This window comes from Python bivittatus, unplaced genomic scaffold (assembly GCF_059951505.1).
Source record: "Python bivittatus isolate LINGU-HERP-01145 unplaced genomic scaffold, Pbiv_v1 ctg000680_np1212, whole genome shotgun sequence".
NCBI classification, from domain to species: domain Eukaryota; kingdom Metazoa; phylum Chordata; class Lepidosauria; order Squamata; family Pythonidae; genus Python; species Python bivittatus.
The window spans coordinates 2,536,103-2,675,940 of record NW_028277095.1 but is presented as its reverse complement, the minus strand read 5'-3'; the positions used below and the strand labels follow the sequence as shown (position 1 = coordinate 2,675,940).

At 41.8% G+C, this 139,838-nt stretch overlaps 4 protein-coding genes across 11 annotated transcripts in view; 2 read left to right on the top strand and 2 right to left on the bottom strand.

The window, feature by feature from the left end:
- Positions 1 to 9,892: 9,892 nt before the first annotated feature.
- LOC103057740 (D(1) dopamine receptor-like) lies at positions 9,893 to 11,269 on the top strand. The gene has a single exon (XM_007426014.2). It carries the CDS (start codon positions 9,893 to 9,895, stop codon positions 11,267 to 11,269), a length of 1,377 nt encoding a protein of 458 aa, XP_007426076.2.
- Positions 11,270 to 30,554: 19,285 nt separating this feature from the next.
- On the top strand, positions 30,555 to 44,156 carry R3HCC1 (R3H domain and coiled-coil containing 1). The gene is made up of 8 exons (XM_088151957.1): positions 30,555 to 30,689; positions 31,668 to 31,797; positions 33,778 to 33,915; positions 34,556 to 35,918; positions 37,695 to 37,867; positions 40,491 to 40,561; positions 41,490 to 41,585; positions 43,577 to 44,156. The coding sequence occupies exons 1-8, from the start codon at positions 30,569 to 30,571 to the stop codon at positions 43,723 to 43,725; spliced, it is 2,241 nt and encodes a 746-aa protein (XP_088008083.1). The 5' UTR covers positions 30,555 to 30,568; the 3' UTR covers positions 43,726 to 44,156.
- Positions 44,157 to 47,093: 2,937 nt separating this feature from the next.
- Positions 47,094 to 121,533, bottom strand: LOXL2 (lysyl oxidase like 2). 3 transcript variants are annotated; one of them, XM_088151887.1, is made up of 15 exons: positions 121,423 to 121,489; positions 120,922 to 121,292; positions 111,939 to 112,326; positions 109,500 to 109,675; positions 85,642 to 85,853; positions 79,271 to 79,490; positions 71,528 to 71,711; positions 67,720 to 67,871; positions 64,924 to 65,091; positions 58,291 to 58,453; positions 56,138 to 56,381; positions 52,345 to 52,460; positions 51,366 to 51,502; positions 49,734 to 49,845; positions 47,094 to 48,591 (listed from the first exon to the last, which is right to left on the bottom strand). In XM_088151887.1, the coding sequence occupies exons 3-15, from the start codon at positions 112,252 to 112,254 to the stop codon at positions 48,524 to 48,526; spliced, it is 2,268 nt and encodes a 755-aa protein (XP_088008013.1). In that variant the 5' UTR covers positions 112,255 to 112,326; positions 120,922 to 121,292; positions 121,423 to 121,489; the 3' UTR covers positions 47,094 to 48,523. The 3 variants fall into 3 exon arrangements, with proteins under 3 accessions (XP_088008013.1, XP_007426071.1, XP_088008014.1); XM_007426009.4 differs by lacking the exon at positions 120,922 to 121,292 and having other exon boundaries at positions 121,423 to 121,533; XM_088151888.1 differs by lacking the exons at positions 120,922 to 121,292; positions 121,423 to 121,489 and adding an exon at positions 114,990 to 115,126.
- Positions 121,534 to 136,029: 14,496 nt separating this feature from the next.
- The window catches only part of ENTPD4 (ectonucleoside triphosphate diphosphohydrolase 4), a 21,449-nt gene continuing 17,640 nt past the window's right edge, over positions 136,030 to 139,838 (bottom strand). For 5 of the 6 annotated variants that reach the window (XM_007426010.4, XM_007426012.4, XM_088151929.1 and 2 more), the window contains exons 13-14: positions 139,439 to 139,600; positions 136,030 to 137,792 (exon numbers count right to left, since the gene is read on the bottom strand). In XM_007426010.4, the coding sequence (XP_007426072.2) occupies positions 137,564 to 137,792; positions 139,439 to 139,600 (391 nt within the window). In that variant the 3' untranslated portion in view covers positions 136,030 to 137,563. Of the gene's footprint in view, positions 137,793 to 139,438; positions 139,601 to 139,838 lie in introns of those variants that run through there. The other variant, XM_088151931.1, reaches the window with a different exon arrangement.

Below are 139,838 nucleotides of genomic sequence, written 5' to 3'. Positions count from 1 at the left end.
CTAAGAAGCTCAGTTAGGTTGAGGGAGACTGAATGGCTCAAGACATTATTTTTGAGCAGAAATTTGGACCCCTCTCTTTTACCGTGTCTTCACTTTACCTCTAGACGCAAATTCAGTAATAACCCTATCCATCCAGGTTAAGCCATCGTGTCCAAAGCAATTACAAGGATTGCTTTAGTCATTAATTTTAATTTGGCTATTAATTTAGTCATTTTAACCTCACGCTGATCCTGACAAATGGTTCCTGAGGAGAGTCAATAATTAGGGTTTGAATGAATTACAATCTAGGAAGTGGTTGTGGTCTTTTCTTGTTTGCTTTAAAAAGTGTATATTTTTGTCTTAGGTGACAAAACAAAGCTACAGCTGGAGAAAAATTATAGCTTTCCCTTTTCTTGGCAGCAATTTGACAGAGGCATTGTTGCCAAATCCCTGTTGGCTTTGCTAAAGATACTTTCTGTGGTTTTCTAGTATTTAAAAAGAACTGTTTGATTAGAGGTGATCAAGGGGAAAGTGTGTATCTACTATAAGAAATTATGCTTTTATAGTATGCCAACTTCAGTTATTAGCTGGCGATAAGCTATGATGTGCCACTGCTTATAGATTAAAGAGCAGCAACAGCAAAGATAATTTTGCTGGGTTCCACAACAAGTGTAAGAGCAAATTAAACTTCTGAAAGCTTTTTTTATCTTTTGTTAAACCTTTAGTATGCTATATGAGATCATATAAGGACCTTCATACATTCTTCTGTGGTGAGTAAAGTCTCCTGCATTCCAGAAACATATTGTCTCATTCTTGTTTTGAGATATTTAATTGCTTTTCTGAATAAGTTAGAAAGAAGTTACCTGCTGGGAGGGAGGAGAAGGCGGGGGGGGGGGGCATGTGTGTTGAAATGTGGTTGAAATGAAGACTCACTTTACAAACACAAATTAGAGGCCTTGAAGCTTTGCTGCAAAGGCCCGTAATAATAGAGCAAGGATAGACTGTACAGGCCTGAATCTGGTTTCTAGGGTAAGTTTTCGTTTGAAGGCCTTCACTACTATTTTCTTAAGTGAAGTTGGCAAAAGAAAGGATCTTGCCAACAAGCATCAGTGCAAGGGTTCTTCTGAAGGGGACCATGAGCAAATGAGTAGTGCCCTTCAGTGTGTTGAAGTAGTCTGCTTTTTGATTTTGAAATTTAGCTCTCTGTCTTCCCTTTCAGTGCATGTTTCTGAATAATGCAGGAGTATCTTCTCTTGCTCCTGGCACACATAACCATTAAGGTCTATCAAGAACTTCAGGACTCTTTAAATTGGGATACACAACTCTCATTGGCTTGAAGACCGTAATGGGTTTTGTACAGTGTGGAAGGTTATACTTCCAAAGGGGGCAGGGACCGTTAAAGAAAACATGGTTCTGGTTTGTTTTGGAACCAATGGAAGAAGGAAGTTGGGTCTTTCTCCTGCTCCAAAAGGTGAGGGTCAGGGAGATGCAGCTTTTCTTCTATTAGTAGAGGAGGCTATAAAACAGTTTCAGGGTTACTGTTTCCTCTACTAAAGTTTGCTGTAACCTTTCAGCAGGCTGTGGGGGGGGGCAGCACAGGGGAGGTGGAGAAGAATGGACAGGCTGGCATGAAGAATGGCAGTGCTTGGGATGGCTGAAATGCCAAGTAGAAAAGCTGACTGAGATGCAGACAGGCAAAGGAGGTGGAATAGTGGCCAGAGAACAGTGAGAAAGAGAGAATACATAGGGAAGTAGGGAGAGAAAGGCAGCATTTTGGGTGGTAGAAAGCAGGTGGATGGCCCTGGATTGGGAAGAAGGCTGGGTGGTAGGGGTCTGAAGAATATTCCAACCTCCTGAACATGAATCTCATTACCCCCTTTGGCCCAGGTTGGGGCTCATTCAACTTGGAGGCTGTGCTTTTTGCACTCTTACTGTTAAGTTCTTAAAAGTTGTTTGATAGTAGAACATCGGCCTTTAATCAAAATGATTTAGAATGCTCCACTGGAAAGTTTTTAGGGAAGGCCTCATGCTTGCCGCCTGCTGATGTTCTTCTGATGGTTCCGAACAGGGGGGATCTGAGATTCTCCTATATTCTTAGCCGATTACATCAAAGCTAAGAGCCATGATTACATCAAACTTACAGATGGTCTAGGTGGACAATACAATAAAGTGGTGGAATGATCTGCATCATTTCGGCTGCAATTAAGAGATGTCATTTCTTAATATCCTCCATGTAAAAGCTCTCTGCAGTCAGAAAGATCAACAGTAATAAATGTTTCACCACAATCCTCTTTGTATTTTGCTATTTTTAACTGGCAGGGCGTTTTGGGAGAACATGCACACATAAGAGTTGTTATTCTTGGTATGTAACCTTGGTGTGGTAATTATATTGATTGCATAGCTAGAGCCAGCCAGACCTTACAAATTTTGAAAACTCTTGAAATAAAACAAAAAAGATGAGTGCAATTTTTCTGAGACTTTTTTCTCAGAACAAAATTGGGGTACGGCTAGAAAGGGGGAAGAACAGCAAGAATTACCTGCTAAGAGTAGATAAGCAGGGTTGAAACCACAGATGGAGGCTTGAAAGATCCTTTCAGGCAATTTTTATTGCTGTCATTAAGCAGGATACCTACCAGATAGATTTTTTTCCTGTTTACAACAATCTTCACGGATAAGTTCATGTACATTTCTTCTCAACAACATGGAAGTGGTTTGCCACTAACATTTTCCACGTTCAATTTCCCCCCCAGCAGCTCAGTTATTTACAGTACTGTGCAAAAGTTTTAGGCAGGTGTGAAAAAATGCTGTAAAGTAAGAAGGCTTTCAAAAATATATATTGCAATTGTTTATGTTTATCAATTTACAAAATGCAAAATGAGTGATCAGAAGAGAAATCTAAATCAAATCAATATTTGGTGTGACTACCATTTGGTTTCAAACCAGCATCAATTCTTACACTTGCACACTTTGTACACTTGCACAAAGTCAGGGATCTTGTAGGATTAGAGTCAGGGGTATGATTAACCAATTATACCAAGCAGGTGCTAATGATCATCAATTTCATATGTAGGTTGAAACACAGTCATTAACTGAAACAGAAACAGCTGTGCAGGAGGCTTACAACTGGGTGAGGAACAGCCAAACTCTGCTACTAAGGTGAGACTGTGGAAGACAGTTTCATGTCACAGGTGGCATGACATCATGGCAAGACTGAGCACAGCAACAAGATACAAGATAGTTATACTGCATCAGCAAGGTCTCTCCCAGGCAAAAATTTCAAAGCAGACTGGGGTTTCAAGATGTGCTGTTCAAGCTCATTTGAAGAAGCACAAAGAAACGGGCAACACTGAGGACCGTAGACGCAGTCGTCAGGAAACTTAATGCAGCAGATGGAAGACACATCATGCTTACTTCCCTTTGACGTCGGAAGATGTCCAGCAGTGCCATCAGCACAGAACTGACGGAAATCAGTGGGGCCCAGGTACACCCATCTATTGTCCGGAGAAGTCTGGCCAGAAGTGGTCTTCGTGGAAGAAAAAGCCATACCTCCGATGTGGAAACAAGGCTAAGCGACTCAACTATGCACAAAAACACAGGAACTGGGGTGCAGAAAAATGGCAGCAGGTGCTCTGGACTGATGAGTCGAAATTTGAAATATTTGGCTGTAGCAGGAGGCAGTTTGTTTGCCAAAGGGCTGGAGAGCGGTACAATAATGAGTGTCTGCAGGCAATAGTGAAGCATGTTGGAGGTTCCTTGCAAGTTTGGGGCTGCATTTCTGCCAATGGAGTTGGAGATTTGGTCAGGATCAATGGTGTCCTCCATGCTGAGAAATACAGAAAGATACTTATCCATCATGCCATACTATCAGGAAGGTGTGTGATTGGCCCCAAATTTATTCTGCGGCAGGACGACCCCAAACATACAGCCAATGTCATTAAGAACTATCATCAGCGTAAAGAAGAACAAGGAGTCCTGGAAGTGATGGTTTGGCCCCCACAGAGCCCTGATCTGAACAGCATTGAGTCTGTCTGGGATTACGTGAAGAGACAGAAGGACTTGAGGCAGCCTACATCCACAGGAGATCTGTGGTTAGTTCTCCAAGATGTTTGGAACAACCTGCCTGCTGAGTTCCTTCAAAAACTGTGTGAAAGTATACCTAGAAGAATTGATGCTGTTTTGAAGGCAAAGAGTGGTCACACCAAATATTGATTTGATTTGGATTTCTCTTCTGTTTGCTCACTTTGCATTTTGTAAATTGATAAACATAAACAATTACAATATATATTTTTGAAAGCATTCTTACTTTACAGCATTTTTTTCACACCTGCCTAAAACTTTTGCACAGTACTGTATATTTGAGTGTGCACTTATTTGTATGCATGTATATTTCACCCTTCAAATGATCATTTCCAGAGCAGTTCCTAACAGAAAATGCAGTAAAACCAAACCAAAATGCAGCGATGTGATTAAACCCAATTGTAAGCAGATAAAAGCCTGAAAAGTTTAAAAGCCTAGACATGGAAAATGTTCTTTGCTTGATGTTGGAAAGGTGAAATGTAAGGAATCGGGTGAGCTTCTTAAGCCAGGAATTTCATTAAGTACGCCGTGGTTAACTATGTAGCTGACTATGGAATGAGGGAAGGAAAACCATGTGCCATGCATATTTAAATTGCAAATTGGGTGGAAAATCTTTATGATCCACTACATTTATTTATAATATTGTATGCATTCTTTTTTTTTTTTTTTGCAAAACAACAGGGTAACTTAATAATATGCTTCGTACATGTTAACTGGCAGAACAAATAATAAAGCTATCCCTGAAGCATGCAGTTACTCTGAAGCTCCAAAATGTAATAAAATAAAACAAATGGGTTAAAGTCTGAAAGGGAACTGCTAAGCCACCATTGGGCCAAATTTTATTTCTTTGTGTGAAAATGTATAGGCCACCCACCTGGTATTTCTAAATTACTCAGGGATAACAATGAATAGTCAGAATTTCAAAAATACAATAAAACTGAATATAATAAATCTTCCTTCAGAACCAAAGCACCATAGCATAGTAAAAATAAGAGACGGGTGTGCAAAATGAAACAAAAGAATAAGACAAAGAGTGTTCTCCTCTGTAAAACTCGTGCACACAGAAAGTTGTTGCCATCTATCAAAACATCATTAAGAGGTATTATATAAATGTGATGAATAAATAAATACATTAAATGTGATCAAGACTACCAAGGCAAATGCTTGCATAATGTGGATGTCATCACAAAGAAAATCCTTTTTCTCACCCCCACGAGAAAATGATGTTTGACAAACATCGGGTACCAAGCTGGTCATTATGGTATCCTTGGTCTAAACCACATAGAGCTTTGAATGATATCCCAAAGCAAATTGATAACTTTATGGAGGAAACTCTCTAATGCTAGACTAGGCTAAAATGCAGTTGGATAGTTTGTGTTTTAGTGTGTTGTAGGAAGCAAGCCATTGTCTCAGGCTGTTGGTTGAAGCAGGCCATTATGTTAAACCCTAAAAGTTAGTTTGGGCTGAACATACTATATGAGCAGAGAAATTGTGTTTTGTTAAAAGCTGGGTTTTAAGAGCATTTTATAAACCAAGCCTTGCTCACCAGGAAGATCTTGCTTTGAGCCCCATTAAACCTGGACTTCAACAACAATCAGGAACCTGGAGGTTAGAAGGCTTATATAGAGGAGAAGCATTGACCAGTACCATAGGTTTGGGGTCATGCATATACATTATAGCTAACAACAGCATTGAGTTATAGGTAGCCATTTTAGTGGATAAATGAAGAATGAGTGGAAAGTTTTGAGGACTGCAATGAGGTCGAGGCAAAACTGGGAATATTGCAAGACCCATACAACTAAATGTGAGTAACAAACAAGGCTGGGTCACTAAGTGAAACCAAGATAGATTCTGGAGCTGGGCGAAATATATCAATAAAGATGGAACAGTAATTGAATGAAATAGATAAGATCTTATTTCAGGCTACTGTGAGAACTGGACAAAGTATGGACTGTTAAGATGATTTGTGGGAACAATCTATTTTTATAACAAAGGCTAGTGTTGGATGACCGATACTGTAGAGATAGGTTTTCACTGCAAGAGACCAATATTTACATAACAATAGAGCTGTCCAGAATATAACCACAGGACATTTTCTCAGGCATAAGAATATAAAAGAGCCAGCTAGAAGAATAAACACTTGGAAATGACTGATGCAACCACCAGTCAGCTTGTACACACTCATCTTTTTCACCCTTCCTAACATTCACCTTGGGCTAAGTACCCAAAGAGGGGTGATGTAACTATGAAGAAATGAATAGGAATTAGGATGAGGTTTATAAGAAAGTTTTCCCATTCTTGATTCATTTATGCTTGGGTTTCAAGTCTTTTGAAACAAAAAATACACAAGAAGTGAACTGTCATAGACCAACAGTCTTACGTTTGATTGCTCAGTTCCCTTTTCCATCAATCCTGTAATACGGACTTCAGCCCTGTCTTGCTCAGGAGGAAAACAGATTAAGTTAAAATGTTTTGCAACCTTGACATTTATGCTGCCTCAGGCTACAAAGAGCATGGAGAGTAACCAATGTCTTAAATGTGCGATTCATCACACAGGGAAATTTGGGAGAATGCAGATCAGCCAAGCAACAGAGGGAAATGGGTATCATAGTGGAAAAAATGTTTTCCGAAGCTCACTTTTTAATCTCTGGTTTCATGCAATTAAAACCCCAGCTGGGGGAGGGCAACGGTTTAGCCTTGCAGGACCGCTACTGAAATTAGTAGTAAACATGGGCCATTAATCTGAAAAGGTACATGCACTTGAATTGAGGTCATTATGAGCTCCAAGTCTTGTTTTAGTCATGCTGGCTGGATAGAATGGCACAGTCCAAAAGCAGCATTTTCAGGGCTACTTCCAGGCCCTGAAGTTCCCTGTCACCGCTACCACTGAAAATCAAAAGTGCAATGCCTATCAGGCAGGAAATGCAAGAAAGCTATGGCATGACTGCCTAAATAGGGTTATTTTTTAAACAGTAAGATTCCCCTTCCCCAACTTATCACTGCCTATGGATCTGAAATCCCACCCATTTTGAATTGTTACTCCAGCCCCAAAGGTTCGTCCTTCCAGGAGGAATAGACTGAGAATGATTTTAGCAAAAATTCCAGCTTTGCCATAAACTGGGGGGGCATACTAGTGTCAAACCTCATGTATGCTTCTTTCCCCATAGCAAAAATGACATTAAAAACTGTTTCTTTCCTTTCTGGCCACTGGACTGCAAAGACCTGAAGGGACTCGTTAACCCCTTTGCTCCTATTTTTGTTGCACAAAACAGCTTCCTATATCTTTCCCCCACTGATTGTCTTTCTTCCCCTATGCTTCGTTTAAAAACAAGCTGTTGGGTGACCACAGAACAGCTCCATGTATGGCTGATGTTTAATGTGCAGGTGTCAGCAGGCTGTAAGTCTTTAAGACTTTGAAGACTTAAAACGTCCTCCGCTTCTAAAATGAAACAGCAACTGCCACAAGATTTTAGAACTAGTTCTCACGTATGTTGATCATTTGATTTCTTTACTTAGTCGATGGGGCAGCCAGTTGGGTGAATGTCTTCCAGTGAAAAGCACTGTGCTTTTGGTAGAATTTGAGATGCTATTTCATGCTCGATTATCACATCAAGCCATAAGTGGGTTCAGTGGTTTGGCAAAGCACATGATGTCCATACTGGAACGGTAGCTTGTTTTCCTGCATCCAGGGTTTCATGTGTGGTGGGAACCTGGCCATGGGGTCATTTGGGGATGGTTGTTTCAGACCCCCTTTTCTTTATTCTGAAGTTTAGGCACGATTGTCAGTGCTTACATGGTCAACAGGGCAAACCCCCATGCCCAGGGTGTGGAGTCAACTGCCTCAACAGAACAAGGAGGCTTTTAGAAGTTCAAAAACTGGGGGTGAAGAAGATGTGAAACTCCACCAAAGCAAAATGAGAACAGGAGCGCTGGCTGGCTGTTAGGAACGGGACAGGAATGGAATGTTTTGGAGGCAGGGGCATGACTAATCCACTGGACACCCCATACCACTGTGTTAAGAGGTCCCACTTGTATGTGGTAAACCCTCTTCAGGCAATTGGGTGAGAAAAATAACGTCTGAAGGGGGTAGAGAAGGAGGTACGTGCATTGGCCTAACTCTTTCTCTGATCTCTTTATAGCAACATGGAAGACAATATAAGGGGAATGTGGGGAATGTGCTACTATGGTAGGTGTGAGGAACTGTTCTGGGCCAGGGGCACATCTGGAACTTTGAGAGTGGGGGCTGGGCACACTCACAAAATGGCTGTAATAGGTTTGCTTACTCACAGAATGGCTTCCATGGTCATGACCAGACACCAAACAGCTATTAATAAAAAAGTAACTGGTTCCACTGAATGAATCCCAGTGGGATGTGTGTGGAGCCTGAAGGAATTGCTGTAACTAAATATGATGCTACAAACAGATGTTTTCTTTTACAGCATACTGCATGCCAGTTTCCCATACAGGTTCAAAAGTTGGGACTCTAATAGTCGATAAACCAATTTGGTTCTGTGGCTATAGAGCATAAGACCCGAACCACTGGGTCTGCCTTAAAAGAAAAAGGTGCCTTAATTAGATGTTAAAATAAAGCTACTCGAGAGTGAAACAGGCTGGATTGAAAGGCGAAGAAGATTTTTAAGATTTTTAGTCACCTATTAGAAGCGTTGTAACAACTGATTTCCTCCATTGGCAGGCTGTTGGACTCGGTACTTTTTATAGTTCCTAGTAACAGTAACAAAAATATACATTCCCCATTACTGTAAAAACAAAGAATTCCTCATTCAACTAAAATGAATATTTCTAGTGGAAGTAATTGAGAGGAGCCTTTCAGAATAATTTAGTGCTCAGATTGCAGGGAAGGGGGGGGGGGAGGAGAGAGATGATTGAATTCTGCATATTTCCCCCCATAGCATAACAAAGACAATCGTTTAGGTAAAAGCCCTTCCTTACCCCTGCAGTTTCTGACTCCCACATTCTGCAGATTTTCTCCCGCTTCAAAGAGAGGGTCATTACTGAATTAGAGTTTCCATCCTGCTGTCTTAATATCGAATCAAAGACTCTGAACCCTTGTGGTTCCTCTAATGGCTTGGTCTTCCATTGCTTGCTCGGTTTTTTGTTTTTTTTTTGGAGAGTCCTTGGGTTCTGCTGAAGACACCTCATCTCAGGTCCCTGATAATCTTGAACAAAGAAATGCAAAGCGGTAAGAAAGGACCCTCACCTGAGCAGAGATCTTGGCACGTTGGCACCAGCAGGAATACAGCAACAGCAGTTGAACTCAAATGCAGAAAGAGCTTCTAGCAGCAGCGGCAGCAAAACAGGAGAAAACCCAGGTTTCTCTCTTTCTCTCCCTGTCTTACTCTACCCTATCCCATCCTAACCAGCAGAAGATGGACTGAGATCTTGCTAAACTCTTGCCAGCCAGAGACAAAACTGATGAGCTTTGTGGGGAAGGGGGAAAACAGAGAGTGAAGGAGAGCTTGCCCTAAGAATCCTCTCAGCAAAAAGTATAGAAGGTGAGAACTGGCTGGCTGCGAGTGGCAGTCTTGGGAAGCAAAGGGTGGTGGAGGAGGAAATGTCAGGCTGCTTGTTGGAGTCTTGAAAAGGAGTGAAATGTTGAACATTGCTTCTTTCAGCTCAAGCTATTCCTGCAAGCCTGGACACTTTGGGAGTGTGGGGTGATTGTTTTTGAAATGCAAGTGGAGAAGCTGGGCTTCATGGTGGCGATTGGAGTAGCAAAGATGTAGTGGATGGCACAGACTGCATCATGGGCACAGAAGGATCACAGGTAGACATGGACAAACTTGACTTGTCAGGAGGAGGAGATGGCGCATCGGACATGACTAATGAGACATTTGTTAAGAAAAGCCGAGTGGAGAATACAGAAGTTTCCTTGCGTGTGGTTATGGCTGCTTTGTTAGTGCTTCTCATCCTCTTCACCTTACTGGGCAACACACTTGTGTGCATGGCAGTGATCAAATTTAGGCATCTACGGTCCAAGGTCACCAACTTCTTTGTCATCTCCTTGGCTGTATCCGATCTCTTGGTAGCTGTGCTGGTGATGCCATGGAAAGCAGTTGCTGAAGTGGCTGGTTTCTGGCCTTTTGGTGGTTTCTGTGACATTTGGGTGGCTTTTGATATCATGTGTTCCACAGCATCAATCCTCAACTTGTGCATCATTAGCATGGACCGTTACTGGGCCATTTCCAGCCCCTTCCGCTATGAACAGAAGATGACCCAACGGGTAGCTTTTGTCATGATTGGGGTGGCTTGGATGCTCTCCGTTCTGATCTCATTCATACCTGTCCATCTGAGATGGCACAAAGCCAGGAAGCTCCTTCCTGCTGAGGAATCAGGCTCCAACATCACTTGGATCCCAGAAGGAAATTGCGACTCCAGCCTCAACAGAACCTATGCGATCTCCTCATCATTCATCAGTTTCTATATTCCTGTTGCCATCATGATAGTGACCTACACCCGGATTTTCCGCATTGCTCAGAGACAGATACGAAGGATCTCTTCTCTAGAGAGGGCTGTGGAACATGCCCAGAGTTGCCAAAGCAGTGAGTGTTCTCATGAGGTCTCCTTGAGGAACTCCTTTAGAAAGGAAACCAAGGTCCTGAAGACCCTTTCTATCATAATGGGAGTTTTTGTCTTCTGCTGGCTTCCTTTCTTTGTGCTCAACTGCATTGTGCCGTTCTGTGATCCCAACCTGCATAAGCTGGGGAAGTTGCCCTGCGTCAGTGATACAGTTTTCAACATCTTCGTCTGGTTTGGCTGGGCAAACTCGTCTCTCAATCCAATCATCTATGCCTTCAATGCTGACTTCCGGAGGGCTTTTGCAGCCATCTTGGGCTGTGGTCGCTTGTGTCCCAGCAATGCTGTGGAGACAGTAAACTTCAGCAATGAGCTGGTTTCATACCATCATGACACCACCTGCCAGAAAGACCTTGGGACCTTAAGTTACCCACACCTTCTCCCTCATGCTATAACTCTTCAAGGGGAGGGTGATGATCTCGTGTTTGACAAGGTCTCCCAATCATCTCATGATAACAGTGCAACTGTTTTGTCAGCCATTATTCATGTGGAGTATGAGACAGATCTGTCGCTGGAGAAGATCACTCCCTTTGCCTCCAATGTAATGGATGAAGAGAGAACCAAGAATGATCATGCAGAGGGGAACAGTGAACATGAACTTTTTCCATGGGTTAGGTGAAACTTGGTGGATGCATGTGAAGGAAAAGGGGTTGGGCCTTATTAGATCATTTCATATATCTATCTCATTGAAAACAAATACTTGTATATCTCATTAGAAAGTATTTCTGGAGGAATAACTGTGTTCGTCTATTGTAGTAAAGCCAACAGAGTTTCTTGTGGCATCTTAAAAGCTCTTATAACATAAGGTTTCACAGACCACAGGACTACATCAGGCATCTGATGAATTATTATCCACAAACATTTATGACAGAATAAATTGTTAGCTTTTAAAGTGCCCCAAGACTTTACACAGTGTTTTTAGTAATTATGCAGCTGACGATCTTCAATCATTGGATGTAACCAAGGAGAAGAATGCAATATGTGATCTTTCCTCTCTCTAATGGATGGTTGTAAATACAGTGCCACTGTTATCTGCATGACTTAATATGAAATCCAGTCCATATCACATTTTAAAAAAGCAAAAATAGAAATGTTGGCCATTAGAAAATAACATTCAAAATCCAGTATTTTATTAAGCTAATTCAAAGTTTAAAAATTGCTTGCAAGCTTTCTTCATCATATTAAACTCTGAAAAAAGGTTGTATATTGGGTGTTGAGGGGGAGAGGAAAATTGTGTTGCTACTGTATAAACCTCGATGTGCCCTAGCTTACATAATTGAAAGTGGTTTGCAGGCATCTAGTTGTTGTAATCAAGTATTGCCTTAATATGGATGGGGTGTGTGTGTGTTTTTTCTTTTCCTCTTGACTGACCCAACTATCCTGGCTTCTTATGTGGTCTGGAAAAATAACAAATTCAGTTGTTCAATAGTGAAATCCTACACTGAAGAAAGGAGATTGTATATGGAACTCTGTTCTTTGAAGGTATTTGCCTTTTCACCAGCAAATCAATTGATCTGATCTCTCTTTTCCTAGTAAAACATAGTCTCCTTTGACCCAGCAGCGATATGGAAATGGTTTGTCATTTTCCTTTTCCAAGATGCTTTTCCATCTTCCCAGTTTAGCTTACAGCTGTGGTATTTCCTTGAGGCCTTGCATTCAGGTACTAACAGATTGGACCTTCTTAGCTTTTCAAGATCAGCTTGGTGCTATCTTCTAGATAAGCAACTACCTAGAACAGCACTTCGAGTTCTCTCCAGGTTTGCTAATACAATTATTTGTCTTAGTTGATTTCTACCTCCCACTTGCTGAGGGATCTGTGAGACTCACCTGAGGATAGAAACAGTAGATGGACTTTGCTTTTCCAAAAATAGGAGAACAATAATCCTAAGCTGTTTCTTGTTCCAGCGAGTTTTGGAAGACTGCTTGGTGCAAGTTAATATCTGATCTTCTGATTTTCAAAAGCATTCTTGCACTTGTAAATGATAAGATGGTGAAAAGCAGAATATGTGAATGTCTGATGTTGGGAAGACATCACAAGGGAATGTGGTCCTTCTTTATATTGGAAAGTATGTACAGGTGGGTGTGGGATCTCCAGGAAGATCTGGAGGGTGAGTCATGGCAACTGGACTTCTTTTCTATTTCTACAGATGTGTCACTCCTTGCAAAACATCTCTACCAGAAAGAAAATAAGTCCAGTCGCCATGACTCAACCTCCAGACAATTCCACCTGGATGACTGAGAGCCCAGAAACATAGTCCGCAAAGATGTGTCACTGAAAACAGCAGCCGTAGCCCCCTCGATTATGAACAATTTGAAAGTCATTGTCAGGCATTCTGAGAAAAGATAGCAAAACGGTGACCTCCTTGTAGGGCAGTTTTTTGTAGGGACGCGGTGGCACAAGGGCACAAGGACACTGGAGTTTGCCGGTCAGAAATGGTCGGTACTCCAGCGGTTCGAGCCCGGCTCCGCAGGACGGGGTGAGCTCCTGTCCCTTGTCCTAGCTCCTGCCCCCCCAGCAGTTCGAAAGCTATTCCATCTGCGAGTAGATAAATGCGGACTCCCGTTTAGATGGGAGGAACCGGCGGGGCTGCGCGGGGGAGCAAAATAGCGGTGCTGGCCGAACTCCGAAGGCAGCTGGCATGAGCGACGATGGATGCGAGCGGTGAGAAAGATCTACAGAGGAGGAAAAAAAGCCCGGATGACCCCCTAGCGATTCCTCCTGGTGACATAGCGTAATAGCACTAATTGTAAGATTTCTCACTGTTAGGATTCTATATGTACTTTATGAGCCGCCCAGAGTTCCCCATTGGGGGGAGATGGGCAGAGAATAAACTCGAATGTATAAATAAATAAAATTAAACATTTCGTGACAATGGAGTACGATCGCTCTTCCTACGTTGCTGGGGATTATTATTGTGGTTACTTGTTTTGAAAAGGAGAGGGTTGGGAGGTCATTCTGAGTTAACTTTTTGCATGCCCCCAGCATTCTTAGATTGCTGTCTTATTTCTCATTGACACTGTTTAGATTCTTATTTCCAAGAATCAGGGCTAGGGTTAGGGTTCGGGTTCTGAGGAATCTCAGAAAATGGCTGCTGATCAGTGCAGACCCATTTCCCCAACTTGGAATCTTCCAGGGGGCTTGAATAACAGCTCCCATAATCCTCATGCAAGCTAAGACTTATTAGAGCAGGGTTGTCCAAACTTGGCCACTTTAAGATGAGTGGACTTCAACTCCCAGAATTCCCCAGCCAGCATGGCTGGCTGGGGAATTCTAGGAGTTGAAGTCCACTCATCTTAAAGTGGCCAAGTTTGGACAACACTGTATTAGAGTTTTAGTCTAACATATAGGGAAAACACCAGGCTGGGGAAAGCTGGTGTAGATGGTGCCTCGTAGATCAGTGAGCTGGTTTAACTTGCCAGTTTTCAGTTCCAAGCTGAGTCAAGTTTCAGAGTAGCATCCAGCTGTATAAGAGTACTTGCAAATATACTGTCTCCCCACCCCACCCCACCCCACATTTTCTGGCTAACATTTCACACTTTAAACAACAGTTTAATTGAAGTTGACGACTGCGCTTAGATATAAGCACCTACTGAATAAAAATACTACAAATATTAATATTAAATGGCTATTTTAAAAGACTGATTTTTAAAAACTTGGATATTTCTATCAATTGCTTATGGCTGCAACTCTCCCTGGGTCCTTAGACTTTCAACCTTAATAGGGGCTGGAATTACACATCATGCAAAGCCATCATGTAGCTGCTTTGCTTTGGGCTTGTTGTGTCACGCGGACTCATTTGTAGGGAGTTATTTAACAGATGTGGTTGGCTTCCACCTGGACAATGTTCCAGAAGTCTTTAAAAACTTGGCTGTTCTCCCAGGCCTTGGGGTAGGGTGTTTGAGGAGCCCCTGTCACTTGTGTTTTATGGTACCTGGAATGTGGTTTGTCTGGAACCATAAGATTTTCTTTTTAATATTTTCTATTTTTTAAGTATAGACCACCCTGACTCATTCTGGAGTCGGACAGCCTCTTAATCTAATAAATCATCATTGTCAAAAATCATGGTTTAGTAGGTTAGCCCAAGGTCTGAACCCTACCAGATGATCATTTCCACAGGGTCTGTAAGAACTAGAGATATGCTTTCTAACAGAAAGTTACAATTGTCGGCTGTACTTTTTTCCCCCAGCTGTTTTTACTGAAGTTAGCTGCAGTTCTAAAATGGTAGGCTAAAGATCATTTTCATATCCTTTACACACCAACACCAAACCAGGTGGGAGCTTCCATCTATAGAGTATTTTTGAGATGGTTTTTTGAAAGTAGCCTTCCCCAGCTGCTGGCCTCTGGATGATCTGGGAGAGCATCTGATACCTAATAGGACCAAATAATATTGCGATCTTGTCATACCCCTTGATTGCTGCAGGAAAGAAAAAAAAAAGAATGAATCAGTAAACTAATTATTTGGAGGACACTGGGTTGGGGAGGGCTGTTTACATAGTCTTTAGCTAGGAGAAAAGATATACTGTTAGGTGAAGAACACAAGCTCTATTAACCTTAACGGAGTCAGGATGAATGTGTAGGAAAGCCAACATTGTGTAAAGGAGACCTCGTTCCTTGCTTTTCTCTCTTACTAGGGTTGGATAAACTTTCTGTGGCTGGTTGCCTCATTTCTAATTTTTATTTATTCATTTTCAACTATGAGAGCAGGGAGAGTGTGACTGAAAAATACCCAGTCTTTATTAGTGGTTCTTCTGATCAGAGGGGTAGTCATGATACACTCTCGCATACCATAAAACATCCTTTTAAAACATGCAACTGAATTTCAGCGCATAATCAGGGGTTGCTTCAAAAGCTCCAGAAAGGTCAGGATCTGGGCTTTAAGCTATGCATGAATGACATACCTCATCTAAGCTTCCTGATATTTGGAAAGGAAATCAAGATCACCTTGTGTGAGATGGGTGGCTATATAAATATGATTGATAAATAAATAAATACGTATGATACATAAATAAATAAATAAATAAGATCTTCCTTCCCATAGACAGAGTGGGTTTCCATGAATTTCGATTAATCAATTCCAGAACACCTTTGAAGCAAATTAAACATGCAACATGTAGTCCACCAGACTCTTGTCTAAAACAGGAAAGCTCTACTAGTGGAAGCAAAACCATCAATATTAGAAATCCTAATAATTATTTTCTCAAATTCAGGCCGTTTTGAGAGACAGGGAGAGAGATGGTGGCACGGCACCAGCATAAGATGCAGATCAGAGGACCAGTTTTCCATTTTAAACCTGGGACTTTAGAAACATTATTGAATAAATCACAATCAAAGGGGAAGCAAACATGTTTAGTTCATTTCAACAACACCTTAGTTCTGTAAGATTGACTATAAGCTGAATAAAGCGGCAAATGAAAGCTCTTACAAATAAATTCCAAAGAGCTTAATTCTTTAAATAAGAAGAGACTAAAGGGAATAAATGATTTTTTCCCTTCTACCAGGAAATACAGGGAAACTAATGTTGAAATGGGGCTTGGATAATTGATCCTAGGAACCTCTCTGTTTGCTTGGAAGACCAAGATGGAAATACAGAAAGACACAGAGATTAGCTTTACATTCCTAAATTCTGAGTAATTGATTCATCCTTAAGTGTTACAGTTTCTTCAACTTCATAAAAAAAATGCATAGCTGCTATATGCATACCTTACTCTGTAAATTTGAAATATGTATTTTCCCTGGATTCAAATGTATGAAAAAGGTGCAGATCACAAGATTCATAGTGGGTAGAACTGGGATCTGCATGTTGAACTATACTAAGCAGTAAACCATTATGTGGTTATTGTTTGGGTTCTGATACCTGTTACTGAAGAGGTTGCCCAGCGGCTCTGCCTCTTTCAAAGGATCAGTGCCAAGTAAGATCACTGATCCATCATCCAACTGTCTTTTCTATTCTGGCTGAAAGGCCATGCCAGAGTCTCCGACAGACAATTTCCCCCTCCATCTGCTTATTTGTTGGTGTTCTTGTTTTAAATGCCAGGAATGAAGTTGTAGACATGATTTCCATACAAAGTCTGGATTTGAAAGATCAAGCTAATTCATAAAATGATTACTTTAGCTTGGTCTTAGTACTGTATGTGTTTGTTTTGATGTTGGCTTTTATTAGATGATCAACACTTTGAGATTCTTTACAATGGCACGCTGCATAGAACTACTTTGAATAAAGAAACATCCACACCCATTATGGCGTGAAACCCATGGTTCTATGGCACAACTTGTGTTGTAACCTGATGAAATGTGGTTTCTTCAACAAACTTTGGTTGAACAAACCAGAGCACGTGTTGTCTCAGTTCAACCCATGTCTAGTTCAGCCCTGAATTTAATGTTCTTTGATTGAACACTTGATTTGGGTTGGCTGTTAATAACACCTCTGTACCTTATTTCAATAACAATGCCTTTTTGCTTAGCTTTTCCTAACTGCATCTTTTAATTATTTCCTCTTTATGTATTGTCATCCTGGCTGCTAAGTTTAGAGTGGCAGGTGGAAAGAGACAGAAAAGAGGAAAGGAAAGGCTGCCTGTTTTCTATGTTCAACGTGACATCAAAGATAAAGTTCAGCTATGACTTTGAAAGAGAACAAAATACTTTGAAAGAGTATTTTGAGTATTCAAATGCTGAAGGTGAAAATGGCAGATGTCCATTTTCTTGACATTCCACTGCTGTGCAAGATCTTTTGCAAGATCAAAGGATCATTTTTCACTTTCTTCTTTTGGCAAACTTCAACAAAAAGAGCCAAAATAATTGGAATTGGATAATTACTGAGGAATGGGAATGACTAAATGCCCCTCAGTCAGTCGGGTTGTGGCACGGTTGGGGTGTGTGGGTGAAGCACACATACATATACACACATTTACACATATTGTATACACACACATGCATATACACACACCGACACATACACATAATGTATATACACACACATACATATACACACATACATTTACACATATTTTACATACACATACCTATATATACACATATTGTACGTACACACACACAAGGGGCCCACCCCTAAGAGAAGTTGACTTAGCGTTGTCAGGTGACACCTGTTAGGTGCCATTGCATCATTTCACTTTCCGAAGGCTGGTAAGTGCAGAGGGGCTCTCTGTGTTCCAGATCCCCATCGACCCTGCTCAGGTGGGAGAAGCTGCAAGTGGGATCTTGTCAGTGGCTTGGTGAGACAAAACGATTAAATCCCTGATTTAAATGGAAATTAGGAGCTGAAGGAAGAAGGCATGTGTCAGCTACAATGGCAGCCCAAACAACTTCTTTTAGCAAAGAGATTTCATTTGGAATCGGCACAGTGGCTCCAGAATATCCATTAAGGGATGAATTTGATTCCCCCTAGCCCTGAGTTTCTGTCCCAAACCAAAAGAGTTTTGGGGCAACAAGGCTGCAGTGAAGACTGGGGGGCAGGAGAACATATTGGCGCTTTTCATCTAACTCTCTAGGATACCACCCATTTTTACTTCTCACTGGCAATAATAATAATAATAATAATAATAATAATAGTAGTAGTAGTAGTAGTAGTAGTAGTAGTAAGAATAATCTTCCATCTGTGACCAAATTCAAATGCAATCCAAAGTATTAAAACTGGCTTTGTTTGCTGAACCAAAGAGCTTGGCAGTAGACCCCCCCCCCCAAACTCCAGGGTGCTGAATATATAAACTTTCTGATACTCTTAGATCAGCAATATCTTAATAAAAGAGCCAAAAGGGAACAAGAATACCCATGACAGTGCAGCAGTAGTTATATGGAACACATTAGTCTGTCCCTAATGTAAGGTGGTGAGTTCTTGAAGCCAGACAGTGGTATTTGGCAACCATATGTCATCCTGGGGGCGGGGGTTTATCTGCCAGAAGGTCATACATATAAAGAGATAGCATGTCACCAATAGAAGCAAAAATGCGTAGCTCAGGGTTGAACTGTGGAGTCCTTGGGGTTCTCTGAGCTTGGTTCTTTTCTTGCAAACGTTTCATTACCCAGCGAGGTAACATCTTCAGTGCTAAAATGGGATGGGGTTTGCTCTCTGTTTATATACTGTGGCCTGCCTTGCCAGTGCTGGTGGGGTGGGGGTTTTGTTTTATTTTTTCCTCTGGTAGTTCCTTGATTAGGGTATTGTTCACTGCTTGATTGTGTGCCTGGTGGTAATCTCTGCTTATCTGGGTGATGATTGCTGGAGAGGAGATGTTCTGGTCTTTGGTTTTCTTTTCTATTGTCTCTTTTGAATAGTGGGTAGATGTTGTTTATCTCTATGTGTCTGTTAATTGCTGCCTTGTCCTAGACCAAGCTTCCAAAAATTCCCTTGCATTTTTGGATTTAGCTTGGTCTAAGATGCCGACAGTTTCCTGGTTGAAACTATGGTTAAGTCTGTCCATGTGCTGTGAGATGAAGGAGTTTTCATCATGTCTTCTGACTGCTAGTTGGTGTTCATGGATGCCCTCTGCCAGCCTTCTGCCTGTCTGTCCTACATAGTGTTTGTTACAGTCCTTAAACTGTATGTTGTAGATGATTCTGTTTTTTTCTTCTTGAGCTACTGGGTCTTTTGGTTTGCTTAAAATGTTTTGGAGGGCTTTAGTTAGTTTGTGTGCTACAGAGATGTCATGTGGTTGTAATAGTCTGTTGGCAGTTTCTGAGACATTTCTGATGTATGGCAGTGTGATCCTTTTCGTAGCTTGTGCTGGTTGTGTTGTAGTAGGTTGAGTGGTGAGGCACTTTTTGATAAAGTTGCGTGGATATCCATTTTGTTGTATAGATGGTCTGTTTCCTTTTTCTCCTGTTCTGGTTTGCTGCAATGCATTTGTGCTCGCTTGAATAATGTTCTTATGCAGCTCCTCTTGTGGGAGGTTGGGTTCTTACTTTTTAATGGAGTACTTGATTAGTGTGGGTTGTCTTCCGATAGACTTGGGTTTCTAATCTGCTGTTGTTTCCTCTGCTGATGAGGATATCCAGGAAGGGTAGTGTGCTGTTGTTTTCTTCCTCTCTGGTGAATTTTATTCCTTTGAAGATGATGTTGATGGTTTCATGTGTCTTCTCTAGTTGTTCCTGAAACCCACACCCCCACCAACACTGGCAGGGCATGTCACAGTATATAAACAGAGAGCAAACCCCATCCCATTCCAGCACTGAAGATGTTACCTAGCCTCAGAGAACCCCAAGGACTCCACAGATAGCATGTCAGCCTATGAACACTGGGATGGGACCTGATGGCTACTGATGCATGGCTGCAGAAAGGCTGCGATTTATTATACATATACCATCCTGCTCCACCAACACTTTATCCCAATTATTAGGGACTCAATGAGAATGAGCAACATAGGGCAGATAAAGAAAGTTAATCTCTAATACTCTGATTCATGAACCTGAATAGGAGATGTTGTAGTAGGTTCAGGACTAATGAGAGTACCCCATTAGTGTTCTGGCACAACTTCAGGGGTCTGGCGGTGGGGTCAGCAACCTGGATCCTTCTATCACTTTCTCTAAGCTGCTGCCGGTACAAGAACTGGATACAGATACAAGTTCAAGAGTGGAACTACCATCAGCCCCTCCTCTACATGGATGACCTCAAGCTGTATGCTAAGAGTGAATGAGACATCGACTCGCTGATCCACCTGACATGGATCTACAGCGAGGACATTGGGATGTCATTCGGACTGGAGAAGTGTGACAGGATGATAGTAAAGAGAGGGAAGGTAGTTAAGACCGATGGTGTGGAACTACCAGTGGGCCACATAGCAGACATACAGGCTAGCTACAAGTACCTTGGTATCCCACAGTCACATGGGAACCATGAGGAGGAGGCAAGGAAGACAACAACATCCAAGTGCCACCAAAGGATAAGACAGGTCCTGAAGAGCCAGCTCAATGGGAAGAACAAGATCCATGCCATCAACATGTATGTCCTGCCAGTCATCAGATACCCTGCCGGTATAGCGAGCTGGATGAAGGAGGACATGGAGGCTGCCGATGTGAAGACCCAGAAGCTCCTCACAATGTACGGAGGTTTCCACCCCAAGTCCAACACCCAGAGATTGTACACCAGCCGCAAAGAGGTCAGGCGGGGTCTGATGAGTGTCAAAGCCACTGTCCTGGACAAAACCCCGAGCATCCAGGAGTACATCACTAAGATGGCACCCAAAGATGAGCTGCTGAGAGAATGCCTGAGGCAGCAGCAGACATGGCAGGAAGTTCAAATGGAGGAAGTACCATGGCAAGACAAGCCCCTGCATGGAATGTACCATTGACAGATAGCTGAGGTGGCTGACATTGGGAAATCCTACCAGTGGCTGGAAAGGGCTGGACTAAAAGACAGCACTGAGGCAGTGATCATAGCAGCACAAGAACAGGCACTAAGCACCAGATCCATAGAAGCAGAGGTCTACCACACTAGACAGGACCCAACGTGCAGATTGTGCAAAGAGACAGTACAACACATAGTGGCAGGGGGTAAGATGCAGGCAGGAACAGCATACACTGAACAGCATAACTAAGTAGCTGGCATTGTGTACAGGAACATCTGCACAGTGTATGGGCTAGACCCTCCCAAGTCCAGATGGGAGATTCCACAGAATGTTGTGGAGAATAACAGGGCTAAGATCCTGTGGGACTTCCAGATCCAGACAGGCAGGTACTGGCCAATCAATCAGATATCATGGTAGTAGACAAAGACCAGAATACAGCGCTGGTGATAGATGTAGCAGTGCCAAATGACAGCAACATCAGGAAGAAGAAGCATGAGAAGCTGAAGTACCAGGGCTTAAAGTAGGAACTAGAAAGGATGTGGAAAATCAAGGCCAAAGTGGTCCCCTTGGTGGTAGGAGCCCTTGGGGCTGTGACTCCTAAGCTGGGAGAGGGGCTCCAGCAGATCCCAGGAACAACCTCAGAGCTCTCTGTCCAGAAGAGTGCAGTGCTGGGAACAGCTAAGATACTGTGCAGAACCCAGGCCTCTGGTAGAGGATCTGAGATTGAGCAAGATACAGACCACCCATAGGGATGAGAGGGGCTTTTAATTTTTATTGAGAGTTTTAACAACAATGGTAAGAACTAAAACAAACTAAAGTAGAACAAGAAAGAAGAAAGAGAAAGGGAGAAATAAAAGAAAAAGCTAAAAGTGCAAAAAAGAAAAGAGGAAATTAAAGAAGAAAAAAGAAAAAAAAGGAAAGAAAAAAGAAGATATAAAAAAGATATAAAGGACAGGAAGTTGGAAGTAGGAGGAAGAAGGTGTGTTTACATCAGTACTTACTAGTATATAGCTTAGGTATGGTAGTAGTAGGGAATAAATTACAGGAAAAATTGTACAAGAAGTTGGATTTTTTTTTTAGAGACAGAAGAGGAGAAATTGCACTTCAGGAATAAGAGCAAGACAATATTGATTTAAGAAAGTAGGAGATGGTTGATGGTGTGATGAAGCTAGAGGTGCAAAGCTGTGTGCTTTGAGCTTTACTACGCTTTGTTTATATGGGCCAGTGTAGGAAATAATCTGCTACACGAGCCAGAGAGGAAGATTTTAGCTTTTAGGATTTTTGAAGGACCGGTCACCGGGCAGACTAACAGAACCCTTCTCCATCTTCCAGATTTGAGATATGATGGGAGATGAAGAAGCGTCTTCCCTCCTGCCCTGTATCCAGACTAAGCTAGCGCAGTTTGACTATTGAAACAGACATTCACACTTGATATCAACTACTCTTTCCACAAGAAACAATCACTGACATTTTACCAGAATTCCCTTTTATTTAAATCAGGGGTGGGCGACCTTTAGCTCCCATTTGTGGAAGCCTTCAGAGCCTACTCTGACCATCAATGCAGAAAATTGGCAGCATGTTTTACATAAGTAGCTCATGATAACTGTAAAGGTAATCAAAGATGACCTCATTTAGAAGATATTTAAAGAGCTGTGTGTGGTCGGACATCCCCTCACCTCCCAAGCTGTATACCCAGCCTTGTGTTAATATGCTGAGCTTCCTTTTCTAATTTGCAAAATTGCTAACATATTCAGAGTCAATTCAAAAAAGGGTGTGACTGTTAATGATTGCTGATTAGACACCTGTATGAACCTTTACTGAGCTACCTGGCTGGGTGAATGCACGCAAGTGGCTTAGATGACAAAGTTGTGGACTGAGTGAGAAATACAGGTGCTCCTAAGCTCAACAGTGGAGGGAAGGCACTGACACCATTTCTCATCTGGGAAAAGAGTTGCTTGTTGTAGTCGCTTTAAGCATCTACAGATCTCTTTTCAGCTCAGACTCTTGGGTGGGGTTGGGGGTGGAATGCATAATAAATGAACCGAGTTTGACATTTTCAGTTACATCCCCAGTTACCAGGAAACAAAGTGGAGGGTCTAAGGCTGCTGCTATTTAAGACGCTGAACCAGATGCTATTAGAGACACAAAGGTCAGACTATGACTCATTCCTGTTGGTTGGAGATGAATTGTAAAGGTGATTCCAAACGGGCCCCTTCTTATTGCCCCAGGAAGTGGAATGTGGGGCCCAGCATCTGGGGGAAGTGAATGGGAGCTTTGGGACTTTTTTCTTCAGGATAAAACTAAAATGGAAATCTAAATCAAGGATTCTCATAAATGCATCAAGAACCACCATGGTTAGCTGGTGCAAACTTGCCTTCATTTGTTCTCATTTTGTAGTTATAGAATCTGGAGATTGATGCAAAATTTGATTTAGCTGAAGTAATGGAGATGTCCAGTTCAAAGGATGTCTTTGCTATGAATTCTTTAGCCAGCGTTGACATATCTAACTGTCAGCCTTGGTTCCTGTGGTCTTGGTTCTCAAGATCATCATGCTGATCTAGATGTCTACATTCACCTATCATAATAAACTATATTGAGGCTTATATAATTTTGACTTAGAGCAATGGGTGAACCTAGCCATCATGGTTAGCAACCTATGCTTTATGGTGTAGCATTATGTGGGATCCTGATTATGGTAGCTTATTCTACAACCATAGCTTAGTACCATGACTGAACTCAGCCAGTGTTTACGAAGTGGTTTGGGCATTTGAAAGTCACTTTCCCAATTGGATAGCTTATAGGTGTATTGTATAATAGTGCCCATAAGTCCCAACCAGCACAAGCCCGTTCTCCTGAGACTGAGGATTGGAAGGGGGTGGACAATATTGTCTGGCACTGGGAATCAAGTAGCTCTTCAGAAGCCATTGGGCTTCTCTCATTATCTTTCTGTTCTTTTCGAAACTGGAGTCACGAGAGGTTATTCTCATCAGGAAGAAAGAAAGCGAATGCTTCACAGAGGGCCTCTTACTCTAGGAAAGCCAAGCCAAGCCAGGAGTTGCTGAAGGGCTTGACCCTTGAAGGGAAGACTCTTGTGCAATCATAAGATTGGCTTTCTCAATTTGTATGTTAATGTTCGGCAATCAGCATCAGTACAGGGAGAGGAAAAGAGCTGGAGCAGTTAACCCACTGAGGGCAAGGTGTCTCGTGCACTGAACCAGCATGGAGGGGTATGACAGCAGCAGGTTGCATAAAAAGGCCCAGATGTGCCACATGTTCACTTTGGAAGCTCTGAAAGGCCCACAGGGGGACTAGGGAGGATGTGTGATAATGAGTCAGTCAGCCATGATATTTCTGTCCTGCTTTCTCTGCAGGTGCTCTGGTGGCATAGAGAGCATTCCCTTTTCCAATTATCCTCCAACCCAATCCTGCAGGATAGATCGGGCTGAGACAGAATGGCTGACCGAGAGTCACTGAGTGGGCCTCCATGGCTGAAGGTGGACCCCAATTTGGATCTCCCTATTATCAGTCCAAAACCTTAATCATAAGCCACATTGCTCTTAGAAGAAAAGTGAAACAAATATATCTATATCTATATCTATATCTAATCTATATCCATCCATCCATCCATCCATCCATCCATCCATCCATCCATCCATCCATCCATCCTATCTTCCCCCCTGCCCACAAATTGCTCTTAATTCTATACCAGGTTATCTTTTGCATGATTGATGTGAAAGAGAAACAGAGTTTTTCATCTGCAGCAGGCTTGACCTGTTATGCTTAGCACAGTTTTTCCTAACTTGCCCTTGAAGATGACCTGGAAGGCCAGAAGGCCACTGCTGCCTGTGAACTTGTGGAAGTAGGTTTAGGAAAATAACACCTATGTCGCAGGAGCTCCGCTGGTTACCAATTTGAGATAGTGTGGTTATTTATGAAGTCCTTTATGGCTTGAGTCCTCATTACCTCTGGGACGATGTTTTCCAGGTGCAATCTACCTGGTCAATATGAGTTACCTGAGAAGGAGTGCTGTGGATTCTCATCCCCCAAATCTGAATGGCCCCTACGCTATTAACATTTAGGAAAGTGGTCAAAACTGCTTTTGTATTGGGCTTTTAGACATAAAGTTGAGTGCAGTATTGGGGGCAGATGTTATTGACCAAACTATGTTGGCAATTTTTTTTCCTGTTGATTTAACAGTTATGCCTTGTTATAAGCCATCTAGAAACCATGGAATAGGAAGCATATAAATATACAAATAGAAAAAAGAGCCAGGGAACCTCCTAACCCCAATCCTCCGTAATGCTGACTGAAAATGACAGAAGATGTCCAAAACCACTGCAAAGCTGACCTTACAAAAGCAAGTATGTGTGGCTCAGGGTTGAACTGTGGAGTCCTTGGGGTTCTCTGAGCTTGGCTGTTTTCTTGCAAATGTTTCATTACCCGGCTAGGTAACATCTGCAGTGCTAAAAGGGAATGGGGTTTGCTCTCTGTTTATATACAGTGGCATGCCCTGCCAGTATTGGTGGGGTGGCGGGAATCCCTCGAGGGAATTCCTGGAAGCTTGGTATTCAGACAAGACAGCCATCAACAGGCACATAGAGATAAACAACATCTACTACACAAAAGAGACAATAAAAAGGAAAACAAAAGACCAGAACATCTCCTCACCAGCAATCATCACCCAAATAAGCAAAGATTAGCACCAAGATTATCACCAGACATACAATCAGCAGTAAACAATACCTTAATCAAGGAACTTCCAGAGGGAAAAAAATAAAAACAAAACCCCCACCCCCGCCAACACTGGCAGGGCAAGCCACTGTATGTGAACAGAGAGCAAACCCCACCCCATTCTAGCCCTGAAGATGTTACCCAGCTGGGTAATGAAACGTTTGCAAGAAAACAGCCAAGCTCAGAGGACCCCAAGGACTCCACAAGGCTAACCTTCCTAGCAGCTTTGTATTCAATGAGTGGCATAAGGCTGTCAGTGCAGGAACAGAATACCACACCTTCGGCTTTAATAGATTTCCCTCTAGGCCTGGAGTCATCAAAATTTCCCTGTGAAAATCAGTCTTACCATTCAAGTGTGCTAAGTGGTAATTACTCAGCCTTAAGGCAGGAGAAGGTGGTGGCATCATCAAATAGATTTCATGTGATTGTTTTCCCACTTCTCTTCCAGGACTCCCATAATGTGTTGCCAATATTCTCTAATCCAGCTTTCCCTAACCAGTTGCTCTCCCTATATGTCAGGACTCTGATTCCAGGATTTTGAAAGCTTCAACCCTAATGTATCCTCCGATTGGGGAATCTCTGAAAGTTATAAGTTTTTGTTTTCTTTGGTCTCTGATTCTACAGGACAATAAAGAGCACGCCTCTTCTAAGATCTGGTTAGCTTGTGGGCCCTCTAGTGATCATGGTTCCCTGTTGACAAAGGTCTTTGCAAATCCTATCGTTCCACTAAAGTCAGAGACAGCTAAGGACATTGCCTGTGAAGGAGGTTCAGGTGGAACAAGTGCATATTTCACTGTTTGGAAGCAAGGCACAACAAGGACGAGATATCAGTTGGAGTAAGTGGACTGATACTTTCCAATATCCTAGAACTGATTTCTCAATTCATTCCCCCCCCGCCCCTTTGTGTTGGATTACAACTTCCATAATTTTAAAGCAGCATGGCCTTTGGCTATACAGACTGGAAATTATGAGAGTTAATTCCAAACATACAATGTAGAGCAGGGTTCCTCAACCTTGGCGACTTGAAGATGTGTGGACTTCAACTCCCAGAATTCAATTCTGGGAGTTGAAGTCCACACATCTTCAAGTCGCCAAGGTTGAGGAACTCTGATGTAGAGAATGAGACAGTGAAGAAGACAGACCTGGGAGAGATTGACATGATATCTGTAACGCAAAGCCTACCCTACCAGTTCCTTGGTGTTCTGCTGCCCATAACTTTAAATTGCTGTTGTTGTTTAGTCGTTAAGTCGTGTCTGACTCTTCGTGACCCCATGAACCATATTGCGCCAGGCCTTCCTGTCCTTCACTGCCTCTCTGAGTTTGCTCAGTTTCATGCTCATTGCTTCAGTGATGCTATCTAACCATCTCATCCTCTGCCGTCCTCTTCTCCTTTTGCCTTCAATCTTTCCCAGCATCAGGGTCTTCTCCAAAGAGATCTCTCTTCGCATTAGGTGACCAAAGTATCTGAGCTTGAGCTTCATTATCGATCCTTTCAATGAGCAATCAGGGTTGAACTGATTAACTGGTTAACTTTAAATTAAACGACAACAAAAAATATTCCTCGTGTTATCACAGCCTGCTGATAATATATTTAGCTATGGTGTAAAGGCAGGGTTCTCTGTAGTAGTCCCTACTTTGTGGAATAAACTTCTCTTGGAGATTAAGTGGGCTCCCATTTGGTTAGAAATTGAAAGCCTATTTGTCCAAGTTTCTCTTGCTGCCACTGGTATCTTTCCCTATCCTTTCTGTTTTATTCCATATTTTATGGAATTTATTATAGTTCTTCCAAGCCATTTTTTTAAAGAAAGGCAGTAAGCAAATGATATAAATAAAAACATTTAAAAGAGAGTGCCAAATTCTTGCACTAAAATAGGGGTCAGTAGGAGGCAGCATTTGACCAGCGTTGTCTGAGGCTCAGCGAGACCACCAGGATTAGCCTGGGCAGTGGCAAAAAGTTGTACATTTTCGTACTACTCCAAACTGTCCAGCAGAAACTGGGGATCCAAAAGTGACAAACGGAACATCATGACATCACAATACAAGGATGAAAGATGCAGAAAGATGTTGCAAGACCCGGCATCATTTGCTCCCTTTCTCCCATCTCACTCCGGATATCCATGGTACTCTTTCTGGAAAAACTGCCTCATTAATAGGGCTACAGGTTGCTCATCCTCTCTGTGGATCTGGTACTTCATTATACATTCCCTGAGTAGGAAAGAGAGAGTCAGGATGGGACTTTTTGCTTCCTTGGAGCTAGCCTGGAAATGAAGCCATGAATTCATAACGTCAGCATATGCACAGAACCCAGGCCTTGAGCCTTATTACCTGGGGCGGAGCCGTTGTGTTTTAATGCATGGAAATCACACAACAAGCTTCCGGTTTGATCTTTGATTCCTACTTGAAAAAGCTACTGTGTTCCTGCTGTAGGCAATTGGATTGCCTGGCAAATGGATCGATATAGTCTTACTCAATGATTTTGCTCAGCCTCTGTTGATCCACAATGACATCTGCTGTGCTTTTGTCAAGGCGCATCAGTGGGGATGTCATTCATTCATTCATTCATTCATTCATTCATTCATTCATTCATTCGATATATTATTGGTCTGTTAGAGAATCTCGCACCTTCCCAAGATTTTGTAGACTGAGAATATAATGAAGAAGCACAATAAGACTTTCTTGTAGTAGGCAGTTAATTTATGACTCTCCTTCCAGTCAATGGTTGTGTGCATACACACACATAGATTCTGCCTGTATTTTGTGTACTATTTTTTTTTGGGGGGGGGTGTCAGTCTTCTGGCAAATAATGATACATTTTTTACAAGCTGGTTTTGACGTAACAGGTTTTTTTTTTTAACTGCAGTGAAATTTTATTATATAATTCCATTTTTTCAAACTCTACGCTGAGAGCAAGATCTTACCATGGAGTGGAACACAATTTTTTTTTTTTTCTACAAAAGTGTACTTGGATGGAAAACATTAAGTCAATGAACAAGCATTTTTGATGCAATGATTGTGGTCAGACACACCTTAAGGCACAAATTAACCAGCTGAATAGATCTATGAGAATGCTTTTTCCAATGGGAAAGTGGGATAGAATAAACTACGGGTATAGCTAAATTGAACCCAGTTGCTGGGAAGTTGGTTTTGTGAGAATGCAGGAATGGTCCTTTAAGAGAGACAATGGTGCTTCTAGAACCAGGAACAATTCTGAGATCAGTAACTAGAAAGATCTCAACAACTTAAGGGACAACTCTTCACCAACTGAAGATCGAGTAAGTTTTCTCTTAAGGTGGGATGATGCTCAAACCTGAGAAACACCTGTGTGCCATAGACAATACCATCTGTCCTGATTGATGCAAGGCTAGGTGACCTATGGCCCTAAGGCTACATACAAGCCTTGGTCTACTTTCTCAGAGTCTTCAGCCTGTTTTCAGAGCCCCTCTGCAGGAGAACAGGCCCCTGGTGAGCACTCTCCCTCCTTTCCCCACATCCTACAGCTAGAGAAAAGTGAAGTTTCCCTGACTGCTTGCTCATACCTAACCATGGTTTATTCAGTTAAGAGCCAGAGGTGACCCCCTTGGATCCCAGCCCCATAGGTGGCCTAGGGCTGCAACTCCCTTTTCCCTGCAGGCCCCGCATTCCCCCACAAGGAACCTTCCTTGTCTTGTGAAATCAAATGCTCAAGACAGACGGGCGTTCCTGTGCTGTCAGTGCCCATGCAGGCAAGCCGATAAGGCCAGCGCTCTCACGTGCTATGACTCTACATTTATCACCAATTCACAGGAAGAGTCCCCACTTCGGTTTTAAAACAAGTCCCCAAACAGCTTCTCAATCAGACACGAAAGGAGGAGAAACAGATCCACTCTTCTTGTAACTTTCCACACTGCATTGTATTTTGGGAAAGTGGGTGCGGAACCCAAATGAGAGGTTTCCTAATGCGTTCGATTCGAGTTCAACTCCCGTAACCCATGGTCGGTGCGACCCAAAATTAAGGTAGTGTGAAATAAACAAGAAGGCTGCTTGCATGAACAGAATCCCATAAAGGTTTACGAAAGCAAAGCACGTGTGCTTCTGCAATTGTCGGCAGTTTTTCATTCGCTGAATTAGTTACATTGATGAAGAATATATCTGACGGATATGCTGTGTTTCACTGGTTTGCACGAGCGGCTGAATTTTAAAAACTTGCTAGGCTACGATGGAAGTAGGTAGCTTGTAGAACAGGCCTGCTGTATAAACTCTGCCGGTATGATTGGCTAGCTTATTTGTACGGAAAAGATCTCTGGAGCATCTTGTGCAAATCCAGACGACTAAAGGTACTTCAGCAATTTAATTCATTTAATCATGGGTAAACCTGACCCGTGAGTGTAACAATGTAGACATGCCTGAAACACAAGTCCCCCCCCTCTTCTTCTCCTCCTTCATCATCATCGTCGTCGTCTGCCGTCCGGCTCCCAGCCACTCTGGGCGGTTTCCTTTGGAAACTCTAAAGCTTGCGAACAAGAACTAATGTGTTGTCTGAACCTGGCTGGCTTCACGCAGCAGGCTAAACCCGGGCTAATAGAAATCACGGCATGCGCGCCGCGCAAACCCACCCCAAAGGCCGGCTCAACGTGGCGCCTCGGCTCACCCCCCCCCCCCGCCCCCGGCTTAGCCAACGGCTGCGCTCCCCCAGCGCTTTAGACCGCAAACTCCCCATCTCCGGTCCAGCGTGTGGCTTGAACCCAACCCTATCCAGATGACTTGGGCGCGGGATCGCGAGAGCGCTGGAAAAGGGGGCGCCCTGCCCGCCCCCGGCCCTCGGCCCTCCCCGGCCCTCCCCTCTCCCGGCCCGGAGCGGAGGCGGGGCCACAACCCGCGCAGCGCCCAATCCGAGTTGGCAGCGCTCACGTGAATGAAGGATGGGCGCGGGGCGGGGAGGACGGCGCGGACGCGAGGAGGAGCCGAGCCGCCGCTTGGCTCGCCCGCCCGCTCGCTGCCGGGAAGGAGGACGGACTTCTCCGCCGGGCCTCGCGGTACGTGCAGGGTCCCCCGCGGGGTGCCCGGGCCGCTCCGAGCGCGCCGCTCCAACTCCCGGGGGGCCTGGCTTGGCGGGGAGGCCCGCAGGGCGGCGGGATCCGCTGGCTCGCGCTGGGCGTCGCGCGGACCGCCCTTGCCGTCCGGCCAGCGCAGCGCAGCGCAGCGCCCTGCGGAGCCCCGGGCTTCGGAGGGGGCTGCGGATCCCCGGCGCAGGCCGGGCGGGCGGGCGTCTCCAGCGAGGCCGCCCTGCCGCGGGGAGATTCACGCCAGCCTCTGCCCACCGCGCGCGCCCCGCTCTGCCCTGTGCGACGGTTGTCGCGCGACTGGCACGATAGGGGGTCGGCTGGAAGGGGCTGCTTTGCCCGACCGGAGCCTCCTGCAGCCCCGTCGAGAGAACTGGTGCAGGCGGGTGCCGGATGGCCGTGGCTTTGTCCCCCGGCTGTGTCTTTGTCTTAGGGCCGGAGGACTGTCACTTCAGCTCCTGGGTCAATACTGCTGATGTGCCCAGCGGCCTGTCTCTTTTTAAAAGCACATTTAAAAATAATAATAAATCAGCCTTTAACACAACCACAGTAACCTTGCACCTGTCCGTATGCCGCAGGGTTCTAGAGTAGAAAGATGGGCGAAGGAAAAATATTTAGTGGGACACGTTTGGAAACCTTACCCAACTGAGAATGCTGCGATTCGTTTTTCATTTTAAAAACTTCATCTTAGCAGCTCCTTGATCCATTTGCAGCGTTTTTAATTTATATTTAGCAGATACTGTATGCAAACTGTGCCTTCCTTTTCCTAGTTGTTTTAACCTTTAAAATGCATGTCGCAATCGCCTGACATGCATCTATTCTATAGGCATATTCTAAATTTTAAAATGTGTTTTAAGCTGTAGCACTAGTAAGAAGACTGTTCTTGGTGAACGGAGCAAACCTTTCTGGCCTGGTCTAATTATCTGTCCAATTTTGTCCCCCTCTTGACAGGCCACCACCCTCCTGTCACCCTGGCTCTGCGTTGTTTGGATGGCGTGTTCCTTTCTCCCATGGAGAATGACTTTGTTGACAAGATCATGGAGGAACTGGACCATTTCCTCATTCAGAACCAGCTGGAAAAGTAAGAATCTTCTCTCCCATGACCCCAACCCAAACCGAGCTTTTGTCTGCCCGTCAAAGCAGGAAAGCCGGGAGGTCACTTAAAAAGGGCTTGAACTGTAAATCCATGAAACGTAGCTCCGCTCTTTCCTTAGAGACTTCTAAAATGAGGCTATGCATGAAATGTCTCTCTCCCACCGAGGTTGGGTTTTGCTTCTGATTTGTGTTCCTTTTGAGGATCTGGATGATTAGTACAGTGGCAGAAAACAGGACTTGATACAGGAGATCTTACACTTAATCTCCATCAAAAGGATCAGATAGTAGGTGGATGGAAAACGCTTTTTCCTGGAAATCCCAAAAGGGAAAAGAGGAGATTCAGGCCAAATTTCTGCTTTTGAATGGAGGCCTCATGTTCAGTCTCAGGCATGGTCCATTCATGAAAAGACCTTTGGTATTTGGGACCCTGAAGAATAGAATTTTCCAGGTAAATTCTTGGTGGGGTAAGTGGACAGATAATCAGATCTTACCTGTTAAAGCTTGTTGGCCCTAGCCACAGGAGAACTTGGTTCTGGCTGGGCATGATGCATGAACCAACCCTTGTGGTTTGAAGTGTCTGGGTTTTGGCTTAGCATGATGTGCACACCTAGACAAACATTGGGTTATTTAAGAAGCCATACCTTAGCAGGATGCATGTACAGTAATACCTTGGTTCACGAACGCTTCTGTTCACGAACAATTCGGTTCACGAACAGCACCATTCACAAAATTTTGCTTCCATTCGCGAACTCCGCATTGGGTGACGAACACGACCCGCGGCCATTTTCCCTGCTGTGACATGTGGTCATGGCTTCCTGTAGGGAGGGGGACTCTCCCTCCAAACAATAACCGCCTCCCCACCCGCCTTCCTGTCCTCCATGCCTCAAGCAAGGTTAGTGTTCTCTCTCTTCATACTGTACTGTACTTTGTTTCATATTTTTGTGGTTTAAAAAAAAAATACATATGGTTCAGAACGGATTAACCGTATTTACATTGACCCTTATGGGAAAATTTGATTGGTTGGCGACCAAAATCGGTTGGTGACCACATTCGTAGGGGTCAGAACGGATTAACCGTATTTACATTGAACTTTATGGGGAAATTTGATTCGGGTCGTGACCAATTCGGGTCGTGACCAGAGTTGCGGAACGAATTAAGTTCGTGAACCGAGGTACCACTGTATAACCATATTAGGGCACAATGTTAGGTGGGGGTTTTTTTGGTTGTTTTTTTTAAAACAGATTGCCATCTTTTACCACCAGCTTTCTCTAACTTGATGCCCTCTAGATTTGGCTCTATACATAGTTAAAGTAAGCCCTTTAAATACACTAGAACATTTATTTCTTATTCACCAGGATCCACCGGATAGCACCCTTAAATGTGCTTGCCAGCATGCTGGATTGCTGCTGGATTTTGATACTCCTTATAATATAGTCATTTATCTGTTAGATTTAAACCCTGCCTTTCCTTCAGGAACTCAAGACAGCCTACATGACTCTCCCTCCTGGTTTTTCCCTACAATCGCTCTATCCCCTGAGAGAGAGTGACTAGCCCAGATTTACTCAGGGAGCTTCTTTGGCTGATGATGGGCGAGTACCCGCCTCTTCCTGCCCGTTCAGGGACTTTGAGTTGGACTCCCAACAACATTGCAGCGTGAAGCCCCACAGAATTCAGAATTGCTCCATTCTCTCTGGTTTTCTATTGCTGCTAAGCATACTCTCTTCTTAAGAGTTATTTTTAAGCCCATTTGCATGCTCCTCTCCCCTCACCCCCTGCCGCCAGACTAGTATTTTGCTAGTAACAGAATTCCCTTGAGGAATGGCCCTTACAACCTTGGGATATCAGAAATAGAATATCAGGCCTAGGGGAAATTATAAGCTCTTCTATCTCTGTCTTTTCTTGCGGCTGCTGAATTGTCCCTTTCTTAAGAGCAGCTGATTTTATTCTCTGTCTTCTTTTCTTACAGAGTCCTCTTGTTTCCTCCTCTGTCCAGTCGCCTGAGATACTTGATCCACCGAACCGTTGATGACGTTGACCTCCTGAGCAGCTTCTCTGTGGGAGAAGGATGGAGGAGGAGGACAGTGGTTTGCCACTCGGCAGTCAGGTTGGAGGGTCCCATTTTAATGGCTCATTTTCAGTGAGATCTTGAGAACTGAATCAGGGATGGAAGCTTAAGAACCCATAACCAGCAGAATGGGCTTAACTGCATTTTGAAAGCAAGACCATTCAGGAAGAGGGTGTGAGGCATTTGATTCTCTAGAGCAGCGTTTCTCAACCTTGGCAAGAATTCTGGGAGATGAAGTCCACACATCTTAAAGTTGCCAAGGTTAAGAAACACTGCTCTAGAGCTTCACATCTCAGAACAGCTTGCATGTTCTTTGCATTCAAAATGTTAAAGATATGCCAGATTTTTGACAAGTGAAGAATTCTTAACTTCCCACAAAACAGGCAGCATAGAAGCTATTCTGTGTTAGTCTCACAATGTGTTCTCAAAATTCCAAATGTGTTCATGACTCCAACACAGTTGATGACTTCCTTGTTGGCATCTTAGTACCTTTCTTAGCACTTGGAAGGAAGTCCCTGAAATCAGGGACGGTGACAAACACCTACACTGGATTCTTTAATAAGGCAAGCTCTTGACTTTGTCTTTACATGGTGTAGCCAAAATTGGATACATTTGGTCTTGGAGTTCAAAACATTGAATTGCCTGTTTCTTGCGTTTCTGGCTCTTCTCTTGCGTATAGGTTGCCCGATGAGCCAGATCACTCCAGTGGTGCTGTTGAAGCCTCCCACTTCAACCACCCTCCCCATGCAAGAAGCAGAGGGAGCCGATCCAGAGGAGGCCCATGGCAGATAGAAGCCCTGGCCAACAGTTCCCAGGCCCGAAGAGGAAATGGCCGGGGTAGAAGGCAGCCCCAGAAAAAGCCAGACAGAGCTCTCTATGTCCCTAGGGCGATGCGGAAGAAGCCAGAGGGCTTGGGTCAAGGTGGCTCCACAGAAGCATTTGAGACTGAGTTGCATTGTTTGGGCAGCAACAAGGAGGAATGTGAAACATCCAGGGCCACTTATGGCAGTGAGAGGGTTACAGATGGAAACAGGTTATCCAGCAAGACTGAACATGAAAACCCAGAGGCCAACAACCCCCCAAAGGAAAGATATTCAAATACAGAGTCTGGTAATCAAGGTGGTAAAGGTGCTCTGGGGTGCCCGGATTCCCCTCTTTTGAAGGACGCACCCAGTGCATGTGACCTGGAAAAGCAAGAAAATGTGGAGCAGGCCATGTTGGTATCACAAAGCAGTCCAAACCTAGCTGAAATAGGTACCCAGTATAAAGATGACAGAAATGTTTTGGTCCCAGAAAGCTGTGAAAACTCAGGTCTTCCAGAAGGACCGATGGAGACCTTTGTTGATGCTCTTTCAAAACCAAGTGGACATTCACCTTTGCCAGAAGGCCAAAAGTGCAAACCTCCAGAAGTCCAGGAGTTGGACACAAAGCCACCTATTCTAGAAGATGCAAATAAAAGCTGCCAGGATTCCATTCCATTAAATAGTGGTACGCTCCTGTCCCTTCCTGAAAACAGTGGGACAGATGTTTCAAATGCTATTCTGTCGAAATCTAGTAAGGACTTACCCCTCTTGGAAAATAAGGATGGGACATGTGCTTGTGCCAAGGGAGGGGAGGAATGTAAGCTGCTCCTAGAACTGGAAAGGAGAACTCTAGATGCCTCTAAGGACGACCCTGAGTTGCCAGTGGAAACCCAAACGAAGGACTGCGCTGTTGCACTTCCATTGGAATGTGGCCAAATCCAGTCATCCAGAGTCATTCAGGAGGACTTACTGGGGTGGGTACCATCTCCTGCACCGGACAGTTGCAAAACTCCATCTCTGCTAAATCCTGAGGCTCAACCCTACTTGCATACCTCTGTCTCCAATCCCCACAAAGTCAACCTGCGATTTGAAAGCCAGGAGAAGGAGTCTGTAGGCCTGGAGGGGCACCAGTGGCCTGGGGTGGAGCTGTCTGCTGGCGATAGAAGCCTTGGCATTTCTTCATCAGAAGAAAAGAGCAGCATCTTTGAAGATGACTGTGGGGCCGAACTTTTGCAAGAGGTAACTGCATCGTATTGTTCTATGTTTCCGGGAGCCTGGCTTTATTTAATGTACCTCTTTTGAAGCATCTCAAAGTGATCCATAAAAAAAGCACCAGTAAAGTGTGTAATAAACAATACATGAAAACAATATCAAAGATTTATTAAACAGCAATAAAAAATAAAATAGATGCATTAAAAAGGGGAGAGGGGAGTGTTCTTCCAACATTCATCCTGGGACAGCCTGGGTAAAATGATAATGTTTCAGTAGGTGTTTATAAAGTCTTTTAGTGGGAACCTATCGTGGGAGAATGTGATTCCAGAGCACAGGTACCACCACAGAGAAGGGTTGATCCTATCAAGCAGGTCTTGGAGGATGTTGCAGGACCTCACCAGCCCCTCTCAGAGCCTCCTGGTGAAGGTGGTCCAACGGGTATCCAAGCTGTTTGGGGCTGTAGAACCTGCACTTTGGACCAGGTTTGATGGCTATTTCACAGCTAGTGCGTGGGTTTCAACAAAGGCATAGCCAGGCCTATTCTCAGCAACCCAGCCTCAGCTGTCTGGACCAGCCAAGCATGGTTTCCATCAAGCACATGGCAGAGTCACAAGCACGAGATGGGCCGCTGTTTGAATTTAAGAAATACAGAATTGCAGTAATCTAGATGTGACGTTACTAGCACATGAACAACTCTGAAACCCAAGTTTCTTCACTTTGTTTCCTGCCTTTTTTGTCATGTGTCAACCATTCACTAACTGAGTTGATACATCACACTAAACCACCATTTGTTGAATACACCACGATGGTTGGTTTAACACATGTGAAGTGAAATCCATGATATTTCGCGCATGTGTGGCTTTCTGTCCTTCCCAATGGGAATATTCTTCCGCAAAAAGTATCGTTTACAGCTCGGTTATTTCCTGACACCAAACAAATCAGGTTTGGGCTTAGTATGAGTGGCGAAGCTGATCTTTCTCAGCACGACTGCTTGCCATTTGCAGACACTATCTCCACTCTAATTCTTTTCTTGGAAGTGAAAAATAATGCAAAATAATAAGCAAACATGAGTTTATCTTTCTTGATTTGATTCCATGTTATCCACTGCAGTCGAACAGTTCTTGATTGTTAATGAACAATTTCTCCCCTGGGGGTTCAAGCCACATAAAAAAAAAATCAGAAGTGAAACTGTCTGTAGTCTTTAAGGCAGTGTTTCTCAACCTTGCAACTTTAAGATATGTGGACTTCAACTCCCAGAATTCCCCAGCCAGCTGGCTGGGGAATTCTGGGAGTTGAAGTCCACATATCTTAAAGTTGCAAGGTTGAGAAACACTGCTTTAAGGACAGGGAAAGCAGATCTATCTTAAGTAATAATTGTTGCTGTTTTTAAATGTTTTGGATTGGGTTCTATGTATTTTTATTGTTTTGCACTTTTTACATTTTCAACAGTGTCAGAGAGGCTTTCTCAATCTTGGCAGTTCCTCTCATCAGTAGAATCATATGCTTGCAAAGCTATTTCGGGGCTGGGCCACTTGTAATTCTTTCCATGGGATTGGAGAATTGCTTTATGAACGTAAATTAGCAGGAATTTATTTGTCGGTAGGTGGCCCTATGGATTATGATGATCGAAAATGAATTCCATCATGGCACTTTAGTTTTTGCTTAAAATGTTGAAAAGCGCATCCAGAATGACTGTTACCTGGTTCTGTTGATGGTGGTTTGTACTGACTCTTACTATATAAAGGTGAAGATGTAAAGGTAATTTTTTGCTCTTATTCAAACCCTCGATTTTCTCTTTTTCAGATCACAAATTATTTGACCATAAAGGACATAAGCATTGAGAAAATTCAGTTTGATTATTCTGGTTATGGGGAGGCACAGATCAACGAGGGAGATTTTGGCCATGTGCTAGAGATCTATGATTTTTCACCTTCGCTAAAGACAGAGCATCTTCTGGAGGCCTTTGCAGACTTCCAGTAAGTGGTGGGCTAAGAGGCTGGTGTTTCCTGTTCAGGGGAGTCCCAATATTTAAGGACCAAAAGTAGAATATCCTTTTCTGGAGGGGAAATGTCATGTAATTTTACAGAGATGTAAACATAAATTGTAACTTTACAGAGAGGTAAAGTTTTCCATCTCTGAGCAGTTCCCAAAACAGAATTCCTGATGTAGCTGCCTCAGGACCATCCTGTGGTGTGCAGGATGGCTAGGACTGTGCAAATCGATCCCTGGTTGATCGATTCAGCTAATTTCAACATTGGAGGCTATTAAGCATCTGCTTGGGGGACAGAACCCTCAGCTCATTTGTATATTCATAAGACAGCTCTAATTTTCTAGGTCTAAATACTATCAGTCCATCAATGTATCTATTGTTTTGACCACCGATCGTAACAAAGGTCTAAATACTAGTGCTGATTGCTAATCAATATATGAGGCAGAGCTGTGCATGGTTTGAACTTGATTTGGAAGAGGTGCTTTTGATGTTTTGTGAGCTGATTCAGGGTGACTCTGAAAGCAGCCGTCCCTTTTTCTTTCGGCTGAAGTGGAAGGGTGCACGAGGTCCAAAGTCCTTCTGAATCATTTTCAAAGTATGCACAGTCCTTATGTGACTCATTAACAAGATGACTCTGTCCTGTTCCTGGTTCTTATAACATATAAATTTGGTGGTCCTATTTGCATGACGTGCTTTACCGGGTTGGGGGAAAGGGCAGTTAAATATTAAATTTAATTTTTTCAGTGTTGAGGCCGCCCAATTCTGGGCAGCTTACAATGAGAAGAGAATGAAAAAGAAGCAACATATATCGAAGAAAGAGAATACAATGACTGGAAGACTGATCCCTAAGTCAAGAAGACCCAAAAAATATTCCAGACCAAATGTATAAAGTTGGCAAATCAACACCGGTCATAGTCATGTGTTAACCCTAATGCAATCGATTGACCCCCATAGCTGACCCAAAAGAGGTTAACTTTACCCTAAAACAGTCTGGGACTGTTTGGAGCAAAACTAACCTTTTCCTTTCAAGTATGTTGTATGAACAACTTTCCTACGAGTTAATTGCTCCCTTCTCAGTTCTGAGATAGAGATGAAGTTCTAGAGAAGCCCCACATGAATTCTCTAGGAAGTCCTCTGTCTACTTTTTGCTTCCCCCCCTTTCAGTGTTGCATGGTATGTTACAACATTAGTTATGCTACTAACTTTTATTTACCTTTTTCCTTTTCATTAAAAAAAGAGAAAATGCTAGCCTTCTTGGAGATAGATGGAAGGATTAACAAAATGGTTGATACATACCTGATCCAGTCATCTTGAACTCTGCAGTTCAGAGACGTGGATTGTGATCGTCTGAATGGCAGAAGAGGTGACTGGTCAGCTGTAAGCACAACTGGTGGTTTCCAGGATCAATCCCTTACATGTTTTAACAACATACAAATTGCCTTCCTGAGTTAGCACAAATGTGAACCAATGTTTCCCAAGCAGGTTAAGAAGAGAATAATCGTTAAGCTGGGTTTGCTTCCTGTAGCTAGAAACAAAACCCCCTGTTTATGAACTTGGACATTCTGTTTCTGATTATCCCTAACAGTCCTGCATGAACGTGGTCTAAGCATTCAAGCAGCCTTGCTTAATAGTCCTTACTGCATTATGCAACGGCGGATTCACAGAGTTAATTATGCAGCTTATGCAGTCTTTTCTCTGGTGGCTTGAAAAAACAGAGATTAAATAGAATGCATTCTTCAGGACACCTGCTGTTCATCATTTGATTAGGGCTGTGCTTCTTTGAGTTGGCAGAGGATTGGAGGGTTTGGTTATGGGACCGGTTTGGTTATGTTGCAGGCATAATACTTTGCCTTAATGAATACCCATGAAGGGAGGCTGGTGAGATCTTCTTGGGAAATGCAGCACTGAGATAAGACAGGTTTATTTTTCCTAGCATCATCTGAATCAGGTTTACCTGGCCACCCATCCATGCATTGCTAGAATGCATAGGGAAGATGATTTATTATGTTGGTGATCGCATTTCATTCCAGACTTTTTTCTGAGAGCTGAAGGCAGCTTCCATAGAGGTCTTCCCTCCTTTTATTCCCTAGATCGCTGTGGGGTAGATTGGATTGAGAGAGAGTGACTGGTCCAAAGTCACCGAGGAGCTCCATGGTTGAGTGGTGACTTGAGTCTGCCTCTCCCCAGTCCAATAATCTAACCACATGTTTCCCAGTCTTGGCAACATCCAGGGGTGTGAACTTCAACTCCCCAAATTCTCATCAATGGTCAGGCTGGCCGTGAAATTCTGGGATTTGAAGTCTACACACTGGGAAATGGCCAAGGCTGGAAATGCTGGTCTAGCCCCTCCACCAAATGCGTTATGCCTGCTGAAGTTGTACAGAGACAGCCTTGCATGAGGGATAAATGTCCCATTTGAAACCCCCACACCACTGGGCTTGGGGCTACCCTCTGCATATAACCAAACCAGCATGTTCTATTCTGCTTACTGTGCAGGAATACAGAAAGCATTTGGAGGGGCATGAAAGCTTCAGATCTGCTTCTGCATGAAATCTTACTCTGGTGAAACTATGTCATTTAAAGAATTGTAACCGATCTGTCTCTTTCAGAGAAAGTGGATTTAAGCTGCAGTGGGTTGATGACACTCATGCCCTCGGGATCTTTTCCAGTTTGGCAGCAGGTAATTTTGTCTGTGTGTGTGTGTAGGTGCATGCACACACGTGCACCCTTTAATGCATAAAATAAAGTCTGCGCTTGCTTTCTATTTAATGGGTGTTGGTGCCTTATCCTCCCCCTCTCCCTCTGCAAACCGGATTGGAAGATCTTTAAAAGCCATCATGCAGCTCTTCCTTGGTTACATATTATAGACTTGCTAGAAAGGCTTACAGTTAAATGCATGCAGCAAAGAAGCTAGTTCAGCTCCATCTTTTGCCATTCATGCCGTTACCTCCTCCTAGCAGCCTATTTTCTTGTCTTCTCTCCCTCCTGGCTGGTGGCTGGAACCCAGAGGGGGTAAAATTACTTTGTTGGGGGGTCAGAACAACCATGCAGTGCTGGATTTGGAGGGGGAAGGGGCTTAATTTTACTAGCAGTCTTGAGCCACTATGCGAACCGAACCACATAGAATGGAATGGAGTGTTGGTGTTTAAATATTTTAAAATATTTCTACTAAAGATCCTCAGAAAATTCTATCTGTGCTCTTTAGGGATTTGTTAACCAGGTATTGGTGATGCAGTTTTAGGATGTTGAGGGTGCCATAAAAACAGGGCTGCCAGGCTGCACAGGGCAACTGGGGTTGCTCTCCACTGTAAATAGAGGACTAGCTAACCAGGAGAGCAGCAAAAAGAAAAAGTTGGGACAATTTTGGAAGAGACTGACTTTTGGCTGCTCTTCTGTCTGAACTGGCATTCCTGGACTACTGCAGATGAGTGCATGGACCATCTGGCCTCTCTTCAGGTACTTAGGGCAGAAGAAAGCCATGCAGTATGATTGCCCCCAAGACAACTTCTCATATAGACTTCTCCTACATGAGACCAACTCTGGGAGCATTGAGCTGAAAGGTATCTGCTGTGATTCGGTGTCTCAGAGAATTCTCTCTTGTTGTTCAGCATCTCAAGCATTAGAACAGAGCTATACCTCCATCAAGATCCGGCCTCTAATCCATGGCACAAGACAGTCGAAAATCAAGGCACTTCAGCGGCCAAGTAAGACATGTCATCGGTTTGGAATGTCTCCTCCTAAAAGCAGCAGAGAACGTGTTTGACTTCTGTGCAAATGGAGATGGATTTGTGTCACTTTACTTCTAAATTCTAGCATAGCCTTGCAGTTATGTATCTGCCTAGAACCTGTAAGCATCAGGGAATTCCTGTGGGCAAGAGTGGGAGGGCGAAGGAAGGACCAGTCTCTCTCGTCTTCCTTTGTTTGGCTCCTATGCTGGTGTTCAAGGAAGGAAAGTACACTTTTCATCTCTGTCATTTGTAGAAGGTGATAATTTAAAAATGATTCTGCATTTAATAAAGTAGTGGCCTGCATTTGAGATGCTAGTCACAGCTGGCAGGGAAACATAGCTTACTAGTAAGCTTCTGAACAGGCATGCAACTTTTGTGATCTTTCTTTTTTACAAGGTTGTCTCACGTCCAGAATATTTAGAAAGTAGCTAGGTTTAGTTTCAATGGAAAACAAGTAAGTGGGGATTTGACGAGAGTGTTGATGATCCTAATATGGTAAAACTGGTTCAGAAATGCTATTTATTTTTAGCATCCCTGTAAACCAGTGTTTCTCAATCTTGGCAACTTGAAGACGTGTGGACTTCAACTCCCAGAATTCCCCAGCCAGCCATGCTGGCTGGGGAATTCTGGGAGTTGAAATCCACACGTCTTCAAGTTGCCAAGGTTGAGAAATACTGCTGTAAACAGACTTTCCTGAGCTGTGTTAAAGCCTTGAATGTCATAGCTCTTCCTTTTGAAACTAGTGTCTGGAAGAAGGACTGCAGTTTACTATCAAGACTTGGAGAACTGTGACTTCTTTTTTTTTGGTACATATTTATTGATAAATATAATAATCAGAAGATATGATAAACTGTGACTTGCTGAAGTGTGATTAGTGACCAAACAAGGATTAAATTTGAGTCTTGTTCTAATTTGGTTAGTTACAACTGAACTTAAACAAGCCACAGTTCCTTGAGTTGAGTATAATAGTAAACTGTAGTTTGCTGAAAAGTGCATGGTTAATTTTTTTTAGAACTGCCAGGAGATAGAGGAAGTATATGAACCCAAGGTTCACTGTGCTTGTTCGTGTAACAGAAGTAATGATATCAACATTGCACCTGAAATGACTCAGGCTCTTGGAAGGAAGGGAATTGAGTGATAAGGTATTAGCTCTCCAAGGTAGACCAGACTAGGAAACCAATTTCTAGTTCTTTATCTTCGTGAGAACTAGGGAGGGTCCTGTCTAAGAAGCTTTCTCAGGTTACATTTTTGGCCTAGAATCAGATTTCTTTTATCTGACTGTTGTCTTCATAGTGACTTATCCTCCCGTTCCTCAAGGTTGCTCCTTCTGTCCATTACATAAGGTTTCTCTGTGTTATATAGTAGTAAAGACTCCCTTAAAACCTGACTCCTTGTCACTCCATGAGCATACCGATGTAGTTTTGTTGGCTGCAATATGGACTTGGTTTGGTACTGCCTCCTTCAGGGATGTTTTTTTGACTTTGCAGTCTGGTCTAGAGCTCTGGGATTTATTCATGGTCTCCCATTCAAGTATCAACCGAGTCAAATCCTGCTTGGCTTCTTTCAAGATTGGCCAAAGTTGGCTAGCTGCTACTACCTGAGCTTAGTGCAGTGTTTCTCAACCTTGGCAACTTCCAGATGTGTGGACTTCAACTCTCAGCATAGTTGGCTGGGGAATTCTGGGAGTTGAAGTCCACACATCTGGAAGTTGCCAAGGTTGAGAAACACTGGCTTAGTGTGTTACAGGAAAAAGTACTAAAACTGTCATCCCTCCCCTTTATTGGGACAGATGTTCTAACAGCAAAGTCCTCTGTATGTCTAGATTAGACCTGATCTATGTGGTGGAATAAAATTATTTGTGGCTTCAAGCCCACTTGGCCAGACTCCTTAAGGCGCCTTCTCCAGCTCCTTTCCAAGTCCTGTATTTCTTCTCTGCCATTTTTTTCCTCTCTTTTTTTCTTCCTCAGAGCTCCTTCAGCTGGCTAAAGAAAGACCCCAGACAGATACAGCAGTAGCCAGAAGGCTGGTGACCAGAGCATTAGGGTTACAGCGCAAATATCATCAGAATTCAGGTTGCCAAGGACTGGAATCAGCAACCACTAACCTGCCAGATTAAAACCAGAGTGGTTTGAGTGACTTGGGGTGGCATTAAAACAATGTACACAACCATGTGATGTTGGCAGGTCTCATCTGTTCTTTTTGGTTGTGATTTTTTCTCTTTTTTTAAGTAGCGACAGGCTGGTGGTAATAATGACTGGATATGTTAGAACTGGGAAAATTCCCAAGTTGGTTGAAGTTAATCAGTTGGAATTGACGGATGGAGTCTGATTGGAAAAGGCACCACAGGAGGGCACTGTAGCATAAGAGCAGAGCTCCATCGGCCATTTCAAAATATTGCCAGAAACATCTTGATGAACAACCTTTGCTAGCGTGGAAGTTGATGTGGCTGATCAATTTTTGTAATCTATTCTTAAACCTCTCTGAAAAGTTGGCTGGAACTAGCATCTTATTCCTGTCAAGAGATGGAATTAAATTTCTTTCAACTGGTATCAAGCATTCTACTTTCCTCCTTGTGCCTTTTGTATCCCCCCCCCCTTTTTTATTTCAAAGCTTGGGGAATTCTCAGGTTACAGACTGGAGCCAGGAGAATTCCTTGGCTGGGAAGAACATACACGAGCTTCTGATCAGTCAGTCAATCAATCACGCTAGCGTCAGAATTACAACCCCCACAACCCCCAGTTGGTATTTTGCTAACTTCAGGTTCTGAATACGCTTGAGAAATGCATGTTGAGATTCAAGCTGATTGGGGTTTGGATTTGATTCCCAAGAGGTCCTTTGGAGCACGCAGGGATGTGAATGAACCCTTATCTGCAGCTCCTTCAAGCAGTGATATTTTTTCCCCACGGGACTGTTTCTGCAGCTACCCTTTGAGCCCAGAATAAGTCATGGATGCCTTAAGTTCTAACAGGCGCAACATTGGCCTCGCTCTGCCCCCCAAAGCAAGTTCTTGGAACTTAATCTAAAGTGCTGCATGGCCTTAGGTGGTACTGTTCCACATCTCGGAAAAGTGACAGAAAAAAGAAGGGTTGAAAAGTAGTTAATGCCCTCTTGCCATTTCTCCCCAGAAATTGTGTAATTACTTGGATGAGACTGATGGAAATGGTGTTGCTTTACTTCTGCCCGTGGACCGTTTTCCAAAGGAATAAGCACTTTAACTGCAAGCTTTGGTCTCAAATTAATGTGGGGGGAATGAGTCCCCACCCGTCTCATGCTGGGCTACAGGATTAAGTCTAGATTATGTGTGAGAACACTGGAGGCACCAAACCACACATCTGCAGGAGCCAATGACTTGTTTACTGACTTTTCCCCCCCTTTTTTTTTTAAATTAAAGCTGTTAACATCAAACCCAATATGCATGGTGGTTTGTCTAAATCCTCTTTTGCCCACTACATTTAACAACTTAGAAAAGTTGAGACAGGGCCATTTTTGGGGGCTGTGATGTACGTTCTATGGAGGGTAAAGACTCATCACTGGCCTAAGAGATGTGGTGCTCCAGCCCACTGGCCAGATCGGACTTCCCAGCCTGGATTTGCTGGGATTGGTTGTGATGCTTCAGTGGTGCAGAAATAGCACTCTTGTCATATGTCTTTTTCTAATGCAAAGGCCGTGTTACAAGGTTTAGGAGCTATGTACCTCGGTCAAACTAAGTGTCAGACTGGACAAAAAACCCTGATTCTCAGCCAAGGAGCACATCATTTGCTTCTATTTTTATTGCTATCAATGCAAGCAAGCTTAAGTAAAAATTCAGCCAGATGTACGCCTCCCTCTTTGCTGTCACAATGTAGGAGATGTTCTCATTGTTTAACTTGTAGAAATCTTGAGGCCATGTAGAAGGACTGCATTGCTAGGAAATGTGGTTGTAGCTACCTCAAGGGTTAGGTCCCCAATACAGGTAAGCAGCACCACCTCCTCCTACATTTCAGGATCTTATCCCCCCTGGATCCCCTAAATCTCTAGGTGAAAGGCTCAAATGAAAGGGAAGGTTTCTGCCCAAGTGCTTTCTGAACCCATCCATTTAGAAGAAATTAGGTTCATTCCAGAAACGCACAACCTATTAGCAGCCATGCTTCAAATGGGGGGGGAGAGGCTGAGGGCTGCAAAGGGGATGGGTTTAGCTTTTAGGAAGGAAAGTTAGATCAGTTCTACTTTAGAACAAACATTGCAGTTTTCGTCTCCCACCAGAAGAAAAATGGCAGGAAAATTGTCTCCAATTTCAGCAGTCCTGGTCCGAGGAGGCTCTAAGAAGGCTTAAGTCCACAAGTTGCCCACCCCTGAGCTATCAGGGCGAAGAGGCTGTTCACTGGGCCCCCAATATAATTCTCCCCTTCAGCTTATCTGCTGCCTATTATAAACCAATGTTGGATTCACAGTAAAAACCAAGTTTCTAGATTAGTCAGCCTGGTTTGTCATCCTAAGTGAGGATGTTTTTGTATTTGGTTTGTCATAGCTGTTCTGTACCACTCCTACTAGTAATAAAGTAGTAGAGCTGCTCCCCTTCCCCCCAATTACTGCCACAACAGTGAGAGGTCAAGATTTAGTTTCCAAGTCTCAGTAGCTGTTGATGTTGCATCCTCCAGCATATTGGCATTGTTGATTGTGGTGTTTTTCTCAGCTGCTGTGCATTTTGATTTTTGTATTTATGGGGCAATTATTTTGACTTGATACTGTTTGCTGCCCAGAGTCACGTGTTGAGATGGGTGGCTATACAAATTGATTAAATAAATAAATAAATAAATAGCAGATTCATAACAGGTTAGAGTGTGAGCACTGGGAAATAAGAAACATGGCCCATAACGTCTGTGGGAGGAAGGAAGGAAGGAAGGAAGGAAGGAAGGAAGGAAGGAAGGAAGGGAGGGAGGGAGGGAGGGAGGGAGGGAGGGAGGGAGGAAAGGAAGGAAAGGAAAGGAAAGGAAAGGAAAGGAAAGGAAAGGAAAGGAAAGGAAAGGAAAGGAAAGGAAAGGAAAGGAAAGGAAAGGAAAGGAAAGGAAAGGAAAGGAAGGAAGCCTTGCCATACCCATTGTGAGGTAGAGTTATCCATTGTGTAGAGAATTAGATCTGAAAGTTTGTTAATGCAATTTTTTTTTTACAAAAATCTATAAATGGCATGATCTCATTCATACAACACTATTACCTGTGCAAAATACCATTTTATAATCCTCTTAGCTTATCCTCCCAACCCATGTGTTTGGTCTAGTTCTCATTTGACAAGCAAGAATCAGCAAGCGAGAGAAAGAGAGAGAGAAAGTGGATGGCTATAAAAAGTTCACTGTGTCCCTGATCAAGAAGAGATGTGTGAAATCGGTTTGCAGAAATCTCTACAGTAGTGGATAAGACACTTTTGATAACATGGTTTATCCCTCCAGTTACGGATTTTTTTTCCCTCCCATACATACTAAGCTAAGGAATGAGTTTTCAAGGAGAGGCTTTAAATCATTTTATGTTTAAGTTTAGATACATTGAATTCCTTCCCTCTTACAGTCCCAAAATAAGATGGGTTTAAAATCTCAATGTAGCAATAGCTAGTAACCTCCATAGTCGGAGACAATCTACCCTTAGTTATCCAACACTTAAAAGAAACAATAGATGAAGTCCATCCTGTTCGTGTTCCCCTTTTGAGCTTCCAGGAACATCTCATTGATTATTTTTTGGAAACGAAATGCTGGACATGGTGCTCTGGTCCACTGCAGCAAATACAGCTTGATTTTGCAGTTCCCTCTTTTGCATAGGATAGCAAAAGAAAGAAAATTGGAACCTTGTGGTTGTTTCTTCAAAAGTACTGTATACAAATTGGATAAAGGCCTTTCCTTAAAAAAAATTCAAGTAGGAATGGTTTTCTGCAGCAATGCATGACCTCAAACAAACAGAGGCAAATGTGCTTAGCATCACCATACATTTACTAATGCAAGGGCGTCATCAAAAAATCAAGATGGCTGCAATTGGGAGTTGCCATCTTGACTTTTTTGAACCCGCAAGGACTCCCATGTAAAATGTGCATCTTAGGAAATTCTTTCTTTCTTAAAAGATACCATAGAATAGTTTGCTGTGATGAGTGGGGAAGAGGCCTATCGTGGGAAAGCTGAATATGTTTGATGTTCTTCTTATCTGCAATATTAACAGGGACGAAGTGGATGGCTGGGGGGGGAGGGGTGGATGGAAAAGACATGGATCAGAATATAAGGCAGGGCAGGTGAACAACTTGCTGTGTTTTGAAAAATTCACAGTCTAGTGGTTTTAAGAAACAAGATGAAACGTACGATTCACGTATTCCCCCCGCCCCAGTGATTGTTCCACTTTTTTTCAAAATCAGATGTCACCAGTGCTCTTGGAGATGTGAGCTTGCTAAGATGGAGAAAAGGGACATTCCAGGAAATGGGAGTGATTGGTGTGTCATGAGCATAGGGCAGAAACCCCCATCAGTGGCATAGAGTCAGATTTTCAAATGTCTGCAAGACAGACTACCAAGGCTGAAAAAGACATTCCCTAAAAAAGGTAACTTTGAGCATCAAGCATCCTTACTGAGTGGTCAGACAGGTGCTGCTGTGGCCCCCTTCATATACTGCAGTGGGCCAAGGGGGCACGAGAGTTTGCAATTGGTAAAGTACACCGAGGGAAGCAAAGTCATACAGCTAGTGCAAAACCTTCCTTCTGTTGGAACGGTGTGAACGTTGAGTCTGTCGTTGTGGTCTTCTTCTGCTAAATGTTGCAAAATAGGTTTGGAGTAATACCCTTGAAAAATAACTTACAGAGCTAACATGAAAGTTCATGGTTGGTTGCTCGATACTTCCGTTTTTCCGAGCAGTGGTTAGGGAAATTACGGGAAAAAGCTTTTCCTTTCTTAAATGGAGTGCCTAAAGTTAAGACACCTGATTGTTCAAAAGTCCACTGAAGTATTCTTGCTGTTCGGGTTCATTGTAAGAGTTGGCTGTGAGAAGGGGAAAAAAGAGAAGAATCAAATGTTATGTCAGCTTTGATACCCTTTTCCAAAAGGTATGATCTGTGGTTGAAAGAAGACTGATGCCATCTTCATTTCAGCCAACTTCATTTCAAAATCTGCTTCTGCTATAAGGATTTTGAATGGTCCTAATCAAAATTATGTGGCCCTTAACAAAAACAAAAGTTTCTTTCTGGCCTCCCTATGGCCATGCATTTTCGTTATAAAAACCAAGTTGAAAATTCAGTGAATGAGTTCCAAAGGGAAACCTACTGATTTCAGCTGAAGTCCTGCAACAATGTCCTGTACAGGTTGGAGGGATGGGGAGGAGAGGTGGTGACTGTTGGCCTTTTCACACAGATTGTAAAACTGAACGTTTTGTGTTATTGAATGTGGCAGTTCTATTTATCTGTAAATTTAAAAAAGGGGGGTAGTGCTACCCCTGGAAATTTATGCCACTTAGATGGAAAAAACAAGTAGAAAACAGGATAAGACCAACTGGGTTGCCAGTTAAAAGCAATAGGAAACTTCCAGATAAGGTTCATTTTTAACTTTCCCTTCAGAACAGGAGAATTTTGTCCTGACTGACGTTTGGGAATCCTGATTCTTAGAGACATGGTGAGGTTCCTGGAAAATTATTCCAGTAGTATGTGCAAGGGAACCAGCAGAATTCCAGGATGAACTTCTAAATGGGAGTTTCAGAAATGGATGAACCAGTTCTAATTCAATGAATGGAACATTTAAGTAAAACACACAACATGAGAATCTTTTTCTTACACGTTTTGAACACAAACTTTTCAATTATTATAGAGGACTATGGAGGTAGCCTGGAAGAGGGAACACAAGGGCAATTTCATAAACACCAGCATAGCCTTGAGAGAGAGGTAGGGGTGAGAAAGAAACCTAAGACTGCTCCGCCATGATTCTCTTTGGTACAAGAGAGGGGAGAAAGTTTATCAGGCTTTCAAGATTCTGTTCTTATGCCCTGCAACTGTAAAGCAGAGTTCCAATAGTCTTATGAAATCTGTTTCCTGACCTGGACTGCCTTGAAAGAGCTGGCAACTATCTAATTGATACAAAGCTTATCTCTGCAAGTAGTTGTTAAAAAAAAAAAAAGTAGAAGCCAAACTCACCTATATGGCAGTTGTACACCCACACACGATGTAATCCATATCTGAGTTTGCATATCATAACATTGTTGGAATAATCAGATTCTGCAACTTCAAAGTTTGGATTAACAATGATCTGGGAAAAGAGAGAGAGAGCAATTTCAGTGTGATCTAATTAAAGATATAATCCTGATTGGGGAGAGGGGTGTAAAAAAAAGAAAAAAAAGCGTAGTTGGGATCATGTAATTGAAGCCCCTTCTCTTTTTACACGTCAAAAAGGGAGGCTTCAATTGTGCAGCCACCATCTTGACTCCCCAACAGACACCGCTTTCCTTTCAGCACAAACTGATACAGCAATTGCATTTACTGAAGCTAAAACAGCCTGAGAAGTCTTCCTCAGGAGCAGTGTTTTTGTAAGATCAAGGCTATAGATTTCAGACCTGTTCAAATTATGCTTACTTATGCAATTAAAATTATGTGTCTTCCTCCCCACCCCCGGTCACCTATCCCATTGCAAGATTCCTACAAGAAATCCTAACGATGGACAGTGTAAGAGCAATATATCCTTGGTATATTTTTTCTACATGAGAAAGGATGTTTAAAAATGCATTTTTCTCCAAACTTGCAATTGAATTGTGGTAATCCAGAAAAAACTTTGTCCCACCCACCCTTCCCTGGTATTCTCCAGATAATGTCAGACAACTCTGAGAACTCCAAGCCTACACAGCCTGGAGGACGACAGATTGTTGCAGACCGCTATGTCAACTCCCTCTTATTTTTGCATTTTAAGGAGGCCGTGGCTTCTTTGCCCAATGGGGATAGGGTTAGGGTGTCATGAAAACAAGAGAAATGGGTTAATTGATGCAGTCATTTTTATCTCAGAGACTTGCTTCTAGCTTCAAATAGGCCTGATTAAATTCACTCCTCCTGGACAGCTGACTAGGTGATGAGGGTTCTAGGTTTGAGGCAAGGTTCAAGAGGGGCCCTGGGAAAATGGGGCTTCTGTAAGAATGTCATTTCTGCTGTTCCTATTTTTCTTTCCCTTTGCAGTAATGACTAAGCGCCAGTGGAGCAGAAATGTATTGGGGTGGATACAGGCTCTTGTAGTGATGGGAATGACTTTGTGAGATAGGAGGAAGAGGCACAGACTAGAAAACTGACATGTGAAAGACACCTCAGTCCACACAAGGAGAGGGGGCACGGGAAGTGTTTCAGAAGGGACCCTCTCTAGTTTTCTGGAGAGTAAAAGGAGAGGAGGGGAGAGATACGTTTAGTCTTGCAAGATTCTGTTCATGAACCTTACAATAAAGATAGAGCTACGATTCATGGTTGTGCTTCTTGTCTGGACTACTTCAAAGAGCTAACAGCTTCTGAGCCTTTTCAAAGCGACATCAACACAACAACATGTCACCTAAGCTTTTTCCCCTCCTGTGGGAATGGCAAAGCCAAAAGTAGGGAGGGACATTACAGCTCAGCCTCCTTAGTGGTGGCTAGGAGGTTTCTAAAAGGGATTGGCACAGAACAGACCCCACTATCCTGATTATATTCTTCCATCATCTTAAGATGGTCAACTGGCTGGCAAAGGAAGATGATGGGTTGCTTGCATTCTGTCAACAGGGCCTGTGATGATTGTTCATTTGTGGAATCACAGCTTACCCGGAAGAGGTAGTCTCCTTGTTTGAGATCTGTAACATCAATCCACTGGCAGTCAATATCATGCCGATACACATCATAGCATCCAACAGTGATCCCTTGCTCCCCAAAATTTGCACACTCGTACTGCTTCTGAACACCTAAGAAGGAAGTCAGTACAAAGGTAGTATCAACATTTTACAAGAAGACTCTGGTTACAGTGTTGAAAGGCATGATTGTGTTGTAGCTAAAGAGCAATAAGGGAAATGAGCGATGGATGTGCTTCCAGATGAGCCCACCAACAGAAGTGTGGGCTATGCAGTTGGAAACCCACTTCTGTGCAAGGACTGATGACCCCCATTTTTTAAAGATTATGGGAAATTGCCTGTAAGGTCCTTTTGATTTTTTTTTCCGATGGAGGAAGCAAATCATGTAATTAAATATTCTATTCCACATGCATCCCCAGAGAGAGGTAACACAATAGCAGTTGACTTGGAAGATGTTGGGTGCAATCCTTAGCACCTCCAGTCAAAGAAGAAGCTTGTGGGGCAAAGTCTTAGAGGTTGCTAAACTCAATCAAGATATACTAAGCCAGGCTGGCCACTGTTCTGATTTCACATGAGGCAGTTTCCTAGATCCACAGGAATGAGCGGTGCATCTTGAGCACCCAGGACTAGTACTCTCAAGAAGGGAAAAGTACCATCTTCAAAGATTTATTCCAAGGAATGCCCTGAGCCCTCAAGGCATTCTTCAACCTGACTTCTGGATAAGTTGGACAATTCCCAGAATTCTAAGCCTCCAATGGATGGTGGAAGGGGGGTTCTCCATGTGATTCTAATTGATACAACAGGCACAATCTCTCCATGGAGACTCAGCCTTCGACATATTTTCTACACTGGCATTAAGAGGGACACCAGCCGGGGATTGAGGAGTGCCAGTTCAAAGTATTAGGAATCACCGACATATTATCAATGCACTGTAATTACATTAGAACCACATGTACCATCTATACAGTCGCTGTCCTCCAGGCAAAAGCTCGCCTTATGGCCTTCGGCAACTTGAGTCCAGTTGCTATCCAGCAGATCGTAATGTGCAAACACTTCCATGCTGTGGTAATGCCTGTGGAAGCCAGAAGGAAAGCAAATTTCTGAAGGTTGTAAATGAAGATTTGGTGCCTTATATGGACTCAGCCCCTTCTGGTTGAGTCAGGAAACCATGGCTAAAGATGGTGAATCCAGCCATTATCTTTATATAATCACAGCCCTTTATTTGTCAATACTATATCTGGTTGTTGGTTGTTTTAGATATGCTAGATTGGCAATTTATCATGATTATGGTATCTCCCCTACCAGGTATGTATACAGGGAATACCATTTTCCTAAAGGACTATATTAACCTAGCTGGGAGGCCTACCAATTGCTCATCCAAAACTTATTACTTACAAAACCATCCGTGCTTTTCATTCAGATGAGAATATCTCCCAAATATGACTATTTACTAAGCAAATTCCAGTTTTGGGACATTAGAGTTGAAGCAGGAAATAAATAACATATGGAATCCATTTCTGGGAAATCCTATTATTTTGTCCCAAACAATAATACAATTGAATTCATGTGCTGTCAGTCTCAAATCCATTCCTGTCATCCTCTGAGTGTCTTCTAAATCAAGAACTAAGAGGATCATACATTAGAACAGTGTTTCTCAACCGTGGCAACTTTAAGATGTGTGGGCTTCAACTCCCAGAATGCTGGCTGGGGAATTCTGGGAGTTGAAGTCCACACATCTTACAATTGCCACGGTTGAGAAACGCTGCATTAGAAGATTTCAGGCAAATGAGTCTGAGTCTTTGGCCTGATGGGCAGATCATATAAAGACTGGGTCAAGAACCTTAACATATAGAAGCGACACCTCTTTCTCCCATTAAACCCAGGAGACATAGTTCTTCTGAATTAATGCTTAGTTATAGCAATGGCACTGATAAGAGCCAATAAATCAATTCTTGGCTTCCACAAAGGTTAGTGCCTGCTAAAGGAACAGAACAGAACAGAACAGAACAGAACAGAACATGTCCTCATTCGGTCAATGACCAGCAAAGTGCCTGCTAAAGTCGCAATTGACCTGCTCAGGAATGGACTCAACTCATAATTTGAGAACCAACTTAATCCAGCAGTGCCTTAGTGCCCCACAATGCCCTTTATCAGACTAAACAATGAGCTCACCTCAGAGATAATCCTGCCATAGTTACTCACTTTGTGGGAGGCCTAATTCAAAGTGTTAGTTAAGCTTTAAATAGCTCGGGGGCAGATGACATCTGCTCCTATTTATCCTTGCTCGGTCTTGTTTTCATCAAAGCACCCCCATCTCAAGTGAGATTTGGCAGATGGTTAGAAAGTGATGGCATCTCTTCCCAGAGATGTTTGATACAACTTGTCTTGTACACTTTTTGCAGAAGACAATACTTTGGGTTGTTTGTTTTGTTTTCCAAAGCTTTTAGGGCATCGCTGAGATTTGCATGATCTCTACGGTAAGCATTAAAATTCTTTTATTTATATTTCTGCTATATTCTTGCTATGTGTATTGTATAGTATGATTATGGGTCAGAAAGTAATTCTGTAACGTATACCCCAGAGAACTTTCATTATGGAATGGCACAGAAATATTTAAGTAAAGAAATTCATACTGTCCACTGATCTTGTGCTAAGATAACTGAGACTGAATCGGGTTCCTTTGCATGACTGGGATTACCCTGTTCTTCAAATAAATTGGTCGGAAGCCAACTAAGCAAACACAAAAATCGCTCTAACTTGGCAGGAAATGCTGGGCCAAAACCTGACAAGATTTTGGTGTTCTTTCCTGAGGCATCATGAAAGAATACCAACATTTTACAAGATTTGGCAATCTTGCAAGATGGCAGTCTTTTAATTTTTGTTTTTCAAAATAGTTTGTCCTTCATTGGGGGGCAGAGCCTATAGATGGCATCTAGAGGGATGATGGGTACTTCGGGCACCCATCTCTGAGTGTTATGTTGCTGGCAACTTGCACAAACCTGAATTAGTTTCACAGATTGAATGGTTCCATGTATTAAGACATAGAAAGTTCTCTCATACGGATAGCCTATTTGTCCGTCCAGGACACTACTTCCTCTCTGACTTGTAGCCACCTTCCAGGGACCCAGGAAGAAAAGAATTTTTCCCCTCACTTGATACCTGAATCTTCTAAATAGAGAGAACATCAGCTGAATGTGGGACTTGACCACTGAGCTATGGTTCTTCTCCCAAAACAGAAGTACAGTATAAACCTTCAACCTTTTCTGGTGAGCATGGAATCATGCCCACAAGGGTGAATTATAAGCATCAGGGAAACTGTAATAAGCTTTTCTGTCAAGACGTTGAAAGGCATTCTTGCATCTTGCAAGGGTTTTTAGTTTTTAATTTGTGCAGCACATCAGTGCCCACGGACTATGAGTGGCAGAGTTGCTCAGTTTAGAATCAGATCCAGAAAACAGGCATATCCTGGTTTAAGCGATGGGAAACTAAGGGACTGCAAAGTAGAGTTAGCTCCTTTGCACCTGAGAAAATAAACCACAGAGAAACTTTAAACAGCTGGGATTTGGTATCAGGTAGAGATTCCTAATACTGTACATCTGTCTATTTATTCTACTTGCATGTGGGGAAATCATTTTTCGGAAGGAAACTTAAAAAAAAAAACCTGATCCAGAGTTGCTCTAATAATTTTCTTTTGCCACACGTTCTCTGATTCTTCTTAACCTGCCTTTAAGTGGTACCCTGCTATCCACCCCATTCATATCATGAACAGAATTCCACAGTCTGGGGTTGGAAAATATGGAGGGCTGTTAAGACATCCCAACTATTTACTTTGAAGTCGGATGCTTGAGCCCTTTCCAACGTGAAAAAGTAAAACATAAATGCAAACTGTAGGACTGACTGTGTTCCTAAAATATGTCTGCCGGCTCAGAAAGGTGTTTATCTTATACCGTTTATAAACCAGAAATACTGTAGAGCAATTGAGCATGTATTCCTCTCTATAAACAAACTGGTTTCAGCCGACTGATGGTTGTAGCCGCCTCACTTAATTTGAACTTTTCGGAAATGCCAGAAAGGAAACTGGCCGTGATAGGAAGCGACATTGTGAGGTTAAGTAGAAAGAGGCCACACCAAGAGGGCGACCAGCCATGTCTGCTGGTCCTGGAGGGCTTGATAAACTGGTGGTACCAGCCTACCTGAGATGGTCGTAGGCATGGAAGAGATTCTGAGACTATCATTCCATGAGCGCTTCCCAGACGGTACATCTCAGATTCAGCCACTCCTGTCTCCTCTTTGATGTGTCTTGCATGGCAAAGCTCTAAAGGAGTTTGGTGGTTTTGGAAAGGATCTGCCAGTTCAGAGTCAACAGAGTGAGATGGACCCAAATCTGGCTTCATTGAAAACATCTGCATAGATTCGTACAGAACAAAACAACGGATTCCCCCCTGTGCTCAGGCATAACACAATTTGCTTAGGGAGCAGGGCAAACCCAGCTGTGGTTTATTTGATAAATCACAGTTGATTAAATTATGGCTTTGTGTGAGATGTGAACAGGCTAGGGATGTGCTCATGGGCTTGTGGAGTTTGACTTGGAACCAACAGCCAAGAGCCACCAGCATTTTACCCAGGCTAAGAAACCTTTCCTGCAGGTCATGCAGTGCCCCTACATGAGTTGTGTCAGCCCTCAGTGTTTTTCTCTGTTTTCCTCCTTTGGGGTAATCTGCAAAGGTGGAGGTGTAAAGCAAGACTTGCCTGTGGCATTCATGCCAGATCCAAGCATGGCGGCCAGTTTTGGGGCGGAAGTCAGCCTGTCCATTATTATGGATCTGGGAGGAGAAACGGAAGAGTCTCCTGTAACCAGAGGACACCGAGGTATTGACTGCTGAGGAGGCCAGGCAATTCTCCTCCATGGCGCATTGGAGCGCACGCATCGGGCGATCCTCCAGGTAGGATGTGTACTCTACTTCCTTGGCGTTGAGAACAAGATCAGCTGCGGCTGCAGACAAGACACATCAATGGAGAGTATGAGCTTTGCTTTTATCCTCTGATTATTTCCGTTGAAGGGTTTGTAGGCCACCTTGAAAAATGGAAGGTTTCCCAAGACACTTTTCAAGACCGGTGTGCATCCTAAATTATATTTAAAGCAAACGCATCAAGCCAATGTTCATATGGAGAAATAAAAGCAAGGAAAAAAAGCGAGAATAACAAAACTGCCAAATGCAAGTAATTAAAATGGACATCATACAGCAGGAGCCAAACAAATAGGAATAAAAGGAGATAAAGACAAAATCACAGGGCAGCACCAAATGCTGAATCATTTAAAATTAAAAGGCATCCTTAATTTCAAAGCCCAGCTCTTCAGAACAAATCCATTAACAGCCTCCCTCCATTCTGAGAAATGCTACAAGCACCGATTTCCTTAACCTAGCAATCTCCAGATCTATCTGGACTACAGCTCCCAGAATCCCCAGCCAGCATGCCCAATGGAAGGCTGTCACAGAGTTGCTTCCATTTATTGAAGTCAATGCTTAGTGTCATGGCAGAGACATATATTTTGAACATCATCACAGCTTAGTTGTATTTGGAAGATGTGCTAAAGAATAACCTAGACCAAGTTAAGTTAGCACTGAATTGTCATGTTTAATGTGATAGAAAGGAGAAGTATTCTTAGTTCTTAATTTGCATTCTGTCTGAGAAAATAAAAAGTGGTGCTTTCCACACATCTGATCCACATTCTGGATTCATTAAAATGGAACAGAGGGGAACCACCAATGTGAGTTTGGAGAAGAGAGAAGACAGCTTGAACTAAAGACCAGTTTAGTTCAGTTCAAAGAGTTGGGGTTTTTTGTCCATATACTTTGTAGAATTTAAAATTCAAAGGCACCATTGGCCAAAATAGAATGAAGCCCAGAATTCAGCTGTCAGAAAAAACAATTTATCTAAATAACGCTCAAGCACATCTATGTTTCGATTATTTTATCGGGCTTTAACCAGGGTGAAGGCTAACATAACTTCCTTCCCCTTGTCCTCAGTTATTGTGAGCTAGTGAGCAAAACCAATCTCTTCTGAAACCACGCAAAGTGTTTCAGGGAGAAATCTAATTCTAAGGTCAAGACTGCTTCGTGTTGCTAGTCACTGGCTGTCACATGCCCACGTGGTTTACTGAATGGAAATAATTTACAATTGCCTTCTTTGGGGCTTCAATTTCCCAGGTTAGATCATACCTTTGGAGGTTCCTGGGACCTCCCATTCACGTTCCAGCAAGATCCAACCCTACCAAACTTTCTGAGATCAGCCAAAATGAGCTAGGTGCTGCTATTTGCTCAGGCAAACGTGTTGTATCTCCATCTGAATGTGACACAAGGTGACATTCTAGGTAGTTTTCTTGGCAATAGAAGACAATACTTTGCCAGTGTCTTTTTCTGATAAAGTTTTTCAACTTTCCAATTTAGTCTATGGCCCCGGGCTTTGCTGCTAGCTTCCCATCCAATCCAAGCACACCTATATACTAGTTTTAATTATTTTCTCTCCTCCTGCTCAAAAAAAGTGTTAAATTGTTCCTACGTTCCTTCACTGTTTACTTCTCTGACGTTGCAAGCTTCTGTTGCATCTGCACAGTAGAAACCAGAATGGCTGCAACCACAGGAAATCACTCAGAGATGGGGAAGCATAGAAGAGACTTTCAGAGAGGGGTGCCGAGATGAGTATTGCTGGGATCTGTCTCCTACGTATTTTACCTGGACCCTATGAAAGTTGAAACAAGTTGTGGGGAGAGAAAAATGTTGCTCTAGGTTCCAATCAGAATGAGAATAGATTCCAAGAGTGGTGTCTTCATGGAAGAGCGCTTGCCTAGTGAACCTGGGCGGCCAAAGTGGTCTAGCTTTTGAGCATGCTCAATAGCTTACTTTGTGTACAGGAAACACCAGCTGCGTGGCGTCCACCTCCTTTGGGACAAGAGACCTTGACATCATGACTGCAGTGGAACAAAGCCATCTCTGTCCCAGAGCATTTCACCCCACTCATGACCACGTCGTCTGCAACAGTGTCTCCAAACCAGTACCAGGTCTCCTAATAAGAAATACCAGAAAAAGAGAGAAGGTGATTGAGTATAGAGCTTTGTAATGCAGTATATGTTTTAAACCACCTTTCCCACTTTAGTCATCTCCAGTATTGCTGAATTTTAGTTCTGTGGCTTCCAGCCTGGAGGCCTAATGACCAACTCATTGCCTAACAGTCCCACTATTTTTTTTAGTATGCATGTCAGGTAGCTTAAGAGAATTCCTGATTTGAAGGCCAGTGTTCAAACTCCATTTCAAATTTAATTCAAATTCAGGCTCCCTGGATATTTGGAGCAGGCAATTCCTTCCTTCCTTTATTGATGTATAGTCAAAGAGCAAAAACATGAACAGTAATAGTAGTCATAAATAAAACAAATGCAAGCAAGATAAAGTGCAATACAAGAAGTAGTAAAACAAAGGAAATTGAACAAAATGTTCTAATACAGTTGAGATTATCCATACAACCTCTAAAGTCAAAGCTAAGCCTCAAAGCTTCCAATGGCAATAATGATTGAAGAGAACTTGGCAACGTTCCTGGAAATCTTCAATGAAAGTTCTGAAAGTAGAAAGTGAACAATTTCCAAGTTCTGGCCAAACAGCGCAGCCAGTAAGAAGTGGACATATAAAGGCAGCCTGCCAATCACCGTAAAGAGGGCAGTGGAGAAAAATGTGACCAACTGACTCAGTAGCATATTCTGGGCAAATACAAAAGCACTCACAATATGGAATATTGTCAAAACTTTCCCTCCAACTGGCAATTGTTTTTCATCAGTAAACTAACCCAGCACTTGTAATGGCCAATTGACAAACTGACAAAGGTTCAGGAGATGGTTTTATGAACAGCCACCTGCAAGCTCCTCCATTATCAGAGAAAAGAACTGATCCTTGTCAGTTGGAAAGAAACCTGTTAGATAGAAACACAGAACATCCCTGCCCTAATGCATTGGGGAATAAATTGGTTCTAAACTGGGAATAGTTCAGTTGCTGAAATTCTTGCAACCTTATCCCTTTTATCTCATTAAATCTTGTGAAAGAAGTCTTGGTGAGAATCTTGCCTAGAAGAATTCCTGTTGACTGAGTCAGCAGCCAAGAGCCTAACAACAATGTAGAAGCAAAGCAGAAGGTCTTTTGACCAGGATACAGACCTCTGCTTCTTTGTGTGTAATTTAGGGGACAGGTGATGTTCAGAATCCAAACCACAGTTTACTTGATCTAGAAAGTTGTAATATGTTCCCCAAGATTCCAGCTGAAATAGTCCAATATTTGGATCAGGGATACAAAGAGTTTTCAATTTAATCATACGGAAAGTTGTTCAATAATATAGCCTGTAAATTCTTTCCATATCTTGCTAATGCATTTACAACACACACTTTATGCAAGATTCAACCCAATCTAAAAGAAATCCAGGACATAAGAAGTATAAGTCCATTTTTCCAGAAGGCGAAGCTGCCATGAATTGTTTTATTTTGGCAGTATTAAATGAAATAAATTGATCAATCAGTCAAAAAGACACAAACATAACTCTCCCTATCTCACTTAAATGCAGGGCAATGGCAGATACTGTTACATTCTGCTCTTCCCTCACTTCATTCGCTGAAGTGGGAACCCAGCATAAGGATGGGCCATGTAACACACGTGTTAGACTTCACATGGGCAAGAAAAAGGGATAACCTGCTGCCAGTCCAACAGATCTTCTAACCTCTGCCTATGTGATGGAATGGAATTATGAAGGCCAGACTCAGGGAGATAAGCGTTTTCTTAGTCCACCGCAGGAGCGTGGGAACTTCAAGAGGATGAGGCTGGCACCTCCCTCAGGAATTCATGGTATTGTGGCTGGCTGGCTTGGGAGCTGGGGTTCAGTCTGGGGAGATTGATGTCAGGTTTAGCCCAAAGAACTCCAAGAGGCAATGCAGAATCAGTTCAGCTGTGTTTATTAGCTACAACCTCTAGGAAAAATCTCCCCAGACTGAACCCCAGCTCCTAAGCCAGCCAGCCACAACACTGTGAATTCCTCAGGGAGGTGCCAGCCTCATCCTCTTGAAGTTCCCACACTCCTGCGGTGAACTAAGAAAACACTTATCTCCCTGAGCCTGGCCTTCATAATTCCATTCCATCACAGCCTAAGCTCCTGGCCTCTAGATCTAATCAACAGAGCAATCAATGACTGGGAGTGAAAGGTGACTGCCCATTCCAAACCAGCTTTGCTAGCAGGAATGATTAAGGTCAGGCAGTATGGGGGTCCAGGTGGTGGTACACAGGAAAGTGAGGTGGGATGCACTGCAGTCCTTTTCCTGCTTCTACATGGTCCTGGGTTTGCATCTGGAGGGATACAAAATGGATCCAGTCCTCCTTTGCTTCTTGCTTGCTGCTGAGTTTGGTGGCCCACCAACCATTTTGGTCAAAATTCAAGGGCAGTTTTGGAGGAAACTTCAAGCACCACACACAATCCTTTGGGTCTCATACTTCTATTCTCGTGGGAAGCATCTCTTTAACACATGGATCACCTGTTTTTCTGCACCCCCCCCCATCTATGCTGACCTTTAATGAGAAGGAATTAACTGAATTATGAGCTATTTAGAATGCCATTCTTTATGAGCTCACAGAGCAGTTGAGGCCTGACACCTTTCCTGGAAAATACATAACTGCTCAATAAATCAGCAAATCAAACGGCTTGACAGTTCTCCCCGGAGTCATGCAGGGGCCAAGGAACCTGTCTACTGTGAATGAATGTCTTTTCTATCAACAGCTGCCATGCCTTGAGCACAGGACTGACCACAACTGCATTTTCCACTGAATGACCAGCCTAGGCATCTACCTGACAGATCTTTAATGCTAGAGACTTATTCCAGCATCAATAAAATGGTCACCTCAAATTTGGAGAAGTAACATTGCTCTGGACTAGCTGTGGGAGAAGGACCTATGGGGGACTGGACTGGCTCCATCAAATACTCTGGAAATTGGGAAGTCATACAGGTGATTCTTGAGAATCAGTGCAGCCAGCTTAACTTCTTCATTTCTCTATCCAGTTCTTGACAAATTAATTTATTGCAAAGTGCATTGATCTGAGATTGGCTGAAGCATGTTTATGTCCAAGCTCCAGTTCTCAGTGCAACCCAGCTCAATGATGAATTTATCTGCTTAATCTGTTTTGAGACAGAATTACTGCCACAATAGTGTTGTTGCCCATTCAATAATCTCTTGCTAGATTTACGCATCTGGAAGTATGATTGAACACTAGCTCCATAACCACATTGCACTTTTAACACCATGGTTATAAGCTTTCATCATGGAAACCGAATGGAGAATGAAGATGCCTGGTTTGGAAGAAGTTGTAAAGATAAAGAATCTAGTAAAACAGGTCTTCTTGGAAACAGTTCAGTGGTGGCGGTGGGATCCTAAATATGTTAATACTTCACTATAATCAGATGCTATATGAGAATCATGCAAGAAAAACAGCAGATTAGCAATGACTGTCCAGTGTTTGGAATGTCTTCTTCATATTCCATCTCAAGAAAATGCTGCTAAGGGGGGAGCAAAGAGGACGTACCCTGTGTCAGTCACAACACACTGGCATAAACTCATTAACAATGGCTTCTCTGCATGCAAACATTCACAGGTTAAGCTTGTTCCACATATACAGAGGGGCTGTATGCTCCATCAAGGGTGCAGCCTGGAGCAAACACAAGGGCTTCTGTTCCCAGCTTGAGCAGACCCAGCACAGGGAAATGCCTTCTATCAAATAGCATAAGGGCTGCTCATGTCAACACCGCAGAGAGATCAGAAAGGGGAAAATTCGGCAGACATAGTAGTCCTCACCTCCTGAACCAAAAATTGGCTGCTGTACAAGAAAATAAAACAGATCTCTGGGGTGGCAGTTTTCAGCTGAGATGAACTTGGAATTGGCAATAGCATGAGTTTCCTTCACTGCCCTTCCCTTCTGGCTTGTGTGTTTGGCCCAAACTATTTCCTGGGGAAAGGCTGAAAGAGGAGATGAAGCTTGTGGAGCATTGAGGTCCTCATCAAAAAACACATTTCCCAACCACTCTCTGCAGAGATACTATTCCCTATGAAACTGATGCACTCTCTCTTTCCTGCCACAAATTTATTCATCATCCACTCACTCATTCTACCTACCTACCTATGAATGAAGTGACAGGATGGGGAACTTACATGTGAGGAGATAAATAGATGAAGAGGGCTCTAAATTTTCCCTTGAAATGGAGCCCTCTTAATAGTGAGATCTACTCACTACTAAATAAACTGGCTTGGTGTTTACCTTTGTGGATGTGATTCTCAAAGTGGTTGTTTCATACAGACACAGAAACTCACTCTTCCAAGGTTGAGAGGCCCTGGGTAAAAGGCTTTGGGGCCCCATGTCTTTCTGTGCAATCACCTCCCATCACTTTCCTTTTCTACTTCTCCCCCTTTAGCCCTCTCTCACATTGCTTGTCCTCTTCAGACTTTACCAGGCAGCAATGCCATCTTCTTTTTTTCTTGGATCTTTAACTTCTACAGAGAATTAGCTTAGGAAAAAGATGGGACTGTAACTGTGGTATATTAGTGAAGAGCCATACAATGCACCAAAACTGATCACAGTAAACTCAGCAGGGATGGGACGCCTAGTAAAATTATTATTTCAGCAAGGCTATCGTCTCTTAATAAATTCATGGCAAGTTCTGTATGGCTTGCCTATGGCTTGGTAACTATCTTCTCTCTAACTACACCGTCTGAAATATGGGTGGTCCTTTTCTCAATGGTTGAAAACAGTGTCATCTTAAATATCCTTCTGGGGCCTTTGATTTGTAAGTTCACTTTCCTTCTTGCTGCAAAGCTATTGTGCTATATAGTCACAGCTGCTTGGCTTAACAGAGAGATGGATTTTTTTAGGTCAAGATGACATCTGGCTTAAAATGGGTTCCCAAAGTGGTTGGTCCAGAACTAAGACTAAATTAATTGAATTGAAAAGTAATTCAAATCAAATGGAATTAAATAGTGTAGTTTAATGTTTTCACATGTCTTTAATATTTCTCCTTTCTGCCACATTAAAAGTTACAATTCAGTGCTAACTTAAAATTAAGGGAAATGCTCGTGCATAGCTTGAGCATTCCAGAGAAAAGGCAAGACATAAATGTGCCATTTATTTATTAGATTTATATCCCACTTTTCTTTAGGAACTCAGTGTAGGTTACATGGGTATTCACTTCACCCAAGGAGTTTCTATAGCTGGAAGGAGGGGTTCTAAAGCCAAAATTATGTGTGGTCCAGGAATTCAAAATTGTCAGGAAGGAACCCTTTGGTCCAACACAGTATGATTTTTAAAAAATGTACTGTATATGCTACTAAAACTTGCCTGTCTGTCTGTCTGTAACCTTCATTTAGCCAAAACAGCGCAACAGGTTTTGAATGAAGGTACCTTAAATTGGCTCACTTAAAGAATGGGTACAAAATCTAGGACCATTACTCCCATGTAATTGAAATTTCAAGGATCTTCACACCAGTTGTATTGGCAAAGTTGTGGCCACTGCTGTGCTGCCACACCCAGCCCCGGTCACGCAACTGTGATTTCCAATGCTCCTTGCCAGCTTCCCACAAGTGAAGTCAATGGAGAAGCTGGCACAAAGTCAGAAATTGCTCCCACTCCCACTGTTTTTTTGCCCACCTGTGATCATTTTGTTGATCTGTTTAGGTAAGTAAATAGCTCTGAAATTGTGGCCCAATAGGTCATGGATTGCCTAGTGTATCTATACAATTTCACGATGAAATGGAACCTTCAAATACCAGGTGATGGGGACCAACGATCAAAGTAGGCTATCACCATCATTCTTTGTTTGAAGCATCTCAGTGTCCACTAATAAAAACATGGGACCTGATGGGACTTTAATCTGGTCTCCCAAGGCAATTCTTGGGTGTACGTTCTATGGTGCTCCTAAAATAAGTATGGATGCTCCGTAGAGCATAAGTGGAGCTTAAGATTATATGCAGCTTCTACAAAAGAAACAGTGTTATCTATTATCTCATTCATCATAATTATATCATTATTCATCTTCTTCATATTACTGATCTTTGACTGGTAAGGGCAGCTTCTGGTTGTTCTGAGCTGTAAAAAGATCTTTCTTTGCTGTCATGATCTGACAGCCCCAAGCTATAGACCAATTTAATGTGGCTCAAAATAGGGCCACATATAACTATTTTATCTTTCCTTCATATTTTTTTTTAAGGAGACAGGAAGGGAGGAAAGGAAGTAGATAACCCAGAAATATAGGGATATGGAAAAGGAAGGCTAAAGCAGAGGGAAGCAGAAAGACAGATGCAGAAGAAAGTGCTATATGATGAAAAGTAAACAAGGAAATTAAGTTGGGATTCAGTAACTCCTGGCCCGAAAAGCTCAAAGAAAGTCTTTTTAGATAAGATCTTCTGAAGTCTGCAATGAATACCTCTGAGCATTTGTTTGCACCCCATGGAATTAAGAAGATTCTATACCTGGAAAGCATGGTCAGCATAGCCAAGGTCCAGCTGGCGACAAACAACCATGGCTGCCATTATATTCCACCCGTCACCGCAGACTGTCCCCCATTTGAGCGTGCCCTGGTGCTCCTTGAGAACTTCCACACGGCCTTCGTAGGGTGTGCGGCCACCACTCAGGCGTATCTGTGGAGGATAATTGACAGCTGTGAAAGTTATGGTCATCCTCACACTCCAATTTCATTCCACAAAGGAGAAGGAAAGTTGCATTTTCTGCTCATAGAGGACATAGAGAACTAGGCTGGGGAAATAAGGCATGTAACAAGGACAGTGTTTGGCAAGTCAATTTATCAAAATTATTTGGCTGGTTTTTGAAAGTGATTGGCTCCAGTTGACTTGGAAATGACTTTGGTTGTTTTAAAAAACTGAATTGCAGAAAAAGGAATCATATTGACATAGCTCACTCTACCCCAAAGTTTTGAATTGCTGCCCAACAACATCTCCCATCAGTATGATCAAGATGATATTGTAAGCCATATGTCATGTCCAGGACAAAAAAATATTCATATAAAAGAAGAGAAGGAGCCACAGGTCCCTAAATAATAATGAATGTAGTCCCTGGTACTTTACACACTGGCACCCCAGTGTAATATCTGATGTTCAATTTATATCGTAGCCTTCCCCAACTTGGCACTCATCAGATATTTTCAGACTATTATTCCCACAATTCCCAGCAAGATCTTGGCTAGAATAATTCCTTATAAATCAATCCCCATAATTCCTAATAGAAAAAGTCACACTACTCTAACCTTCTACTCCTATGTCCATCAAGATGATCTTAAATAATCAATGAGGCATGGCAACCCACCACAACGTTAGCATATCTCCTCTAATTCTTGGAAATTCAGAACTCCAAAATAATTTTTATATATTGGCTATCCAACTTTATGTGGGGTACAATGGGCTATGCTTGACTTGATTGTTCACCCGTTTTGCCAGGAACCTCTGAAGATCATACTAATGAAGGGTGAAACATAATATTGAGACACCAGCTATATTTATCTGGGGGAATGGGAGCTCATTATTTTAAAGCAAGATTTACACTCACATCTTTGCTTTCTGCCAGTTCTTGACAACAGTGCACTATGTTTATATACAAAAGCTGCTCTTCTGCTAATTTAAACCATTCAGAGACCTGGAGTATGTAAGTTTTTAAAAATGTAATTCTCTGACAATTTTTATATGGAAAAGAAAAGGGAAAATACATCTTTGTAATTCTATTTCTGTGTTGATTTGAACATGTTGTATTTTGCCCAGAAGGTTTAAAACTCTTCAGGTGGCAATGCTCTGCGAATTGAGAAAAGAAGGGAGGGGTTATTTTCCCTGAACACATTTTTGCTAAATATTAATAATATTGAATAATATATTGAATAATAATATTCAAAACTGTCTAAAAGAACAGCCTGATGCCTACATGAAAACAGGCAGCAGAATTAAAACAGCTTTCCCCAATGGAACATTTAATAAAGGAGAACAGGGTAGAAGATGGTCCACTGGGGGAACAGAGGCAAAGTAAGGTAGAAGCAACTTCAGTAAATAGTGAGTAGTATAATCTTCATGTGGTCATGGATTGGAAAGAAAAGAACACAAAATGAATTCAGTCTAGAAGAGCTTTCTCTAACCTGATACTCTTCTGATGTATTGAATTATAACTCACGTCATCTCCAAGTCATGATGTGAGCCATAGTCCAAACCATCAGAAAGGCATCAGGTTGGCAAAAGAATCTCTTGGGGTCAAGGGTCTCAAAACAGAGGTTGCATGGTCTCTTTCTAATGCTAATCCCCACATTAAGTAACACATGAGCATACATTCAAACTGATATTTAAGATGGAGTCCTTGTTTTAATGCAACCATTAGGAAGAGGCTGAGTAGAAATTAAGAAGCAAATCATTTGGAGAAAGGCTAGGATGTTTCTCAAATTATAGAGCGCTCATTGATTTTAAAAGAACACAGATGTTAAAGTGAATGGAACATGTGGAGTTTGGCCAAATCCTGGGATGTAAATCTTACAAATGCACTGAACTGCCTGCCAATATGGACCCTGAGCCAGCAGTCTGAAGATGACCTCAATTTGGAGGGTTGAGGAAAAGCTCCTCCTGTTCAAAACCCAAATTCAGTAAACATTTTAAGAAGCAACCAAAAGTCTGATTCACATGACCCTTTCCAGGTCACAGCAGCTATTTGAGGAGCCTGCTTGTGTTTCTGGTCTTCTAACATCTGGTTTGCGTGTGCTGCACTTCATACAGTTTTAGCTCCATTTGCACATGGGCTTAACAAAATTGCAATGTGCTGGAAGTTGAATTTTATACCATAGGTTGGTAGCTGGCATTACTAGTTTTTCACAAGCGGTGACCATGCTACTAAGATATAAAAACAGGTTACATCAAAACACCTGAGACAGCCCCTTTGCTCATAGTAAGACTGGTAAGAGGAAGAGGTGATATTACTACTTCTACTACCACTACTACTATAGCATTTAACTTTTCTCTGTGGGTCTCTCATCATTATGTCCCTGCACTAACAACAATGTGAGGTAGCTTGGTCTTAGAGACAGCGGCTGGCCCAGATTCACCCAATAATCTCCAAAGTAGAACAGGTTGTATCTTTGTTGGTCTCTTATCTGGAGGTTCAGGAAAAAGGGTGAGAAAGAATGTTTTTCTTTCAGTGTTCCAGCATTTAAGATGAACTGCTTAGTGCATTCTACACAAAAAGAAAAGCATTATCCCATTACAGGAGGTGCCAATCCTTCTCACCTGGTTTTGGAAACCCATGGCTGGAATGTTGCATCTTATGCCGGCATCTTCTTCATGGGTGCAGCTCCTGATCTCCTTGCTGAATTTACAGTCCGTAATAGACTTTTCAAACCCTGTGCAGTCCACTTCATTGAGATGGATAGGGCCTATGCCTTCAAGAAGAGAAGAACACTCACAAGGTCACTTTTCCACAATAAGTCAGATGAGGAACGTTTGCATTTCATAGGTTCTGCTTCAGACTACTCCAATTCGGGGACTACAGCAGTCGAACTCCACACGTCTGCATAGTTGTTCAATTAGGAAATGTACAGATCCTACGATCCCCCTTTCAGAGGGTAAAGCATATGACTTCATTTCCTTAACATGTGGTAAGCCAATCTGGTTGTGTTTGCTTCCCTCCTTTTCATTTCATTCAATAGAACCCTGTTATTTTTCCCCAAAGTCCTGTTCTAACAGCACCACTGCATCTGGAAAACTCTATAACACTGGAAAATCTGTAATAATTCATAGACTGGACATCTCAACTCCCCAGATCCCCCCAAATCCAGATAGAGGTCCAGGAGACTTCTGAGTTAAAAATATCCAGGGCTTTAGTAAAGCTTTTCTGCAATGGGTTTTGTTTTTATTCTTTTGAGATATTGTTTCCAGTAATTTTTTTTTCTTTCAGTTGTTAGAAACAGAACGAAGGCCAATTTTCCATTTCTCCATCATTTCATAAATTTCATCTGGAGTCTTGGCAAAATATATAACTGGCATTTTTGACCCTTTTTGCCACTGGCAACCCAAAGGTCTGACATTTCAATAAGGATAAAAATAATTCTTTCACAGGACAACAGAAAGACAAAAGATCTCCAATAAACATGGGTTGTTTGAAGATTTCTAAAATTATTTTTACTTTCTCAAGGAAACGGAGGGTTACAAAAGGATTTACAAGAAATCTTTAAGCTTAAATGGGGTCATGGCATTACAAAATAACAAAAAATATTATGTCCTGTAGAATGGCTTATGCTTCCCTATTGTAATGCATGAACTCTGTGATCTAATCATTGCCCTCCAGAGATTCATGCAGCCCCTACTCTGACCCCATTCAACTGAGCTCTTAAAATCTAGCTCTTCTCCCAAGTCTTGGGCTAGAATGAACAATGGACCTCTGGTGGGATGTTAGTCTAATAGAGCTGGTATTGTTTTCCAGGCATTGATTTTGTATTGTTTTGTATCATATTCTTTTAAATTGTTTCATGCTGAATACCGCCAAAAGTTGGGATGAAGCCAGACACACTCTAATTACATAAATAAATACACAAACAAATATTTGTGCCCTTTCTCTAGTAAGTCCATTACAGTCTGTTATGATGCATGTTTATGAAATATTCCCACGAAGTTCAAACGATACATATAGAATTGGAGTCTTAGGGTGCTATCAGATAGACGGTGTTGCTGTCAACAGAGAAAAGATGCTGTCCAACTTTTATACCCCACTTTTCTATACCAGCATGTACTCAAGGCAGTGAAACAAAACAAAAATCAAATACAGAATCTAAAAAAAAAAAAAGCAGATTAAAAGCTAATAATCCAGTAGGTCCTAAAATCATCTATTACAAGACTACCAAAAGAGACGTGTCTCTCTAGATTTTTTAGACACTGAGAAAGTGGGGGGCAAGCACAACTCTTAAAGGAGTATGCAGGTAGTCCCCAGTTTAACGACAAGTTCGTTCCCAAGGTCTGTCCTTAAGTCGAATGTGTATGTAAGCCAGAACAGTATTATTGTATGATACTGTATAAAGTATTGCATAATGAACTTGAACCATTGTGTATTTAACTTGAATTTTGCTACAGTAGGCTCTGTTCTTAACTATGGGTCATCTTTAAACCAGGCGTTCTTAATCCGGGGACTACCTGAGGTCAACATTTTTCTCAAGTAATATTTTTTTCTAAAGCAGACAGAAAAGAATGCTAATATGTTTTGCTGGAACCTTCTGCTTTATTAATATACTTCAGAGAAACGCTAGTCATTTTTCCTGGTAGGCTCCAATTTTCAGTAAAGAAAATGCAACACATCTGAAGCACTCTTTCAAAATGTCCAGTTTCTAGCTGTGTAATGTGGCAGCCTGCTGCAGCCCCATCACGTGGCAGGGACTTTTTTTCACGTGATGTTAGCTCTTCCGTAGCTGCAACCACAATTAAATATATCTCAGAGCCCTCTGTGTGCAGTTTGGCTGGTAAACTCACATTTTTAAGATTCCAGAGAGCTGCAGTGTGTCTCATACTTGTAAGTTATTTTCCTTTTCCTTCCCCAAGCCACACCGTTTTGGAGTTCGTTCACTTTTTACTTGGATTTTATGGGGTTGTTTTTGGCTTGGCCATGGATTCTCTACCTCTTCTGTATTATGAAGCATTTTTTAGAAGCTGCCCTTGCCAGAATTAAGAAACTCCAATCTCAGTTTCTGGATTGAATAGAATATTATCCTCCTCTCTTGATAAGCCACATTTTGCCTTAAATTACATTGCAATTTAATATTAGAGGAAACGGTCATATGCTTTCATTCCTAGCAGATGGTTCCAGAGAGACAGGCAGCTCCCGCCCCAAAGTCCCCCTTCCATAGCTTTCAAATTGCCTCTAAGTTTGAAGACACTGTTTTCTACCATTGCAATGTGGCAAACAGATAAAAGCTCCAAAGTAAGTCCTAAAATACTGGAGATGGATTGAACTTTAAAAAAAGGCCTCCCAAACCCATCCCTTGTCCAGGTGTGATGTGACCTACTTTGCAACAGTAGCCTTCTTCTCAAATGTTGGGTAGTCTTTGGTCATTAAAAGATTGCCCACTGCTGTCTTAAAGGAACCTATAAGTTGTAATGTACAGCTTGTATCAAAATTGTTAAAGTAAAGCTTGATAAGATCACTAATGATGTCTTGAGATAGTAATAGGTGGAACCAGGGTTTCTTGGCAGATTGAGTTTTTTAAAGTCGTGTAAAGCCTTTCAAAAGGTTGTGCATTTTTATTGTTATCTAGCAAAGATGGACAAGGTATTCTGCCAGCCATTTTCCCCACTATTTTCAACAGCGTGCTTACTGGGGACTGCATGTGACCCACAGTTTTCCATACTTGAGTTAAAGCCATTGGTCACCACACTCAAGCACATTGTGAAGTCATAGAGATGAACAGCCTGACCTACTTGGGGACATCTTCCTTTAAATAGTACCATAATCCAGATTCATATCTAGGTTCAATTATCGCTAAATCTTAGAGGGAACCTTAAAGGAGTGTGCAGTGTGCAAAATACTGCACATTCTGATAGGGTCCCTGTTGGTGAATGTTTGGTCAGCCAGTGTTAGAAAAATAGCTCTGAATTAGTATTTGAATGGGAGATGGTCGGGAAATTTCAGGTCTGTAGATAGCCTGGAAGAAGAAAATGGCAAACCACTTTCATACTACACCAGGAAAACTGCATAAATGTATCCACAAAGTCCCTGGGAATCAAGCTCCCACCTCTGGGGGAGACGGGTGGCATAAAAATTCAATCAATCAATCAATCAATCAATCAATAAAATAAATTATGACATCATCCAAAGGATATTGTGACATAATATCCTTTGGATGATGTCAGACTCTCACTGTACCTAATAGCAGATTTCCCAAGAGTTAGACAGATTGTTTTACCTATCAGATAATCCCTTCCTGAACTTGAAGATGCTAATGATCAGATTGTGGGGTTTTCCACATATAAAGCACGGGCTCAGTTCTTGGTCTCTCCATGTTCATTGCTCCTTCATTCTTTCTACTAACTCCCTAATTTTAAGCATGCTTACCTTGTCCAAGTCTTGCACCCAGAATAGCCTCCTTGGCAGTTCCAAAGCCCAATTCTCGGCAGGCCACGTTGGCTGACTGTAGGTTCCACTGGTCATCACAAATGGTTCCCCACTCCCCATTCATCAACACTTCAAGGCGACCTTCTCCAATTTGGGCTCCACCCTTTAGCCTCACCAGAAGGTGCTAAAAGAGAACAGGACAACCTTTATTACTTAGGAATGTAATTGCCAGAGGCAATTTTTGTTCGTTTGTTTTAAAGTCAACTCAATCCCATAAACTTACGCCCTTTCGGCGTAAGTCACAGATGGCACATTAATAAATAAAGCGTATGGGAGAAGGTGCCGTCCTGCAACAATGAACTCTTTCGGAGGGAAGACACTCTTCTTTCCTTGTTTGACCATGAGTGTATTTGTGGTAATGAAGCAATTTAAAAAACTCAGGCAAACATATATCAGTCCAAAAAAATAACTTTTTACCTTATTTTATTCAGCGGTGGTATGATCTAATGCAGTGTTTCTCAACCATGGCAGCTTTAAGACGTGTGAACTTCAACTCTCAGAATTCCCCAGCCAGCCATGAAGTCCACACGTCTTAAAGCAGCCAAGGTTGAGAAACACTGATCTAATGGATGCTACATCAGTGATAATATCATTCATATATAAGATTTTCTTTCTCACTGTAAAGACTCTCTAGTTTTGAGCATGACTCCTGGAATTACACAGACATAGCCTTGTAGGGGATTTTTTAAAGCAACAATATGGAAAAGATTGCTTTTTTTCCATCGCCACTGCTTTCCTAATCTAGCTTTCAGCCTTGGCATTTCCCACTGGTCTCCCATCCAAGCCAGGTCTGACCTGCTTAGTTTTTTACAAGTTCAGCCAAGGTTGTCTTGGTACCGCCATAACAGGCAAAGTTTGTTGAGCGATCAGTTAATTGTAAAGAAGATGCATGCATGGGGCAAATTTGTTTTGCAAACTATTTCCGATCGATTTCAGTGTAATAAAGTAGATGGTAATATAGTCTATATTATTCATATTCATAGTATTATCCCTCTGCATTTGTACAGAGGGGTTCCTTCCAAAAGCTCAACATTGCAAATGTCGAGTCTGGAACATAAGGTACTGTTTTGTTTGAGACTATCGGTTCATTTTAATTTTCTGTCTAAAGATTAAGATCTCCAGGGTCCCAGACAGAAAGACTGTCTACCATGTTTCCTGTTCCTGTGAGCTGGAATCGCCAGGGGCTGAATCTGGGCCTCCTTGGGGCAAAATCTGAATTTTGCTACTGAACGATGGGCCTCTCCGTGAGTAGACTAACATTAATCTTCCATTCCAGCATGGCATCATGTGAGTAATGGTATTAGCCCCAAGTTGGGCTGCTCATCTTTTCTGACCCAAGGGCCTCTCTCATTCTTCCTAAGCTACGCCAGGAAGCTGCATTCCAAGAGTGGCTGAGGCCAGGCCAAACCTCCAAAATATGAGTTAAGTTCATGTGAATTTAATTAACATTCAATTTAATTAAACACAGTTAATACAATGGCTTTCTACAAAGTCACTTTACTGGGTCTCATTAAAGGGACCATGTCCAATCTCTGGGGTGCTGTGGGTGGCATGGAGCTGCTGATACAACATTCCTACTAGTGACTGCTGCAATGCGCTCTACATGGGGCTACCCTTGAAGAGTATCCGGAAGCTACAGCTGGTCCAGAATGCAGCTGCGCGGGCTACTTTTGGAGCCCCAAGAAGGACCCAGATAACACCGTTGCTCCACAAGCTGCATTGGGTACCAGTTTGCTTCCGGGTCCAATTCAAGGCGTTGGTTATTACCTTTAAAGCCCTACATGGCATGGGACCAGGTTATCTGAGGGACTGCCTCTTCCCCATGACTTCAACCCCTCCCACCTGATCACACAGAGGGGGCATGCTCTGGACCCCCTTGGTGAAAGAGCTCTGACTAGCAGGGTCCAGAAAATGGGCCTTCCCTGCAATAGCCCCTGCCCTTTGGAATATCTTGCCCCTGGAGGTGAGATTGGCCCCCTCACTCCTGGCCTTCTGGAGGGATTTGAAGATCTGGCCCTGCCACTTGGCCCGGGGCAGGGAGGGGAGACATCAAGTGTTGGGTTGGCTAGCCCCTTAGGGGCCTGGCATTTGCTGCTCTGAACCATCGGCCTCCTGGACTCTTTCCTTCTTTTTTAGTAATTGTGTGTATAGGTTTTTAATTGTATATTTATTTATTGTTTTTAACGAGTTGTGAGCCGCCTAGAGTCCCCCATTGGGGGGAGATGGGCGGGGATAAATTTAATAAATAAATAAAAAATAAATACATTCCTGCCTTAAAGTATACATTAAACTTTGGGCTGTGAAGGATTTGAAACCAACTCCAACCCTACCTCTATAATCTGTATACTGTACCAGTTAAAATTGGGCTTCTGATGCAGGAATGACCATCTCATGCCTGCTTGATATTTTGGAGTAAGACCCATTACACCCAGCCAACATGACCAACATTACTCCCAGCCAACGTAACCAGCTGTAGGAACTCTGAACCATCTGAAGGATACCAGGTTGCATACCTTGACATAATGAATCCAGAAATGGGTCTAAAATTGATCTTTGCACATGCTAAGGAAAGGTTTAGTTCTCTTCAACTTTTTTTTTAACATTCTGCAGTAAGCTCCAGGGGTAGAGAAAATGCTTCACTGACTTAAGTGCCAGATAGATAGATAGATAGATAGATAGATAGATAGATAGATAGATAGATAGATAGATAGATGTGTTACTTTTTATCAAACCATTGAGAGTCAGAAAGTCTTGCTCATCTATTGGAACTAATCCAGCAAACTCCCTGTAAATATTAGTCTACCTCTCACTGGGCACTGTTCTAAAGAAACAAATTAGGTTTTTCAATAGTCCAAAGTTGAGCTTTGATGCTACTCATTATGTTTAGTGAAAGCAGGTTAGATCACCCTCCCCAGCCTGGTGCCTATCAGGTATGTTGCAGCTATTAACTTCCAGATTCCCAGTAAGGATAGCTAAAGTGTAAGCATTTGGCATTGTGGGAATTGTAGTTCTCAAGGTGCCAGATTGGAGAAGAATGGGCTAGATTATGTGATATAAGCACATTTATGCAAATGTTCAAAAGTTGGGGAGCTGGGGGGAGAAATTGCATCATTTAATCTTAAGTGACACGTAGAACTTTGTTTCCTATATACATATCTCACCTATTCCACACTTTAATGATCTGGAGATTGCATTTTTAAAATGTGGTGTTAAAACAAGGCTTATCCTGATGGTTTTAGAGACCTCCAAACCCCAACAAGAATGTCAACAGGTCATAGGAAATATTTTAAATAAACTGAAAATGCTTCATCATCCAAGAACATTATGTGCATATATTCTCTATGGCTAAAAGGGGTGGGGGGAGTCCTAAGAAAAGTATTACAGATCTATCCACTCTTGGTCCTGGAATAAAAGCAAACTCTTGATGATTTTGCGTGGTAACAGGCTGTCCCAGGAACTCTGTGCCAGGTAACCTGATCTGTAGTTTAATTCAGAAAAGAAGATTGTTCTTACAATTCAGGAGTCTTGTGGATAACTGAGGTCAATTTTGCTGTGATCACGTATGCACATGAATGGTGAAAGTCCCCCCGTTGTCTTGTATGTTTATTTGCTGGACTTCAAGGAAGGTCAGCATGAACTGCAGTTCAGATGTGAGCCATAAAATTCCCACTCCATGCCCACTCAGACCTTCCAAGGGGGCGGATTCAGGCAAACACAACAGTGTTTCATCTGTAGCTCTCATCCTGTTACCCTCCAAAGGTGTGTCCTAATAAAGTCTTACTTGCTTAGTGAGTCTCTCTCTATGTAATGGTGTGGAGGAATGACCTTGGGAGACAGGAGGAAGAGTCACAGACTAGGCAATGGTCAGATAAGAGGCAGCTGAGCCCGCAGAAGCAATGGGAGGGTGGCAAATGTCTCAGAAGGGCCTCTCCCTAGTTTCTTGGACTGTAAAGGCAAGGAAGGGAGAAATGCAATTTCAGACTTGCAAGATTTTGTTAATGTGACCTTACAATAAAGATAGAGCTATTACTCCTGGGTGTGCTTTTTGTCTGGACTACCTCACAAGGCTGACAGCCTGCTTACTCTCTATCCTCTCAAGAACTCAAGGAGAGTCAGTGTAGTACAGTCATCAAGGTGTTGGACTGAGACTGTGGAGACCTAAGTTCAAGTCCCCAGTTGACACAGAGCTTAGCGGGTGACTTAGGGCCAGTCAGGTTCTCTCAGATCAACCCATCTCACAGAGTAGGTGGCTGTTGTGAGGATAAAAACGAGGGGTGATCCCACAGATGCCACCTTGGGCTCTTTAAGGAAAGGTGGGTGGTAAATATAAGAAATCAATTAATCCTAAGACTTTCACTTAGGGCCCTTCTGCCCTGCAGCCTAAGCTGCTTATCTCCCCAGCCGTTGTTCAGCCACCTTCAGAAATTCCAGTCTGGGTTGCAGGGGGTTGGAAATGGGGTTGGATGGTGCTCAGTTCAGACCAGGGCCACTGCAAGTTCTGACGGGTCATTCCCGTGCTTCCTACTCTTCCCATCTTGCAGGAAAGGTAAGTCACACTGCCTGGCTCTTTTGCGGATCTACCGGTGCTTGCTTTTTTTTTTAAGGGACTGTTTCTTCCTTGCTAGTTTCTAGGCCTTTCCTTTGCTTTCCCAGATGATTGCGCACATAGATGACTTCACCCCCCGAACAGAATGGCCAGTTCATGCCACCAGAAACAACAGCAACAGCAACTAGCAGGATGTTGTAATAAACCTCAATCCCTATAAGGATGATACGTCTGTGCTCTAATAAGAAAGGGATAGATGTTGGACCTTTTTAAAGACACTGGTTGCTAACTGAGTGCTTCACTAACATCAACTGAGTGATGTAACACTAAGGCAGTATTTCTCAACCTTGGCAACTTTAAGATGCTGGCTGGGGAATTCTGGGAGTTGAAGTCCATGCATCTGCAAGTTGCCATGGTTGAGAAACACTGATCTAAGGGAAAAGTCATCTTGTTTCCTAGCTACCACACAAACTTCCTGGACACTGAATGCAATTATGAGCTGCTCCACAGACATGCATAATCAAGATAGAACAATTATTGCACAACAGCCTGTGAAAAAGCCCTTACAATCTATGCACAGTTCTGGCAGCCAAAACTTGAGTACCTTGTTAGATGCACCATCACTAGCATCACAGCTGGGATTAGAAGACCATACTAATAGCAAGGATAAGTGTTTCCAGGTAAAGAATTGTATTATATAAAAGGGTTCTATATAAAAAGAATCAGGATCTGCTATACATTCTCAATCTGGAGTCTTTCAGGGGGTTCACAACTCCAGAAGCAGCCAACCTCAATGATGTTTATGTTGTGATTGCTATCTTTGGTACTAACTTAAGAAGTCAAATGTGGCAGTTTTCAGCTTTTTAAATATGAGTGCAGGTCTGTGGTATCCAAAAATGGTGCTAACGCAGAAACAGTTGGCAGCATCAAATATCCATCTAAATTAAAAACAAATAAGTCTTCCTCGTGTTTCTTTTGCTGTCACTACGTGCTAATAAGCTACAAGTCCACCCTTACATAAAGTTTGGGAATTCTAATGCCCAACTGTCCACATTTAACATTTGCGTAATAAGAATAACTGTCTGTTTGGAAGAAACAAAGCAGCAGTCCGTTGGCTTGAACAAAAGAATTTGGATCAAGAATTTGGCAGAGGTTTTGCCAAGAGCTTCACTGCGTCCAGCAATAAATGAAACTTGTGCTGTTCTGCAACTCCAAAACATCCTGAGTCAAAGCAGGAGAAGGTTATAAATAAGGTTCTGAAGAATATGATTCTTAATATTTGTTAGGTCAATGTGATGTTTTGAGCAACTGAGGGTGAAAAATAAATGCAACATTTTAAGAAGGATGATGGTGGGTTGAAAATATTGTTAGTGTTCCTGGGGCGGTGGGGAGCAGGAAATACAAGCGTATACCTTGGAATGCTGAACTTTGGGAAATTAGGATCTGCAGGGGGGAGGGTGTTTTTGGGGGGGCATTAATTACTTGGAATTAGGAGAAGAGTTGTTTATGATAGTCTCTTAAACATCTCCTAACCTTTAAGTCCCAAAACATTTTCTCATTTTTTTTTAATGTTATGATCTTATTTAGGAGAAAATAAAAACTTATCATGAAATGTGTGTCACTTACATTTTTTGAGATGGATGGAAGGCTGATCCAGCATTAAATTTGCTGGAATTCATACACCAAAAAGGCAAGTTAGGAAACAGGGTTTCTACTATTAATATACAATCACAAAGCATTGGTAAAGAATACTATCTTGTTCAGACTTAATGGGTGCCTTATCCCATCACTGGATTCCAGCCAGTTATGTTCACAGTTCTGTAAATAATGACCAAATATGGACAAAGAATTCATGATTAGTTGCAATCAGCCACCCTAAGATATTTTATCCCAATAGAATTTGGCCCCTGACTGTGCAGACTTTTGCTCACTTTTGGTGTGACAGAAATACAGCTAAGGAGTAAGTGCATAAACTTACTCAGGATGTAATGATACTATGCAGTTTCACTGTAACAACTTTGCCTAACATTATTTGAAATGGGAAGATTTGTGCTTTCAACGATAAGAGTTTTTTTTGCAAGAGATCCACAACCACATAGACTTCTTCCTGATCTGCAGTTTTCAAGGCTAGAAAACGAGAGCCCGTTCCTGATTAACCACAGCAATCAGTTACTTCTTGAGAAGATCAGCCTCATTGTGATACCACACCACAGTGTGAGTGCCACCATTTTTTAAAATTCAAGTAGCCAAGATTGAATAAGGTTATCAAACTTCAGAAGACCTTTGTGCTTTAGCCTGAAATCTTTTGAGATCTCATGTGAGAAAAGTGAAATCTTAAGAAACATTAACCGTTTTACATCTGTAAATGTTTACAGAACACTTTAATTTTGAAATTTGTTACACTGCCAACACTTGCATTGAAGGAAGGCATTATTGCAAGCCATCAACACAAGAATTTCTCAGCAAGCAACTCAGACCCTAGAATGTTCCTGGTTGTGACATCATCTTGCATTGCCCTGTCTCAACAGATTGACCAGGGAGACCTTTACCCTACCTCAACTCCTGACTCCAAGCAGAATAATTTGGAAAGCAATCTGCTTTTGAGAAATGAAGTACCATAGTTAATTTAATGATTATAACAGTTTTCTCTAATTAGAATTAGGGAAATTCTAACATGACCACTGCTGAGAATTCTGGGAATTGAAGTCCACACAACTGGAGGGTACTTAAATTGAGGAAAGCTGGGTTAAGGTATCTTGCAAAGATCAAAAGTTATGTTCAAATCCCTATTCAGCCATGAAGCTCATTGGCTGTGATTTTGTATCTCTCAATCAACTCCATTTCACAGGTCTTTAAGAAGATAAACTAGAGAGAACCATGAATACATCTGCTCTTCCTGGAGAAAAGATGAGAAATTAATATGATAAATAATAAGCAACAGCTCACAAATGGTCAAGCATTGGATCCAGGTTGATGCAATGAAACAGTGAAAAGGAATCAGGGCTACAGCCTCCTTAGCTCCAAGGTCTTCTACCTTAGAAGTGAATTCAAAGTTGGCCTGAACGTTCACAGCTAGTAATATGCTCCATTCCAAATTCAAGTTCCCTATAAGACCAAGGAGAATTTTTTCCACTTACCTCCAGACGGAAAGCTTTGCTGAAGCCGTTGTGGCTGCCGGGGGCAAAGGCAAGTCCAGGGCTGCAGCTTACCACTGCCGGCATCCCCTTCTCACAGGTAATGTTCCCACCAAATGTGCTGATACGATCACCTATTTTGCAGCTAAAGAGATGTGACTCGGTGCCTTTGCAATTCACAGAATAAGCCCAGTATTTATGCTTTCTTCTGCTTGCTGATGTCCTTGAAGAGAAGGAAGAATGCCACAATTGTTAAGAACCCACCACTAAGGTAAGAACTGGGGAGATCTATCATTCAGCAGAAGCAGCTGTTTGCCTGCATGGGGGGCAGAACGTTTCCTATACAGCTCACGTCCGGGCCAGATGAGTTCACACAACCAAGTAGGCAAACATAATAATCTGAAAACATGTGTCACTGTCTTAGACTGCAGTAGATGCCAAAAGCAGGAAAGGGACGACTCCTTGAAAGAAGCTACATGCATTTGTTACCAGGGCAGATCATGCCATTGGATGGTATATTCATATCCAACCATTTTGCAAAAGATCATGAATTAAAATAAACAATACAAATTAAGTAATCAAACTAATTTGGCCAATACGTTTACTCTCTGCCCTTATGCTAGAAAAGCAAAGGGTAATCTATTCAGTTTATCCTTTAATCCGCACCTTTTGACTGCAATGAGTCGAGTTATATTTTTCAGTACTCCTTAAGGGAGAACAGTATAATCTTAAGGCAGGAATACGTGATTTATGTCAGTATGAGGGCTGCATTGGATTGTGGGTGACATGTCAAGGACTACCAAAGGGTGGGACAGGCATATGATAGAAGCCATGATGACATCATGCACACAGTGTTGTCACTGAATACATGGCACAAATTATATAATTTGCATCAATTGCATGATCATATGTGTGATCTCACTAGCTCCCCTACATGCCTTGCAGGTGCCCGTGGGCAGGTGTTGGAAATGAGTTTTAAGGGAAGAAAAGGGTATCTTAGAGTCCCATGAGTCTTCAGATATTCCTTTGGCCCCTTAGTTCCTTTCCCAGGGAAAACAAAATGCAGAAAATAAATTAAGGGGTTGAACGTTTTGGCCCTACACATTCTAGGGGGTTTTGGAAGCTGCAGAGGAGATGCTGATCAGCTGTACCTCTTGCATCCTGTGTTAAACCAACTTTGCTCAACAGCAAAGATAGTTAAGGATGAAAGTTACTGCATGTACTAGACAGAAATTTCAACCTGGGCCTCCTTATTCCTAGTGTAGGATTAACCAATAAGCCACACAGCCTGTTTCGATGGGAAAAAAATCAATTGAGGGAACAATCCCTTTGGTTTATCTGCTAGTTCAGAACAGAACCTTTCATGGCCTCACTGCTAAAACCCTCAAGGATTATATTCAAGAAGTAAAGGAAATCCTCTGTGACACATTATAGATACTTTAAGCAATCATTTCCTTCCACAGCTTTCAAGTCCTTCAGATCAGACTAGGAGGAAAGAGAGAAATCAGCTTTGCTCTTCTACCAGTCTGAGAACACAAACCAGATCTCCAAGTGCATCTGGATGAGAAATTCAGTAAAAGACTGTCAACAACTCTGGGAAGCTAAAAGGATTAATAGGAACCATTTGAAAGGAACACAATAGCCCTGCCCACAATATCTGTGGCAAACTTTCATACTATTTCTGGACATGGGAGAGGGGAATAAATCATGATAGATTACTATTTGTTAAAAGTCAACAATAGTTTTGTTATGGAAGGGAGTAAGATGGCCTTAATTCAGAACCTGTATGTGAAGTCCACTTTGGTGATTTTGAAATTAACCCAAGAACTCAATATGGCATCAATATCACGAGTTGGCAGACCTTAGAGGTAGTCCAGACAAGAAGCTCCAGCCATGAGTACTAACACTATATTGTAATTGTAAAGTTGCAGTAACAGAATCTTGCAAGTCTGAAAGGACATCTCTCCCCCCCTTTATAGTCCAAGAAAAGGGGGGGGGTCCCTTCTGAGACATTTGCCAGGCCCTCATTGCCTCTGCAAGCTAAACTGCCTTGTATCTGACCATTGCCTAGACTGCTGCTCCTTCTCCTGTCTCTCAAGGACATTCTCACAGATCATTATACAAGTTGACCATTCCTGACTTATACGGAGCATTTTAGTAAAGTGTATTGCTCAAAGTTATACTGCAAATGAAGTGATGAGAGTCTGTAAATAAGAAAATAAGAAGAAAGAACTTTTGGTTTGTTTCATTATTGAGTCATCTGTTTTTCTTGCTGATACAGAACTGCTCCAAGATCCATGATACCTCCTTTGGTGAAAAAGTATTTGACTAAGTTCAGAGACACCCAAGTCTGATGCCCTATCCCAACCCTGGAACTGATTTTATGGCTTTGACAGTCATACTCTCTAAATCAGAGTTTCTCAACCTTGGCAGCTTGAAGTCCACACATCTTCAAGCTGCCAAGGTTGAGAAACACTGCTCTAAACCAACCCAATCACACTAAATTATTGTTATGGGATACAATCAGAGGAAACACCATTTCTGAAAGCCACCTTAAGTGCTCGGAAAAAAGGTGTCATAGAAGTGCAATAAATGCAGATAACATTATTTTAATCTCTAATGCCAGATATTTAAAGTAAATTTGTGTTGAAACCACCTGCTAAGAAGGTATCTGGAAAATGCAACTGAGGAGCACCACGTAGCATAACACTGGAAAATGATATCGGACTGGGAATTTAAACTTGGAGAATATGCAGCAATGGCCACATTAGGAGCATATATTCCTAACAGAAGTTTGACCAAATTTAAGCAAGAGTAGCTTCCTTACATATTATGCAGCAAGGCAAATTTAAGCATTTATGGTATGGTTTTTAAGGGGAAAAAGAATAAACTAGAGAACTTAAATCAAAAATTTATGAACGTTTTTAAATGTTTAAAATGTTGTATATCAGTTGGAGTAGGGAAGTAAGAAACTATTTACCCCATGTTTTAGTAGTTTTCCTTTTTTTAATGATATTTTAAAATAACAAAATAGTGGAGACTTTGGCGCAGCTCAGAGATTAAAAAAGTTGACTAAAATCCTTTTCCTTATTGCTAAAAATAACGTATTTTGTTTTTATGGTTCATTTTCATCCACAGGATACCGAACATTAACTGTACAACTTCTGTAACTTCTTTGTCCACATAAATGATTTATAAAATGTATAAATGATTTATAAAAAAATGATTAAAAAACAAGACAAAATGCAATCGAGAGGTTACAAAACCTAAGGGAAACTCTCAGCTGGTTCACTTCTGTCTTGCTAAAAAACAATTCCCATCCAATTTCAACTTGCAAGTAGTCAGTCAGTCAATCTTTTTTTGTCAAAGCTTGTAAGTGTAACATCATACCTATGAGTGAGAGCCCCTAATTCAACTTCAGATGTTTAAGCTTGCCTTGAAGGATTTCTGTGTCATGGGTAGTTGAGAGGCTGTGATAGCTCAAAAACACTTGGAAGGTCAGAAATAGAATGCTTCTGAATATCAGAGAGAAAAAATGATTTCACGTATGGTGCTAAGACGTCACATGGGTTGCTTGGTTCTCACTTAGCATCATGTGCAAACGCTACTGTGATTTAAACCAAGCTCTGATTAAGCATAATGTATGAGATTGGTCAACATGGGGGCAGTTTTCACCAAACTGGTCCTGCCAGTTGGAAACATGAGGAAATGCAATCCCAAAATATGGGAAGGTTGGAAGAGGATGCTATGGGAAAAATGCTCAGGAAAAATATTATATTCTGCAGCAACCAAATGCCCTTTCTACTTCCTGGGACGATAGAAGCCAGGGCCTTACCCATTTGAAAGGCCCCTGTATGATTCCTAAAAGTATATACTTGACTACCTGAAATTCAGAGCTTGTGGTATTAACAGACCGTAGACTATTCAGCAAGACCATTCTTGCATATTTCTGCTGCTAGAACAGCATCGTTGATTGAACTCAAGTAAGAAAACAGTATAAAAGGAAACTATCAGAATTTCCAAGTTGATCTTTCCTTTAACATAAATTTACTCCAAACAGAAATTAGATGACATTCTAAACAGCAAGTTTGGCAGCTAGGAGCGGGATGAACTAAATTGTTTGCTTTAGCAAAAAGTCCCATCTGTGAATCATTTTGCCTCCCACCAATACGAGGCTCCACAGCTTCACATGGGTTACCTCAGCACAGAAATGCTGCGGTCAGATTTAAAAATGAAAACGCTTGGCTCGACAGGCAAGGCTGCCTTTTTAATCTGCTGCCTACCGAAGCACGAGGTCAGTTTATTGCAAAAGGAGCCCATCTGGCTTCCCAGCTGCAGAACCATAGTGTGAGTGGAAGATCCCATCCATGGGTAGAGCAATTTATGACGGCACTGCGTAGAATGAGACCACGGGAATTAGACCCAGATTAACAGGGCCTCTGGAATCACGTGTAAAAAGGATTGAATCCAAGTGACTGGTAAAGACATGAATGGAATCTCTGCTTTCACTTGACAGGATATGAATCTACAACAGCAGCAAGTTCCTTGAAGGAGAAAGGGAGATACTATTGGCTGACTACCAACACCGAGAGGTTTATAAATTCTTTCCCTTGGTTTTGAAACTGGGTAGCTTTGGGTCAGCTGCTAAGGAGGGTCTGTGGGGAACTGGCTGGTGGTCCTTTTTGGTTTTCAAGGAGCCCCTTTTCTCTATCTTCTGCAGTATGCAATCAGAAAACTACAGAAGATTTTAGTCCGCATTACAGTGCAAACAATACATTCCATGGAGGACACAAGGCATGTACTGTATGCTTTAAGGCAGTGTTGTCCAAACTTGGCCACTTTAAGATGAGTGGACTTCAACTCCCAGAATTCCCCACTCATCTTAAAGTGACCAAGTTTGGACAACACTGCTTTAAGGAGATGGCAGCACCTCACCAACCTTGGCTGATCTCTAAAGTCTAAACATGGGCAGATCTGGAAATCCTAGAGCTGTAGGGTAGCCTGGGAAATAAAAATATGCTGGAAGATGGCAATGGCAAATCACTTCCATAATGCTGGGAAGCAAACATCATGGGCATGTTCATGAAGTCACCAGGAGTCAATATTGAACTAAGTGAGTTTTTGCCTTTACCTTCCTGGGGATGAATGAAAAGATTAACCTACACCCATGTGGTTATACAATGCAATAAACAATAGATATGGAAGACATGCCATTTTTCAGGGAAACTGGACTGCAGTTACTGAACTTTTGACTGCAGACCTTCCGCTTCCCAAACACTCTATGGAACAAAAACTTCTCATTATATCACCCCTGAAGTTTGGAAACAGCATACTTTAAAAGTGTTTGATCTTATTGGTAACTTCGAACGGTCGCTAAACAAGTGGTTGTTAACTGAGGACTACCTGTATTTAATATATTATTAGTGATGATCATCTACTTTTAAGCAACTGCAATTATTTGGAAGCTTCTCTGGGAATTTGTTGGGTTGAAGAAAAGGAGATAAACAAATCTATCACACTGACAGTATGTAGCCATTTTCCTACTTGAAACTGAACAAGATGTCCCCATTGAAGAGAGGAAAGACTTTAGTCACCAAGCCTGAAACTCATTCCCTCCAGACAGGCAGTTGTGATTCTACTTACAGAGCAGACAATCAGATTTACTCTGAGTGAGCAGCTAAGCTGGCAATTCAACCCCACATTAAAGCAGCAAGCAGTTCACATGAAGGTAGAGTTATAAGCCGTGTGGAGTCTAGAGTTCCTAAGAAAGCCAGAACATTGGTGTAGACATGTGACTGTTTCTTCCCCATGTGCAAAACAAAACACACCAGGCCATCTGGAATTACTTATATACCGATGGTGTGTAAGTATATTACATGTAAGAATCCAGGGTAGACTTTTAAAGAAATCACTGTGCTGCGGTTTTTAAGGATTCTATTCCATGACCCTCGTTCTTTCTTTTTTCCCCAAATTTTGGTTTCATCATTTTTCACTGACAAAGTATTTGAAACATGGCCAATGAAATCCTGTAGAGAAGGAACTCTAGGAAAAACCCTTCATGGAAACTTGAAGAGCAAGCATGGAAAGCAGAGGTTTGGGGCCTTCAGAGCTCTCTCCATCTTTGGACAGGACAAACAGTTCAAATTATTGCTCAAAAGGATATGTTTTGCAGCTGTCCGAGGGCCTTCTTTTGTCAAAAATGGGGAAGGAAATTAAGAGTTGAAGCACTTCAGACACTGGCAACAAAACACATAGAAACTACCAGAATTTTTCCAACTCCAGTTTGGAAACAATTGGTTCTAAATAGATCTGCATGGGTTTTGCACTCTTGAAGTTCAAGAATGTAAGTAACTCTTTGAAAAGTTCACTCTTACTTGTAGGCTTTGATGTTATATTTCTTCTCTGCTGGAAATCCAAACATGCCACAGATAACACGGGAATTTTTTGTGGTCCAGTTTTTGTCACAGATCTGCTTCCAAGTGCCTCCTTCTTTTACTTCCACGTAACCCTCCGTAACGGGGATGCGTTTGCGAGAGGCGGAAAAGACAGCCCGTATCCGGACATCTTCTACTTCGATGTTCGTATTCTAAGGATTGTAAGGAAGATAGGAGTTTCTTGTTTAAGCACTGGCCACAAGAATATATAAAGAACAGATAAAAGAGAACCAATAGATCCTTTAAAACAAACAAAAAGACCCTTAAACTGGAATTCAGAATTGTGGAAAACTGCACAGTACTGTGGTATAGGACTTCATAGAGCTCACTGGATGACTTTGAACCAATCACCTCCTCTCAGCCCAACGTTCACCACAAGGTTGTTGTGAGGATTGACTCCTATGGATGTATCACACTGAGCAAGTTAAAGGAAAGCAGAGTGTAAATATTCAGGAATGCCATACTGTTCAACAAACCAGATCTAAAGCTCAGGGAAACTTTGGAAACAAAATTACATATTGTATGGGTAAAAGTTAGGAGAACTGTGGTGTGTATCTGGAAATGCAGATACATGCTTCCAGCTATGTCCTTAAAAACTGTGGCATCTTCCAGATGTAAAAGCCAGGGTGGTGTAGTGGTGAAGGTGTTGGATTAGGAATGGAGAGATTCAGGTTCTAGTCCTCCTTAAGCCATGGCAACTTCTCTCAAAGTTAACTTTGGCAAAATATTAATGAAACAAATCAATTTCAAGGAACAAATCTACAGTGGTGGTTCTCAGCCAGTCATCTATGTACCACAAGAAGAACTTAGAAATAGTGGAATGCAAAGTAAATCATTGAAATTTCAGTGAAGCATGTCAAACTTACCATAATACTAAGTCTAATAAAAGGGCTACTCATGGATCAAGAATTATTTTAAAAAGGAGCTTGAGAATGTGTGAAATAGCAAGTGCAGAACCTCTGAAAAGTTCCTGCATGTTTTTCAGGCTTCTGAAAAACGACACAGCTGCTTTAATGACCTTCCAATCTCAGGGATGGGAGGTGTTCCAGGAACTTGGCATGACGTGTCTGAAGGAGATTGTTGGTCCTGGGTGTAAAGTTGCATTTTGAAATGCAAATTCTCTGAGTGAATGGAACCTTAGGAATCCAATTTTGGTCCTTAATGTTTTTATCAAGAGCGAAAAGAAAAAAACCCCTGTGTCATAATCTTGGCAGACTCAATTTTAGTGGCAAAGATACCCTCAAGTCAAGCTCAATTCCCAGAGATTGCATGACACTATCATGTCATTTTCTTGGCAACAACATGGAAGTGACTCCAGTAGGAGAGAATCTCTGTAGCTCCGGATTGAACTGTGGAGCCCTTGGTGCTCTCTGAACTTGGCTGTTTGCTTGCAGACATTTCATGACCCAACTGGGTAACATCATCAGTCATCATCAGTCTGATGATGTTACTTAGATGGGTAATGAAACATCTGATGATGTTACCTAGACAGGCAATGAAATGTCTGCAAGCAAACAACCAAGCTCAGAGAGCACCAAGGACTCCACAATATGGAAGTGGCTTGTCACTACCATCTTCTGGGATGATTTTTGACTTGTCAGTCTAGACCACAACCACAGCACTTCATAATGATCCCCCATCCAGTTACCCTGCTTAGCTTTTGAGCCAGACAAGGTTGGTTCTGGGAGCTGTAAAAAAACAGAACTGGGGGTGCCCCACACAAGCTATTTGTAGTTTGCTCTGGTTTAACAGAAAAACCCTTTATCTAATTGTACTTCAATGAGAGAGAGTGAGACCCTCACTTCATTGTGCTGGCCATCTTTTTCTTTTCTTTTCTTTTCTTTTCTTTTCTTTTCTTTTCTTTTCTTTTCTTTTTATGTTTTATTGTAATTTCTTTGTTTGATTGTTGTGAGCCACCCAGAGTCATTGAGAGTCAGGCGACATCAATAAACAAACAAACAAATCTAGAAGGACAAAATACCAGAAATGGATAAATCAAGTTTGTGCATTAAAACTGGTCAGTTTGTTTCCAGTATGCTGGACGGAGAACGGTGGTCCTCCAAAGGTTGCTGAATCATGACTTGGAGGGCCTGAGTTCTCCACCCTTCACACTTATGGCTACTTCTCACTAAGGGTCATCAGTAGAGAATTTTAATCCATGATTCTCTATGATTCCTGTGCTTAATATGTAATTTCCTTGGGAGAACAGCCTGAAATGCCCTTTCAACTGAAAAAAATGAGGTATGAGTCACAGAAGTGATATATTTCCCTATTACTGCCTACGTGAGACTTACAGCAGAGCCAATCCCACAGGATTGACTTGGTTCTGGGAGGGCTAAGCAGACTGGAAAAAAATGCTGTTTGCTGCACCAGTAAGCTAAAAAGGGAACTAAATTCAGGGAAGGTTTATGTAAAGATTTCAAGATAAACTGTTTCTCTCTCCCTGTCCCCCCCCCCCAAAAAGGCATTGTTTCTATTTCATTACATCAATGTTGTGGAATTCTTCTCTTTCCATTTATAAACGCAATACCTCCAAAGGAGAAAAGAACAGCTAAAGGATTTAAAATGATTAGTATAGTCAATTGGAAATAAAAATTTTAAATGGAAGTTGAAATGGACCCAATCTGCGGTTTCTCTGTGCCCGGGTGCAATCAACAGAAAGATGAAGCTGGTGCTAAGCTGTCAGTGCTGATTTTGGGAGCCAAAAGGAGTCATTTAAACAAGACAGCAGGCATTGTGGAGCAGAAATATAACACGCTTTCCATTTCAAAGTGATACTGAGGTGCCATGATTATAGCAATAAACCTGAAATTAAAAAGATATTAAAAGATCGGAGAGAAATGAATAAATTCTGGGAGCTGAAGTCTACGCATCTTAAAGTTGTCAAGGTTGAGAAATACTGCTTTAGGCTAAACACACTCAGTCCTTTTAACTGTTCTTCATAAGATTGATCCTCCTTCCCTACCATTTGCTCTGCTCAGCACTCTTTGCAGTTCCTTCCTGAATTGCGGTGACCAAAACTGGACACACTATTCCAGGTACGGTCTGAGCAGTGCAGCATCAATCAGAGCTGTTTCTTCCTGGGACCTCAATATTACACCTCTACCGATGCAGTCCAAGAATGCCTTGGCTGTTTTGGCAGCTGCAGCACGTTGCTGGCTCATGCTTAGTCTGTGGTTTACCAGAACAGGTGCTAGAAAAGACCTTAGCACACAAGCCCTCCTTGACTTGCAAAACAATCAGGAACTCCAGCCATCCATTATAATTTTTCTTTCTCTGTGGCGTATGGACTTTGTGGCCTGGTATGCCTGCTGCTCTGCTGGCATGAGACCGCATATGGAGTGAGGAAAAGGAGGGGACAAAAAAACCCAGCTCAGTTTTGTCCTTGAAGACCAGCTGCTGTATCATGAGGCTTGAGGAGTTGACCTGGTGTTGGGAGATTTTGAGTCAGCAGTCCCATTGGTGCAGCGAGGTATATAGGTATTGGGGACCAGAGCCGTGGGGGGACACCCACCTCCTCCATTGTTGTGGGACATGCTGCTGGTCTAATCAAAAATTGGAGAGAGAGCCAGAAGGACTGGAGGAAGCAGAAGAGAGTAAATGTTTGCAGCTCGAGCTAATGGAGTAGCTGGAGAGAAAGGCTGGAGGAGAAGGTGTGCAGAGTAGTTGTCACTTCCGGTTTGGGGAGAGGAGAGAAGAATGGTCCAGGGGTGGCTTCCCTGGAAGAAGGGAAGTGAAGTCCCAAGGGGTCGAGCTCCACCCAAGACCCAGGAGGAGAAGGAGAGATCCAGCTGGTTGCAGGCGGTGGCTTCACCAAGACCCTGGAGGGGACGGAGAGAATTGGCTGCCAGTAGGAAATCCCTGGTTTTGAGGGAAAAAACTGGGCAGAAGACCCTGAGAGAGGTTCTTTCCCAACACAGAAGCAGCTGAGCTGGAAAAAAGTCAAGGAACGCTGAGCACACTCCAGCTCTTTCCTTCTTCTCACACTCTGTCTCTTGTCAAGCCCAGACACTGGGGAGGGAGACAAGAGAAAGGGGAAGGAAGCAGGAGAGACAGAGGGGGAAAGTCACTGGTAGGGAGACCTGGGAGGAAACTCAACACCAGGACTGTGTTGTAAAGCCCTGTTGTAAATGCCTGCTGAAAATAACTGCATACAGTAAACAGCATAAAACTGTTTCACTGTTGTTTCTGTGTCCATTGCCACCTTTGCTAAGAAATACACCCCCAGGTCAAAAACAAACCCCCTCAGATTGTGACACTCTCCCACTTCACAGTTTTTCCTCCAAGGATTACACATATAAGGTGATATTCAGCTTTCTTCTATCAATTAATTTTCCCAACAATCTTTTGAGCGGTCTAGGTTGAAGGATATTTGCTAGCCCAAGATCACCTAGCTAGAGGCAGACCAAAATGTTTATGCAATAAATGGCACTCCCCTATACATTCAACTTAAGGAGCATGAAAGAGGAATTCCTGACATCTCTTCTCCGTCTTTGGAAGTAACAATTGGGCCACAACTTAGTCAATAACAAACAGTTGGTTACTCTTTCAGGTGGTGCAAATTCTGCTGGCCTTATACCTACTGAGCTTTTATGGTTGAATCTAGATCTCCAAATTCCTAGTTCAACATTCAGCAACAATAGTTTGCTGATTCTTTCTTTGAAGCTGTAACATACAGATATTTGGACAATTAGTATGTTAACTGCAGGGTGGAAAACAGGACTTCACATAGCATCCTTTTTCCTTTTTTTCCAATTCTCAAGAAGTTTTTAAGTGACTCATTTTTTTTCTCATGGGGTATTTCATGAGCAGTCATGCAATAAGCAGATTGTTTAAAGTTTCCATCAGAGGCCTTGTTTAAATGATAGTGATAGATTTTCTAATAATTGCACAGAGTTGCGGGGTGGGCGATGGAATGGAAATTGAAATTTAGGAGGAAAAGGTCATTTCTGATCATAGCAACTTATCCCATTGAGTTGGGATATAAGTTGCCTAAATGTTCACACCACATTTTGTGTCAGCTACTAACATGTTTGGCCCATTTATCCCTACACAGTCAGGTGAATAACATGCTTTAGCAATCTAGCTAAGGGTAAAGGCTACTGAATTCAAACATTGGTTTCAAAGTTTCTGGAACAGACATTGGTACTAAAATGCAGTGATATTTTTCAGATCAGAAGCCCTATTCTTTCCCTCTCCCTATTCCTTTAGAATATTTTTTCAGACTTAGTGATCTTTTTCAAACAAGAGAAATTGAGATGCTATGGAATATAAGATTGCAAATCCTTCACCCCAAACTAAAGAATTTCAACAGAACAATCCTATTTCAGCAATGAAGTATTTTAACTTAAGATGAAGCATAAATCTGATTCCTTTTATGTGGGACCAGGTCAGCCCTTTTCACTGTCATGAAAGCCTCAACAAAATAAACTCTTATTTACTATGGTAAGTCTAAACTGGATGGGTTCACTTTTACTTCAGTCCATCAGAGACCTGGTTCATAAATTGTGCATAGCCAAAATGCTGCTTGTTTCTGTTTAGTGTGTTATATGCACCCAGTTATTGTAGTTTGTAAATCATAGTTTATGGCTTAATGAACTGCAAACCCAGCCAATTTTGGATTATTCTATAAATTGTGGTTTCACAAATTATGCCTTAGTGTGATGTGGGAACCCAAACATGAAATCTTTTTCTTGCCTTCCTCCACTGAACAGATCCATTGTTAACAAAACTATTCCTGTTTTTCTTTTTTTGATATAAATTTTGTACCTTCTAACCCAGTGTTTCTCAACCTTGGCAACTTTAAAATGCGTGGACTTCAAGAATTCCCCAAGAAGACCACCTGTGCACTTTACTCAAGTAAAGGAGCTGACTCTCTCCATTGCATACCTCATGGCTAAAACATCTGGCTTGATTTTTCAACTTTTATACCTCTTCCTTACTGTATTCCCTGCTTCTCATACTTGATAAAGAGTTTCTGAAGAACCAGAAAGCTTGCATACTGTTTGATGCTGTTTTGGTGGTCCCAGTAAAGGCATGGCTCTACTAACTGTATGGGATTTTTAAAAAACACCTTGTTATGGTTTGTTCTAGGATGCCAACAGGTTGCAGGAATCCAGATCACCACTAGAAAGCAGCAAAAAGTTTTCTGGATCTGTCTGCTGTATTCCAATAGTTGTCTGGAGTTCTGCAACCCAGATATGGTACCACCACACTGAGCTGTTCTGTTTTTCAAAGATTCCATTGTAAAATGAAGTGCAAAAAAAGACTTAAATTGACTAGTATTTTTTTTTTCTGATTTTCATCCTGTGTTAGCTAAAAACATCATATACAACCATATGTATATGTATAGTTTCTTAAGCAATCTATCATGGCTTTTGTCTTCAGAAGATATTTCAGTCTTGACTTCTGGGGAAGGAATGATGAACTAGCACGTCTCTGAATGAGTGGAGATGATGACTGTAGCAAAGACCAAGGAATTGGCAAGTAGACTGGTCCTGTGGAACCTCTTTGGATAAGGAGAGGATGGGAGATTACCCACATGTGCTCCAGATGGCTGCTCCCATGAGGAGACCACAGGACAGAAGTTTTCCACAGGTTTGAGGATGGGGAGGTGAAGGGATAAGCCATCGTACTCTCAACTGTGGCAGAGCCTTTAAAAGACACTGAGTTTGCTAACTTCTCTTTCTAAGCTCTTTAGGAAATTACTTATTTAGCTGTCTCGAGGCTAGTAGAGATCTTCAAAATGACAAGTTTGAAAAGCCACTGGTAAGTTTACCTTCATTGTTGAATAAAAGAAAAATTAACTATAAGCTTAAGAATTTAAAGAATTGGAAATAAATGGCAAAAAACTAAATAAGACCCTGATCCAAGAAAGTTATAAATGAATTAAGGGACCAGACAAGTTTGGAATATTAGGATTTTTACTATAAGATTTTGGAAATAATTATATAAATAAAGGACTTTTGTGGGAACTAAATTGTTTTGTCTATCCTAAGTCGTAACAAAAATTTGAGACTTTGTGATTTCGGAATTTGGACACTAGAGGGGACTAAAGATTCCAGGTAGAAAAAACCCCCCAAAAAACAGAAAGTGAAAGCTTGCCTTTTGTTTATGGCTAATACTGGAATTTACAAAATGATACAAAATGTTATGACATTTGAAATACTCCAGCAAATTTTTGAAAATGGAGTCAGAAACTAGCAGCCACAATGTCAGCATTGATGTCTGCTTTTATGGATAGACTATGTCCAAAAGATGTTAACAAAGGAATGGCAGATGCGAAAGAGAATATTTTGAGAGATTTATAGGATAAAGAGGTGAAACAAATTTTGTTTGATGTAGAAATATTAGAACCAGAAATATTGGAAAATAAAAAAGCGTGGATTATAAAACAAAGAAGACAGCTGAAGTGGAAACACAAATGACAAGCCAAGAGAATGACCTGGATAAGGATTTTCTAATGGCTATACAAAAGAAGTTGGTTAAAGCCTTGAAAATTAAAGTGGAAATACAAATGATAAATCAAGAGAATGACCTGAACAATGACTTTTTATTGGATCTACAAAAGAGGTTTGCTACAGTCCTGAAGAAGCCTTTGGGATGGGAAAAAGAAAAATTGAAGAGAGATCAAATCCAAGACAACATCTGAATGAATTAAAGATCAAGATTGTTAGAAGTAAAGGGAAGGAATATAAAGTTGGTTTGTTTGACCAATGTTAAAATGAGGTATGTTTTTATAAAGCTCTGGTAACCCTTTATAGACCTTTTGCTGACACCAGGACTAAAAGTTGATGATTTATGGATTTGCATAAGTGATGAGTTATAGGAAGAAGAGATATTTGTTGTAACCTTATAGGGGGTAAAGAATTATTATGTTTGTTTATATTTGTGATGAGGATTGGAAGTCATATCTTTAAATATTTTTCTTTTTCTTTTTCTTTTTCTTTTTCTTTTTCTTTTTCTTTTTCTTTTTCTTTTTCTTTTTCTCTTTTTCTTTCTTTTTCTTTTTCCTTTTCCTTTTCCTTTTTTTCTTTCTCTTTCTTTTTCTTTTTTTTTCCTTGCACCTTTTGTTCTTTCTCTCTCTCTTTTTTTCTCTGAGTTTAGTTTGTAGTTGCTTTTACTATTGTAATTAAAATTTTCAATAAAAATTATTTAAAAAAGAAGATATTTCAATCTTCTAATGATTTTTATCAGATCACTTCATTTTAGCAAAAAAAGCCAATTTAAGACTCATTCCGTTTTCTCCTTTGCTGTCTTCATAACCTGGACTTTCTACCCCTTGAAACAACTGTCTCTGTCTCTTGTTACGAAGACTAAAATGTGAACTACTTTATCCTGAAGAATAGATTAATGTCAAAAGAACAGCTGAGCAGCATTTAGTCAAATTTTGGCACACATCGTGAAAGAAAGCAATGGAAAAACCACTTCCCTCCTGTTGCTTTCTCTGACATCACCAGAATCGGAGCTGAACTGGAAGCATAACCATTTATTAAGAATGGTTCTTCTTGTCAAGGGCTGAATTCACACCTTGCATTAAAATGTAATATGGGTTTGTTCATTCCAGTTTATAGTATGGAGTGAACTAGTCATTTGTCACCCAAGACTAATGGCGTAATACATTTTGCAAAAGAAGCCACAGCTGGTTTATTCCACAAACCATAATTAAACAAAATGCTGCTTATTACAAGATGTGACTCCTGCTAGCTACTGGCCTTGGGTGACTGACTAAAAACCTTTGGATTGAATAAAAAAATGACGACTGACTCCGTTGGCAGTGAATTGTTCCTCTTTCAAGTTTCAGTTCAAACAGCCGCTCAAAAGTTCCAATCACAAAGGACATTCCCTTCCAGTGGTGAGAAAGAAAGAGGGGGGACCTATTTAGATATTGGTTAGAAGGCATAGAATATGCAAAATTACAAGCAAAGCAAATATACATTTTCCTTTGGATGTATTACATTTTCTTTAAGCAAATCTGGATTGATGTCATCAATAGCTGAGTATACTAGGGTTTTTTTTCTGACTGAACCCTTTTTCCTTCCTGTATCTATTTTACCAGAGTCGTTCTGTTTGAAGAATTCAGAGAGAGATTGAGAGAGAGAGAGAGATCACTTCACCAGTTATTTTTCTCTTAATCTGTGTTTCTCAGTTGGTTGTGTGGAGAAGTTCTCCCCAAACTGGGAAACCTCTCCCAAGTGTGAGAAGAGAACAAAGATGAAGTCAGAGCCAGAAGTCACTCTTTGGTCAAGTATGCTCAGACAAATAAACTGAGCATTCCAGCAAAGCATTTTTTGGTGTCCAAGATTGGAACAGTCTTTTTGCCCTGTGATGGCTCAATGCTGTTTTGCATCATTGTACATTATTTACTTAAAATGAGAGAGCACTCACTAGCTCTCTTATGACTTGAATGCATCTCTTGGTTTTGGTTTAGGAAAAGTCTGTTCCCACAGCAGCCAACAGTACTTCAGCCCCAGCTCTCAGTTGTTATTTTACACTTACAGAAGTAACAAATATTATTCGCAGAATTACTACCATGTTTAAGTCTGCAAAATTTAAGTGATCAGAAGAACACCTCCAAATGTATAAATATCCTTCTCAGAAAAAGGTGGTGGGACCCAATTTTTTGATGGAATGGTTGATGGGACTTAAGATACAAAAGGTTGAGAACCACTGGCCTAACTCATCCCACACCTGACCACAAAACATTCACTGCCTGTTTGTCCATTTTTTCCCAAAGGATTTTGTTCTTTTGAAAGCCTGGGGTCTCCCCATCCTTTTAATAGAATTAGAAGGAATGATGTAGGGATGCTTCTCGGATTTCCTACCAGCTGCGAGTTAAAATAATCATTGTATATCTTTCTCTGGGGAAAAGGAAAGTATTTTGAGGAATTGCCAAGGCTTTAGGAAGTTTGAGTAATAATAATGATAAAAAAGCACCATTAAGGGGCATTTGAATGGAAAGCTTCATATTATAAAGTAGCTTTTATTTTCCACCGACACAGTGGGCAAATGGAAAAACTAGTTTGGTACAAAGCCAAAGGAAATAAAAGTTAATCAGATGCTGTTCCAGTCATGTTATGAGCTCATGGCAATCAGGGAACGTTGTGGTAAGTTCCTGGGCCTTGAAAAATGCAATGCTTTCAAATAGAAGATAAAAGTAAGCACTTAACTCAGTTCCATTTGGTCCCATCCATGGAGTTTTCTTGGCAACAGTATGGCAGCGTTTTGCTAGTGCCCGCTTCTAAGTTATTTTTTTAAATCCCCCAGCCTTATTTACAGCCTTAGGATTTCACGGTAAGTCTTCCACCCAGGTACTAACCATTCTGTTTACATTTCAGAGATCAGGAGCCATTGGCAAGGTCCTACCACCTGCTGTACGTCTGTCAAATATTAAGAGCCTTCTTTAAAATTCATCGGACAAGTAGAATTTAATACAAAACATGCTATGACTGTTTCTTCACTAGTGACGTACATTTAGTGAATTGCTCATCACTAAAATGGCATCAAGCCTGTACTCATTATTTTAATTTTGACCCAAGAATAGTTGGTGGTTTCAGAAAGTGTTATACGTTGGCAGTGTGGAAAGGACCACAGTCAGCTAGAAAATGATGACTATTAGATACTTATATCTAATGATATTCAGATACTCAGATTATACTTTTGGGATTCAATGGGATGCATTTCTTTTAAGTCTGATTAAGACTGGACCCACCCAATGGTTTTTTTTGAATAAGCAGGTATCAATATTACTTCATTTAAGGTTCATAAAAAGTGTTTTAAAGAGGAATTTCTGGAAGTAAATGCTTTTAAGAAAAAGACCCCCTCCCCCGATTAATTGAACTTATTTCACCTGGAAATCTTGTCTTCCCTATTGCTTGCAGTCACAATTCCATAATACCCTGATTTAGTTACACTCATATTATTGTACCATTTTTTTTACTTAACCTATAAAACACATACTGATGACCAAAGTTTCAGCCCTGGATGGTAGCAAAAATTAGTATCTTGAGTTACTATCCCTCTTCGAAAGATTACGTATGCAGTAAGCGCTGACTCCGATAGGATGACTGTTCAAATATTGTTTGGCCTTGTTCCTCAAATTCTAGTTCTTAGCCAACTATTTGTTAAGAAGAACTCATTCATGGCCAGACGTTTGTATATGGAGATGCTGGAATCAGACTTGCAATACTTTTGAAACAAAACATGTTCTCTGTCACAGAGCTAAGGTCTCTCTCCTTAAGATCATTTCCTGACCTTTGCTTTGTGCAGATGTTCCCACACTTTTATTTTTCTCCCTGGGATAGCCCATCCTTCTGTTAAAATTCTCCTGTAAGCCTAGAGGGTCACAGTAATCTAGTTTTCCTTCAAAAAGCTGAAGAATCCAAAGAATGTATTTGCATGTACTCTCAGTATGTACAATCTCAGATGAAGCAAAGTCCACCTAAAGAAGCTTGAAACTCTATCCTTGGTCTGGGTAGACATCATAATCTTTGGACATAGGCTTCCTTTCTTTCTTGGCTCATTCCTGCATGCGTAATATTTTTTCTGGCAGTACTTCTGGCACCAGGAATGTTCAATTTTTGATTTTGGGGAGGGGGGAATCCTGGGAATTCCACAAGCATTTTACAGTAGCATTGCTTTTGCAAATCCAACTCATAACTACTGTTCCAGCAAAGACCTGTTTTGTGACCCAGTTTGTATAGCCAACCCTGAAACAACTTCCAATCTTCAGCATTGAACTAAGCACGAGGACTATTAAAGAGCAAGTATTTTGGCCCATTGGAGCTGGACATGTTTCCAGACATCCAAGATATTGGACAGCCTTGAGGCCATTTGCACAGTAAACCACCAACTTCAGTCAGTGCTATGCACGACAGGGGGAGAGAACTGGTGAGATGGCTCTCTTCTAGTCTTTTTCATTTTAATGTTTTTATTAGGGTATAAATTTTAATATTTTTTTAATGGTCTGTTTTTATTGTATGTCACCCAAAGTCACGTACATGAGATGGGCAGCTATATAAATGTGAATAATAATAATAATAATAATAATAATAATAATAACAACAACAACAACAACAACAACAACAACAGCAACAACAGCAACAACAGCAATGAGTTCATTAGTCAAGGGTTAATGTGAACACAGGCATAACCTGATTTGTTTAGTTTTTCATTAGTGGATTATGTGAAAGCAGCCACTGTGAGTTTATAAACCATGGTTTATAGCCTAACGCAATGTGTGAGCCCAACCTTTGATAATTTAATAATCAAACCATGACTAAAATACTTGGTTTCCTGAGATGTGTAAACTTAGTCCTTGATGGTAGATGAGAACAAAAATATGCATGGGTGGATAAAATGGACAAGGAGAAGCTATTTTCCCCTTCCCAAAATACTAGAACTAGTAGTCACCCAATGAAACTGAATCCTAGAAGAATTAGGACAGACAAAAAGAAATATCCTTTTATACAGTGTATAATTAAACATTGGAATTTGCTACCTTGAGATGTGATGCTGGCTAGCAGTGTGGCTGGCTTCAAAAAAAGGTTAGCCCAATTCATCAGTGGACCAACCCCATTGATCATAGGGAGCCATGGCTATTAGGCTTGATGGCAGTGTGGCTGCCTCTGAAGGTCATCTGTTGGGAGACTACAGGTAATCCTTATTTAGCGACTGCCTCATTTAGCAACCATTTGCAGTTACAACAGTGATGAAAAAGTAACTTTGTGACCAGTTCTCGCATTGATGACCTTTGAGGTCTGTAAAGAAAAGGCAAGCTGAAGTAAGATCATAAGCACAACTGTGGTTTCACTTAGTGACCACTTCACTAATGACTGAGTCACTGGTCCCAATTATGGTCACTAAACAAGGACTACCTATAGTGGGCTTCCTTGTGCAGTTGGTTGGCCACTGTGAGAAGAGACTGCTGGACTAGATGGGCCAGGGGTCTGATCCAGCAGGATACTGCTTATGTTCTTAAGTTCTAGGCTTGGTGAATCAAAGCTCCATAACTTCTCAGTTCAGCTAGTGAGGAGTTATGGAATGTATCATGAACATTCCAACTTCTCAGTAGTGTAAGAAGAAGCATTCTTGGCATGTGAGGCCCCAGACAAATGCAAACATGGTAGGAAGCAAAAGCTGAGAAAGGAACTTGGGGGAGTGCCAGTAGCAGTCAGCTGTTAAAACTAAAGATCATGAATAAGATATCTGTGCATAACAGAGAGAAATATGAGGGGACAGAGACATATAGATTAGGGAAAATCTGGTCCAGGTTGGTGCAACATTCCATTCTGTTTAATTTACCCAACGAATCATTAAAAACAGTCTGCTTTTGGGAGTGTTTGGATTTTCTCCTTTAAATTCCAAAAGATTGCTGCGCCCTGTCAGAGGGATTCCCTCCCCGCAGGCAGCCCTAGAGGATTCATGTTACTGCCTGTTTGACATGTTCAGTAAGACAGCTCCTCTGGGGTGCTTTGTGTCTTGAGAGATGAACTCATGGATTTGTCTTCTACTGGGTTAAAGAACTGGCTTGTCTAGTTCTGTACTGCCTCTGCTCAGGTTTTTAGTGACTGAAATGGATCAAAACCAGAGAACTTTCAGCAGATTGGACAGGAATTGAATAGAGGGGCCTCGGTATACAAAGTGAGCTCACTAGCACCAAGTTACACCTTCTCTAGGATGGAAGACTGCACCAACCAGTGTATGAACGCCATCTTCTCCCAGTGGGACCTGTTTTCTCTGAAGACAGAACAACTTTGGAGTGCAAGGAGGTTAATGAGACCACAGTAGGGGACAAGGATAAAGCCACCCTCTTTGCACACTACGGCCCAATTCCACCCCTGTAGGGTATCCATTTAACATGTATAAACTCTGTATGCTAATTGGTCACACACCATTACAGCTTCATCTTGTTTGGACTTGAGCTTTTATTCCTGATCTCCTGTCAAGCTGAAGATGCTGAAACTGAGCCAGTGTGCTTGTGTGCGCAAAACCACAGCAGTGTAATTGATCTGATCCCAGTCCAGTGCCTTTTTGTACACAGAGACACCCATGAAACATCATTTGTGGGATTGCAGAACTCTCTGAATGGACTTAATAAAGCAGAGCAGATGGCCTTAACAGGGGAATCCTAATGATTGGGTTAATTATGTACACACACTTAATTACATCCATGGAAAAACATCCAGGACCAGCAGGATATTTCCACTGCAGATAAACATTTGCTCCAAGAATCAGGCAAAGTCACGCTATGGGGACTCTATGCAACCCATTGCACACAGAGGTTTCCCTAATCCCAACAGAGCAATCAGTGCCTGGAGTTGCTCTTTGTCAGCACAAAATGCAGGCTGCCCCAGCTGTGGCAATAGGGCACTTTCAGACAACCAGAGTTTCCATTGCTCAAGCTGGTCTGGTTTTCTAACTGAAAGAAGTAGGATTTGAGCAGGCTGGTCTGATGCACAAAGTTACCAGAATGCCACCGGCATTGACATTTTTACTTCTGTGCAAGAGAACTGTGCAGAGAACTGAGTGCCAGAGTTATTCTTCCTGGCCAATAGTGGAGCATAGAGATCTCTCTACCAATCTGTGCTCAGCTGATGGCAAATAAACAAACAAACAAACAAATAAATAAAAATTTCCTCTTAGTTTTGCACTCTGTCATCTCTATCTATCTATCTATCTATCTATCTATCTATCTATCTATCTATCTATCTATCTATTCATTCTTCCCCTCTCCCCCAAAAGAACAAAATTCCTCAGCCTGGAGAACTCCCTAACCCAAATCAAGTTTGAAGATAAACAACCATCAGAAGGTGGAGCCAACATCCTTCAGGCTTTCCATTGGCCTGCATTCAGGACATGACTTCCCTCACAATGACCATCAGAAGACAATCTCCATCCTTCTCTTACCATTCCACAATACACTTTTGTGGATCCAACAGCACGGTTGCAATAAGCGTGCAGCAGTGGTCAAATGATGGAATTAAGCACCCCCTGTTTCAGAGGCAAACAATTTTGGGGATCAGTAGGCACGTTTTGAACTTTGAGACCTGTTCCAGTAGAACGCATGGATACAGTGGCAAAGCTGAGTGGGTTAATTAAATAGACACTAGATCAGAAACTTTTGGCATAATTAAAATGGTGGCCCTTGTTAATTGGGTGGCATATTTTCTATGGCAAAAGATAGAAAATGGAAGCATTTATCAACGTGGCTTTAGCGTATGAGAGGGGCCGACATGCATGGCACCTGCTCATACACAATTTCTCCACTCATAGCTGAGCTGACGCTAAAATTCAAAGCCACAAAAACATTCTGTTTGCACAGAGGCTTGTTATAGCTAGTAGCAAGGGCTATATTAAGTAGAAAAGGGTAAAGCCAACAACAAATATTTTTAAAGGAATGTTTGAGGTGATTCCTTAAAGAAATCTTGTATGAGCAGCTGTATAACTATTATTATTATTATTATTATTATTATTATTATTATTATTATTATTATTATTATTATTATTTAAATATAGGCTCCTGTTTCCTACTGCCATTACACTGCTGGATCTCATGGCAAAATAATCATTAATATATTTGAACTACTTTGCTGGTCAATGCTGAATGGTGAGCTGAGCACGGTGAAAGAGCTTGCATCCAAATTCAGTCTCAGATACAAACCCTGATAGTCTAGCTTCAAAGGTGTTGTACTATAAGCTCTATTACCCTCAGCTGGCACTATCAATGGTTGGGTTGACTAACTGGAATTGTAGTCCAACTTATCTGGAAGGTACCAGGGTTGGGGAAAATAGAATTAAGTATTTCAGCTATCAGCTGATATTTGGTTGGTTCAAAATCTGATTAAATTTATAGAGGAGATTCATTTGGTACAGCTTCCCCTGCTTCACACAATTATGGTGGGAAGAAGCACACGAGGTCCAATTCTCAAATGGTGCATTTTTGGAATCCCACACTTTATTTTGCCTGGGGTTTGCATTATGGGCACTCAGCTTGTGGCAGTGCTCAGCTGACCTTGATTATCCTCAGGAGCTAAGCATGGTAACTAAGAAGGTTCAGGTCTAGTTGGTGCTTGGTGGGAGGCCACCAAAGAATGGGATGATTGTAGGCTAGAATGGGAGATCAGAAAAACATTCCAGAAGAAGATAACAGCAAGCCTCTTAGATATTGTTGCCAAGAAAACTCCATGGGTGAATCCATGAAGTCATGTGTGGCTGGACTCAAGAAGTCATGGGAAGTTGAAAAAGATGATACTTTTTATAGGGCAAGGAGTCCATCAGATGGAGACAGATAGCTATAAAGGTAGCAAGAGATGCTTATAGTTCAAGGTGTGGTGGACATTTTCCGTCACCACACCTTGAAAAGAGAAAGGGTTTTTTTAGTTGTGGCATCTTCATGGTGGAATTTTTCTCCATGAAATCCTGATTGGCGCTTAGTATCATTTGTCCCTTTGCAAAGTCTACTCATTTTCCTGAGCCTTTTAATCTGAAATAGCCTTCTACAACCTGGGTTCCTCTGCATATCGTGAACTAAAACTTCTATTATTTCCATTCAGTATGGCCACTGGAAATAGTGACTGGGGGTGACAGGAATCATAGCTCTACATAGTTGTAGAGCACCAGATTAAGGAAGGGTGATCTGTATTTTTCATTACGGCAAGGTCCAGACAGCTGGAACCTGCAGGCTTTTAGTTTGCTCTGGCATGGCTCTCCTTATAATTTTAATATAAGCAAACAGAGTTCTTGAGAGCCAGTGTAGTGTAGTGGTTAAGGCACCAGGCTAGAAACTGGGAGACTGTGAGTTCTGGTCTCACCTTAGGCATGAAGCCAGCCGGGTGATCTTGGGCCAGTCCCTCTCTCAGCCCTAGGAAGAAGAAGGCAAGGGCAAGCCACTTCTGAACTATTTTGCCAAGAAAACTGTAGGGACTAGTCCAGGCAGTCGCCGGGAGTCAAAAACTGACCCAAAGAAAAAAAGAAGAAGAAAGAAAGAAAGGAAGAAAAACAGTGTTGTTAGAGGTTAGACCAGGATGAAGAATGCAGATACAGTTTAATTGTGTTCTTACACATGCATTTTGCTTTTATACTTTTTTTTCTTGCATTGCATCTTGTAACTGAAGTGAAAATACTTTCACTTTACTTAGTAAACATCTGTAAATTAGATTTCTCGAAATATTATGTGGTTCCATTTAAACATTCATTTGTCAGTAAAGCCAATAGTATTTTAAAACAACTGAATTTGCATCTCTCTCTCCCAGGATCTTCAGAAATAAAAAGTCAGATAAATAAGCCTCCACTGGAGTAGGTTTAGTGATGAGCTAATAATATTGTAGTTACAGAATAATGAAGAGCAATGGCTAAACAACTGCCTGTTCAGGCCCTATCTGTAGACGGTCAGCTTTTCCATTAAGGGAAGAATTCCTGTAGTGTCCAGGGAAGAAACTCAGAGTTGTTTTTAGTCCACGTGCTGATACACAGCAAGCATCTGTGGGATATTAGGCACCCCAGCGCTATGTGCTGAGAAAACAACTTCTTCCAGAGAATAGGCATCACTCCCGAAGCGTGGAAGGAATGAGGCCACTGTAAATGAGGACAAAAACAAGGGAGAAGAACCTGTATGGTTGGACAGATTGGAGGAAAGTGTTCTGCAGCTGCACAGTTGCAATAAATATTCCTTTTTGCTTCCCTTTCCCTGAGAAATTCAGTATTATTTCTGAAACACTTGCATCCCTAGAAGAGAGATGTTGGAGATGCTCAGGCTGCTTGGTTGACCTTGGCTGATCTCAAAATTCTAAGCAGGGTCGGCCTACTGAGGATTCAGATGAGAGACCACCAACTAAGTTCAGGGCTTCAGGTTAGACAGGGAATCCAACCTTTCTGCCCCCCCCCCCAAATATAATCTTGGAAGAAGCTTCTCCATGCCAAGAAAATAGCATGGAGTCAAGCACAACTCAAAGAAGACTTTGCTTCTTTTGTATCAACTAGTCACTGGGCTGAGAAGCACAATTTCAAATCTAGAATAGTCCTCCAAACAAATGCAAGTGTAGGGACCAAATCTAGTGAACTCAAGCTAGATAAATCTTTAGCTAGCCTATGTACAGACTTCTTGTGCATAATTGTTAAGGGATGGAGGGCCACACTTGTTCCCCCAAATGCCCTGTTGAGAGCTTTATTCTAAATGTCAGTGGGTCAGGGCAAAGAAATGAATGAAGCCCCCAAAAAATAATTTACCAATTACTTATGTTTAATTAAACATAATCAATAATGTTACTCCCTTGCATTTGATACTTACATGTTCCCTTATCACATTAACAATTACAGATCGGTGGTGTGGAAGGACCTGGAGGACTATACCCAAGGATGCTGTGGGCCACATGCAACCCTAGGGACTCAGGATACATATCTCCCCCTAGGTAAGATGCAAGTCACATGTGTGAAATCTGATTTCTGCGTATGTCCTGCCTGAGGTTCGAACTTCACCATTCAAAAGAGGTGAAAGACTAGGAATGGCCTCCTTCCAGGATCTTGGGGAATCAGAGCCAACCATATTTGATGGATTGCACTGGTGGTCTGACTTTGTTTAAGGTTGCCTCAGCTGCTGTCTTATTTGATGGTGGCATGTACGTAAGCCTACTACAGAGAAAGATCACTGGGAATGATTTTTGCCTTTGCAAAACAGTTATGAGAATGAGATCATTCCCTGCTAAGAGGTAAAGATTCCCTCAAGCCGAGCTCAACTTTCAGTGACTATAACACTCTGTCATAAAAACGAAGGATGCAGAAGGGGAAGGGGTCTTCACACCAGAATGGTATACAGGCTAGCAATCACAGGATTCTCAAACTTGCATTTGCTCAATAGCACTAATGCTATTCTCCAGGAGAGGAACTGTAGCATAGAATTGGTCAGTGAAAAGCAATACTTCCTCTCTGACTCCATTCTGTGTAACCACCCACTCATAACTTACTATCTATTTTGGCCTACGGTTGGCACCAGAATGTCTGCTCAGTAGTGGCTGCTATCAAGATCAGTCAAGACAAGGAACAAGGCTTCTTTAGTGGTGGTGTCTAACTGATGTAACTTCCTCTCCAGGAAATGTGTGATTGGCTCTACCAGTGATGATTTTTGAAGGGACTCTGAAGACCCAGTGGATCTAGCCTGTTTCTTTCCTAGACTCGTCTCATTACAAATGCTGATGATGGATACGTATAGATGTTTAGACTTCAGTTATCTGATGGTATTTTGATAGTTTGGTTTTAGCTCATCTAAAGAATTCACATCTTCAAAATACGTTTCTGATTTTGTGCGTTCATGTACAGCATGTTTTAGTGGTGATACATTTCATTTTGTTTTGTAAATAACTGCACTACATTGGAAAGTATTCTGGGGGATCTAGAATATGTCAGAGAAACTCTTAAACAAACAAACCCTATTCCTCCCATACCTTTTTATCTTCCTGCATCAGCAGGATGCTAAAGCCAGAAATAAGCCCAACTGGGGAAAAATCAGGAGGCAGGAAAGAATTAAGACATTCTCTTTTGAACCACCAATTCCCCTTTGCAAATGTCCATATTATATTACTGTTACTCAGAAAGCAGAGTTGGGAACACATGTTTGTTGAGCTAGCCAAAGTCAGCCAATACCTCCACAAGAACCCTAATAAAATCAGGAATATGAACTAAGCTGAGCAGTAGATAGTGTCAACTGGAGGATGATTTTTGCTGGTTCCCAAGCTAACTCAACATGAGGTACCAAATTAAGAAAACATGGGTAGAACATGATAAATTAGCTAAGTTCTTTGCTCCTACACAATCTTCCTACACAAAGCATTTTCACTTCCTTCCCATCTTCCTTTCCCCCAGTCTTGATGGATTGGGCAACCTCTTTGGAAGAGTTAAGTTAGTTTCAACTAATTCATCAGTCAAGAAAGGAATGGCCTTGGATTAACCCAATATACTTTGAACCTTTGGGAAGCGGCAGCAGAGGCCGAACAACTGGTGTACAGTGATTCATGGCTGAAACATGCTTGAGTGAACTGCCCTCTGTCTAGACTGTTCCACGTTTTCCCCAGCTTTTGCTCTGAGAATTAAAATCTGACCCTGGGGAAACTGATGATTGCAAAAGCCATCCCAGATACTCTATAACCTCCTCCAGCCACTGAGCTGTCCTTCCTTAAGACAACTGCTGGAATTAAAAAGGAAGAACAGACTTCACACTCGTTCAAGAAAAGGGTACACAGCATTCTGTCTCTACTTGCTGGGTTTGTTTTTAATGCTGAATCTCAAAAGATGCATGTTGGAAACTAGGAACATAGACAGTAGCCCAGATCTTGAGTGGTAAATTCTCGGTGAAACCCACACATAGTCCATTTTTGGACAGAAAGAAGACTGCTGAACTAAGTTGAACTGGGTCTTTCTCTTTCCAGGATGCTGATTGGCTAACCCTTCTGGCAATCACAAAACAGTTCCCTCCCACCTGACCATGCTGCCGAGACAATGCTGATCTGATAGCCTTTGTGGCCATCAGGAAGTTATAACCACCTCAACCAGAGCAGTTCAAGCTAAAAACAATTTTAAGTTTGGCTTTTTAAAAAGACAGCAAAGTCAAGAAACAATAAATTATGATGGTGGGTTGCAAGTCGTCCAGACGTTTAGACTTGATTTGGCATTTTTATCTGCCTAGCGAGTCCTTCCCAAGGACCTGGGATAGGCAGAGGTTGTTGTTGGATGGTGTTAAAGGTATGGTTGCAGGATGTAAGCTCTTCCAAGTCAAGCTGCCTTTTGCAGCAACAACAACGACGACAACAACAATAATCTTCTGATGGAGAAGCAACATCTCCACTGGAGTCACAGCACAATTTATTTTCAGAAGAAACCCCTGCATGTTGCAGGAGATTTAACTATGTTCATTTATACTTTATGGCAAGGGAAACATGGACATCATTTTTGGCTTTCGCTAGGTTCCATGCCCCACCTGATTTGATGATGATGATTTTTTAAAATTAATTTGAAACCCCCCCCCAAGTAGTCAGCTTGCTGCAAAATGCCAGCCCCTATTATCATTTTTTTTTTTAACAAGGAAGTTTCTATACCCAATAGGTATTCTTAGCAATTGGCGGCTCCAATCTCATGTTTTTCTTGAAATTATGCCCACCTTCCCCCCCAAAAAAACAAGGCACACAGTAAGGGGGGGGGGGGTAGACAATGTTCCCAATGCGTTTACGTGCCCCCCAAGGATGCCTAACTACATTACATTAATTAATGTAATTAATTATATTACATGTATAAGGTCCGACATTGCAGTACTAGCATCTCCAAGAAGGGTAAGAAGACTCCGTCTGAATAGTTGGCGAACTTCCACAGCAGGGGTACAGCGCAATTGCTGTTTACCCCAAAATATTCTGCATTCTTCCATGATTATTTCAGGGCTGCCATAAAAAGAACCTGGACTTTTTCTGTTGTCGGATCAAGAGAACTAATCCTATTTTTCTGCTTTAGGATATGGCAATGATTTCAGGAATTCCTGTGGGGAAAGACTGGATCCCTATAAGCAAGGTGCAGGGCAGAGAGTCCACACCAGTCAATGCCTTTGACATTGTGTTACATCCATCAAACCTCAAATCACAAACACAACCAAAGGATGCAGACTAAGTTATGGGACTAGGCATCAATGTCAACAGTTACAACAAACACAAGTCTGATATTGAATTTAATTTTACCTGGAGTCCATTTATGGAATATAATTCTGCACGTGGACTTGTACCACATCCAAAGTTAGGGTTTCTCTTAATGTAAGGTTTTTAAATTTTATCTGATTCATTATAATAAAGATAGAATTTCTCATGATGGCTGGTGTGGGTCTTCCGGGCTGTGTGGCCGTGTTCTGGAAGTTTTGTTTCCTAACGTTTCGCCAGCATCTGTGCCGGCATCTTCAGAGAGCAAGGAGCACAGACAGGAGCAGTTCTCTCTGTGCCCAGGATGATGTGACCCTGTTGTGGGTATTTATAGAGATCTGAAGGGGGGGGTCTTGGTTTGTGTGGTTGGGGGGTTAGGGGGTGTAAGGGGGTGTGGGGTTTGGGTTAACAAGTGGCTGCTTGTTTTGGTGGTTTGTTTAACCCAAACCCCCCACCCCTCCATCCCCCCTTCCCCCCACCCCTCAGATCTCTATAAATACCCACAAAAAAGGGTCACATCACCCTGGGCACAGAGAGAACTGCTCCTGTCTGTGCTCCTGCCCTCTGAAGATGCCGATCGCAGATGCTGGCGAAACGTTAGGAAACAAAACTTCAAGAACACGGCCACACAGCCCGGAAGACCCACACCAGTCATCGTATTCCGGCCATGAAAGCCTTCGACAATACATAGAATTTCTCAGTTTAGAGAAAAGCTCTTAACTGTTCAGATTGGAGATGCTTATTATATTGGCTGCCTTTGTTGATGATTAAACACTGATTTGACTTAGTAATGGTTGCAAAGTGCTAAACTGGTATATAAGATCACCTCCATTATGCAGTATTAACTGGATGTTACTTTGAACATTCTTATTCAATTTTATTCAGCTTGCACATCTCTTTTTTCTTTCCTTTGGCTCTTTGATTTTGTTATCTGCTGTTTTTCTTGTTATACTTTCAGGTTATCAAAGTAAAATATAGTAAAATAGAATACAAATAGAAATAAAATAAAAGAGATGCACCTTTGTGCTTCTGTACTTACCTTATTTTACACGTAGCAAACATTCTTCTCAGTGTTTTGTTTGTGCTTCCGTACATATTTCTGTTTACTAGGAGGCTAGTTTCAGTGGCTGGCAGGAGGTGAAATATCTGGCTGACTAAAACTGATCTTGAAAAGCTAAGCAGGGGTTAAACCTGATTAAGACTTGGATGGGAGACTCAAGGCTTTAGATATTTGGAAAGAGATAAATAAAAATCCCAGAGGAAGGCAGTTGTGAAATCCTTCCATACTGCTGCCAAGTGTAGAGAGTAAGGAAGATGATCTTGATGGAGTTATGTGAGCTCTGTTATAAAAGCGACAAAGAGTAAAACCTATCTTAAGTCCACAACAGACAGCTGGCATTCATGAAGGGGCTCACATGGATACCTCCCTAATTCCCTGAAGTATAAGAAAGGGTACAGCACAATCAGACTTGCAAGGTTGATGTCAGCCCCATGAGGTAGATCAGACCAAAAAACCAACTCCACAGGAAGGCTAAAACTACTTTTATTGAGACTAAAACAGAGTCTTGAAAGTCTGACTGGGCTGTACTGTACCTCCTCCCCCTTCTTATACTCCAGTAAATCAAGGAGGTGTCTGCTCAAGCTGTTTACGAATGCTATTTATCTGTTGTGGATTGACAATATGTTTTACCCCATGTCGCTTTGGTAATGGAGCTCACATACCTCCATCAAGGTCAGATTCCTGACTCTCTAACCCAGAGTTTCTCAACCTTGCCGAGTTGAAGATGGGTGGACTTCAACTCCCAGAATTCCCCAGCCACCATGGCTGGCTGGGGAATTCTGGGCGTTGAAGTCCACCCATCTTAAATTTGCCAAGGCTGAGAAACACTGCTCTAACCCCAGAAAACTACATGGATGTATCTATATACTCACCAGGGGTCAAACTTTGATTGGAGTGAGGTTCTACCTTTACTGAGTTTCTTTGCACAAAAGATAGGGAAGCCAAATGAAAAGGTTTTTACCTCAATGCAGCTGCAGGAGTTGGCAAAACGCAATGCAGGCATCTGTTGCAGGCTTCAGCAAAGGTGCCAGACCGTCCAGCACTAAGCTCTTTTTATTCCCAGTTTTGCTTACCTCTATGTGATTGAGCAGGGGGTCCTCAAACCTGAAGCCAGGGATCCTTTTTTCACTGCAGACCACGCTCACATCCTCAGTATGCTTACAGTCTGACACACCCCATCCATTGGAGGTGCACGCAGATACTGACGACTCTCTGCCGGTACAGTAGAGGTTGTCTAACCAGATTGGGCCTACAGGGAAAGAGGAGCAAAAGACCCAAAGGTCTCTCTTAGGAGGCACAGTCTTCACTTCGTGGACTAGAAATAATTTCATCAGATTGAGCTCTGCAGCCAACTATGGTAATGTGCAAGCCTCTTCAGAGTGGTCTCCATTAGGATGAAGAACAGAAAAAGCTGACAAATGAAAAGGAGCCAATAACATCTGAAAAAAATGTTTGAACTCATGTTATTTTCCATCTTTTTAAATGCCCTTCCTCCCGATGTCAGCCTTGTGAGGAAGTTCAGACAAGAATCCCATCCAGGAGTATTAACTATATCTTTATTGTAAGGGTACAGTAACAGAATCTTGCAAATCTAAAAGTACATTTCTCCCCCTTTACAGTCCAAGAAATAGGGAGGGTCCCTTCTGAGACGTTTGCCACATCCCCATTTCTTCTGCGGGCTCAGCTGCCTCTTATCTGACTGTTGCCTAGTCTGTGGCTCTTCATCCTGTCTCCCAAGGTCATTCCCACATGCCATTACATCAGTGATTATTTGTTTTTGATAAATGTATTTGGAACAGCTGGTTTGGAGTCATGTGGTAGGTAGGTAGGCAGGGCGACTAGATAGGTAAGTTGATAGGTAAGATAGGTTAATAGGTAGATAAGTCGGTAGATAGGTTAGGTTGGTTGGTTGGTAAGTAGGGAACAGACAAATAGAGTTTAGTTAGCAGTTAGGGTAAGAAAGTGTCACTTGTAAGAGAAGGTGTTTCACCTCTTAACTTACTGCTGTGGAATCCAAGAAGTGTAGCTGAACAGTAAAAGAATACTGATTGCTTTTTTACACTTTCTGTTTCATACCATCCAAACCCCACACATTTTGTTTTACTCCTTGTGATTTTCCATGCCATTCCCAGAAGTGACTATAATTATAAACTTCTTCAAAGAAATCTGCAAGGGTCACTTCATGATGCAGCCATGCTAGTAAAGCCTACTAGTCCCTCCCCCCCCCAGCCCAAAAAGTAACCACAACCTCTAATTTTCCAGGCCACAACCTTTCCTTCCCTATTTAACATCTCCAGCTATCAGTGGACGGGACTGAATTAGCCTGAATTTAAGTCAGCCTAAGGGAGGAAGCTTCATTTCAGGAGATGTGGTGCTTAAGAGGCCAGGTTCTTGGTACATGACTGCAGGGGCCAGAATGTTATCACTCCCCACGATGGGGCACCCTAAGTGAACCCAACAATCTATTGATAAATAGGCCATATATGTACATGGCCCCAAATTTGCGCAATTTCTGGAGAAGCAAAGGCACTAGGACCGTAAGGCGAAATTGCATAATGGCACCAAGGAAGCAAAAGCCTGGCTGATTCCTAGGCAACTGATTGCCTTGGAGGGTCTAGGGAGACAGGGTTGTAACACCCACTCAGCCACAAAACTTACTGGGTAACTTTGGGTCAGTGTGAGAGTTGGAGTGGAAAGTTGCCTGACAAAACCATAGGCCATTTTATAAACAAGGGTAGAAGCCCAGAGTAAGAAAGGAACCATAAAGTGTTCACTGCAAAAAAAAGCAGAAGAAATTTCAGGATTTCAATCTTGGAGCATGTATGTGTGTGGTGTATATGCTTATGTTCATGTGTATGTACACATATACACCGAATGACACACGTTCATATGCATACATATATACATACATATATCTTTAGTAATATGTGAAAAAATGTATGATATGAAAAAAACCCAGGGTATCTTACAGTTTTTAAGCTGGATGTTAATATTACCATTTCTTATCTCTGTTGAAATCTTCTCAAGCTGGTCAAAGACCACAATACAGAGTGACTTACTGCGGGGGAATATCTTACCTAAGTTGAATCCTGACTTTGTAGAAGAGCACAGAGCTCCAGAGCAAGGATTATTGCAAGGAGCCAGGGGGCAACTACTTGATATTCTTTCCCTCTTGGCCAATGTTAGGGCCGGCCCTGCTATGTAATAAGTGAAGTCTTCTGCTTCAAAAACTTCAAGTGGGTGAAATAAATGACATCAGGAATGGATTGTGAAAGGCCGCAAAGCATGACTGAAGGTCTGTCCTAGATGGGTCAGAAATGGGGTTTGTGGACTCTGGGCCTAGAAGCCAGAGAGCAACACTGGTCTAACATGTTTTACAAATCTGTTGTGAGGCTTTTGAAAAAAAGGGAGAAGGGGATAAACATGCCACCATATATTAACAACCCCCTTTATCTGGCTGATGCTTGCTGGCAGGGGTCAGAAAACCAAAAGATTGTTGCTCTGCACCTCACCTTCTCCTTTGCCATATTTAGAGCCAGGGAACCAGGATATAGCTTCCACGTAGCCCAGTTGCCTGCAGAGCACATGGGCCGAGTGGATGGAGAAATCGTCGTCACAAATGGTGCCCCATTCCTTGTTATAGAAGACTTCCACTCGCCCTTCGTTGTGCTTCCTCTTGTCTCCTGCCAACCGGACCTGGATAGAAGGCACAGTGCTGGGCTGCTGGGGCTGAGGATGGAAATCTTGTTCATATTGGGCAAGGATCAGGGGGTCCAGGCACAAAAAGAAGAAGAAAAAGACCGCATGGTAGTTCAGGAACTTTGCCATTGAGGAAGTGATGTTCTCTTTGGCAGCAAATCAAAGTTCATTCAAAGATTAGAAGGCAGGCTGACCTGTTTGCTGGAAGGAAAGAAATGAAGGAGATATTTGAGAAATAAGGTTGATGCTTAGGAGTATGTAAACATTCACTTTCGAGACCCAACTCAAGGGGGATTTGTTGGAAACCCAAGTCAAATGGACTTCAAACCAAATGGGCAGAGGAGGTGGGTTTGATTGGCCAGATCAAATTGGATGCTTCCAAACTGATTTGGAGAAGTACAGCAAAATTATTCCTTTTTCATCAGTTCAGGCCTCCGAATCTGACTGATTTTCTAAACAGAATCAGGAGTCCAAATACGAATGGGCTGGAAGTCAGAAATGATGATTGATAGCAGACTATGGTTGATTCACACGTTCCCACTGATTTTGCCATTACTGAGGCTGGATGGATAAATGCACTTTTCTCCTTTCTGACTTCTGCACCAAGTAACAACTGATGGACAGCTGTGGATCACCAGCTGCAGGCAGTGTGCAACATCTGTTTTACGGCTTGAGGAACACCCTGAACTGCTAGGTTTCTCTTAGAAATGCAGAAATATTATCTTTTCATCTGCTAGATGAAATGCAAAATACTTTCCTCCACCTTCCCTCATCCAAGAAAGAGCTACAAGCATGCAGCCTCTGCATATTTATTTTTACGTTAATCTGGCACAAGCTTTGGCTATATCAGGCATGGCGAATTGCTAAGAGAATTATCTTGAGAAATTGGAAGAGTATTACTATTCCAGATATTAAGGATTAGGTTCAGGACATGTATAATTTATCCATTTTTGAAAAGGCATTTTTTCTGCTAATTAAAAAATGATGCAATATATTTCCTTTTGGCACAGATTTCAAAACATTGTACAACGATATTCTTGTTCTCTCTTGAATTAGAAATTGTTGTACTATGTCTAATATTTGATATGCCGCCGATATGCTTAGATTGTGTATAAGTTTCTTTTCCTCCCTTTTCTTTGTTTGCTATTGTTTATCAGTTGGTTTCTTTTCTTGCATTTTGGGAGGGGTTGTATCTTTGTGTACTCTTTTTCAAAGTGGTATTAAAATAAAGTTTAATTTAAAAAAAAATGCATCACCACCTCTCTTGCAGCTTTCGATGCTATTTTCCACTGTTTCCCAGGCATAATTGCATCATTTGCATGCTTATGTCCTGATACACATGTCCTCATTTTGATGTCATTGCAGCTGGCCATGGATGTCTTTGTTCCCAGATGTTTTACAAAAAACAGCCTCAAATCAATAACAGTTCTAGTACATCTTTCTCTCTTTTATATACACCCACCCACGTGCAAAATCCTTTTTAAAGGTTGAAATCCCACCTGGGTATATTTATTATACAATGTAGCCCCAGATCTGTGTTCCTGTTCCCAGATGTTTTGGTGATAGGCTGTGGCTACCCAACAGGGCATCTGTAACCTACGGTTCCTTTGGAGGCTGAATCCTTGTTCTGCCAAGAGATTTGAGGACTGACCTCCAGGGACGACTCTCACGTAAGGTCAGCCACCTCTTTGCTGGCCAGGACCAGCGCTTTGGAGGGCATCTGAATGCCACAGGGGGTGGGAGAAGATCCAAGAATGTCGCGTGTGGGCAGGACTAGATTGCCATGGGGAGCAGCGGTATGCATCTGTTTAATTTTGGGGTGGGTTACACCTGTCCTATTACACAACCCCTCCTCAGAGGATCTGTAACAAAGGTGTGCAAAGGTAACTCAAGGATCACAGTGGGTTTGAAGGGGCAGGCTCAAGGCTACATAGGGAGTTAGCCAAAGTTCTAATTGCACCCGATCTGGAGGACATAGGCTTTAAGTGGGGCAATATGGGTGCTATACTTTTTGCACCCTGGTCTCTATGCAAACTCAGTTAACTGGTGGCTGGAACATTTTGTTCAGCTCCTTGTTGTTCTCTTTGTTTTCCTATGAGTCATACTTTTTATAGAAGAACAGAGGGATGCCAGATCCTGTGTGGGGAGAGTAGTGCAGCCCTCTGTTTATGGTAAAGATTTCCCAGTCTTTTCCCAAATACTCCCAGGTATTATGTCACAATGCATATTTCCATTACTGCATGTCTGGCTTTAGCCATACTTAACGCAAGCAAAGACCCAGCAGAGTTTGCTCTCTGCTTCCACTTGCACAGAAAGCATCTTGGCAGACAGGTCTTTGTAGACCCCCTAGCTTAGCCAACGAGCTGATGAATGTTTGAGACGGGTTGTTAAACCACATTGCTCCTTATCCAATTCAGTGGGCAAGAGGCCTTAAGGCAAGAGAATTAAAACATGAGCTAAACTCCACCAATCCCCACAGAGTTACTCCTTTTGCCATCCTCCATGCAAGCCGCACATGTAACAGTCTGGAAAGCCACGTGTGTGGAACAGTTTCCATGTGAAGCGAAGCCAAGAGGCGGCAGCAGAAGCCCACCGCTTCTCATTTCCTAGCACAGAATAACTTTTCCCTGGCTTTCCCAGTGTGCAAAACACAGCAAAGGATCTGTTCTGCTCATAAACAAACTTCCAGGCAAGAGAAGTCTTCCAAACTGAGCATCACTTGTGAACTGGGCCAGGGGGAGAGGAACAGAAAAGGAAAGGAAGAAAGGTTAGCCTTTGACTAAGCATTGTTTTATTTGTATTTTATTGTCATGATCAATTTCTTTTAAATTACTTGAAGATCCTCAGAGCAAGAATGGCCATACCTCAACAATAGCCTTCTCCTGTGGCTGGTTCCCAATTCCCAAGGCTTAACCAAACAGCAATGTTAGGCAAGCTTGCAAGACGTCTCCCGCTAAGAGCAGACACTGCAGACAGCAGCTCCTTTCCAACTTCAAGTTAAGAGGCTGTTGAAGATGCTGAGCTAGTTGACCAAGCAGAACTAGTCATGCTCTTTAGGATCAGCAACGGTAAAAGAGATGTATAACTTCTTTCCCCAAAACAATTAGGGTTTGGAGAGAAGAAGTTGAATGGAGGCACAATTATTACGTTGTCTGTTGGTTAAAGGCAAGTAGGACCATGTCATTAGTGGTTCTTTTGTTAAGAAACTAAGTTAGATGCCAGATGTAAAAGACAACTCAATGCTTATCCTTATCCCCTTCTCTCTCCCTGCACCTGTATCTAACTAGAAGGAGGGGATTAAGCACATATACAGTAAAACTAATTGCTTCGTAACTATGGTTTCTTGATTATACCATCATGGTCAGGGCATGCACATAACATTAAGCTATAAGCCATGGTTCATGACCACAATCACTGGATTCAGATAATCCAAACAAACCATATCTTGGTTTATTAGAAGGTGTGAATTCAGTTTAAGAAGGCACAGAGAAACAGAAAGCTATAAATTACCAGTAGTTAGCAGAGTTTGGCTGTTTAAGTAATGCCTTTATATACAATATGCTAAATTGGTGTAGGGCTTAAAGGCACTGGGCTAGAAACTGGGAGACCACATGTTCTAGTCCTGCATGGCATGAAGCCACCGGGGTGACTTTGGGTCAGTCACTCTCCCTCAGCCCAAGAAAGAAGAAAAAGAAGAATACTTCTGATAATGTTGCCAAGAAAACTTCAGGGACTTGTCCAGGCATTTGCTAGGAGTCAAGACTGACTTGAAGGTGCAACATAATATTATTTAATCTGTATACTTGCAAAAAAAAAAAAAAAAAAGCCATAAGGGATGTCCTTCCAAAGAAAACTAAACCTGGATAAGCATTTTAGCCCTGGATATCTAATTTCTCAGAAAAGCAGAGGAGGAATATCATGGCACATTTGCTCTAGCAGAAATCGAGCAAGGATCCTTCCACATATGCATTTAACTGCTATAATTCTCTGCTTTTCATCATAGAAACAGAAGAAGTACATGCTGGAAACCCATTAGAATAGATCTCCTCCCTTTGCTTCTGGGGATGATTAATTTGGCATAATAGCTTTTCAAGGTGGCATGGAAAAAGGTTTAGGTCTTCATGTTTATTGTCCTGGGAAGAGTCAACTGCACAGATCCAATCTCCTGCACTAAGCCAAGATTTTATGCATAATGCAGAAGTGAGCATGGAATGTAATTTAAACTACCAATATGCTATAATGTAAGAGACCAGATTTTAGTCCTGGCACCAGCAACTAGGACCAGATTTTTGAATATATAGTTAGCAAGCTGCCTTTTCCTAATCAAAAGACCAACCACTTATATGGTGATTTTAAGACTGGGTGTCATCTGCACATATAAACAGCAGTCTCCTCTCTCCTTGTCTAAATAATTTCAAAAGGTGGTGTTTTTTTTTTTTTTTTAACTCTCATCCTGTCTTTCTCTGCAGTGGAAGGACATCAAAACAGTCTGTAATGCAAAAGCAAAGAAACATCTTGAAAATACACATGCTTTAAAATCACGCTAATACAATAAAACATTAAAACTGTTGCCTGAATCCTGAAAGGCTGGTTGAACAACATGGGACGTATGAAGCTGGATTGCAAACTCAGGAAAAATACAATATTAATATAGATGGTGCCAAATCCATTGAGTGGTGGGGCATATTTTCCCCTCTCATCTCGATGGAAAAGAGAAGATGACCTTTCCTGCAGGGTGGGAAAATTGCCTAATGAAGGTTAGAGAGCAAAGAAGCTTTATTCTAGCCACTAGATATGACTCATCCATCTGTTCAGAAGGAGCCATTCAATCATCCTTCCTATTGCAACCATATGGAAAATCCATATGGAATTTGGGGGAGTGTTCTATTTAGCCTAAGATGGACATTTTTTGGTTATTACTGTTACCTTATGATACACATCAGGAGAGGAAGTTTAAACCATTTGGCTTGATTTCTTGACAGATGTTGGGGTGGAACTGAATCTAAGCTACTCTTGGAGATGTCTGAGTTTGACTCGACAAAGGGTTAGCTACCTGGCTTATCTGCAGAGAAGAGTGACTATCCTTGGGATCTAGTAAAGACAACAATCCAAGGATCATGCAGTCAAGGGGCCAATAGAAAATCTGGAACTCTGGACCACTTGATTTTACAGAGGAGGGGGAGCATTTTAGATGCCAATGTGTGTTATTTCCCTTACATCAAAAAGTGCTAAGTTAGCCTAGCTTTGCTGAGAACCTCTTCTGTTTCTTCTGTTAAGTTAAGCGAAGAGTTCTGTCTTGATGACATTGCTGATTACCATCCTATAACTAGTTTGTATAGCAGCATATAGCCAATCTTGGATGATTTAGAAAAGTAAGCAAGGTCAGAGCTGGTGAATACTTAGATGGGAGATCGTCAAGACTGGAGAAAAAAAAACATCCCAGAATGAAGGCAATGGCTAATAATGGACGTGCTCATGAAATCCCACCAAGAATGAAGCTCGATGACATAGTTTTAACTGCAAAACTGGAGCCATCTCTTTATAGAATGATAGCAAGGGCCCTGAATCTCACCTTACACATAAAGACTCAGGAAGTTAGCTACCCTTGTGCCTAACGTCTTGACCTCCATGCAGGTTTGTCTAAAACCTAGATGCTTTAGTTACTTCCATGCTTCCAACAATAAACCCAACTTTTAGTAACAAACAGGTTACTCAGCCCTCCTAGCTGAGAGTATTCCTTTGGCAGCAGTCACTAGTATACTTAATGCTGTGGTTTCCTCCCCTCATCTTAAGTTATCCTAACATTTGTAGGAAATGGCTACTGGCAGCCAATGAAGAAAGTGCTGTATGGGTGGCATTCAACTTTTGCAAGCATCCTGATCATCAATAATCCAGACGGTTTTCATTGTGACTAGTAGGCACACCTAGATGCTGTGGACTGCAAAATCATGGGTCTGGGAGGGGGGAAATCCTGTGTGGTTCTGTCACCCCTCAACTCACTCTGAGTTTATTTTCAGACTGCTCTTCTTCACTTCCAGCTGCCATTTTTAAAAAAAGGTACACTTTTTGTAATGGCCCTGCTGGACTTGTCTTCTGATGAGGAGGAGAAGGACGTAGAGTCAGCAGTGCCAACACAGAAAAAAATTTCAGAATTGTAATTCTGTGCACACTCATGTGCTGTAAGTTCTTCTGGACCTCTGAGCAAACATACATAGGAGGGCTTGTTGAAAGCACTGTCTTCTTAGTTTAATAGTTCTCAACTTGCAGGCAAAAGATCACTGGTAGTCCACAAAGATACTACAAATGGTTCTTAGTTGTTAGCCCTTTGAGGTCGCCCAGACAAGAAGCACAACTATGAATCATAGTTCTATCTTTATTGGAAGGTTCCATGAACAGAATCTTGTAAGTCTGAAAGTATTCCTCCCCTCCTTTCCTTTTACTGTCTGGAGAACTAGGGAGGGTCCCTTCTGAAATGCTTCCTACATTCTCCCTCCTTTTTCTTTTTCTTTTCCCTTCCTAGGGTTTTTCTGCAGGTGAGGGGGTCTGCTTTTTCAGCTCAACTGACTGTTGATCCGTTGGTTGCAACAGGAATTGACCAACCAGCTTGTTGCCCAAGCCTGATATTGTGGGGAGAGAGAGTGACTGGCCCAAAGTCACCCAGCTGGCTTTCATGCCTAAAGCGGGACTAGAGCTCAACGTCTCCTGGTTTCTAGCCTGTAGCCTTAACCACTAGACCAAACTGGCTCTCTACCTTCCCTCCTTCTGTGGGCTGAGATACCTTTTAAATGCCAGTTGTCCAGTCTGTGGCTCTCCCTCCTGTCTCCCAAGGTCATTCCCACATACCATTACACTAGTACATGTGTCAAAGTTTCATAGATCTCAAAATCTCACAAGAAGTTTTCCTCTCCTTAACTTCATTAGATGTTAGCATTCTTGCAAGATTTCAGGCAGGATGGAACACCAACAACTTGCAGGATTTGGTGATCTCTCAGAATTTCAGCCATCCAGCAGTCAAACTGGCTGGTACCAGGTTCTTTCTCTCTTTTAGTAAAATCTACCATTCCTTGCCCAGCCTGCTCCAGTATAACTACAGTGAGAGGTTGCACAGTAGTTACATTTTTCTCATCATTAAGTTTGTGGTTTTCCAGATATTGTTGCCATGCTCTGGCAACTGTGTGTGGAATTGCACTGATAAGTTTACCTAACCTGGCAGTGAAATGCCTTCAAGGAGAAAAGCAAGCTCAGAGATCACCAGGACCCCACATAGTCCCCACTAGAGTTCCATTCCCCAAATAAAATAATTAAAAGAACGAACTCCAGTGGATCCTTTCCATTTTAAATAAACCATACACTTTGCTCAGTTCCATTCCATATATTTATTTCTAAATTACAGCTCACTGAAAAACTATGCTCACCATCTGGGAAAGTGGACACCAGCATTTCAGGCAAAAAATTGCACCCTCTCCAGACGGTGGCTAGGTTCCCACACCTAAACTAAATGTAACTTCTGGTTAATAAGCGAATTGCAGTATTCACACAACATTCTATGCCTGAAACAAATAAGTCTGTTATGACTTCATGTGATGTCCTGGATTCTCACAATACACTAAACCACAAATGACCTAATCCCATTTTAGTCTAGTCTAAGGCTTTGTACAAATTCAGTGAGTGAGTTTCTGCCATTCCAGGCATTTTTTACGTATGTCTATTTAAGAGTAACCCTTGGTTTATTCACTGAGGCTTACTTAATCCCAGGTAAATGCACATAGGATTTCAGCTAAAATAGTAGCATTGACATCATCTGCCATTCCTTTAAGCTACAAAATGCTTTTTCTCCTTTAGACACAAGAACCCTGCAAGGTAGATCATTGCTCTACCACTAACTTCTTTGATGTCAAGGATCAAATGCAATGATTACGTGGCATCTAATATCCATAAACCAACATTCCTGGAACATGAATTGGAACAGCTGGGCACCAATGTGCCAGGCAGATTCTGAAGTGTGGCTTTCAAAATTGAAGCTAATGCTCAGGAAGATAGATGCCAAATTTATACTGCCTCAAGTTGCCTGCAAGGGCAATTGTTTCCCACTCTCATTACACACAGTTGTGCTGACTCTTCCTGGCAACAGATGCAGATCTGACTCTCCAACATTAGTTTCATCCCACCCCTCATCTTTTAGCTTCAGGCCCTTTGGGAGGTTAATAGGTTGTCTGTTCATTTTTCTTATCACCATTGGAATTACATTGACTCTCTCCATTAACATTTCATTTATCCTCAAAAACGTCCAAGGAAACGTTGCTAGTATATATGTGCTTTTTTCCTCTAGCATCACAGCTACCTTGTAAGGGAGGTTAAGGTGAAAAGGACAGAATGTTATGGTTGCTGGGGACTGAAATCAAATCTCATGAGTCCAAATGTTGTACTTCATGTAGCCTACCATATAATTTTATTTTGCCTTGTCCAAGAATTAGGAATAGTCCACCATAAGAATGGTCCACCATAAGAATACATGGAATTGTAATATTACCCTTCTTCAACTCTCAGATCTATCCATTCCTGGAGCTAGACTATTGGGTTGAACAGATTGTTTAATGGACTTTATGGAAGAATAACTTTCTTCACCTTTTCCAAAATCTCAAAAATATATCTCCACACATAGAACAATTCATGATGACTTCAGAAAGTTTTAAAATAGCTAAAGAGAGTTCAGAAGGACTGTTGATACATAGCTGGACATGGGTTAGTGGTGGTGGTGAGAATGGGAAAGAAAGATCAAAGATGATTCTTACTAACCTCATACCTCTAGATCCTGAAAACCTTCTTCCAGGAGACCAAGAACACCACAAGCTACTTGAAACTAAACCAGATAAGGGTCTTCTCTTTCAGCATTATCCATACCACCCATCCCCACCATGGGAACTTCTTGTGGTTTGGACTCTACTTCCCATCATCCCCCACTCCTATCATCTCCCAGTCCTATCTACTGTCATGAATTAGCTTTCCAAAGTTTCAAGCAAGGCTTTTCTTTCCAACCCCACATCAGGTTGCGGCAGGAGTTCAACCCAGGACTTGACATCTCCCAAGGCTGGGGTTCCCCCGTGCTGAGCTGTGGGTCCTGCAAAGGAATCCTGCCTGTTCCATCTCTGTCAGTCTGAGCAAAACCCCTAGGGCGGGGAAAAAAATCAGGAAAAGGGAGAAACAAAAAGAATAGCATCACATGTAAACATAAACATACATCTACACCCACACTCACTCAATCATTCCATTTCTTTAATGCAATTGTTGCTGCCTTACCTATCTTTGTTTGGGTTTGGAGGAAAGCAGTTTGCTTGCTGAGAGCACTTCTCCTTGACTGAATCTGGAAAGAGTCAGGGAGAGAGTCTGGTTCAGCATATTTCACAGGAGTTCTCCTCGCAAACCCCTCCCAGGGCCCACCCCCTCCACACTCAGCCCTCAGCAGCGGAGGCTCAAATGGGTGATATCAGAAGATCTTTTTTTTTGTAATGTGATACTACTTTGTGGATACCAAGAGTCTTCCTGCTCCGAAGCATGGAGAGGAGGGAGTGAGACAAGGTGGGGCGGGGGGGGGGGGGACACACAACTTTCTATGGAACTTGTCTTATAAACAGAGGATGTGTTTTCTGCTTTGGATGGAGAATATCTGCATTTTTCCCTGCAGGATAAGATGCAGTTCAGTTCTTTCTAGCAGGGGTCCTGCTAAAGCAGGATTTCTCAGTGTGGTCCAAGGACCCCCCAAGACCCTCTCAGGGTCTGCGAAATCAGAATGATTTGCCAGCCTATGTTGAAAAATGCTACAGTATTAAAATCCCATCAAACTACTGTAAGAAGTGATAGTGGCAGTGAATGTGTCAATTTTAATTTTTAATATGGCAAATATCAATCAATATAACTCATACCAACCAAAGCTCTTGTGGGGTCCTCCATAATTTTTAAAAGCGGGAAGGGGTCCTGGGAGAGAAAAGCTTAAGAAATACTGTGCTACAATATTGGATTACAACTCCTATCAGTTCCTGGCCATGCTGGTGAAGTTAGGAGTTATAGTCCAGCACATCTGGAGAGGCCAATGGGCATAAAGCCACAGTGCGTTGGAAATCTCAGTGATGTGTGTTTACTTAACTTCCTTCTTCTCGATGATTTTCAGAATTCTGGGAATGTAGATCTCATTCTCCTCTTCAGTGGAGGGAAGCAGAAGAAAGCAATTATATTCACATTTAACTTGATTTTTCTCAATTTAGTCCTTTCTTCAGAATTTGCATAGTGCTCTGATCATACAGTTGGGTTTTCACAACATGTTAGGGTAAAGTGTGGTGAGCTGGTTTCTGATTTAGAAAGCTATGTGAACACAATCACTGAGTTGAGTGAGAACCATGGTTTGCCTAATCTTATCTTTAGTCTAGAGCAGTACTTCTCAATCTTGGCAGTTTGAAGACATTTAGACTTCAACTCCCAGAATTCCCCAGCCAGCAAGACTGAGAAACACTGGTCTAGAGCTCTTGAGTTGATGTGGAACATGGGTGATAGGACCATAGGCCATAGGTGATTGGAGGCTATGGAGATGTAGTAGGCACCATCTAATATGCAATGCAGCCTAAGGTTGCAGAATGGCCCATCCTGGCTGGGAATTCTGGAAACTGTGACACTAGTAGCCTTTCACAGAGCTATGGTTTTTCTCCCATGCATTGGGCCAGGATAGTAACTCAGCTTGTTCTGCTTAGCGAGCACACATCTGTTTTGCCCAGTTTCAGCCATGGGTGTGATTGTGGTTGATTATTTTGGTTTTTCATTATTTTTGGTCTGGTTCTGATTGATGTGTTGGGTGGCTTTTCATACTTTGAATGAATGAATGAAATCAGACCCAAGTCCAAAAAAGTGCCAACTTGGCACTGAAGCATAGAACCCACCTTATCTCCATTTTCAGAAGTCATCCAATGTCCTGTGCACATATAATTGTATGATTGGGAGGAAAAAAAAAAGCTGGGATCATTCAGCATACTCAGCCATAATGTGGCTTGTTTGGCTTAGTGGATTATGTAAGCCCCGCTATTGTGGTTTCTGAGCTCTGTTTTGTGGTTTAACGGGCTGTGTGAACCCAGTCTGTTGCAGTATCTTTAGCAAAACTTGGTTAAACAAATCATGGCTGAATACCAGTTGCTAAAGAATACTAGCAGATGGATTTTACCTTATTCTCATCCTGCCTATGAACTTTGTAAATGCAGTTGGAAAATCACTGTCGCGACAAGACACTGGATTCGATCGCCTCTGGTCTCAGCCAGAACACTTTTTTCTATGGTTTCTAAATAGGAAGGTCAGATGTAAAATCCCTGAGATTAAATGAGTCCATTAGAGTAATAATGTAAAGGTATCCACCGCTTTTCCCGCTGCTATGCTGGATGGATGGAAGAAAGAGATTTAAGACTAACACTTTAATTCTGACTTGCATGTTATGCCCTGCCGTTGCTAGATTTCTTCATCCGTGGATTCATCAAGTGTCCTTGAATTACTTACTACCTGTAAGGCTTTTGTTCCAGTATTGGTCAGGGAGAAACCTGGCACTGTAATTTATTCTTTATTTATATATTTTATAATGCTTATGAGCTGCTCCAATGGAGACCAACTCTGAGCAGCATATATTTCCCATCAAAAGTATTACTGGTCTTAGTGCTACTCTTGACTTCCGAGCCATCCCCTCAAATTGATTTATGAATGTTATTGGGCAGATCTTCACAACTGAATAAGAGACTTGATTGATAGCCAAACATGTCAAAACTAAATAAATATGCTGAAGAGAATATTGAAAACTGCTTCTTAGCATAAAACAGCTCCCAAACTTCACAATTTCTCGGCATGAAATGTCTTTCCATTTCTTTTTAAGGTGAATCTCGCACAAGCTTACTTTTGATTCCTTCCAACCTGCTGTAGCTGGAAACAGCTACGGGGACATACCTAGTTCAGTGGTATGGGCAGCCCTCCTGTACTAACAATTGTGCCTTACGTAGACCGGGCTGAATGGTGAGTTGTGATGTGGTCCAGACAGAGGGGAAAATACCAGCTCATTCCACAGAAAAGATGCTATAGCAACCTTCTCAGCAGAACAAGCAAGGCACAGAAATGGAGAAAGCTTTTCACTTGGGTATATTAGCATCCCTTCCCAACAGATAGGAAAATCGAGGCTGACTTCTGGCATTTTTGTCTTGTATCACCTGACATTTTTTCTCATCTAATGGAAAATCGAACCTTTAAAGCTGTGATAGAAGTCTAACGTTTCTTGAGGGAAGAAGTACATCAAGCTTTGATTGGTTGCAGAGAAAAGTGACAAATGAGGAAATCAAAGTCATAGATGTTTCATAATCAGGATGTTAAGAGGAGCTAATGGGATATAGAATTTGCCACACTGTTGTGGTCTTAGGGGGTTTATCTCTCCATGCTTTCAAGTGTGACCTTCTCGAGTCACTCTGTTTTTCCATGTATCTACTTCCCTTTACTTATCTGCCATGAATTTATTCATTTATTTATTGACACATTTATAAATTGCTCTTCAACTTTGTGGCCAGGATTTAACACAACATTAGAAATGGAAGGGATCATTTAATGTAACCACCATCTCAGTTCAGGAATCTACATCCCTTACAGGTGGCCTCCTTAGTCTTTGCTGAAATAGTGCCATATCCCAAAGCTGTTCTGTTACATGGCCAACTAGCTTTCAGCATTAGAAACTTTCTGCTAAAATTTGGTTCAAGTCTGCTTTCCTGAAATTTCCACCCACTGGGTCTTCCAATCCTGCCCTCCAGAGCAATAAAAGACCATTTTACTTTCTACAAGTCTTGAGATATTTGGAGAGCATTACCATGTCTTCCCTTAATCGCTTCTTTGCCAGGCTAAACATCCAGACTGGTGCCCATAGCATTACCAGTCAAAAGGCATTTTGTGGCTATTCTACCTCTCCTGCATAACTGATTATATCTCAGTTGAAGAGAATATATGAAGTTCAGGGTTGAACTGTGGAGTCCTTGGTGCTCGCTGAGCTTGGTTATTCACTTGCAAGCAAACAACCAAGCTCAGAGAGCACCAAGGACTCCAGAGATTATATCTCACTTTGCACAGGCCATTCTCCCAGCATTCTCCCAGATTACTCTTAATTTGCTCAGAGAAATCAGCTGAAGGGGCAGCAACGGCAAGGAAGAACTGAAGCAGAACCAGATGGCCTGGGGACGGTCAGCAGAACCCCTCCTTAGGTGTAAGGTTCTCATCAAATGCCTGACGTTGGTGACCCCTGAGAAGGGAATATTCCCCATGATGGCTGAAATATTGCCTTCCTGCCTGCTCCGTGTCCTGAAGATCCCATTTATAAAAATATAGCCCAATATGCAAAAGAGGGTCATAATCTCCAGATTCCCTGCATTCAAAACGCCATCTTGTGGTGTAGAAGTTAACAGGTGACACATCTGGTTCAGTTGCAGGCTGGTGGGTGAAAGCCCACTGGAACGGCGCCTTTGAACAAATTGCACATGGGTGGCAAAGCGGGGAACGGAGCTCCGGCTGCAGGATGGAATCTGAGAAGAGCAGCTTGTTAGCCCATCTCAGGAGAGCAAGCAGCGTGCCTAGGTAAGATGGGAGGTCAGCTAAGGATAAGGCACGCAGACCCCTGCCAACGAATGCCTTGCTTTCTGGGCTCAATGAATGATTCTCATAGAAATGAACTGAAGTGCCAGAAGGGAAATTGCCAATCTCGTCATAACGTGTCAGCAATAACAGCTCCTTTTTCAGGACATAGAGACCAAAGTAAAACCCAGGGGATTCTAAAACTGCCCTTTCTACCACGAAGAACCAATCCCAGAGATTAAGTCCTCTTGGGATCCAACATAGCCTTCTGCAGTTACATTCCAACCTCATATCTGAAAAGAAAATGGAGAAAAATCAGATTGGTCAAAGAAGAGGGAAACGGTTGCTCTGATGGAAAACTGAAAAAGGAAAAGTGGTCATCTTGACCAGGAAGGTTTGAGGCAGGTGGAAAGGAAAGAATATTCCACAACCCACATTTAGATCATTTTTAAAATAGGTCATTTAAACATTTCTAAAGAGAGTTTCCAAGAACGCTGTGAGATGACCTCTTGCTTGTTAAAGAGTTCTTGAAAAGTCAAAAGCTTGCAACTATCTTAGAGAAAGAAAGAGATACATCGGTATGAACATCTGCTTTGGGAATGTCTGCAGACTTCTTATAAAAGTTCTCTTGTGAGGAGAGCTGATTTAGCTCTGTGATGAAATCTGTTCCTGCATGAATTTAATTTAAATTTAATCTTGGGAATATCCTATTAAAATAATCAGGAAAAAGCAGGCAATGAACATCTTTTCCCTGTCTGAGACATTGGAAAGCCCCAGATCGTCAACATTTCCAGAGAGACCTGTGTTAATTTCTTGGACTCAGAAGAGAGAACAGTCTTGTAGGCACCCTAGAGATTAACAAGGTTACTATCACCAAAGCTTTTGTGAATCACAGTCTGCAGAGGAGAGAGAGAAGAAGAATAAGCTAAAAGAAAAGACGAGATAATCTATTATCAACAGTAGCTAAGACATTTTTGCATGGATGAGCTGGTGAACATATATGTAGTGTGATAATAAATCTCGGTCTTTTTTCATTCATGAAAAATTAAATCTCCCATTAAGTGGAGATTCCAAAACCCAAAATTAATGCAGAATCATATTTTTTTAGTCTGACTAAATTGTATTTCTTTGATGTCATTGTATTTGATTGATATAATTTACTAGGTTTACACTGGATCGGATTGGAGTGGTATCCAAGCCCCAGCAAATAAAGAAAGAAATAACATTTAAATTAAATTAACTCAAATTGAGTTTTTGCCATGGTCCCACCAGATAGGTCCTTCAAAAGTCAAGTGTACTTTTCTGCCTCCCAAATGTTGTAATCTTATTAATGAGCAGAATCCTCCTAAAATAATTTCTTCCCGAATAAAAATATAGTGAAGCTATAGCTGAGACATCATAGTTAGAGGTTTGGAACATGGGAAAGGATATTTATAAAAGAAACGGCATAATATTGTGTGAAACATCTATTTGAATTTTGTTTCCTAATTCACGGGTCAGGAAATACATATATTGATCAGACCATAATTTGTCATTACCAAATAATAGAATTTGCTTATGATTGAAACAGTCTTCAAAACAAGATCCCGAATTTTTAGAATTCAGAAGCCTGATTAAAGTTTGTAAGTCAACTTCAAACTGTGCAATGGTCAGAAGAGGCAACTGTAGCATAATTGGATTTTTGACTAAGCCACTGCACATAGACTTGCAATTAGAGATGCCTGCAGATTTCTGAGCCTTTAAAAGCTGCTGCTCAGCATTAATTTCTCTCTCCATGTTTCTAGAAATAGACCTTTTGTTTTTTTCAAAATGTGCTTCTCAGGGGTTAAAATGGGCCATCAATGCCTAGCAGATCATGATCCATTATCGGACTTTCTCCATTTCGTCCTCTCTTGCTAACCAGGCATTTCTCCTCTTGATCGTTAGCTCTTTCCAGAAACAAGGAAGGGATGACTTAGCAGCTTCTCTGCTTTATCAAGCTCATCTAGACTCCTTGGAACCACAGACTTGCCTCGGTCACCACGGTCTTTCTCTAAAGCTCATGAATAGGTCCTCTGAGCAGGCTGCTCTCCATGGAGAGATGGCGAAGGTGATACTCTCAGGTGAACAAATGCCAATGTATGGCAAGGGAGTGCTGACAATCCATCAGTATGTGTGTCTGTCTGTCTATCTACCTACCTATCTTCTACAGTATCTATCATCTACCTACCTACCTACCTACCTACCTTCCTAGCGTTTTTCCACAGGTGCAGGGTCCACTTATTTTTTTCAGATCAACTGAATGTTGATCCATTGGTTGCAACAGGAAGCCTGACGTTGTGGACTGAGAGAGAGTGACTGGCCCAAAGTCACCCCGATGGCTTTCATGCCTAAGGCAGGACTAGAACTCACGGTTTCCCAGTTTCTAGCCTGGTCCCTTAACCACTAGTCCAAACTGATGCGCTCTCTCCCTCTCTCTCTCTCTCTGTATTCAATCATGTCTGATTCTTGGAGACTGTCTGGACAACTCCCTGCAATTTTCTTGGCAAAGTTTTTCAGAAGTGGTTTGCCATTGCCTCCTTCCTAGGAGAGTGACCAGCCCAAGGTCACCCAGCTGACTTTGTACCTAAGGTGGGACTAGAACTCACAGTCTCCTGGCTTCTAGACTGGTGCCTTAACTACTACACCAAACTGGGTCTCTGTAGTGTGTGTGTGTGTGTGTGTGTGTGTGTGTTCAATTTATATAGCTGCCTATCTCAGATACATGACTCCGGGCAGCCTACAGCAATTAAAAATGATATCAAAACAGAATATCACATGAAAAATATAAAACCCTTATAAAAACCATGAAACACAATCTGCAGCTGAGGATTCTTCCCAGTAGTGATTTTCTATGACAAATTCCATTACCCTTGACTTTCGGGGAGTTACTCTTCCCAGAGGAGAGAGCTGTGTGATTCTGTTATAGCAAACTATCTGGGGGCACCTTCAAGATTAATGCATTCATTTCGGCATCATGTTTTGTGGACTACGGTCTGCTGTACCAGATGGATGGAGTATTATCCTGAGACCAGAAAATGTATAGATGTGCATCCATACAGAAAAAGTCTAACGTTAGGATTGTCAGATCTGGGTTAAAAAATCCCCAGAATCACCAGACTGAAGCTACAATATCCCTCATTCTTTCCTGTCATCTAGTTGACATCTGGACAATCTGGGGACCCAGTTATGATGGCTTAAGGAAGAGTATTAAAAAAAAGAAAAGAAAAAAAACGTTATGGCAAAATGAAATATATGAAAGGTAGACGTAATTACTTATTAACAGCTGCCATTCATTAAGAGTTGTGGCTCATGATTCTGGCTTTTAGTGATACGTTGGTTTTTTATCTATAGGAAATAGAATGGAATCTCTGGATGAATTTAAATGCAGCTACAGTGAAAATGTGTTTTGAAATTGTGTGGCTAAAGAATGGTTTGCTCTCCTTCTCTCGGTGGCATTTTAAATTGTAGTTTGGTGGCTGGCATTTAAGCCCCTAGCAGTTTAAAATGACACTGTATTAACTTAAGCAGTTCATTAAGCTGCTAATCCTTAGCCAAAGTAGGATCTTCTGCATCAGCAAAGAACTGCCATTGTCTAAGGCTATAAAACTCCCATAAAGGGCCAGGCCACAGGGTACAGATCTGGGCAGTGTGATCCAGGAAGGCCACAGGGCAGGATAAGCAAGTGAGTGGAAGAACAGCAAGTGAAGGGTTGAGCAAATGAGGCAACGGAGCAAGTGACGGGTCTTTCTGGAAATCCATCCTCATCTCACCAAAGACAAGGGTTTGATCAGCTGAGTCTCACTCCCCTGTTTCTGGTATCTATGATTTCTGGTTTATGTCCACTCATCATGTTGCATGCTGACTCTCCAGTTTGTGCAATGCAGAATGGAGAGGGATGGGCACAGACGAACCTATATTTCTGTCTCTTTTTAAATTGGAAAAACGCCTTGCAAAATTCTGAAAGTGTGAATTTCGAAGGATGACTAAGGCTCATAGCTTATTTCAAACCTATGAAATGAGGTGAGCTGGAGGATAAACGGAATCTGAAAAAAGTCTCCCTCGCTGCTAGGGGGAATGGATTTTTAGACCACCACAGGGCATATGTCTCAATCATGCTTAGCCTTCATCTCAAGCAGAAACTTTGTATTAAGAAAAAAAAAAAGGATGCCTTTGAAATAATCTGGCTAGGGTATTGTACCCTTTGTCAACATAACCTTCTAGATGTAGATATGAGGACTTGGCTCAAGATCTTTGGCCCGGTTAAAGCAGAGACATTTCATGTATAATCTAAGCAGGATGAGACAACAGCATCACTAGCAAGACCAAAAATTCTTCACACAATGAGATGGGGTAACAACAATTGGCAACGAAGGAATGTTGTTTGCACTTGAACTCCATCACCCAAATCTGGGCATTGTTAGACTGAGCACTGTGCGCACTTAGCATTAATGAACCTTTATTTATGCACTTATTTCTTTTAAAAGATTGTGCCAACTCAAGATATTATGCCCAGGAAAGCAAAATCTTGTGATTGCCATGTTGTGCTGTTATTGTGGTTTAGTTGTTATGGCAGATGTTGACACTACTCCAGGGTGAGCAAATTGTACCCATGGACCAGAGTGCTACCAAATTTCATTTCACACACACACACACACTTTTTATTTTTTCAAGATTATTTTACCTGCTTGTAGCTTATATTTCTGTTATCATGGGAGCTAGACCCCTCTGAAGCTGTTGGATCCTGTAACTCGACAACTGAACCACCCAAATGGGAATACGCATGGCTTTTGTTACAGTTGGACCTCTTACTGATTGAAAGTGGCTTTATTTGGGAGAGGTACTGGATTGGTCGGTATTCACAAGATTCATGACACGCTGGCATTGCTGGCTCCATCTTCAATTGCCCCAAAATCATCTCAACCCTGAGAAGATGAGCCAAGAAAATGGGTTCGGTTCCTTCTAGATAAATCAACTGCATAAAGCTGGGTTTGTGTTATGGGCTTATACGGCTGTGGATAGGGTCTGAACATCAAAGCATACCCCCTGAACTTAGTAACATCTTTTTATTTCTATATTTTTTAAAAACCTTAGCAGATGCAGGACTTGGCTCCCTGGTGATTTCAGGACATGCCCATGGAGTTTTCTGGACAACAGTGTGGAAGCAGTTTGCTATTATTTATTTATTTTTATTTATTTAATTTATTTATATTTCAAATTTGTCACTGCCCATCTCACTGTAGATTATTATCTAGATCAGTGTTGTTCAAACTTGGCCACTTTAGGACATGTGGACTTCAAATCCCAGAATTCCCCAGCCAGCCTTGCTGGCTGGGGAATTCTGGGAGTTGAAGTCCACACATCTTAAAGTGGCCAAGTTTGAACAACGCTGATCTAGAATTTTTAAAACAATTGTCCTAGGATTACCTGGTAGTTTCCCACCCAAGGTCTAACTAAACAGATCTGACCCTGCTTATTAAGAGTTATGTGTGCCCTTTAGCTAGGCCACCATTAACTGCACTTCTCAGATACGTGGACCCCATGGTCTGTACCAAGGAATAAGAATATCTAGCTTAGGTGTCATAGCACCAACAGAAGTGACTGATAAAAGAGGAAACAAGGTAATAAATAAATAAGGTAATAAATAACAAAATGAGTGAAAAATGTTTGAAATGTATCAGGGATGTTTGCACAATGTGGTTAAAAAAAACGTCTTAATATTTTCAGGTATAAGTTTCTTATAATTTTTCCTTCAGCCCACAGTATATTTGTTTCTATTTAAAATCTGTTTTATGGGTAAAAGAATTCATAATTTGTGAGAGAGTCAGAGTAAACTTTCTTAGCCTCCCGACTACTCTTTTTTTTTTTTTAAAGAAACCACAGGCTTAACCTTAAAATTAATTCTTAATCTTTTCTCATTGGAATTTATTTATTTATTTATTTATTTAATCAATCAATCAATCAATCAATCAATCAATCAATCAATCAATTAATTAATTTGTATGCTGCCCAGAGGAGACAAATATATTTGTTAAACCGAAATGAAAATTTGGCTCAAAAGGTCTGACTCTTTTTACCAAATTGTTAGAAATGTTTGCGTTTCCTGCAAAAATGATGGTAGAAATGACAGATCAGGTCAGCAAGCCTTAAATGTTTCCCAAGCAGCAGAATATTAGTATTAAATTATCTTCTCACATTGGCCACTAGATGGAGAAACATATCCATATAGAAACCATAAACTCCAGCTTCCTGTTCATAATTCATAATGTAGAAGCTTGAAAAGAACCTGGAGTGAAATTGCTGAATTAGAACTAACCAAGAAGCTGAACTTGATCCAATTAGGATAATCAAAATGGGTGTTTTTTAAAAAATTATTTTTATTTCTTGAATAAGAAAAAACATGTTTTCTATTTTTTTCTGTAAAACTTGTAAAAAGGCCATCAAGACAGTGATGCCCAAGGTGTTAAACCTAGCAATGCTATTTCATTCTCGGTTACAAGCACTGCAAAGAGACTGGGTGCTTACCTTATGCTTTGCACAGAATAAGAATGGACTGTGCTTTTTTCTACATTTCACTGCTAACTGGTTTATTTTATTGTCCTGCACACCTGAGTACACACACACATCCATATTTACTTGAAACAAAAACTATTTTTCCCCCAATAAAGGAAGGAGATGAATTTCCGTATTTCATATTTCTTATTTGGGAGAGAATTGTCTTCCTTTTGGGTAGATAAGGGCCATGGTTATGTACACAGCCATAGCCCCATGGACATTAGACCAGATGGGGTCCTCAGCACTCAAAAGTTTTCACCAACTTTACAAAGTTTTTTTGCTCGAGCTGCTTATTAGCTATTTTTAAAGAACTTGCTGTTTTCATGAGTTTTCTTTTGGTTATCATTGTTTTTTAGTAGCTGGTATTTGAAGCTTCCTGCATGATTTTCAGAAATGCCATGTGATCAACAGCAGATTAATCAGAACTGATTAATAGCATTTGATGTACATTTAATGCAGGCCTAACATCCTTGGTTAAAAAAAGAAAATGAAATAGATACCCACACAATAGTGTAAACCACATTCATTTATGCAGTTGTTATCTGATCAATGTAACAGCCAATATGAAGGTATGTGATTAGGCATTCGGTGCACTAATAATCACAATTTACTTTCCTACTGTTTGTTTGCTGCAATTTCTAAGGCATGCCAAGGCAGGAAAGAAACAATCTGTGAAGTGATGCAGTTTTTTAAAGTCCTTAAAATTAGGTGCTAATATTGCAAATCGGATCAGGTTTGCATGGAGAGAGGAAGGGTATTTTGCTTTTTGTACTGTTCCACCTTCCCAATTAAAATCACAAAGAAGAAAACATAAAAGTATTACTATAAACTCATTGGGTCCTCTCATTAACAGTAGACACATAGTAAAATTGGATCTAGGTTGAATCACTTCAGAGAGGTAGAAAATAGATGTCAATAGCTTAGCCTTCTCTGGGCTGGTAGCCTCCAGATGTTTTGGATCTTAACTGCCATCTCCAATCTGTTTGGGCTGTGAAGGTGTGTTGTTCAACACATTTGGGAGGAACCAGAAGTCAGAAAGGCTTGGTTTCTCTGATGTCATTGTTTTCAAGAACTGGATGCAAATAAAGTGAGGAAACTCCCAATTTCCTTTGTGGATATTTCTCTGGGGAAGAAAGGTTGTGGCCTGGCCAGGATCCTGACACATGAACAGATGGAGTGACATTTCCTTGCTAATGACAAATGATACACTAATATGGCTGAAACGAAGCTTGGCACTGGGAGATACCGGTTGAAAGACTACTTAACAAACCATGTTGTGCTGTTTCAGGCAGGAAGCTGGTGCATGAAAGTCATCCAATAAGTCTGTGTGAATGTACAACACTTAAGGAGCATAGAGAAAGTCATTTGAAACAGTAGTTGTGTGCCAAAACAGCTCCGAGTACTTGGTTTATTATTTTTTCCCCTCTCCCCAGAACATGCTCTTCTTGCAGAGCAAACTCCTCTTAGAGACTCTGCCACTGTCTACGTGGCACTTGCTCCATGCATCATTGAAGAGCAACAATGGCCTAGATAAGGTGGGACAGCATGCCCCGGACCAGGATTGTCACCAAGCTAATAAAGTTTGTCTTTTTCTTTTTTTGGCTAGCTTTTCTGTTAGGCTGCTTCTGGTAGGGTTTCATGAGTCAAGTTCTTTTGTTCAAACCACCTTTTAAAAAAGAGTCCTGGAGTAAAAAGAAAGGAAGGAGAAGCAAACTTGGTTGGAGGGGACTTCTTCTATTACAGATCTCTAGTGTCTGAGGAAATGGGCTGCAGTGATTGGTCAGGACCTGTTTTGCAAGCAAAGAGGTTAAAAAAAAAGGACATTTGATGGGTATGGCTAAGTGGCTGGGCCAACAAGAGGCCCCAGGGTCACTAACCTGGCCAACGAGGTCATTGGTAAAGGCCAGGTGAATGACAGCTCCAATCCCTTCATTGCATTCTTCCTTCCATGTAGGCCTTGCCTCTTAAGGAAGAAAGCAAAGCTTGTTTAGTACATATCTAAACTTCTCAATGTAGTCCTTAATGGAGGAGGCCACCTCATCACAAGGCCGGGAAGTCTACCTAAAAACAGCTCATTGTCTCAACAATGTTGGCTTTCACTACTCAAGACAGAGAATCACTAGAGATGGCTTGGGATCAGGAAACAGCTTAGTTCACTCGACAGCAGTTCTGTGCTTCTTTGGCTTGTATATGTGCTAAACCTGGCAAAAGTTCAGGTTTGTGTAGACTTTTTAAGTCTGGATCCTGATAAGCTAAAAACTCTAAATAAAGGCTTAAAAGGTCCTCTTGGAAAGGAATTCCAAACACCAGCTAGCTCTGAGGTAGTCAAAATGGGGATGGCTGCAAGAGGCAGCACTCTATGGCCTTGAGCTATCAAAGGACAGAACTCAGTACATTAAACATTTTGCCTCAAGAGTCTTCACTTAATCCTGGAATGTATTTGCCACACTGTCAAATTAAGTTAACATATTGCCTATTTTCTCCAGGCAATGCAACTTTATGATGAAAATGATTTAAATTACCGTGAAAACCACATCCCTAAGAAGAAATTAACAACTATCATTGTGTTTGTTAGAATGAGGCTTCAGGCTCTAAATGCCAAACACATTTAAGAGAGCAAAAAATTGATTATTTTGCTATTTGAGAACAGCAGTTTTTTATAGTCAGAAGAACCTGCTCCCACACACTGCGCAACTTCTGTTGTCAAGTGCTTGAAATGTTCACGGAGAATGCCTTGGGAGCTTTTTGAAGCCAAATGAGAATCAGATTTTCTAAGAGCAAGGTGGAGAACCTTCAGAACAAAATTAAAAGTGAAGGAAAGGAAATCAACATTACAATGAGGGATGAAGTTCTATGTCTGCAAAAACCACTTTCCCTCCTAAAGAAAAGTCTGGGGGAAGAGCCTCACATCTCCTAGAGGTCCATCAGCTATAGGGGTCATAGGAACCCTGTATTTTTATGGAATTTCAGAAACTTATTCATGTTCTTTTAACGCATCTTTTTATTCTCCTATCTTCATTAGCTGGGAACAGATTTCAGTGAGGTACAATCAAGCAACATTTCACAAAACAGTGAAACCAGGTGTAGGTTTCTAGGATGATAAAGCTTGTATTTCATGAGACAGTCACATCAATGCTGTTTTCAACTGTGGACACACTTTTTTTTTCAAGTAAGAAAGGCTTTTGTTATCCAGAAATGAGGATGTGACAGCATATTGGTTATCATTTCATTGCTACTCCATTTTTCCAATCCCCCTTCCCAAATCTCTATCATCATGAACATTTGAAATTACTGTCAGACCTTAGAATGCCACACAGGTGCACGCACACACATACATACACCCACACATACACTGGCTGTTGCTCAAACACACAAACTAAGTCCAGGGAGGTTGACTGTGCAATGTGATCCTCCTATTTCCAACAGCAGTGCACCACCATGGCCAGCAAGGTATTCTTTAGCACACCATTTTGCAAATATTGGAAGTCTTACATCTTAACAGACAGGACTGCCAACTTTTCAGAACTCTGCAGGCCCTTTCCAGACTGAGTTCTGGAAACTCACTATCCATGGTCCTGATCAAGAATTTAGAATGAGAGGTCACACTTTGGAGTGAGTGAGGACTTTGGCTGCTGGCTCGCTCACTCCTGTGCAAGCTGAGATATCACCCAAGGCCTCTTGAAGACCCTTCTTTCCAACTCAAACAGCAACAAGGACCTGATGGAGGTCTTGCTGTGTAATGCAGGTCAAGCATTTCTCAACCAGGTAAGCCTCTCAGAGTAATGCCACCCACAGCAGCAGATTCTCCCTTTATGTTAAGGATACAGATGCTGCCTCACACCCTACTTTATATGCCATTCCTGACATCTCCAGAAAACAAGTTGCTTTTAAGAGATGTTCTAAGCTTCTTTCAGAAGCAGAGTCCAATATCAACCAGGCTCTGCCAGTCCTTATAGCAGAAAGGATCATGGAAGAAAGTGATTACCGTAAGACAATATTTCTCAACCTCAGCAACTTTAACATGTATAGACTTCAACTCCCAGAATTCTCCCGTAGCTGGCTGGGGAATTCTGGGAACTGAAGTCCACACATCTTGAGAAACACTGCCATTATATGTACTAACACTTTACAGCCACTGTTCAATTCTCTCCTGCCCACCTTTCCTGCTCTGGCAGAAATATTCCCCAAAAGAAGGACTAAGTACAGATCTTCACCTGCTTTTTCTCTGGGGACAGCTACGATGTTGTTCCTTAGTCCAATCATCTCAACTAGAGCTGCAAGAGATCTCAACATTGCAGTCCTCTGTTGGAGACATTACAGGGGTTTTAACATAGGCATGGGGTTTGTAATTCAATCAGGAACTGGTAACACAACTTGAGCTTTGTCAATAACCCTTAATTATAGTAAAATAAATTCTCTATGGCTGTTTTCTACCAGCTTCTTCAGATGCTAACTTCTAATTCCTGGCTAGCGCGACCTTTACAGAGGTCTTTGTAAGAACTTCTAAATGAAGAACAAATGCCTGAGTTTGCATCTTTTCTCCCCCATTTTTTTTTTCCTTCTGTGCCATTTTTTTTAAAGACTGCAGTGGCAAAGGCTGCCTAATTACTGGTCTGTCTACCCTCTATCTAAGCTACTTTCTTTTTTGGGAAAAAGAAAAGAGTCCAAATGCTTTAAATAAATAAGTAACTGGGAGTGAAATGCTGAAGAGCATTATGGAAGAGACCTGCTAAAGTCTCTTTTGCTGTTCAAATCAGGCAGGAGAGGCTGAAGCGACCTTTCCTCTGTGCTCTGAGTGCCTCAAGAACATGGCAAGGAACAGTGAACTGGTAGTCCACAAGGAATCAGTTAAGCAAGCCTGCGTTCAGATCCAGGAAAACCCTAACAGCAGGCTTGCTGCAAAAGGAGAGAGCAAGCCCACCAAGTTACTGAACACAGAGTAGCTTGTGACTTTCCCGTTTAACATACTGGCATAAAGTCTTCACTGCATTCCCCTGCTTTTCTGACTGTCCTCCTGCCCCCAAGTCAAAGTGCATCTGCTTTTAAAGTAAGAGTTTTAAAATAAGTCTGGCTGAGATTCCCCCAGCCTAGTCAAGCCAGGTTTGAGCTAGCTTTCCCTGCAGTCCTCCAGAGAAGGAAATTCCACCTCTTTGTTCCAAGACTGCAGCAAGGGGCTCCGGCAAGCTCTTCCTTGGTGAGAGAGAAGAACCCTGAGATGAGTCTTAGATTGGCAGCCAGCAGCTTATAAGCCTCCAGGGATCTTCTGTGGTGGGAGGCCTTCTTCAATCCAGAGGGGAGGAGATGAGCCGCTGGGCAGAATTCGCCGGTGGATCCGCCGCAAACGCAGCAGATAGAGCAGGATGGACAGCAACACAATGAAGAAGCAGGCAAAGAATAAGTAATGGTTGTAAACGAAGGCAAAGCTGTGCCAACGGGAATGATTACCTCGGAAATTTTCCTGCTGGATATCTCTGCGGGAGGAGGAAAGGAGAGGATGAAAGAAATGATTCGACTCCATCAAAGCACCCCGACGACGACGACAACGACGACTTAGTATCCTCTGAAGCATCCCTACAGATTTATCAACCATTTTGCCAACCTCGGCAAAAGAGATATTGTCGGAAAGCCAAGAAGATGACTTTCTTGGGAGAATCTTTTGTTATTCATTTGTTTTGGAGACCACTGGAATCCCGAAGGCTCCCGGTGATGAACATCAAGCATAAATCATCCACAATAAATAAAGCAAGATGACAAATATAAAACATAGAGCATTCAGTGAAAAAGCAGACCCTAGTTATTTCCTCGAAAACACAGCTCTCTGAAAAGCTCCCTTTTAACCAGGGATGTGGAGTTGGCACATAAAACCTTTGACTCCGACTCCTTTATTCATGGTACCTCCGACTTCTTTAATTATATATCGATATAGGAAATAAATTATAAATATGCTAATTATATATTTCCAATATATGTTATATTTTGAAATTTGCAGAGAACTTAAAATTAAAATATATCCTGAAAAAATAGGTTAATCAAATTATTTATGAAATAGGAAAATTTAACATATAGTGTATTATTTATATTATGTACAATTTAAATTTACTAGGAGTTGGAGTCGGTACATTTTTACCAACTCCGACTCCAGTAACCCAAGAATGGCTTCTGACTCCAACTCCACAACTCTGACTCCACAGCCCTGTTTTCAACCAGTTGCTGGAATGCTTTTAGGATAGGAGCTGACCTAGCCTTCTGCAGGAAGATTGCAGGATGAAACAGGAGCCAGCACCCAAAAATACTGTTTCTGCGCTTCGGGCTTCCTCACCTCCTGGGACATACACACTGGGCAGGTCAATTCCAGTGGGAGAAGGCGGCCCTGCAGGTACCTGGGAGCCAGGTCATTTAGTACTTATTGGTTAAAAGTAGCACTCTGAATTATACCCAGAATCTTACTGCAAGCCAATTTTCATTTGGGAAAGAATTCTCCTGCACAAACACCTATTAGAGGGGGAACCTGGGACCCCAGGACCAGATGTAGCCTGATTTCCAGAGCCCTTGGTGAGAGGAATTGCATCCTTGCTTAGCAGCTTTGTTAGGTGAGGAGGAAAAAAGTCATGCCCCAAAAGGTAGAGAACAGGCGGCTCCACACCATTGGGACATCAATCACCAGCATTTTATCCACTGCTCCAAATTATTCTTGCAGGCCCTTGGCAGAAAAAGGATTTGCCATCCTTGTCTTAGAACATTATAGAGGGAATGTCTACTTTAAGCAGGCAATAGTGTTCCTGTGACATCAACAGCCATGAAAACCAATTCCTGCTTTCCTCTCATGCTTATTTGCATGCCCAGCAACCAAGGAGTAAAGGCTGCTGCATTTAAGGGTCCCAAGAGCACAGGAACAAGAATGCTCTCAGACCTCTCACCGAGATGACCAACCAAAATTTTCTGCCCACTGAGCTACGGCCTCCATCCACATTATCATTAAGCATTGCATTTGTTCTACATCAGGCTTGAGAATCAAAACAAATGCAAAACTTTCTGGAGAAAATGATCGAAGCTTAGGTGTTGGTGACCAGCTGCCTTTGAACTTCACAGGTAACGGGGGAAGGCCACAAAGGCGTACCTCAAAGGTAAAAACCGTGTTCGGTAGAGGATGGCCCCCAGCGTCCACTGCACCTCTTTATCATATACTTGGAGTGCTGTTTTTAGGTTGCTGTAGCTTACAGGAAAACCAAAGCCGTTGTGAAATACTTCGTACATCCAGGCTGACTTAAAGCACTGATACCTGCACAGAATAAACATAAGCAGCACATCCAAATTGTGTTGTTATTTAAATGGTAACAGATCTAAACAGCACAATCCGAAAGAAGAATGAGCTGAATTCCATCTGTCTTAAGCACTTAATTGCACATTCAAGATCCCACTGTTGTTACCAGGATTTACGCACACATTCTCTGGATTAAGCCCAAAATAATTAGATGCCTCCTTAGAAGGGCTAATTAAGATCTGCTAAGACAAAGAGA

Excerpts from the sequence above, each read along its gene's own strand:
- R3HCC1 (XM_088151957.1), top strand. The coding sequence starts at position 30,569 with ATGAAGGATGGGCGCGGGGCGGGGAGGACGGCGCGGACGCGAGGAGGA. Across the intron at positions 33,916-34,555 it reads GTTTGCCACTCGGCAGTCAG|GTTGCCCGATGAGCCAGATC; the intron begins GTTGGAGGGTCC and ends TCTTGCGTATAG. Across the intron at positions 37,868-40,490 it reads GAGGCCTTTGCAGACTTCCA|AGAAAGTGGATTTAAGCTGC; the intron begins GTAAGTGGTGGG and ends TGTCTCTTTCAG.
- LOC103057740 (XM_007426014.2), top strand. The coding sequence starts at position 9,893 with ATGACTAATGAGACATTTGTTAAGAAAAGCCGAGTGGAGAATACAGAA.
- LOXL2 (XM_007426009.4), bottom strand. The coding sequence starts at position 112,254 with ATGGCAAAGTTCCTGAACTACCATGCGGTCTTTTTCTTCTTCTTTTTG. Across the intron at positions 85,854-109,499 it reads CCCTGCTCAATCACATAGAG|AATACGAACATCGAAGTAGA; the intron begins GTAAGCAAAACT and ends TACAATCCTTAG. Across the intron at positions 56,382-58,290 it reads TGGTGTTTCCTGTACACAAA|CCGCAGCTGATCTTGTTCTC; the intron begins GTAAGCTATTGA and ends TCTTGTCTGCAG.